The sequence below is a fragment of the Plecotus auritus genome (assembly GCF_963455305.1).
Source record: "Plecotus auritus genome assembly, chromosome: 2".
In the NCBI taxonomy this organism is placed as follows: Eukaryota; Metazoa; Chordata; class Mammalia; order Chiroptera; family Vespertilionidae; genus Plecotus; species Plecotus auritus.
In genome coordinates this window covers 16,500,004-16,623,694 of record NC_137771.1, presented here as the reverse complement: position 1 = coordinate 16,623,694, position 123,691 = coordinate 16,500,004, and the positions used below count along the sequence as shown (strand labels likewise).

The window sequence follows — 123,691 nt, the reverse complement described above, 5'->3', positions numbered from 1 at the left end:
GCTCTCCGAGATAAATCTTCATCCATCTGTCTGTTCATCCATCCATTTCAGGCAATTTATTGATACCTACTATGTGTCAGGCAAGATGAATGAGTGAGAGTCCCTTCCCTGAGGAGTTCATAGTCCAAGAGGGAGACACATGCTGAAAAAAATCACAAACCTGAATAAGAAATGCTCTAATGGCAGCAGGACTATTAGGATGTAGAGTGTAATTCTGCTTGCGGGGAGTGGGAGTATTCATGGAGGAGGGAACATTTGAGCTAGTTCTTGAAGGATTGAGGAAGATGTTCCCAAGGGGAAAAAGCAAAGGAGGATGTTCCCACTGGAAGAAGAGGCCTGAACATAGCATGATAGTTTCTGGAACATTGAGAAGGGGAAAGGGCAGAACTCATAATATAAAGGCCTGAAATGTCATGCTAAATGAGGGATTGATCCAAGGGGGGCAGTGATGTGAGTGAAGAAGAGGAGGAAGGTGGGAGAGAGAGTTGTTTATTCTGAGGAAATGCATGAACTTAGAGAACCTGTCTGTCCTTTATTTACTTTTACCTCCTGAGCTGCTAGGTCCCAATAAACTCTTTAGTCCCAAAGGGGTCATGGCTGGTAAGGATCTTTCAGGAAATTACCTAAAAGCAAAGTGGACTGTGTCTATGCTGAAGAGTAGGGATTTCTAACTCCAGGCCTGGGGTCTCCTCCAGGTGGGAAAACAGGCCTGGAAAGATCCTCATTGAGGACCTCCCTTCTCCCAGTCCAGGACCTCTCCACCATTGTCAGGCAGTGGGCATCCACTGTGGGCCGGAATCAAGAAGAGGCCAGTGGCCACCATCCCAGAGGTCAAGGGAATCCTGGGTGAACTTTGAAGCTGGACAAATTGACCTCCAAGGTCCTCCCAAAACTCAAATCTGCTGTAAACCCAGAGACCACGGAAAGATATTCAGAACTCTTTAAATTGGGGAATAGAGAAATACGTACAGGTCAGACAAATAAATTAGATGAGGTTAGACTCTTTTGTTTTCTTAACTTTGTTTTTGGGAAACACCTTTTCAAAAATAATAATGTGGCAAGGTTATGATAAATTTAGTTTACACAATTATCCCGTGAAGTAGGTTTTTTTTGGTTGTTGTTTTTAAAAGAATATATTTTATTGATTTTTTTACAGAGAGGAAGGGAGAGGGATAGAGAGTTAGAAACTTCGATGGAAGAGAAACATCGATCAGCTGCCTCCTGCACACTCCCCACTGGGGATGTGCCCGCAACCAAGGTGCATGCCCTTGACCGGAATCAAACCTGGGACCCTTGAATCCACAGGCCGACGCTCTATCCACTGAGCCAAATCGGTTAGGGCTGAAGTAGGTGTTTATTAGAATTTCTATTACAGATACAGAAACTGAGGCTCAGAAAAGGGCAGTCGCTTCAGCAGGAACAGCCAGCTAGTAAGTGACAGAGCCCAGCCTCATAGACTTAAGTTATGTTGACCCATAATATAGTCTCATATATGACCCATAATATAGCTAGCATTATTTTCCAAATTTCTACAATGAAAATGCATACTTTCATAATAAGGCTCTGACTTCCCCCAATAAATGTTGTTAAAAAAATAAAATAAAATGGCCCGCCAGGTTAAAGGACTCCCATCTCCCTCACACAAACTAGATGCTTGCTGAGTGCCTGCTTCAGGATATCACAGAGTCCTGGGTAGGAGGAAGGTATGTGGTAAAGCCTGATGCCTAGGTATATGCCAATTCATGCTTCCCAGTCTTGCTGGGGCAGGAAGCAGTGAACAGAACACAGCAGGTCTCATGAGGCCAGAGTCCTCCCCACCCCCCACCCCAATTCCCATGCTGTTGGTCCTTGCTGAAGGAACACAGCAAGGTAACTGTATAAGGTTGCTAATCCCCTGACCATGGCTCCAACCCACCCAAAAACACTTGGCCCCAGGATGACCTGAAATTTCTAGTCTCATACACCAAGCCTCAGAGAATTTTCTGGGAGCAGCTCAGCAGTAAGAGAACTCCCCCAGGTCCAACTTCCGGTCACACTTTCTACCTGAACCCCTTCTTTGGCAGTGGGCACATACCAGCTACAACTTGCCTTACCTTTGCCTGCCTGTTTTACTAAAGTGGGAACTTCCAGACTCTAGAGACAGGCAGTTCTGGGTTTTAATCTACTTCTACTGCTTTCTACCTGCATAGTCTTTTTTTTTTTTTTTTAATTTGATTTCAGAGAAGAGGGAGAGGGATGGAGAGATAGAAACATCAACGATAAGACAGAATCGTTGATTGGCTGCCTCCTGCACGCTCCACACTGGGGATCCAGCCCGCAACCCAGACATGTGCCTAGGAATCCAACTGTGACCTCCTGACACTCAACCACTGAGCCACACAGGTGGGGCCTACCTGCATAGTCTTAAGCCAGTCACTTCATTTATCTGTGCTTCAGTTTTCTCTTCTGGAAACCTCATAATGTTGGCATTGGGCACTTGGAAGGCTCTCATTAATTGGTAGCTAGCTTCCTTCAGCCTCCAATTGGTGTGTCAAGAATGCCTCAAAGCCCTAGCCGGTGTGGCTCAGTGGGTAGAGCGTTGGCCTGAGGACTGAAGGGTCCCAGGTTTGATCCCGGTCAAGGGCATGTACCTTGGTTGCAGGCACATCCCCAGAAGGAGGTGTGCAGGAGGCAACTGATCGATGTTTCTCTCTCATCGATGTTTCTGACTCTCTATCCCTCTCCCTTCCTCTCTGTAAAAAAAAAAAAAAAAAAAAAAAGAGAGAGAGAGAATGCCTCAAAGAGCCTGCCCTCCCCTGAATGCAGTAGATTAGAAAGTCAAATCCTATATAATAAAAGCCTAATATGCTAAGTGTCCAGGCATCTAGTCGGCCATTCAACCAATCAAAGCATAATATGCTAATGATATGCTAAGGCCGCTCAACTGTTCGCTGTGATGTGCACTGACCACCAGGGGGCAGACACTCCGACCACTAGGTTAGCTTGCTGTTGGGGTCTGGCCCATCAGGACTGAGTGAGGCGGGCCGGACACAGCCTGGAGCCCTCCTGTGGTCCCTCCCTAGCTGGCCACCTCCTGTGTCCCTCCCTGGCCCTGATGTGCACCAGTAGGGTCCCTCAGCCTGGCCTGCACCCTCTCACAATCCAGGACCCCTTGTGGGATGTCAGATAGCCGGTTTCGGCCCAGTGGTGGGACAACCAGTCGCTATGATGTGCACTGACCACCAGGAGGCAGACGCTCAATGCAGGAGCTGCCCCCTGGTGGTCAGTGCACTCCCACAGGGGGAGCACCACTCAACCAGAAGCCCGGCTTACAGCTGCGGAGCTCCTGCCCCTGCAGCAGCACTAAGAATGTCCCACGGCTGCTCCCAGTGGGGAGCAGGCCTAAGCCATCAGTGGGACATCCCCCAAGGGCTCCTGGACTGTGAGAAGGTGCAGGCCAGACTGAGGGACCCCCCTCCCCCCAATGCATGAATTTTGTGCACCAGGCCTTTAGTGGAAAATATTAAAAAGTACAGTCGGAGACACACAGAGAAAGGGCTTTTGTGGTTGAGCCCATGTCATGGGTGCCTGAGATCAACAGTCATAGAATCCTAGACCATCACCACTGAGGGTTGAGGGATAAAGATGATGGCAGTTAAAACTTACGCTGCATGGGTGTTGGGACAGGTACCTTGTATGAATTCTCTCATTTAATCCTCATAGAAACTCTGTAAACTGGGTATTATCCCCATTATATAGATTAAGAAACTAAGCTGAGTAACTTGCCCAAGGGCACACAAGGCAGGAGCCAGCCCAAAGTCCATGTTCCATGCTCTTAACTACCTAGTTGCTCTAATCTAACCCCTTGATTTTACAGATGAGGTTCAGGGAAGGGAAGTGTCTCACACGAACTTTTACACAAAGGAACTATGATATCAGCGTCCCTTCAGAGTTCCGTCTGGTCAAGAAGTTTTCAGAGAAATTCAGATTTAAGAAACATTTATTAAGTACCTGCATCATTTCAATTCACACTCAAAATAGCCCCCTCCAAATACTGTACGGATTGGAGGGGGAAACAGGCTCCAGGGGATAATTCACCCCCAAGTCAATTTAGCAAAAAAGGCTGCATTAGGTCCCCGCCTCCGCAGCCGGCTAGACCCCGCCCCCTCGAATTAGCCAATGGGAAGCAGACGAGCCTGGTCGCCTGGGAAACCGCGTGACAACAAGATGGCGGTGCCGCGGGACGGCTCCTTGGCCCTGCCTGGTGAGTCCCGACCAGGGTCGTTTTGCCCGCGGAGTACTCCACGCATTCTGGGGCCTCGCCCCAAGAGTACCGAGGGCCCAGAGATCCCAGCAGGCCGGCTCCCTCAGCAGGCCCCCCGCGTCCTGGGTTCGGATTCGGGTCCCACCTACCATGGCCACGCGTGGAGGAGGCGACGTGGCTCCCAGGGCGGGGTTAGGTGATGAAATTGGTCTCTCCGAGAGCACTATAAAAAATGGAAACCCAAATGTCCATCAGTGAATGAATGAATGAACAAATGTGGTATGTCCCTATGGTGGAATATTATTTGGGGATCTAGGGAGTGCTGGCGTGCAGCTTGCCTGGCGGGCAGGCACTGGGAGCACCCGGGGGAGCCAACAAACAGGTCGAGTAGTGATGAAAGATGTCAGTCAAGCACAGTCTTGACTTGGGCCCCAAGCAGGGGTTCTCAAACTCCGGCCCGCGGGCCACATGAGGCCTGCCAAGGACATTTATCCGGCCCGCCGGGTGCCGCTGCCTGTCCTGCTTAGCAGCCAACTCGACCCGGGCCAGCAGTGCGCATAGGAATTTGTTCATAGTTTTTTTCTTTTAAACTATAGTCTGGCCCTCCAATGGTCTGAGGGGCAGTGAACTGGCCCCCTGTTTAAAAAGTTTGAGGACCCTAGAGGCATAGGACACAGCTTTTCCCTCAAAGCCCAAGCCTTAAGGGGGAAACAGTGCAACCTTTAGGCGTCCCAGGCCTGACGGGGAAGTCCCCAAGTGACATGGCTCTATCCTGAGGGACCCCAGGTCTGAGGGAATAGGAGACACAGCCCCGCGGTCAGGAGTGCCCAGACTGATGGGAAGATATAGTCGTTGCTCTCGGGGGTCTCCTATAATCCTGGGAAAATTTATCTGGAGACATTGTTGGATTGGCCTGGAGTGAGAGCGGAAAAAGGGAAGTCAATTGTGGGCCGTTGTGACAGCCCCAAAGAAGGACAGTGAAAGCCGCACTAGAATGGCCAACAGTGGGCATAGGAAGGAGGAGTTATGTGTGAGAAACACTGGAGTTTTACCTGCAGGATTTGGTACCCGATAGGATGGGATTAAGAGAGAAGGAAGGAGAGAAAAATGTTGTGGTTGGATGATGAGGTCCCATTAAGAAGGGGAAATATGTTGGGTTTGGTTTGGGGACCAGGTCCCCCCCCCCTTTTTTTTAATATATTTTTATTGATTTCAGAGAGGAAGGCAGAGGGAAAGAGAGATAGAGACATCAGTGATGAGAGAGAGTCATTGATCAGCTGCCTCCTGCATGCCCCACACGGGATTGAGCCCAAAACCCGGGCATATGTTCATAGGTGAATGATCCCTTAACCGGAATCGAACCCGGGACCCTTCAGTCCACAGGCTGATGCTCTATCCACAGAGCCACACCGGCGCGGGCCCCCCTTTTTTTTCTATGATTGCTTTATTGAGATATAATTCACCCCTTTAAAATGTAAATTTCAATAGTTTTTAGTATATTCGTAGGGTTGTGCAACCATCACCCCAATGAATTTTAGAACTTTTCATCAGCCAAAAAGGACACTCTGTACCCTTTAGCAGTTACCTCCCATTTACTCCACAGCAGCCCCCAGCCCAAGGCCACCACTAATCTACTTGGTCGCTATATGAAATGCACATTTTGGACATCTCATATAAATGGAACCATAAAAATATGTAGTATTTTGTGATTGACTTCTTCCCCTCAGCATAATGTTTTAAAGGTCCATTCACTTTGTAGCATGTATTTCATTCCTTTTTTTTAAAAAAAATTGATTTCAGAGAGGAAGGCAGAGGGAGAGAGAGATAGAAACATCAACGATGAGAGAGAATCATTGATTGGCTGCCTCCTTCACGCCCCACACTGGAGATGGAGCCCGCAACCTGGGCATGTGTTCATAGGTGAATGTTCAACCACTGAGCCATGCCGGCCGGGCCTCATTCCTTTTTTTAAATTGTCAAATAATATTCCATTATAAAGTTATACCACATTTGTCTATTCATTCATTGATTGATGTGTATTTGGGTTTCCACTTTTTAGCTGCTCTAAATAATGCTGCTATGAACATGTATACAAGTTTTTGTGTGGACCTAAGCTTTCATTTCTCTTGGGTATATGCCTAAGAGTGGAATTGCTAGGCCATGTGCAGGGGTCCTCAAACTACGGCCCGCGGGCCACATGCAGCCCGCCGAGGACATTTATCTGGCCTGCCGTGTGCCGCTGCCTGTTAGCAGCCGACTCGTCCCGGGCCCGCAGTGCACATAGGAATTTGTTCATAGTTTTTTTTTTAACTATAGTCCGGCCCTCCAACAGTCTGAGGGACAGTGAACTGGCCCCCTGTTTAAAAAGTTTGAGGACCCCTGCCATAAGGTGTGTTTAATCTTTTAAAGAAATGTATACTGTTTTCCACAGCAGCTGCACCATTTTACAGCCCAAATAATTTACAATCCAATTTCCCTACATCCTCAACAAGACTTAATTTCTGTCTTATTTTATTTTACTTTTTCCTACACCATTTATTGCCTTTATGCCCTCTTCCACCTCCACCCACTCCAATTTCTGTCTTTTTGACTAGTTTCTTTTGAGGGGGTCATGGTGATGAGAATTTGGAGAAGGAAGGGATAATCAGGTCTGGTGGCAGATTATGCAGGCCTGTTTTAGGGACTAAAAGGCACAGTGCATAGGGCTCATTAGAATAATGAAAATGCTCTAAAATGGATTGTGATGAAAACTCTGTGATATGTACGTTATTTTTGAATCCCATGGGTAACCCTCCCTGATACTATTCCCATCCCCACTTTATACCAAAGGAACCAGGTGGGGGTTACACTGGTGAATGACAGAACCTGTCTAGAGCCTGGATTCTTTTTTTTAAAATTAAAAAAAAATTTATTGATTGATTTTCGACAGGGGGAGGGAGAGACACACACAAACACATTGATTTGTGTCCCACTTATGTATGCATTCATTGGTTGCTTCTTGTATGTGCCCTGACTGGAGATCGAACTTGCAACCTTGGTGCATCGGGATGACACTAACCAACTGAGCTACCTGGCCAGGGCCAGCAGCCTGGCTTCTTGACCTCCCTGCCATGTGGACTGTGTCTTGGTTGAATCCTGCCCTTGGGTTGCCCCTCTCTGGCTCTGAGATGTTGGGGTAGTACCTGGGCTCTGGTGGGAGGGGAGGGGACACCGAAACTTTGTGTTGACCAGCTCCTTGATGGATGGACAAAAGCCCCAGGCGTCTTGGGTAGTCTCATGACTGGACTCTAAATTTGGGCAAGTCCCAGGCTTCTGGCACATTTCTGCAGCCTACTCCGTCCCCAATGCCTGTTCCCAGGACAGAGGCCTCTGGGTTCCAAGCAGAGAGCGGGATATCCGGAGGAGCAGGTGGATATTAATCACAGGGATCCTGAGGCCCAGCTGCCTCCAGAATCCTCAGCAGGAGCAGTGGGAAGAAGTGAGCTGATACTCCCTGGATAGCGTTCCTTTTGGGGAACGTAACCAAGGAAGAGAAAGTTTCAGGCCACTTCCTGGTCCTGAGGGAGTGACTCCAAGGGCTGACTTCTTTTTTTTTCCCCTTTGTTAATCCTCACATAAGGATATTTTCTCCTTTGCTTTTTTAGAGAGTGGAAGGGAGGGAAGGAGGGAGAGAAAGAGAGAAACATAGATATAAGAGAGACACATCAACTGGTTGCTTCCCGACCTGGGCCGGGGGCTCGAACCTACAACCCAGGCATGTGCCCTTGACTGGGAATAGAACCCTTGACCCTTCGGTCTGACTTCTTTCTTTCTACGCAGGGAGTTCCTGACAACTAAAATCTAGAAGAACTATGAGCTCACCTTTGTCCTCCCTTGGCAAGACCCGGAAAGTGCCCCTGCTGTCGGAGACTGTGAATTCAGGGTAGGAGGCCGGCCGCCGGGTCCTTTGTGTCCATGCCCCCGCTTCTTCCTTGCTCCTCCCAAGGACAAGAAGAATGACCCCTAGTGTCTTGGGGAGAGCAATGAGGATTCACGTAGCTTTCCCTGACCACCTTATCCTTCTCTAGCTTCTGAGAGGCTCTCCGTTGTCAAGCACACACTGGGTTGTGCCCTCTAGTAAGGTTTGGGCTCCATGCGAGTAGCTTAGCATCCGTCTACTTATTCATTCGCGTTAATTGTGCAAACACTTGTGGTGTACCTGTCCTGGGCCCTGCCATGTGCTGGGCTCTCAGTAAAGGGAATTATTTACATTTGTCTAGCCTTTTCATCTTTCCGGAGAGGAAGGGAGACGGGGAGAGAGACAGAAACATCAATGATGAGAGAGAATCATTGATTGGCTGCCTCCTGCCTACCCCCTACTGGGGATAGCTCTCATAACCTAGGTATGTGCCCTGACCAGGAATCCGTCCTGGTTCATAGGTCAGTGATCAGCCACTGGCCGAACCAAATAATTTTTTTTAAACTTTGTTGCTCTTATGAACATCACTTGGATCATTCGTAGACCAAGGGGATCCAGAGAGGTTGAGTGACAGGCCTGGGGTCCCACACCATTTCAAAGCAGGGCTGGGCTGGGCTCCTTGACTGTGTCTTCCACCCAAGACTCTGCCCTCCAGCTCTTCCCTGTCCTCCACTGGGAGGAGGTGGAGCCCCTGAAGCCTGCTCGTCCCAGTGCCAGGATGGGATTGGGGGGTGGATGTCCTCAGCAGGCAGAGGCCCACCCTCCATCTCCTTCGTGCTTGGCTGGGGGCTTGGTGCCCAGGGCCTCTCCCCTGATGACATTCTAGGGGGTCCTAACGTGTCTGTCTTCCTTCTCCTTCCTGCCCGGATTCCCAGGAGGCGAGGGATAAAACTCTACGGAAACGGTAAGTGAGGGCTCTGCCCTTGTGTCTTCCTCACCTCCCATCTGCCACATCTCCTTGTGGTTGGGCAGATGGAGAGAAAGCACAGTGAAGACTTCTGTCAGCCAGAGCAGCTGGCCCAGCCTCAGTTTTACCTGCAGCTCCCACCCCTCCTGAGGACAGGGCTTCCTCTTGGCAGCTCTCCATAGGAGGCCCCACACCCCTAGCAGAGATGTCATCCCTAACATTTGAACCCCTCCACCCACCTTGGGGTTGACTGGTGAGTGGTGAGAACCCAGAGGGGGACAAACCCCAGCCCTCCTCCCCCAAATAGCCTCCTCCAGCCCATAACACCCGTTTCTCCCAGAACCCCTGTCCTCACATCACTACTCTGACTCCTGCAGGCTTAGATCTTTGCATCTCAACCCCACTCTTGCCCCCACCGAGGTCCCCCAGGATCCAGGCTGGGAGAACTCTAAGAAGAGGCCTGTTCTCGTTGGATTTGTGCTCGCCAACATCCCATTTTCTATCCTCGTTTGTTTGGGCCCGTGGTCGGCAAACTGTGGCTCGCAAGCCACATGCGGCTCTTTGGCCCCTTGAGTGTGGCTCTTCCACAAAATACCACGGCCTGGGCGAGTCTATTTTGAAGAAGTGGCATTAGAAGAAGTTTAAGTTTAAAAAATTTGGCTCTCAAAAGAAATTTCAATCGTTGTACTGTTGATATTTGGCTCTGTTGACTAATGAGTTTGCCGACCACTGGTTTGGGGGAACAGAATACAGGCTGCTGCATCTTGGCCAGGGCCCCAGCTTGCTCTGGGCCTTAGCCCTAGCAGTGACCTGGGCTCTGTGTCTGCAGAAGATGCAGTGAACGTGCTGAATGATGGACAAGGCTCAGAGGAAAACTTCTCCATCCCTTCCTGCTATGGTGGCATAGGAGCTCCTGTGGGCAGGCAAGGTGAGAGCAGAGGTCCAAAGGGGTCTGGGTTCCCAGCAGCAGGAGAGGGCCCCAGAGGAGAGAGGCCCAGAGGGGCATGCACCTACTCCCCCTCCTGCTGGGTCTGGGACAGCTGTTCCCATTTCTGGCTGACCATGGCCATGGGCCTGCCCCCACCCCCCACCCCCAGACCCATCCAGGGCCGGGTTTGGCATAAAGCTAATTGGGCCCCACTCTTAGCTCAGGAGGTGTGGCCACGCCCCAGGCCAGGCTGTGGCTAGTGCCTCTGGAGTGAACCTGGCTGGAGTCATCAAGTGTAATGTCATAGTGCCCAGGATCCAGGGTCAGAGGAGTGAGGGTGAAGCTCTGCCTTCAGCTATCTGCTTCCCGCTTTGCAGGGCTCTGGGCAAGGCCCAAAGTCCCCTAGGTAGCCCTCCTCGCCTGGCCCACACCACCCCAGAGGGCTTGGTGACACTGCGATCATGTAGGTGCCTAGAGGGGGACGGGGCTCATCAGGGAAACTTTCCAGAGGAGGTAAGATTGATCAGGCCTGGCAAAGGGGAGACCTGCAGACAGGAGGAGCTGGGTGGAGCGCTGGGCAGGGGCAGGGTCGGAGCTGGGATGCAGTTAGAATTCTCCACTAGCTGTGTATCTCAGATAAGCTACTTCCTTCTCTGCATCTCCATCCCCTCTTCTGTGACCTGGGCCTGGGGACACCCAGGTCAGCATGTTGAGGTGAGGATTCGCTGAGGGGATCCTCCACCCAACACCCAGCCACTTAAATGGTAGGGAGGGGAGTTGAGATGGAAGAGGAGGCAGAAAGAGCCTGGCCCCACAGCCACTCAGTCACAAAGCCAGTGTCCGCCCCACGCGGGACACTCAGTAGTGATCACAGCGAGCAGCTCCTCCACTTAAAGGGCCGGTCACTGCTCTCCGTTTCCTTCTCACCAGTGTCTGTGCCCTCAGGGCTCACCTCTCTGCACAGAACAGTCCACATGGTTTGCTGTTCCCTCCTCAGAGCACCCGCTCGTACCATTGGACAATTTACTGAATCTCTCTGTGCCTCAGTTTCCTCAAGCAGCACTTCCTCAGAGGCATGTTGTAAGGATTGCACGAGTTGACATGAAAGTGTTTAGAGTGGCCCCTCTTATCTAGGCGACAGCTATTACTATTATTTCCCTCCTGGGGATCCCTCTCCCCCTCCCAGGACCCCCATACCTCAGCCTCAGCTCTAGCCATGGGCTCTAGGACTCTGTCTGGTTGGCAGCCGCTGCGTCCCACAACGGGGAGCTGCTGACCACCATGGCAAGGAAGGTGCAGGATCTGGAGGAGCAGGTGAAGGCCCAGGCTGACCAGATGCTGTCCAAGGTGGGACCCCAGTGGGGACACGGCCAGGGTCCAGTCTGAAGGGGGGGGGGTCCAGGCTGGTATGACCAGTGAGGCTACTACTGCAGTAGGCCAGGGTGGGTGGGTTCTAGAACTATCTCCACACTGAACTGCCCAGTCGAGGGCCAGGTGTGGCCTGAGACTGATGGGTCCCTGTGACCTGAGTAGAGAGGCTAGGGGTGTTCGCCACAGCTGGGCGAGGCCCGTAGACCTCAGAGTTCTGGGGCACTCAGGGGACCTCCACACCTTCCCCTACCTCAGTGGCACCTCAAGGGTCATCTGAGGTGCAGGAGCAGTGGTTATGCCAAAGGGGGGCAGGGGCTTTAAGCTCCCTAGTGCCCCACAGAGGCACAAATTCCAGATCTTCCCTCTGGAAGGGGCTCCCTTGGGCTCTTGGAACCACCAGGCCTGCCTGCCCCCCGCCCCCGCCCCCTCCCCCTCCCGGCTCCCCGTCTTATTGCTGCAGGATGAGAAAATACAGGCCCTTGAGGAGTTGGTGGCGATCCTCCAGGAGCAGAAGGGTAAGAGGCTCTCTCAGTGGCTGCTGGGCCCTCCCGTGGTACCTCGCCTGGGCTGATGGCCCCTGGGCACCAGGGCTCCAAGGCCTCCGGTGCTGGGGTCTGGACAGCTGAGCCCAGAGGGGCAGTGACACTTTTGGGATGGTGCCCTCCAACGTGGGACTGAGTCCCCTGAGGGCAGGCGCAGCCTCAGGAGCCTCGCTTCAGGAGGGTGGCGACCTCCTCAGGGTCAGGAGGGTGGCGACCTCCTCAGGGTCAGGAGGGTGGCGACCTCCTCAGGGTCAGGAGGGCTTCCCTTGTCAGGGTCAGGGAGAGGGGCTCGAGGCCATTCTCAGGGGATCCCTGGAGTTCTCAAGGGGCAGCTTCTTCAGATGGCCCTCAGGGCAGAGCTCTGGTCCAGGCAGCCTGGCAGCCTCCATGCTGGGGCAGCGGAACCCCTCCCCATCTCTCCTGAAGGCAAGATGTCCCTGCAGCGGCAGGAGGAGCTGGAGATGCTGTGCGAGCAGCTGCGGCGGCAGGTCGGGGAGATGGAGGTGAGAGGCAGTGGCCAGGGCGGTCTGCCCCTCAGGAACGGGGTCAGAGCCCACCTCTCTGGCCCCCTTGCCACACCCCGCACCGGGCCCTGCTCTGGTGTCCCTCCGCAGGACTAGCCTGGAGCTGACAGAGCCAGAAAGGTGTCCAGGGTGGGGCACACTCCTTCCGGCCTGGGCTTCCGCTTCAGTTTCACCTTGAACCACACTCCCCTCCAGCCACGGGCCCTGCCTCTGGTTGTTTGACTACACTGAGCAATTTCTCACCTCAGGACCTTGGCCCATGCTGATCCCTCTGCCTGCAATATTTCCCCCACCTTCCCCTAGCGAGGTTCCACTCATCCTCAGTCTAAATCAAGGCGGGGCCCTCCCCAGGAGCCCCTCTCCGGTTGAGCAGGGCAGGCTCTGTGTCCCATGCTTCCTCATCTCTCTCCTCCCTCCCCCAGGGGACCTTGAGCTCCACGGGGGAGGAACCTCCACCCTCCTGTTCGTTGCTGTCCGCCCAGGACCTAGCATGATACCTGGCCATATGTGTTTACTGAATTGAACGTGGCATCTCATTCAGCCTGTGTCACTTTCCCTGCCCCCATTCATACAGCAAGGCTCACACAGGAGGGACCCACATTTCAGGGAGGGTCCTGGGGGCATGCTTTGTCAGTGCCTGCCACTCTCTTGCTGGCCCCACCAGAAGCTCTTCCTGGGGTCCAACCTCTCCCTCTCCATGTAGGGTTGGCTTCCAAAGCCCCAACCTAATTTAAGGCCACAGCAGCGAACCCACAAAGCCGGGCCGCCTCTGAGCACCCTTCCCCCGGGCCTGCTCATACCTGGCTGTGGGGCTCCCCCAGGCCTGCTCATACCTAGCTGTGGGGCTCCCCCGGGCCTGCCCATGCCTGGCTGTGGGGCTCCTCTGAGCAGCTGCCACAGGGCAGAGGGTATCGCAGCCCCTCTGGTCATATCATTCACGCATTTATTGCTTCATTAATTTAACGAACTCATACAAAGTATCTCCTATTTCCCAGCCACTGGGAGGTAGATGTGGTCCCGCCCCCATGAGGCTGAAAGTCTGGAAGAGACATAAGCAAGTACACGGAAAGATACACAAGTGCACAGATGTGATGACACTTTTCAGTGGGTAACACAATAGAGATTTGGTCCACCCTGCGGGTGACATTGGGCAAGAGATCTAGAGGTTGTGAGGGGACATCAGGGAAAGAGAATCCAGGCTGAAGAGATGAGCAGCTCCACCTCCCACCGTAGAAACTTGGCTTATGGTGGGTGGTTGTGGGAGCAAGAGGGAGAGCCAGCCGAGGCTGTGGGGACCACATGGCAGGGGGCTCACCCACAGAGGGGTTGGATTCTGTTCCGCAGGAATGGGGAAGCACAGGAAGGTTTCAGTTAGAGGAGAGGGTGGGGGAAGGGGCAGGTAGAAGCTCAGCCTGAATTGTCCGGAGGGAGCTGATGGAGGCTCGAACGAGGGTGGCAGCAGAGACCAGTGGAGTGGACAGATGTGAGCTGCCCGGGAGGTGGAGCCCACAGGGGCGGCAGGGAGAGGCGCTGTCATGGATGAGGCCTAGGTGGAGGGGTGCTGTTGGCTGAATGCGTAAGACCTGGAGGGGAAGAGGTTTGGGAGGTGGGGGCAGGGGGTGGTGAGCGTGTGGGTCAAGTTCATCTTGAGATGCCTGTTAGACATCTCAGTGGGGACGGTTGGCAACGTGGCACCGAAAAGGAACCGCCTGTGTCACAAGAGATGAAGACAGAAGTGCCCACGGGGCTTGGCGCCGGGCGGGCTGTTGGAGGCTGTACCTGAGCAATGGGCTGAGGAGAGGGAGATGAGGAACTAGAAACAGGAAGTGTAGACAATTCACAAGTTTTCCTGTGGCAGAGTTGTGAGAGCCAGCCCTAGGGAGGCTGTATGTGGGTGGCTACATCCTCCCGGTCCTGCAGAGCAGGTGTCCCTGCCCCTCCTCCCACTCAGGCCAGGTCCGCCTGGCTCCCACCGCCCCATGGCTGCCCTCGGAGTTCTTGTGCCAGGCACTGTGCGGGGTACTTGATAGGGATTATCTTGCCGAGTCCTCCTCACAAGCTCATTGGGCAGGTGCTGTCATCTCCGCTGTGTAAGGAGGAGCCCGAGGCCCTAGGGAGTGAAATGGCTTCCCAAGTTGACAGCCACAAAGTTGCCAAGACCCCGAGCCCACCCCCTCTGCCTGGCCAGCTCTGGAGCTGAGGCCTGAGGCTGGGGACTGGGCCGAGGCCGCCTCTTTCCTGGAGAGGGACTGAGCTGACAGTGCCCCCGGCATCTCCCCCTCCAGCGGTTCCTCGGTGACTATGGTCTGCTGTGGGTGGGCGAGCCCAGGGACCACAAGGACTCGGAGGACATGACAAACTCAGAGGATGACAAGGACTGGATGATAGCCAAGAAGTTCTGGAAGCCAGGTAGAGTAGGGGGTTCACCCCAACCCCCCCTGCAAAGGGAATTCTCCAACAGCTTCCTTTTGGCCAGAAGCATCCAGAGGCCATCTCATTCCTGCCCCTGCCTCCACGCACAGGTGCCCTGAGACACCCCACACCTTGCCGCTGACCCCGGACAGGCGGGAAAGGCCTCGGCCTCTATCACTGACCCTAACCTGCAGCCACATTCTTCCTCTGGTCTCCCCTCAGACTCTGCTTGTGCATCTTTCAAAGACCCAGAGACAGAAGATGTAATAACACCTCATTTTTCTCAGGCATCATAGTTTACAAAATGTCATCCATCCAAAAGTTGTTGCTTTTAAAAGCCATCTCTCTGCTTTGGACGCTGGCCCTCAATTCCAGGCTCAGCCCCCGCTTTGGGCTCCCTTTCCAGGTTCATTTATAGCCAGACCATTGGAATCTACCTGCTTCCATGGGACTCACCACTTTTTTATTTTTATTTATTTATTTTTTTTAAAAAATATATTTTACTGATTTTTTACAGAGAGGAAGGGCGAGGGATAGTTAGAAACATCGATGAGAGAGAAACATCGATCAGCTGCCTCCTGCACACCCCCTACTGGGGATGTGCCCGCAACCAAGGTACATGCCCTTGACCGGAATCGAACCTGGGACCCTTCAGTCTGCAGGCCGACGCTCTATCCACTGAACCACACCGGTTAGGGCCACATTTTTATTTTTTAAATGGATTTGAGAGAGAAAGGGAGAGAGAGAAACATTGATTTGTTGTTTCACTTATTTATGCATTCATTGCTTAATTCTTGGTGTATTGGGATGACACTAACCAAATGAGCTACCTGGCCAGGAAACCACTTTTTATTAGAAAAATATTTTTTTGATATATATATACACCAGTATATATTTAAATTTTAGAGAAGAAGGGAGAGGGATAGAGAGATAGAAACATCTATGAGAAACGTCGATCAGCTGCCTCCTGCTGGGGTTGAGTCGGCAACCTGGGCATGTGCCCTGACTGGGAATTGAACCGGTGACCTCATGGTTCATGGTTGATGCTCAACTACTGAATCACACTGGCCAGGGCGCCACTTTTTATTTTTAATTCGATTGCTAATATCTAGAGGGATTTGGGATCGTAGAACCAACTGGCCATTTCTGAAAGCCAGGTCTATTCTCTTCAAAGAATGGAAGGTTGTTGCCTTCCATGAACACCATGTTTTTCATTGATAGCAGCTTTTGCTCCTGGGATTCCCCTCCTGGCTTCTCTCCATCCTCCCCTCCACTGCCTTGTCCCCAGATGCCAGCCTGCTCCTCCCCCAAGGGCCCCTCGATCCACAAGGCTGGCCTCTTGCCGGCCCTGATGCCCTGGTTCCCCCTCCGTAGGTTGGACACCATGTCCTATAGGCCTGGGCAGCTGGCCAGTGAATGGTGAGCCAGGGCATCTGTCCTGGGGCTCATTCGAGTGTTCTAGAGCCTGGACTCTTGCCTTAGGGAAGAGGGCCCAGCAGGGGGAAGCCTTGGGAGAGCTTGGCCTGGGGCTGGATGATTCACCCTCCCCACCAGTGCTTGAGCCTCAAATGGATGCTTGCCGGTGCTTCAGGTATTGGTGCTTCAGGGTATTCGGAGACATGAAAGGGACAGTCCTGCTTTGGTCACAACAGGTATTGAGCCTCAGGGCTGAGAGCTCCAGTGAACTCTGACCTCACTATCCTCTTCCCTGACCCCCTCTGAGCTCCTCACCACCCCTTCCCTGACCCCCTCTGAGCTCCTCACCACCCCTTCCCTGACCCCCTCTGAGCTCCTCACCACCCCTTCCCCGACCCCCTCTGAGCTCCTCACCACCCCTTCCCTGACCCCCTCTGAGCTCCTCACCACCCCTTCCCTGACCCCCTCTGAGCTCCTCACTACCCCTTTCCTGTCCCCCTCTGAGCTCCTCACCACCCCTTCCCTGACCCCCTCTGAGCTCCTCACCACCCCTTTCCTGTCCCCCTCTGAGCTCCTCACCACCCCTTCCCTGTCCCCCTCTGAGCTCCTCACCACCCCTTTCCTGTCCCCCTCTGAGCTCCTCACCACCCCTTCCCTGACCCCCTCTGAGCTCCTCACCACCCCTTCCCTGACCCCCTCTGAGCTCACTATCCTCTTCCCTGACCCCCTCTGAGCTCCTCACCACCCCTTTCCTGTCCCCCTCTGAGCTCCTCACCACCCCTTCCCTGACCCCCTCTGAGCTCCTCACCCCCCTTTCCCCGACCCCCTCTGAGCTCCTCACCACCCCTTCCCTGACCCCCTCTGAGCTCCTCACCACCCCTTTCCCGACCCCCTCTGAGCTCCTCACCACCCCTTTCCTGACCCCCTCTGAGCTCCTCACCACCCCTTCCCTGACCCCCTCTGAGCTCCTCACCACCCCTTCCCCGACCCCCTCTGAGCTCCTCACCACCCCTTTCCTGACCCCCTCTGAGCTCCTCACCACCCCTTTCCCGACCCCCTCTGAGCTCCTCACCACCCCTTTCCTGACCCCCTCTGAGCTCCTCACCACCCCTTCCCCGACCCCCTCTGAGCTCCTCACCACCCCTTTCCTGACCCCCTCTGAGCTCCTCACCCCCCTTTCCCCGACCCCCTCTGAGCTCCTCACCACCCCTTCCCTGACCCCCTCTGAGCTCACTATCCTCTTCCCTGACCCCCTCTGAGCTCCTCACCACCCCTTTCCTGTCCCCCTCTGAGCTCCTCACCACCCCTTCCCTGACCCCCTCTGAGCTCCTCACCCCCCTTTCCCCGACCCCCTCTGAGCTCTTCACCACCCCTTTCCTGACCCCCTCTGAGCTCCTCACCACCCCTTTCCTGACCCCCCTCTGAGCTCCTCACCCCCCTTTCCCCGACCCCCTCTGAGCTCTTCACCACCCCTTTCCTGACCCCCTCTGAGCTCCTCACCACCCCTTTCCTGACCCCCCTCTGAGCTCCTCACCACCCCTTCCCCGACCCCCTCTGAGCTCCTCACCACCCCTTTCCTGACCCCCTCTGAGCTCCTCACCACTCCTTCCCTGACCCCCTCTGAGCTCCTCACCACCCCTTCCCCGACCCCCTCTGAGCTCCTCACCACCCCTTCCCGGACCCCCTCTGATCAGTGCCCCCACCCTTACCCCCCACTGAGCTCCTCATCCCCCCCTCCCCCCGCCATCCAGTCATGCCCTCCTACATCTCCCCCTCCCCCTGCCAGCCACCACCTCTCCCTACCACCCTTTCTCCCAAACCCCAGCCTCTTTATGTGGGAACCTCCCTCCCCTGCTCAGGCAGCCACAGACTCCATGGGCTGCAGCAGCGTGGCTTGTCCTTGGGCTGCCTTTGAGCCCCTGGAAATGGCCTTACCTAGACCCCAGGCAGCTACACTCCTCCCCACCCTCACTTCCCCTTCAGGCCAGTGCTGTGTCCCTTGAAGTGCCTTGTCCCCTTTCCTCCCCTCTGAGGCTCAGCTTAAACAAATGCCCACGGAGTGCCCGCTCTGTGCCAGGCACTGTGCCGCCTGCAGCGGCCCCCGGGTGCGTGGGAAGGGGCTGTGCATTCGCGTCCTCATCTGTAGAATGACTCTCATCTAGGCCACCGAGAGCATCAATGCCGTAGTGCATGCGGAGTGTTCTTCGGGCTGACACTTGGTAGATGAACAATGACCATAAGCCAGTTGTTGCTTAGCTTTGCGATGCCCCGGAGTGCTCAGCACAGTGCTTTGCCCATGGGCCTGGCATGTGCACATGCATGTGATTGGTGCATGGTACCCAGGGGCCCAGGCCCGGATGATCAGAGCACGTTGGGAGAAGCTGACGGCGATGCTCAGCAGCAGGGGCCAGAGATTTGGGGGTGGCCCTGGCACAGTAGTGAATGTGGGTAAAGTCCCCAGAGCAGGGCATGACTTGCAGGTTTGTGGAAATAGTGGGTCCATTTCCTGTTCAACAGTCTGAGGTGGAGATGGGACATGTTGGGCACTACTTTGTCTTTCATGGCAGCAGATGGTCCTCCCAGCGAAGGTGCGAAGAACCAGCTCAGTGCAGGCCCACCACTCACCTGCTGATAGCGACAGGGTCTGGCCCTCCTCTGGGCTCTCTAGCCCCGACAATGGCACTTACCAATGCCATTGTCACTGATTGGCGCCCTGTCTCCTTCACTCAAGTATGGACCCAAGGAGGGCAGGACTCTGGGTATGGGCATAGCCATGGTTCTCTGGGCCTAACATGTTCTCTGAGCTGCTTCCTGAGCAGCCTCTCTTGGCCAGGCCCAGGGCTGGGTGCTCTGGCCTGGGTTCAAGAAGTGTTTGGGCCCTGGCCGGTGTGGCTCAATTGGTTGGAGCGTCCTGCACACCAAAAGGTCACGGGTTCGAGTCCTGGTCAGGGCACATATCCTGGTTGCAGGTTTGAGCCCCTGTCAGGGCACCTGCTTAGAGGCAACTGATTGATGTTTCACTCTCACATTAGTGTTTCCTTCTCTTCCTCTCTCTCTCAAATCAGTAAAAACATGTCTTTGGGTGAAGATTAAAAAAAAAAAAAAAAAAGAAGTGTTTGGTGTGGTTGGAAAGTCAAACAAATTACAACAGCCTATCACACCTGTGACAAGGGACAGGGAGTGGCTCAGGGGCTGCAGGAACCCCAGAGGAACCAGGGCCCAGCCTCAGGGGAAGGGGCTTCCGGCAAGGCTTCTCAGAGTGGGTGGTGAAAGAGCACCCTGAGCCCAGCAGTGAGCAAGAGGATGGGGGCTAGTGACACAACAGCACCTGCCAGCACTTCCTCAAACAAGCCTGTGCAGTGGGCCTGTTACTGTCCTTATTTTATAGAAGAGGAAACTGAGGCCCAGAGAAGTTGGCCCCCTTGCCCAGGGCCACACAGCTTGGAAGCAGTAGCCCTGGCACTGTGGCTCCAGAGCATGAAGCGAGACCATATTGAGAGGAGTCTGGGGAGCCCAGGCTCTGAAGGTCCCCAGAGTTGGGCCAAGGAGTTTGGACTTGCTCTCCATGCCTACCTACTACCCTTTTTTCTTAAAAATATATTTTATTGATTTTTTACAGAGAGGGAGAGAGAGTTAGAAACATCGATGAGAGAGAAACATCAATCAGCTGCCTCCTGCACACCCCCTACTGGGGATGTGCCCGCAACCAAGGTACATGCCCTTGACCGGAATCGAACCTGGGACCTTTCAGTCCACAGGCCGACGCTCTATCCACTGAACCAAACCGGTTAGGGCTACCTACTACCCTTTTTAATAAAACCATGGGCCCTCAAAGTTGAATGAGGCCTCAGAGATGATCTTGCTGCACCTCTCCTTGGAAAGGGACCCCAGTGAGCAGTGTCCGAAGAACCAACACTGAGAGGCAGCGTGTGGTCACTGAGAACAAAGGCTTAGAGTCACCCGATCCTGCAAGCTGCATGGCCCTGGGCACGGTGCCTTACGAGGCCCAGCTTCCTCATCGGCAGGACGGGAGTGGCACACCTGCCTCTGGTGCTTGATGTGAAGTAAACACTGAGTCATTATTATCTCGGTAGACAGTTGGATTTTGTGGGTAGGATGACAAGATTCCTATTATCTGCCCATTCCTTGCAGAGGAAAGCTACAGCTCAGAGAGGAAATGCCTCACTTGACTTCTAACCCGCCTTATCCCTGGTCACCTGGCTGCACTGGGTCAGGCTTCTGCCTGCTTGTGTTGGTTATGACGGGCTCTTCCTCTCAGCCCTGCTTTGCCCAAAGCTGCGGTTCCTTCTCAGGGACTCCGTGCCTCCCCTGTGCAGTGCTTCACCCAGTACCTGCCCTGCCCACCCTGCTTTCACTTCTTCACTCACCAGCCACGGGCTGAGACCTGTTGGGCTGATTTTCTCAGCAAACTTTTTTCCCCTCTCATTTTTTAAAAAAAATACATTTTATTGATTTTTTTTTTTTACAGAGAGGAAGGGAGAGGGATAGAGAGTTAGAAACATGAGAGAGAAACATCGATCAGCTGCCTCCTGCACTTCCCCCACTAGGGATATGCCTGCAACCAAGGTACATGCCCTTGACCGGAATCGAACCTGGGACCCTTCAGTCTGCAGGCGGATGCTCTATCCACTGAGCCAAACCGGTTAGGGCATCATTATTTTTTTATAAATGTTTTTATTGATTTCAGAGAGAGGGAGAGGGAGAGAGGGATAGAAACATTAATTCTAGAGAGAATCATTGACCGGCTGCCTCCTGCACACGCCCTACTGGGGATCCAGCCCCAAACCTGGGCATGTGCCCTGTCTAGGAATCCAACCATAACCTCCTGGCTCATGGGTCGATGCTCAACCACTAAGCCACATCGGCGGGACTCCCTCTCGTATCTTCTTGGCATCCTCCCCTGGGCTTCTGCCTGCCTCTTCCCCTGGCAAACACCCCATGTCCTGTCAGCTCCCAGAAAAAGCCCTCTGGTCCCAGGAGGCAGCTGGACTATCAGGCAGCAGATCTGATGGTCTTCCTGGCCCTGCTCGGCGGGGTCTGCTTGGGCCAAGTCGGCTTGGCCTCACCTTTCTAGGCCTCGCTTTCCGCACCTGTAAGAATATAGGGATCAGGGCAGACGTTGAAGCTGAGCTTTTCTGTTGTTATTTTTAGGTTTACCAATGTGTTCTGAAAGTAGGAAAACAGCGTCCTGACATGGTTCTGACTCATACCAGGGATGCTGTGCTCTGTGAATTTATCTTGGGAGTCTCAGGGACGCCAGGATGAGCCGGGGCAGTGCAGCCCCTGTAACAGTAGGGAAGGGAAGGAGAGGGAGGGGAAGGACAGCAGGAGCCTACTGTTTCAGCAGCACAAAGGCAACAGGAAATGGCCACCCACATTTGTACTTCCCCTGGTGTAGCCACTGTACTACTGTGGGGAAAGGAATTAGGTCTCCAGAGCCCTGACCCACATCCTGTGGCAGGGTGGCTGTCCTGGTGAAAAACAGCTTCCAAGAAGGCCCAACCGTCACCGTTTGGTGAGGATTACAGCTAGCAGATGACTTACTGGGGAACCAGGTCCTTTCAAGGACTGAAAACAGGCCCCTGCCTTCTGCCCTTTCTGCTCCTGCATCTGTCACGGGTGTCCCACCACCCCTTCTGCACCCCCTGCAGCTTAGGCACAGCTGTATATGCAACAGTTTTTCAGAATAGGAGGCTAGAGCTTCTGTCAGCGTCTCAGAGGGTCTGTGACCCAGAAATAGTTGCACAACCCAAGATCTGCCCCACATCTGTTCTGCCCAGCAGCTGTTCGGACATCTTCCTTAGTAGCCATCTGTCCTTACGGTAACCTCTTTCTCCTGATAGTGCAGGTGGGCGGAAGAAACAGACTCTAGAGCAGCCGTGGGCAAGCTACGGCCCGCGGGCCAGATCCGGCTGTTCTATCCGGTTCTCTTGCTCTCCCCTCCGCTCCTTTACTTTGAATTTATATTAGTTCACACAAACACTCCATCCATGCTTTTGTTCCGGCCCTCCGGTCCAGTTTAAGAACCCATTGTGGCCCTCGAGTCAAAAAGTTTGCCCACCCCTACCTAGAGTCAGCCCCTCCTCTAACTTGCCTGGGGGCCTGGGGCAAGTCATTTTTTATCTCTGTGGGCCTGTTTCCTCATGTGTAAAGTGGAGATAAATAACCCCTGCCTCATAGCCTCTGGGTTGGCCTGAGGTCCATTTTTTACAAGGCAGAGTTGGTAACAATAGCTAACTTGGACAGAGTGCTTGTTCCCAGCTAGCCCTTACATGGTCATCTTCTTGGAATCCAGCTGCTAACCCAGCACCTGACACAGACAGATCAGATCCTGCTCTTGCCTCTTACTCTGTGCATCCCTAAGCATGCCATTAATCTTCTCTAACCCTCAGTTTCTTCATCTGAAAAATGGACTGATTATAGCCCTATAGCACAGGGTTGGAGGAAGAGAGAATGGGATAATGGATATTAAACCCCTAGCACAAAGTATGCATTCAATAGCCCAGCCGACGTGGCTCAGTGGTTGAGCGTCCACCTATGAACCAGGTCACGGTTCGATTCCTGGTCAGGGCACATGCCCAGGTTGCAGGCTTAATCCCCAGTGTAGAGTGTGTAGGAGGCAGCCAATCAATGATTCTCTCTCATCATTGATGTTTCTATCTCTCTCTCCCGCTCCCTTCCTCTCTAAAATCAATAATAATAAAAAGTATGTGTTCAATAGAAGATAGCTATTATTATCTAGTGTTAGCTGTCCTTCCTCCTCCCCAGGTGGTCACTTAAGGAGATGCTAAAGCCACTGCTCATTATGGGAGAGGGCATGGAAGCCAGGGCTGCTAGGGCCCATGGCAGCCAAGAAGAGAGGCTCATGGGTGTCTATCCTCTCTACCAGCGGATTCATTGGTGCCCCCTGAAGTGGACTTTGACAGGCTGCTGGCCAGCCTGAAGGATCTCAGTGAGCTGGTGGTGGATAGTGACACCCAGGTGACGCCAATGCCCGGTGGAGCACAGCTCCATGATCTTGAGCCCATCCCACTGAAGCTGTACCGGAATGGCATGATCATATTTGATGGGCCCTTCCGATCATTCCATGATCCCTCCACACAGGTAAGAGTTGGGGGAAGGGAAGACAGCCTCTGGTGCTCCCCACTCTGTTCATCATTAGTTGGAGATGGTGGGGCCCAGTTTACCCCCTATGGGCACTCAGTCCTATGCAAAACTTGCAGAGCTCCCATCCCACCTCTGCTAAGTCCTGGGCCAGAGAATGATCCACTGGGTAAGCCTGAGGCCCAGTCCTTACCTTTCCTCTCCCCCCTATAGAGCTGCCTCCGAGACATATTGGACGGCTTCTTCCCTGCAGAGCTCCAGCGCCTGTACCCTGATGGGGTCCCCTTTAAGGTGATGAGCTGCTCCTCAAACAAGTCAGCTACTCCCTAAGTGGGGATGTTGGAGGTGGTGGGGATAAACAGTTTCCTCAGGCATCACCCAGTCTGAGGTTTGAAGCAGATGCCCCACTTCAGGGGACCCGATCTGAGGAACTTCAGGAAGGTGAGCCTGAAGCCGGACTGGGAAGGGAGTGGGGAGGCTGCCATGGCCACAGTTGACATATCAGCAGCCAAGACAGCCTGTAGCTGAGCAGCAGGCAGCGCTCCCCTGCTGGCACTCTGAAGGCACAGCCCTCAACCACTGCCCCTCCTCCAGCATTTGGGACAACTTGACTGCTTGGAGTCCCTGAGGAGTCTGTGCAAAAGTAGCTGGGCTCCCCCTAGAGGCTTCGGGAGCCATCTGATTGGGGTGGAAGGTAGTGCCACTGTGGGGGGAGGGGCAGGGCAGAGGAATATATTGGGGCTAAAGCACATGAGATGAAGCTGGTCCCTGCTGGTGTGTAAGATGAAGAGCGCTGTGATGGGAGCACATGAGGCAACGTCCCAGAGGGTGGTGTGTTAGTTGCACAATGAGAGCATGTGAGGGAGTGTGTATCACCATGGCTGGGAAAATAGTGGGAGTCATGATTGGGGGACCATGTCAAGACAGGGGCTCAGGAGGTGTGCCTTCATGGGGACAAGCGAGGTGATATGTGCAATGATGGGGTCTGCACTGCAAACTATAGGCAGCAAGGGTTTTGCCCTCTCCTAACACCCTCATCCCGCCCCTCTCTGCAGGCTCCCAAAAGGGGCTTTCTGAGGAGGATATCAGGACTGTGGTTCCAGTGAGGGCTTGTAGGAAGGGCCCATGTATGCAATAGCATGAACTACAACTCTCTTACTCTGTCCCAGGGGTTGCATCAGACTCTCCCTTGGGCCTATTCCTAGGGCCTGGGCAAGCAGGGGTAGGGGTGGAGCCAGCACTGAAGATCTGGTCCTGCCGCCGCTATCTCCCTTCCTTCTTGTCAGGTGAGTGACCTGCGCAATCAGGTTTACCCAGAGGATGGGCTGGACCCATTCCCAGGTGAGGGCCGAGTGACAGGCATGCAGAGGATTCGAAAGCCCCCACTCATGATAGAGCACCCAGGTGAGGTTGGCACTGAGGCTGAGCCAGGTGGCAGGGGTGCTGTACAGGACAAGGTTCAGGTGGCCTCCTCCATCATCACTCAGTCCCTCCCTGTTACAAGGCTCCCACTGCCCTCCCCACAGGTTCCAGGATGACCCCTGAGAAGTTTCTGAACAGGCTCCCCAAATTTGTGATCCGCCAAGGCGAGGTGATTGACATCCGGGGCCCCATCCGGGATGCCCTGCAGGTGAGGCCAACCCTAGCTCCCCCAGTCTCTCTCTCCCTTTTTAAAGGCAAGATTTCCTTATTTATTTATTTATTTATTTTTAATTGATTTTAGAGAGAGGGAGAGAAACATCGATCAATTGCCTTCAGCATGCGCCCCATCTGAGCCACACCGGCCAGGGCACCTCCCCCAGTCTTCTTGGGGGCTTTACCATCAACCCTGGCCCAGCCTACCACAGCAGTGTTTTGTGTGGAGGCCCAGACTTGGGGGTCCCTGAGGAGGGTCTAGATCAGTGGTTCTCAACCTTTCTAATGCTGCGACCCTTTAATACAGTTCCTCATGTTGTGGTGACCCCCAACCATAAAATTATTTTCGTTGCTACTTCATAACTGTAATTTTGCTACTGTTATGAATCGTAATGTAAATATCTGTGTTTTCCGATGGTCTTAGGCGACCCTGCTAGCGGTTCTCAACCTGTGGGTCGCGAGAACCGCTGCTGTAGAGCCTAAGACCATCGGAAAACACAGATATTTACATTACGATTCATAACAGTAGCAAAATTACAGTTATGAAGTAGCAACGAAAATAATTTTATGGTTGGGGGTCACCACATGAGGAACTGTATTAAAGGGTCGCAGCGTTAGAAAGGTTGAGAACCACTGCTCTAGATGGAGAGGTGGGTATCTCAGATCTGTCCCACTGTCTTCTAGAAACGAGTTGGTGAGGGCTCAGGACTGGGACTGAGAGAGCAGCTGGGTTGGCAAGGGTGTGGCTGTAAGAGGGGGAAAAGTCAGAATATGGGCCAGAGGTGGGCCCAAGGCCTAGGCCACCCCCTCAAGTTCCAGCCCAAAATAGCCAGTTCAGTTCTGGAGAGCCCTTCTGGGCCCTCACACTACTCATCTTCCTCCTTACTCCCCAGCCTGCTCCTCCTCTTATGCCTCCACCTGTGACAGGTAGCAAACCTGTTTCCCAGGACTCTCTACCCCGTTTGCTTCACATTGCCAAGTCCTAGCTGATCTGTTGGTCCCCAGAATTTCTCCTGGGTCCATCCTTCTCTCCATTCCCACGACCCACCATCCTAGTCTAGGCTCCAGAATGTCTCTCCCCCTCAACTGCAGTGGTCTAACCTCCCACGTCCACTCCTGACCTGCCATCCTCCCCTAACCTTTTAAAAATGTAAACTGGATCTTGGCTTTTTATTGAACCCTCTGGTGGTTCTTGGCTAAGTCCTGTCTTTTTACTCTCCCCCCCTCCCCACTCCTAACCTTTTCTTTCTTCCAGTCCAACCTGATTCCCAGCTTCCGTCCCACAAACTGACACGTCCCCAAAGTATCATCTCCTCTCAGAAGTCTTCCCTGACCTGGGACCTTCCCATGCTGCCTGGAGAACCCTTGGCCCCATTCCATCTCGTAGGACTCCTCTTCCTCCAGTCATTTCCCTAGGGAAATCTTCCCTGACCCACACTGGCCTCAGCATCCAGCCTGGTCATCATGAGTGGGGTTCTGTCCCCCCTACTAGACTTAGGGACCTCAAGTCTTCTTGGGGGGAATGATGGGGCAGTGTCCCAAAGCTTCCGTTCCATTGCCTCTGCTTGCACTCTCCTTCACACAGAACACCCCACCTCTCCCTTAGGCTCACTGATTTAATAAATTCCCCGTCATGAACAAGTCCCCTCTAAGGGTGGGGGTGGGGTGTGACTGGCAGGATTCAGGGCTCTGTCCATTCCACCGATGCCTTCCAGAACTGTTGCCCATGGCCTCTTCCGGTCCAGGAGATCATGGTGGAGACGCCTGCCTTGGCTGCTGAGCGTGAGAGGTGAGGGCAGAGTGGAGAGGTGAGAACCTGGGGGTTGGGCTGTGGGGGCACTGAAGGCCTCTGGGCCCGCAGGAGCCAAGAGTCTCCTGAGTCGCCTGTGCCCCCGCTCTCGATGCTGCGCATCAAGTCTGAGAACGGCGAGCAGGCCTTTCTGCTAATGATGTGGCCTGAGGACACTGTCGGTGATGTGAGAGCCCTGCTAGCGCAGGCCAGGTGGGTGCAGGGCCAGAACGGCGGATGCAGTGGGTCTCTGGTCCCAGGTCCCAGGACCTGACCTGATCTATTCTGCCCGGTCCCCAGGGGCATGGACCCAAACGCCTTCGAGATCTTCAGTGCGTTCCCGCCCAAAGTCTACCGCGAGGATGAACTCACGCTGCAGGCCGCTGGACTGGTGCCCAATGCAGCTCTGCTACTGCGGGCGAGCCGGGCCCTGCCGCCCGCCACTGGACCCCAACCACGCTCCCAACCCAAATAAAGCGCCCGCCCCCAACACCAGCTGCTTGCTGAGGCTCCTCTGTGGGGCAGCCCCGCTGGGCGCCAGGGAAGGCTGGGGCTCAGCTGGGCCGGGGAGGGGCGGCGCCGACCTGCCCTCTCAGTAACTTGAGCCCCAGCTGGCAGGCCTGACTGCTGGGTCTTTGTCCTCTAGGTTCCTCTTTCTCCACAGAAGGGTTAAGCGGATGGATCCGGCGAAGGGAAGGTGGGCCCCAGCACAGGCTCAGCTGGGGCAGCCAGCAGATCCCTGTACACAGATATGCACAGAACCACAAGCAGGTGGGGACACTTCAACACTGCACAAAGGCACAGCCCCCAAACTGGCAGAACTACAGCTGTGTACCCATTCCCATGACACACCCACACTAAGCCAACCTGCTGGAACACAGGCAGACAGCCACATGGCCCAGCCACATTATTGACAGACATGCAAATGTGCAGTACACACCAGGGCACAGGTGTGTCATGAACCATCACATGCATATGAACTGGAAGGGGACCCACTCAGTTTCCAGAAACCATTGGTCCACACAGGTTTGTGTGTGCTGGACACATATCCAAACACATGCACTATCACACACAAGTGCCACACGGGGGTACAGCTCAACCGACCTGCCCTGCCCACAGGAGCACAGCCTCAGCTGACTTACACCCACCGGCCTTGCTCAGAGCAGGAACTCAGGATGTCTAGGCAACACCAAACAGACAAGGCACCAATGGAATGGGACATTTAATTGTCTCTAGGGTGCTCCCAGGTTGGGGATTGCGGGGCCTTTGGCAGAGCCCAGGCTAATGGAACCAACAAAGATGCCCATTAGCTAGTGCCAGGCAGGGTGGCGGTCCCAGGGCCAGGTTGAGACAGCCAGCACTTGGGCTGTTGCTTAAGACAATTTCTGAGGCTACGGGTCAGGAATGTTGCCTCTGAATGAGGAGAGGGGGCTACAGTTAAAGGGCGGAGGAGAGGCTTGGGTTGGGGGACAGGGCTCCAAGGTCAGAAGGTTAGGAATAACAGGGAGTTGGTCACAAGGTCCTTCATGGCCCACAATGGCTGGGGGCTGGGGGAATGCGGGGAGGGAATGCAGTTGGCCAGCTTGGGCTTGGCTCAGGCCAATTTCAGGAACTCCTGCAGCGTGTTTTGTTCCACAGCCTCCACAAACAGCTCATAGTCCTGAGGGAGGGATGAGAGAGGCGGTCACCTGAGTGCTGGTGCTTTGTCTCAGGTCTGACTCTGCCATCTATAACATTCCCCCCACCCCCTACCCCCAGGCTCATACCCCACAGTACTGGTCTCCATTAACAATCTGGGGTGGGGTGGCCTTGGGGTTGCCCGCCAAGGCTCGCATCTCATCCCGTAGGGCGTTGTCCTGGGAGATGTCCACTAGCTGGTACTGGATGCGCTTCCCATCCAGGATGCGGGTTACTTCGCTCTGCTGGGATTTGATCTGGGGGCAGAAGGTGGGCAGGGGTCATGAACAAGCTGGAGGACTTGGGGTGGAGGAAAGGAACCCTGGGCAGACAGGGAGTGTGGCGAGGAGCTTTTGTCCCCCTGTCCTGACCACTGGGACTTTTGAGGATGTCAGGCTTGCGGTGGTATAGGATGAGAGAGGGACCACCAACCATGGAGAGGGAAGTCAAAATGAAGGGAAGTGGGATCAGGCTCAGGGTGGGTGGAGCCAGGAGCTCAGCGGTGGGGAGGCAGTGCAGGCCTGGGTAGAGGCTGGTAAGGGACCACCCCTTCCGAGGTCCACACACGGTGAAAGAGAAGGGCAAGATAGAGACGCGGTCTGGGTCGCCCGGAAGGGGGTGCAGAGAATGGACGTCCGAATGACGGAGGATGGGCGCGGGCAGCTCATGCTGGGGCTGCTGAGGCCCCAGGATGCGCGATGAAGGCTCTCACGTTGGGGCCGTAAGGCCCATGGTGGGAGCCGACCCAGGAGGCCGTGCCCGGAGCCTCGGGGCCCCCGCCCCGCCCTCGTTCTGGGGGCGGATCCCGGCACCCACGCTCTTCCCCAGAGTGGGCCCCCGGCAAGCACTCACTTCGCGTGACCCGGTGACCGACGTACTGTAGACTCGCAGGCCGCTCATGCTGTGGGAGGACGGACTGGCGGAGGAGCGGCGGTGGCTGCAGCTGCACGGCCTGGAGACGCTGCCGCTCGGGAGCGGTTTCCTTCCTGCTCAGCCCGGGAGTCACCGCGCTCGGGACCAATGAGCGGCGCGGGCGGGGGCGGGGCCGGGGCCGGGCCTGCGCTACCCCGCCCAGCTCACCACAAGTCCCCTCCCCTCCCCCTCAGGGCTGGGTGCTCCGGGGACCCCAGTCCCACACTGGACTGCCCGCTTTGCCCTTTCATCAGGGCTGTGTGAGACTGGGGAGGGCCCCAATGGCTGGAAAGGCCGGGAGGGCAGGGGCGAGGGTTTGGCAAAGGCTGCCTCCATAGCCTCGCCTGGGTTTGCCGCACCCAACTACCCACCCCCGGTGCCACGACAGCGCAGCGCAGCTCTGGGCTTTGAACTTTGAAGGCTGTGTTCAAACCTAAAGTTCCCAAGCTAGGGAACCTGGCTCCAAAGGGCCCTTCCACAAAGTCCACCAGGAGATACCCAAATATGGCTAACCCGTCAGGATAGGAGGCACACCAAGGCAGGGACAGCCCCTGCTTTGCCCCAAAGTTCCTCTCCACTCATGCAGGTTTAGACAAGGAAGGGTGGCGGCAGGAGACAGGGCCACACCCTCAAGGAGCCATATGGAGGCCAAGAGGCTGCTAGTTCTGGAAAGAAGTTAGTGTCAGGACTCCTTGTTAAAGATCCACAGCTGCCCGAGCTCCGTTTGTCTGAGTGGATAGCGTCAGCCTGCAGACTGAAGGGTCCCAGGTTTGATTCCAGTCAAGAGCACTGGCCTGGGTTGTGGGCTTTATCATCAGTGGGGGCGTGCAGGAGGCAGACGATCCATGATTCTCTCTCATCATTGATGTTTCTCTCTCTCCCTCTCCCTTCTCCTCTCTGAAATCAATACAAATATTAAAAAAAAAAGATCCACAGCTGATCTTGAGGTAACCCAGCTCAACCCCAACTCCAGCTGCAGATGGCACTCTGAAACCACTCCTACTCTCAGGAAAAATTCAGGGGGTTCAGAGGGAGCGGACTCCAGCAACCAACCCAACTTTAGAGATTGCTATCTGCCTGGCTTGGGCATGTTGCCCCTGAGCAGTCCCCCAGGAAGGCAATCCTAGCACCCTGAAGCAAACAGCGCCCTGGCTCGCGCTGGGGAAGCCACTTCCTCATGGTGGCAGTTGACTTCCTCTCTCAGAGGATTACTGACTCCTTCCAATGGCAAATTGGTTCTATGATTCACGGCAGCTTTGCCCAATAGAAAGTTGTGTGGGAAGAGATCTAATTTTTCCCGTAGAACAATAGAGAAGTAGAGATACAGACACGAGGCTGGACCTGCCAACGGTCCCTCCTTGCTGTCTGGGAAGTTGGCTAAACTCCCAGGCTTTGACTTCAACAAGCCAAAATAAGGGGCGGAGTAAGGGACTGTGGTGATGGAAGGCAATGGAAAACTGGAGTCTGTAAATTTTTATTTTGTAATCAAAATAGGCAATACAAACCAGTTGACATAACAATAATTCATATAAATAACTGCTTATAAACTTTGAGGAAAAATACCCGTGAGCATGGTGGCTGGGCTTCCAACACAGGGTGGAGACCAACCAGGCGGTTCTGCTTTCAGGAGCGGAGGCAGGAGCCCAGAGGCTAAGGGGATGGCTGGGTGGGGCTGCTCTGAATGGAAGGGATAAGTCACTCCATAAATGAAACACAACTTGTAAAAACACTTAAGGAGTCTCATTCAGACCCAGGAGTGAGGTCTAGGATACTGCCCTGACAGCACAAAGCTTAGCAAGAATCTCATGGTTGCTGTTTGAGGCTCCTGTAACTGTTCAGTGTTCCCCATACCTACACATGGCCTCCACTTGGCTGGGCTCCAGCTCTTGAGGGGGCCTGGGGCCAGCTGGGTAATCAGATGCAAACAACCGTAAGATAGATGCTCCTTAAACGAGGAGGCAAGAGAAAACCGAAAGCAGAGAGTTCCAAGGCCCCAGAGAAACAAACAAAAAACCCAGAAAACACTGAAAACTATACCTTAAAGCTAACCTGTATTGGGTACTCCAAACTCTCAAGGAGCCCAGAGCGTTAACAGGAACACCCCAACAAAAGAGGCACAAATTAGGGCTGGGCATTGGCCCCAGCCCCAGGGTGAGGGGATGAGCAGCTTAACAGTTGCCTGTGGTATTTTGGGGGAAATCCTGCCTAAACCCAAAACCACAGGGAAGAGTTTGCACTCAAAATCCAAGAAGGTGGCCTGAAAACCAAGAAGGGAGCCAAGGCCACAGGGCAGCTGGAGAGAGGGGTCTCCTATAAAATGGCACAGATGACGGAGCCCTGGCTGTAATCCCTAGGCCTCCAGTTATGTGGGCACTGTGCTAACGAATAGATCACCCTGAGGCGTCTGTGACAAGAGCCCTGAGAAAGAAGCAGTGGAACTGGGCCTAAGTAACCCAGAAAGCCAGTCAGCTCCCAGGAAGGCTGGTACTGGGGCCTGAGAATTCTTAAATGGCCATGGTTACTGTACTCAGCCTTTCCAGGCCCCTCTAATGAACTCTGGGCAACAGCAGGACCAAGGTATGGAGTGGGAATGAATGTGGATCCACCCCAAAGGATGGAGAAGGGAAGTGAGCAGCCTGTTTGTCTTTGACATCAGCCTGGGGCTGGGAACAGTCTGTGAAGACTTATCAGGTGACCTGCGAAAGTTAATTAGTAACTCACCCTCACAGTATGATCAAGATGACAGGACAAATGCAATCCAACAAGGCAAAGCCAGTGTGTGACAGGGCAGGCACAGTTCCCTAGTCAGCCCCTGGCCCCGATCAGGCTCTTACCTCCCTTCTACACCTTCTCTCTGGGAATAGCAGCAAACAGGAGGCAAGAGATTGTCAGGGCAGGACCTGCTGGACTGGGCTCTCAGCACACCAGATCCTTCCTTGGGGAATACACCTGTCCCACGCCCAGCATTCCTCATTGCGTGACACAGTTTTCTCCCATGTCCTGGGCATATCTATCTGACATGGTGGTCCTTAAATCCTCGATGTCATGGCGCAGCTGTTGAACCTCTTCTAGTTTCCTCCTGATTACATCCGGCTTCTGTAAATCTAGTGGAGTCCCTGGGTGCTGTGCAGCTGGGGAGGAGAGCATTTTGAGAGAATGTTAGTCAAGGGAAGCTTTCAGGGGGAGGGAGTAAGGCCCATGGTCTTCGGACACAGCACTTAAAAAAAAAAGCAGCTGGGGATAGTGGGCTGAAAACTTGCTGCCTAAGGGCCACTTTTTGCTTGTCTCGGACCCAGGGACCCCCCCAAAGATGCCTATTTCCAAAATAGATGTTCTGAACATCTACTTATAAAACACAAACTCTCAGAGGGCAGTGACCAAGCCTCCATAGCCCTGTTGCCACGTTACCATAAAGATGGGAAAGGTGGATGAGGATGAGAGGAGAATCAAAGGCATTCCCCCTCTCCTAGGTCCCAGACTGGTTTGAGGACTCACAGTGAATGCCCAGGAGCAAGGAGAGATTGGGGTCGTGGCCCTGGGCCCTCTGGGTCACAATGCTACAGACAGCTTGCAGATCTTGAAGACAACTGGCCAACTCCTGGTGCAGCTCAAATGCCAGCTGGGCCGTGTCTGGTGAAGATGGGCACCCTGGCTGAGCTTGGCGCAGGTGTTCCTGGAGTGTCAGATTCTTTTCAATCAGGTCCTGGTTCTGTGCTGAAAGCTGAGCGGATAGATGGGCAAGAATATTAACCCAGGCCCAGAGAAAGGCAGTGTATCTGTACCTGAGTGTGGATATACATGTGTGTGAAGGGTGTGAGTCAGGTGATGTCCCTCCTCCACATCCCTACTTACAGACTTAGCATTCCCACTCCCTTCTCCATACCAGGCCTACTTCCTCCTGTAGGCAGGCCAGGCCCACAGGACTCCCGAATTGGAGAGGAAACCACTCCCTAGAAGACTCTGAGTCATCAGCCTCCAGGTTTCTGGTCAGGAACCAGAGAAGATACTCCCGCCCCTCGGAACTCTATCTGAAGCCAGTCCCTCAGCCAACACTGTTAGCCAGGTTATTAGAGAAGGCTTAATGTGAACTGTGAAATCTGAGGAGACACTGGTTTCAATCTCTCCCTGTCACCCTGACAAAAGTGGCCACCAGCCAGTCTGATCAGAGGGTGTCAGAGAAATAAAAGGAGCAATAAAGACGTGACAGCTAGTGGACACTGGGTGGGGAGCTGGAGAGGCTGGGACCTGGAAAACACAGTGTTGGAATTTATCCTTCCTTTTTGGACCTTCACCTCAGTGGAGTTGGATTCACTACACAGACCAGATACTCACGTATTACCTGTGTCTCTTTCCTTCTTTCACCCTGAACAGCTTAACCCACTCTGCTTCCCTCCCTATCTCTATTCTATTTTAAAAACACTGAACAATTCCCCCTCCGATCCCAGCCCTTCACCCACAGTGAGCCATGTGACAATCCTTGCAATGGCAGACTCCTTCCTAGGTACTTGGCCATTGATCTTGGTTGCCCCCCAGTTGATAGCTGTTTACTCCATGAGGACCACCAAACTCTCAGTCTTCTTGAACCCTTCCCTTCCCAACCCCACAAATCTGTGGCTGTAGGAAGACAAAGGGAGAGTGACTTTCCACATACAAAAAGCATTCCTGGGTAATTATGGCCACTCTAAGACAGGCTTAGGACCTTTAATATAAAGGATGACACAATGTCCCTTCTTATTCCTCTGCCAAAAAAAACACACCCCTCAGCAGGCACCTTTCAAACATGGGAGCTCATGTGGGAGCAGGGGCGGGAAGGGTACACAGAGAGTACCAGAAGGACTAGCTGATGCTGCTCACCTCTTTCACAGCTGTGCGAAGCTGCTGCAAGGCTGTCTCCCTCTGCTGGGCCTCCTCTTTCAGGGCTTGGCTTGTTCCTTCTTCTTGAGCCACTTGCTGCTCTAGGCTCTAAATTCCATGGCAAGGAGTGATGGGAGAACACACCAGGGGTAACAAGTCTGGTTCAGACCATATCTGGCCTGGACTATATAGTAAAGCCCTTCCCTGCCTACACACTGCTGCTAAGAGATTATTTTAGAACAGCCCTGATTGAAACCCTCCTACAGCCAGTGACCATGTACAAAATAAGAGGCTAGTTCCTCAGCAGGGCATTCCAGACCAGTCTAGCCCTTACCTACTTTTACAGCCGTATCTCTCTTTACCCTCCACACAACCTCCACTTCAGCCACACCGAGTAACTGGCTGGCCTTCATCCCCAAAGGCTCCAGCTTCAATACTGTTGCTCACTCCTCTTCCCTTTCACCCAGACTTTTCTGTTCTGCCTGTCACTCAGGAAACCTCCTCCAAGGCACCCAAGCTTTCCTCAATCTGCAAATCAGATTCAATTAATCATAACCTCACCTTGCTACTCATACCTCCCTCCCGCAGAGATCAGGAGTGCTTTCGTTGGTTGTGCACGATTCCTCCCTCCACTAGACCAGTGGTCGGCAAACTCATTAGTCAACAGAGCCAAATATCAACAGTACAACGACTGAAATTTCTTTTGAGAGCCAAATTTTTAAACTTAAACTTCTTCTAATGCCACTTCTTCAAAATAGACTCGCCCAGGCTGTGGTATTTTATGGAAGAGCCACACTCAAGGGGCCAAAGAGCTGCACGTAGCTCACGAGCCACAGTTTGCCGACCATGGCACTAGACCAGCGGTGGGCTAACTTTTTGACTCGAGAGCCACAATAGGTTCTTAAACTGGACCGGAGGGCCGGAACAAAAGCATGGATGGAGTGTTTGTGTGAACTAATATAAATTCAAAGTAAAGGAGCAGAGGGGAGAACAAGAGAACCCTCCGCTCTTTCGGCTCCGGATAGAACAGCTGAATGGGCCGGATCCGGCCCGCGGGCCGTAGTTTGCCCACGGCTGCGTGACTAGACAATTACTTTCTTTTTTAAAAAGATTTTTTATTGATTTCTAAGAGAGGAAGGGAGAGGGAGAGAGAGATAGAAATGTCAATGATGAGAGAAAATCATTGACTGGCTGCCTCCTGCACGCCCCCCCCCCACCGCACTGGGGATTGAACTTGCCACCTGGGCATGTACCTTGACTAGGAATCTAACTGTGACCTCCTGGTTCACAGGTGTGAGCCACACCTGTTGGGCAAACAATTACTTTCCTGACGGCAGGGAACATCCATTAGGTTGAATTCAATATTTGCTGATGACTATGACATGCACTGAGATACTGAAAAGAATGCCAGTCTTTAAGGAGCTCACAGCCCAAGCCCCTCACAATATTGTTTTATATGCTTTTACACAGATGAGAAGGGGTAGGAGAACACTCCCACAGGCAACAAATCTAGACAGTAATGTGTGTGTGTGGTGTGTGCGTGCAAGGGTAGCCAGAGTGAGGGAAGTATTTATATTTATTATCTTCTGCCTCTTATTCTATTCATTCCAATTTCCCCCCAATTTTGTAACTGATTCGAACAAGTACAATATTGTAAAAATCTGATTTTTTCCATTTGTACTAATAAAAACATGTAACTTCCCAGAAGAACATCTCATCCCCATGATATACCCAATGCAACTATCCTGAATCCACAAAATTCCAGCAAATTCACCTAATTTGCCTGAGAAGTCTCATCATGGCTAAATGTACCATTTAACATGTTAAGCTTTTGCAACCTTTGTGGAACATAGGGTTCCAGAAAACACAGAGCCATTAAAACTCTACTAAAAACCCAAGATTTTAACTATATTTGGTTTGACTATATTCTAATAGGACTTGAAATATGAATTAGGTGAACTAAATAAGCATCGCCTGACCCACATAATAGCAAAGGCGGGAATGCAGCTTTTGTTGCTCCTCAGAGTAAGTGCATTTTATCCATTTTAGTGTGAAACCTCTTTTAGAGTCCAAAGAGAACCTGAGTGAACCTGCTTTATCTATGATTTCTTAGAGAACCCAATTAAGGACATGCCCATTCTGGCCCAAGATAGAAACCAAGAGTTCTCTTTGATTTTTCCTTATTCTTCAATCCCCTACATTCTGACAGTTGCTGATTCCTCTCAATTTTGCCTCCTAAAATTCACAGAAATGCTGCCATATGCCAGGTTCCTTCATCATCTCTCACTAGGATTTTCACAACAGTTCACTGGTCTACCGCTTTGCCTCTCTCCCAAGTGCAATCTTTTTCATACCAAAGCCTGAATTGCTAACTTAACCACACCACACTCCAATTAAATGCTTTAGAACAGTGGTTCTCAACCTTTCTAATGCCGCGACCCTTTAATACAGTTCCTCATGTTGTGGTGACCCCCAACCATAAAATTATTTTCGTTGCTACTTCATAACTAATTTTGCTACTGTTAATGAATTGTAATGTAAATATCTGTGTTTTCCGATGGTCTCAGGCTCTACAGCAGCAGTTCTCAAACTGTGGGTCGCGACCCACAGGTTGAGAACCGCTAGCAGGGTCGCCTGCTATGAAGTAGCAACGAAAATAATTTTATGGTTGGGGTCACCACAACATGAGGAACTGTATTAAAGGGTCGCGGCAGTAGAAAGGTTGAGAACCACTGCTTTAGAAGATTCCCATCACCTACCTAAAGAATAAAAGCCGCCTGGCTGGTGTGGTTCAGTGGTTGAGCATCGACCCATGAACCAAGGTATCTCCAGTAGAGGGCGTGCAGGAGGTAGCTAATCCATGTTTTTCTCTCTCTATCCCTCTCCATTCCTCTCTCTCTAAAATCAATATATGGCCCTAGCTGGTTTGGCTCAGTGGGTAGAGCGTCAGCCTGCGAACTGAAGGGTCCCAGGTTTGATTCTGGCCAAGGGCATATGCCTGGGTTGCGGGCTCGATCCCCAGTAGGGGGCATGCAGGAGGCAGCCGATCAATGATTCTCTCTCATCATTGATGTTTCTATCTCTCCTGCTCCCTTCCTCTCTGAAATCAATAAAAAAAAATTAAAAAAAAAAGAGCTTGGCCAGTGTGGCTCAGTGGTTGAGCATTGGACCCATGAACCAGGAGTTACAGTTCAAGTCCGGCCAGGGCACATGCCTGGGTTGCAGGTTCATCACCAGTAGGGGACGTGCAGGAGGCAGCTGATCAATGATTCTCTCTCATCACTGATGTTTGTTTCTATCTCTCTTTTCCTCTCCCTTCCTCCCTCTAAAATAAAAACATATATTTTTTTAAAAAGCTAACTTAATTGGAGAGACAAATTCCTCCCATAGCCCAGTTCTCCATTCACCATCTTACTTCAACAATATCACACTGCTTGCAGCTCCATGTGCAAAACCCTGCTGTTTCATGCCTCCATGTTCCTACCTGTGTTGTTCCTTCTATCTGGAGCTCCAATACCATCCCTTCCAGCTCTACTTCTCTGCCTGCCTAATTCTTCCTCCTCCCTCAAGGGTCATGACCTCTAGAAACCCCTGATCTCCTCCTCCCCAACCAACTATTCTATGCTCCCCTAGGGTAACATGAACATTGCTCTCACAGTATTGTGCTGAAACCCTTTCCCAACAAGATTGTAGGCTGAGAAGAGCACTGATTGGATCTCATTCTTGTTATATTCCTAACACCGAACAAATTGTATGGCAGAGAACAGAACAGTGTTGGTTGAATTCTAGAGATTCCATTATTAAGTCCTGCCCACCATATCCCAAGGACTCCAGCTCACCTGTACTTGGGAGTGTAACTGACCCATTTTCTGCTGTTGCTTTTCCACAATCTGAAAGGCAAAGTTATCAAGGAAGGCTATTAGCACAGGTTGATGTTGAGGTAGGAGGCAAGAGGGCAAGAGGCTACACTAGGACCTGTAGTCTGGCTATCAGCCCTACTGGCTACAGCCAGCCAGTCAATAGTGAGATCAGGGTGAAGACAAGTTAACTCTACCTACAGAAATATAACCCAGATTCTTTATCCGATAGGCTAACCAACTTCACACTCCTGTGCTCCAATCACACACACACAAATGAGTGTGGACTTATTACTACTGAGGGTGAGAGACAACCTCACCCTGATGACGGTAGGCCAGTGGAATTAACTTTATATACAGCCAGCATACATTCTTGTTCTTTGGTCAAGGACATGACTAAAAATTCAGTTGAACAAAACCTGCCTTATCCAGGGCTACGTTTGTTACTTATAGCTTTCTCACACTGAATGTTGAAGGAGAGGACCTGAATAGGCCCAGTTTCCTGTTCTTTGAGACCTCAGGTATTCTCTGAACTATTTCTGGGTCTTATTTTTTGCTGATTTGTGATCAGTCTCACCAACAGGCCCTGGACTGCTCCTTCTCTGCTGAATTAGGGCCACATCAGTGGTTAGACCTCTGTCCAGTGCCAGAGATTCTGTAGAGGGCTGGAGCAATGAATGAAGTGCACCATTTTGGAGCATCCAGTCTGAATGTTCAGAGGCATGTCCTCCCCTCACTTTCTTACCTGTCATAAGGATGAATAACCTAAAATGCAAACTTATTATGCAGGAGTGACTTCTCGGAAAAGAGGGAAAAGCTCTGGGTAACATAGATGGCCCAGGGCCAGAAATTCATGGTTCCTTCCCAATACACACATTTCTCTTTCCTCTTAGCCTACCACCTGTTACAGCCTGGATACCCTCAGTCACCTTTCGGAGAGAATCACATTCCTTCTGCCAGGACTCCATTTCTACTTTTGGACCTTCTTCCTGTTGGGCTGGACCTTCTCCACTGGCCTCCACACACCGCTTATCTTGCAGGCTGAAAGACAGAGGCCTCTTCAAGAAGTTTGAAGTCAGAGAGATGTGGCTCTGACTCCTGATCTGCTTGTATGTTTGGGACAAAACACTTAGGCCCTTCTGAGCCACAGCTGAGGATACATTAGGTCTGTTGTAATGGAAGGTGTGCCACACTGGAACTACTTAGTCTATATGAGTTCTCTTTCTTAGAAGCCAATATCTATACAATGGCCACTTGCCCAAGGCTTTTATTCTTTGTTTTGGTATCTAAAAATAAACATTCATCACATGTATTTAGATGATAAAAGTCATACATGTATACTGTAGAACTTTGGAAAACACAAAAAATATCTTTTTTCTTGGTATACATAGTTTGGGGCAGAATCAACTTTGTTCCCTAACTTCACTTATGACTCCAAACAATGATCTCCCCCAATGGATCCCCACAGTCACTTTCATCATGGCCCATCTGCTAAGATAAACAACAGGGTCACTGTGGTATATTGGGATGAAAAATCCAATCCATCCCATTAGAAACTGGATTTGATCCAAGAAGCTGTTGAACCACAGCCATCACATTTTCAGAAACTGCTATTAATATAAAGGAGGCTACCAAGACACTCTGAGAGCACATTATGGTATTTTGTTTTGTTCTCGGAACCTGTTGTGGCAATCAAGAGCAATCCCTAGTGCGGAGGAGAAACGGATTCTGCTGGTAGTCTTTAGCTTACAAGGTTTAAAATGTGGGTAACTCCCAGTTCTCAGCACCAGGATCTACTTTTGCAAATATACAGACAACTTATTTCCCAGTTTATAAAGTGCTTTCATTCATTCAACACAAATACTCAAGGATTATTATCTAGCATTATTATGGCAGGCACTGAGTTGGACCCTTCTAAAGGATAAAATGACAAGTTCCCACTGTACCATTATGTCCCCCATACTCCATCTCAAAGACAAAGGTCGTTTTTCTATTATTCACAATCCAAACAAAACGAAGCTCAGAGAAGTAGAGATTAGAGCAGTCACACAAGTAGTATGAAGTAGCCAGGACCAGAACCTAGCTCTTCACTTCCTCAACCTCATAGGGATCTTTACCTATGTCCAGTGGAGAATTCTGCTTCTGTCTGTCTCAGATTTTCCAGTTGAACCTCCTTCTTTCTGCAGGCTGCCTGGGTCTCCTCCAGCAAATTCTCCAACTCAGTCACTCTCTCCTGCAGCTCTGTGATCTTCAACTCAGAATCCTTAAGCTGAGAGACAGGATTTCATGCTTAGGTCAACAAACTAAAAAAGACTGTCTGGGTCTTTTAAAACTTCTAGTCCAGCTGTGTCCTGACATGACTGGGGATTTTCCTTTTAGGAAACCACGGGGTAATTGCATACAGCAGAGGCGGAGAAAGTCCACCTGCCTTGGCCACTCCCTGCTTGCCCAGGTATGCCCAGACATTGCTGCTACCTGCTGGCTCTGCTTCTGATGGTCTTCCAGGGTGGGCAGGTCTGCCAGGTAGCGCTCCAAGGTTTCAATACGCTGCTGCTTCTCCCGGTTCTGCTCGGATTCCTTCTGACATTTCTTTTTCAAATTATTGATATGTTTATCACGACCCTTGACCTAGGGAAAGAAATGTCTAGAATTTGTCTCCATCGACTCCTCCAGGAACCTGAACATAAACTTTTTTTTAACTGACCACTGTCTCTGTCCTTAGAGCTGTAAATATTTTACTACTACAATGAAGGCAGGAAGTGGTTCAAATTTTGCCATTTGAGATTAGGGCATAAAGTGCAGAGTAACACACCTGAACTTTCCAATCAAAGACAAGGAAGAAGAGCTCCCTGGGCTGTTTTCAAAAACTGCCCAAGTACTTCTGCATAATAAATAATTTGTCTGGCCCTAGCTGCTGTCCCATGCATTCGGGTTTGATTCCTGGTCAGGGCACAAATCGCCAGTAGGGGGCATGCAGGAGGCAGCGATTAATGTTTCTCGCATAGATGTTTTTCCCTCTCCCTTCCTCTCTAAATAAATCAATAAAAACAAACTAACAAAAAAGTCAACGAGGAGGAGACAAAGTATATGAGAGATTTGAATATATTTTCAGAAGATGAAAGTGGATGGAGGGACAAATGACTTGGAGCAGAGGAGTTATAATCTGCAGTGGGAATTAAAATTTAGAAAACAATGTGCTCTTCACAACTCCCAATAACCTCTGTACTGAAGGCACCAGGTACTCCTGAGGCAGGTTATCAGCCATAGATCTGAAAAATAGGGGGATTTACTACAAGTCTATATACAAGTTAGCTGGATACCATCCTCACCCTAGGTTTTCCCAACAGGAGAATGGAGATTTAATCTCTGGAGAAATTAAATGAGAGATTCCAGACTCAGGAATATCAATCACAGCAGGCAGAGAGTGAAGTTGAAAATAAGTACAAGTAAAAATCAATGTACAGAACTGTGGGACTCTAAACCTAATCTTGTTCTCAGTGTCAAGAACCTAACGGCTAAAAGCATTCCTGCTTCCAGCTGTTCCATGGAACAGGCTGAAGATTCTTTTCTAGAGAGAGATAAGACATGCAGACACTTATATTTGACGGTTCCCAAAAGAGATGACAGTTTAAGTCTGAACATACTATAGACAAGTCTACCAGGCAACTACCATGAACCCAGAGCTTCCATCCACCTTTTAAATACCTCCTTTTTAAATATGAATATCCATTTATTCAAGGATCACCAAGACTCTAACATGAAAGTCACCAAACAAAATAGAAAGCCCTGAAGGAAACAAGAAACACTGTAAGTAGGTGCAGATATCCCAAAAGGTATAATCAATATAATCAAAGAAATAAGCTAACTGCATCCATGAAATAAAAAGAGCATAAGCCCTAGCTGGTTTGGATGGAGCATCAGCCTACAGACTGAAGGGTCCCAGGTTCGACTCCAGTCAAGGGCACATGCCTGGGTTGTGGGCTCGATCCCCAGTAGGGGGCGTACAGGAGGCAGCCGATCAATGATTCTCATCACTGATGTTTCTATCTCTCTCTCCCTCTCCCTTTTTTCTCTGAAATCAATAAAAAAAAATTTTTAAGTAAATAAATACAGCAAAAGAACAAAAAAAGAATACTATTCATATATGTAAAGGTATATATCAGGAGAAAGAGAAGAGTTGAAGATGAATACCTTTATGGAGTGGACTAGGCATAGAACTACTAACTTTTATTATAAACTTATTGGTATTTCATTATTTACCTTAGATATATGTATTTAGATTAAACGTTTCTTTCTTTTAAATATATTTTTATTTATTTCAGAGAGCTAAGGGAGAGAGAGAGAGAGAAACATTAATGATGAGAGAATCATTGGTCGACTGCCTCCTGCATGACCCCACTGGGGATCAAGCCCACAACCTGGGCATGTGCCCTGAGCAGGAATTGAACCGTGACCTCCTGGTTCGTAGGTCGACGCTCAACCACTGAGCCACGCCGGCCAGGCTAAGTTTCTTTTATAACAAGCCTCTCAAAGTCCTAGTTGTACCAGAGGCACCGATATCACCTGGGAGCTTGCTAAAATGTAGGCTCTCAGGCCTCTTCCCCTCCCAGAACTACTGAAGCTGGATTTGCATTTTAAACAAGATCGCCAAGTAATTTTTTTAAAATATTTTTTTATTGATTTTAGAGAGAGGGAGAGAGAGAGATAGAAACATCAATGATGAGAGAGAATCATTGACCGGCTGCCTCCTGCATGCCCCCTACTGGGGATCGAGCCCACAACCTGCATATGTGCCCTGGGACCCTTCAGTCCGCAGGCCAATGCTCTATTCACTAAGCCAGTGGTCGGCAAACCGCGGCTCGCGAACCACATGTGGCTCACGAGCTGCAGTTTGCCGCTCTGTTGACTAATGAGTTTGCCAACCACTGCACTAAGCCAAACTGGCTAGGGTCAAGTAATTCTTTTTTACTTTTCTACCCCTAACCGAAACTAAGTTTAACCTTACTCTTAACCTTAACCATATACCTAAGCCCAACTTAAACCTAACCCTAACACTAAATCATACCTAACCCTCTTAATAACCCTAATACTAAACCCTAACCCAAAAACTATCTAACTTCTTCCACTAAGTGAAACCCTAACCTTATACCTAAACTTATCCCTAACCCTAAAACTAACCTTACACCAAAACTCAACCCTATCCCTAACTCTAAACCCAACCCGACCCACTATAGCTAACCTCAACACTAACCCTAAAACTAACACAAAAGTTAACCTGATGTTTAACCTCAACACTAACCCAAACTCTACACCAGAGGTCCTCAAACTTTTTAAACGGGGCCAGTTCACTGTCCCTCAGACCGTTGGAGGGCTGGACTATAGTTAAAAAAAAAAAAACTATGAACAAATTCCTATGTGCACTGTGGGCCCGGGACGAGTTGGCTGCTAAGCAGGACAGGCAGCGGCACCCGGCGGGCCGGATAAATGTCCTCGGTGGGCCGAATGTGGCCCGCGGGCCGTAGTTTGAGGACCCCTGCTGACACTAACCCTAACTGTGATCCTAAACCTAATCTAACAGTAACTCCATACCTAAACTTCACCCTAACCATAACACTAATGCTAACAATGTACCTAATCTTAAACTTAATCCTAACCCAGCCGTGGGCAAACTACGGCCCGCGGGCCGGATCCGGCCCGTTCGGCTGTTCTATCCGGCCCGTGGAGCCGAAAGAGCGGAGGGTTCTCTTGCTCTCCCCTCCGCTCCTTCACCAGCAGCAGTGTTAACATGGCAACATTGGGAAACACAGCCGCAGCTCCTTCTTCTGAGTGGGCGGATATAAACCTCTCAATCTTCCAGAGGCTCCTTGTAATGCCCGCAGACGCGTCCCCCGACATCACCCTGGGAATGCGTAGACACGTTATCGTGGTGATGTAGGGAGACATGCCCCTGGAGAGCACAGTATCAGAGCATTAGCTAAAAAGGAGACCAACAACACTGTTCCCACTGAAGTTGATGTTTTAAAGACCAAAAACCTTTCAACCCAGTCTACATTGCCATCTACATCTACGTCCCGGGCATAATTTGGAAGTTGCATTAAAGAAAATGTTTAATTTACTGTTTACACATTTTGTTCTTTTCTATTTGTTTCAGTTTTAAATTATTTTATTATATTTAAGTTTAATTTGAAAGGCTTTTGTACCTTTCCTTTGTTAGGCAATTTTATTTTGCCTTTGCCATCTTCAATATAAGGTATGTTATTGTGCTATGATTCCTCCATTTTTTGAAGTTTCAAATTATAATAATTAGTGTTTACATTCTTCTTGTTAAAATGTTTGAAATGAATAAAACTATTGAAATAAAAAAAAAAAAGACCGTACCCTTTTATGTAATGATGTTTACTTTGAATTTATATTAGTTCACACAAACACTCCATCCATGCTTTTGTTCCGGCCCTCCGGTCCAGTTTAAGAACCCATTGTGGCCCTCGAGTCAAAAAGTTTGCCCACCCCTGTCCTAACCTAATCCCAACACTATAAAATCCTCTTCATAACTCTAACCCTAACCAAAATCCTAATCCAAACCTATACCTACCAACACTAATCCTAACACTAATTCTAGACCTATCTCAACTCTCTATCACTAACTTTAACCAGAAACATAACTCTATACTATCCTCAACCCTAACCCTGTCCCTAAACCAACTTCAACCCTAACCCTAACCCTAACCCTGTACCAAACTCAACCCTAATTCTAACTCAAAACCTAATGCTATACCTAACCTCAATCCTAACCCTATACTAACTTTCATACATAACTTTAATCCCCTAACAATATTATACTTAACCCTCTCTATAACCCTAATATAAATCCTAACCCTAAACCTGTATCTTAACTTTATCCTTAATCTAACACTAACCCTACCAATATACCTAACCTCAATCCTAAACTTAATCCTAACACTAACCTTACATCTAAACTCAAACTGAAATCCAACCTTAACACTAACCCTATCTCTGAACCAAGCTTCAACCCTACACCAAACCTTTACCCTAAATCTTACCCTATCTCTAACAGAACTTAACCCTATACCTAACCTCAGCCATAACCCTAAACCTAGCCCAAGCTAATCCTAAACCTAAACTATACTTAACTTTCACCTAAACTTAACCTTAAAACTAGCCCTATATGTGAGTCAACTATAAACCTACCCCAAGTGACTCTTAAGCACATTAAAGTTTAAAGTTTAAGCACTGCTCTAGTTGATTTTGATGTAGATGGTCCAGAACTAAACATTACTAAACTGCCCACCACTGCCAGAACATCTCCATTAGAGAAAGCTGTGAATAGAACCAAAAGATTTTAAATCAGCCCTGGATGTGGTCTCAGTGGTTAGAGAACAGGCCATGCACCAGAGATCGTGGGTTCAATTCCTGGTCAAGGGCAAGTACCTGGGTTGGTTCTCTGGCCCGTGTGGGAGGCAACCAATCAATGTGTTTCTCTACATCAATGTTTCTCTCTCACCCATTCCCTCCCACTCTCTCTCTCTTAAAAAAAAAAAAAAGATTTACAATCAGCTCCTTCTATGACAACCAAGCTCACCCAAAGACAATTCTAAGAGCAATGGCAAAAATGTAAAAACTCCCAAGCTGGCTGGCTGCACACATGGAATTCTTCTCCTTTTTAGGTAGAGTGAAGAGAAACCAGGCTGAATGGTGCAAATTTACCATAGGTATTTAAACATCATGCAATAGTACCATCTGGTATGACTGCTCAGGCCAGTTTTCCACCCAGGTCACCTGGTGGCCCATCACAACCTGGGGCAGTGAGGGCTTATACTGTGGTAGTTTTGTGTAGATGAAACAGAAAGAAGGAGTTCCATTTCTAGCAGACCAGTTCTGCATGAGAAGTCAATGCAGGGTCTGACCCAATTGGCTCCCCCTGGTTCCAAGAAAGAGTTTGGCAGAAGAAAGCTGACCGTCAAGTCCTTTGTGAATTAGAGAGCTATTAGCTCCTTAGCTCACCCTATCTTCCTGTTTCTTCCCCTCCTCTGAATGCTTCTGCAACGCCACTCTGAGAGACTCTCTGATGAGTTGGACTTCAACTTCTGAAGCAGAAAGTTTCCTTTCAAGCTCGATCTTTTCCTTGTTCAAGGCTTCTGTCTTCTGCGCAAACTGCGCACGTAAGAAAGTGTTCTCTCGCTGCAATTCCTGAAGAAAGATTCTCAATGTATCTATTCCTTACTCTTACAGTCCCATGTAATTTACTTATCCCAGCAGACTTCATGGTCAAACATTATCTTTCTCTGAAAATTTCAAATAGTGTTTCTCAAAATGTGATCCTAGGACTAACAGCATCAGTATCACCTGGAAATTTGTTAGAAAAGCAAATTCTTGAGCCCCATTCCAAGACCCACTGAATCAGAAACTCTGGGGTTGGGTCTTAATCTGTGTTTTAAAAAGCCCTCCAGGTTCCTGGCTGGAGTGGCTCAGTTGGTTGGGTGTTGTCCCGTGCACCAAAAGGTTGCCAGTTAGATTACTGGTTAGGACACACACCCGAGTGGTGGGCTCGATCCCTGGGAGTGGGTATTCAGGAGGCAGCCGGTCTATACATTGCTCTCACACAATGTTTCTCCCTCTCTCTTTCTGAAGATCAATTTAAAAAATCTTTTTAAAAAAGCACTCCAGGTGATTCTGATGCACATTCACACTTCAGAACCACTGCCATAAGGCAATACCTGAGGAGTTATAACAGAAGGAACAGGACAAGGTATCAGAAGACCTCAACTCAAGGGCTCAAGGCCTGATTGTCCTGCACTCTTTCTCTAAAGGATCTTCCTCCTTCTTGGGCCTCAATTTTTCATCAGTAAATTAGAAAACTGAACTAGATTTTATCTAACAACTAGAGGCCCGGTGCACAAATTCGTGCATGGGTGGGGTCCCTAAACCTGGCCAGCCATCAGGGCCGATCGGGGCCAGGCTGATCAGGGCCTGCCAGCTGGGGGAAGGGATGGGAGTAAGGGACCGTGGGAGGTTGGCTGCCGGCCCCCAAGGAGGAAGCCGGCCCTTGGCCCCCCTGGGAAAGGGGCTGCGTCCACCGCCATCTACCCCCAGTTCCCCGTCCCAGCCCGGGACCCAAAGGCCCCCGAAGGGTCAGGAGAGGAGGCCATGGTCGCCAGGCCAGGTGTGGGAGGAATGGACGCTGGAAGCCGACGCCACGTCAGCACCCCACCACTGCGCAGTTCCCTGCCTCCACCCCTCCTCCTTCCCTCTCATAGCAACTGGTCAACCGGTCATCCCAGTTGTTTGGCAGTAACGGTCACTTAGGCTTTTATATATATAGATGTGATTCTATAAGATGGAACAGTCTAACAGGCCCACTAGGTGGCAAAACCAGTTCTATAATCTGTCTATATCCATCACTCAAAAGCCCAAATTGCAGAGAAGCTTGGCCAACAAAGCTGGCTTCTTCTAGAGTGCCACTGACCTCAGCGAGAATATGGTTTTGAAACTTTAGTTGCTCCTACACATGGAAGATAAAAATTAAAATGGCTCTAAATACACCATTACATCTGCCCCTCCTTTCATTGGCCAGGGCTAGTAGATTAAGACTTCGCAGAACATCACCCAACTCTAGGATCTTACAATGTACCTTGCTCTGCCTTGCTTTTCTCCCAAGTATGTCCTGACACCAAAGCATCTGGACTTCCACCTGATTCTACCCCCAAGCCTTTTCTGCCCCTACATGGGCAGGACAAGAAATGCTTTTTAATTAGGATGTTTATTACTCTTTGAGGGAAAGGACACCTTATATCACTTGGTTTCTTTTTTATCTCCTGGATACCTAACAGTGCCATGCATTGCTAAGATACAAGCAGAATGCCAACCCAGTTGCCAATGCTTACCTGCAGCCTCAGCAAGCAGACATCCCCAAAGGGGGCAGGGCGGCCCAAAAGGGCACTGTGGACTTGTAGTTCACTCTCTCGCACTTTCTGCTCCAGCTGAGAGATGTGTTTCCTCTGTCTGCAAAAGCCAGAAGAATAGGGTCCAGGATTCTAACCAACTTGCAAATATAAGCCCCCACTTTCCTTAGATGGGTACAATCGATACTACATAAGCAAGAACCTTGGATTCTGGGCAGTACTGTTTTGCTGGAGGAGGAACAAATGAGAAAGCTGACTGAGGGGAAATGAAGAAAGATCAGATGCAAAGAACCCGCTGCCTACTTTAGGCACCCCCAGAGCCCCTGCAGATACACAATTAGTCTATCACATTAGTCAGCTAGAGGACTAGGCTGCTTATCAACCTGGCTCTACCATGAGGCAAGGAGTGAACATAAACAGAGAGGAATGTACTACCCTTGAGGAGAATTCATTAAGTGTCCTTAGTGGGGGCTGAGAGAACAGAAGCTGGTCTATTATAGGTACCCTTTGCTCTCTTACTTGTCAATGAGGAGTTCCTTTTCCTTTAGTAGGTGTTCATTACTGTTCAAGATGCTGACCAACTGTGCTGGTTCTAACATGGGCAGTGAAGAAGCAAATGCAGCAGGATGGTGGCAGGTGGCTCCATTCTGAAGCTGAAAGACAAGCAGGTCCAAAGGGGCTTGATCTTGACTCACAGGCACCTGAAAACACCTGAGCAGTATCCTGGGTCTGTAGTCAAGGCTCACTTTGGCTCAGACCAAGAAGGCCCAGTGTTTACAAAATAATTTTAGCTCTGGTGCATGACTGGAAAGAACCTGCCAGGGAGATTTCAGCCAACTGGACACAGCTCAGAAAGGCTCTAGTTTCTAAGAAAAGGTCAGTTATCTTTCATTATCTGGCAACAGAAGCAAACCAAGAGCTAAGATATCCTCAACAACTATGAAAAAAGAGTATGTTCAGCTTCTTTCCTTCCCACTCTTAAGTAGCACACGGACTTTTTAAAAAACACAAAATGGTGTAGTGGAAAAAGCATAGGGATTCAAAGACAATTTTTAAACCCTAGCTCTGTCACTTAACCAGCTTTGTGACCCTGGGCAAATTACTTAGTCTAAGAACCTGGTAAATTTCTACATATACCTCTCCAAGATGCTATAAGGATTAAGTAAGATTCTGTATGTAAAAGTACCTAGCCTAGTGACTTTTTTGGGTCTTCTCTTGTAACCCTCTACTTTGCAGAACCTATCTGGTGTTTAATTAGACCAGCAACAGATTCAATGGCATCCACAAGCCTTTGTTTCCTATCTATAAACATTTCCCCTCTTTCTTACAAATGTTTTTAGAGTCAAAACTTAGAAGACACAACCTACACAAGTTCAAAGGTCTGTACCGAACCCCAAAATCCAAGGAAAGAAGCACCTCTACCTACCTGCATTTGTTCCATCTGTAAACGAATCAACTCCAGATGCTGCCGACAAGTGCTGAGCTCACAAGACCGCTCTCGGGGATGCCAAGGGTCAGAATTTGGCTGCCACACCTGAGAGGATAGAGGCTTGGAGAGTCCAGGAGCAGGCTGGAGTCCCAAAGGGAGCAACCCACTGGTGCTAGGATGTAGTCCATTCCGCTCACATACCACACCACTGTCTGGTGTCTTCTTGGTCTCAGGCAACCCTTTGTATAACTCCTTGTTTGGGTCGGTTCTCAGGTTGTGGAAGTGGACTCTGTAGCGAGGATCTGAATAAAGTGTCTCCATCACTGCCGACTGATTAAGGGTAGACTCCATACTGGGAATATCAAACTTCCTCATCTCCTCTTCTCTTTCATGGCCCACTGCTGGAAACCAAGACCGCTCAATTCCATTTTCTCCAGCAGTACCACAATGATACATGAAATCTCTAGATAAGCCTGGAGAATGTTTCATTCCACCGAGGTCTCCATTTCTTGTCATTCCCACACTTTCAGCCAATCCTGACAAAGGGATTTTGGAGGAAGAGGGTCTGGCAGGTGTAGAATTTGGCTTAGCAGGAGAGGTCCCCAAAGTAGAAGGCATCACATGAGCTGTTGGAATGGTCACGTGGCTTTTGATGGGCTGGAAAGACGGACTGCTACTTGAGCTGCAAAAATCTGTGGAGAGAATAGTCTTCCATAAGTCAAAATCAAAGCAGCAAGCTTGGTTGAGTTGAGCTGCTATGTCTGATGTTCTCTGCCTATCCTGAGACCAAGGAGAGAGGCATCATCATCACAAATATCAGGCAAAAAGACACGACAGCTTAATTGGGAGATGTGTGTTCTAGGTTCTCAAATGCTATTCACAAGGTAAACCAACAAAAGGCAACACTGGCTTCACTTTCAATTTACACTCTGTCCCTTGTATTTTAATAGAAAATCTTGCCAGTCAACAAAGCTGAAAACTGAACTTAAAAAAAAAAATCAGCCCTAGCTGGTTTGGCTCAGTGGATAAAGCACTAGCCTGCGGAGTGAAGGGTCCCAGGTTCAATTCTGGGCATATGACTGGGTTTGGGGCTCAATCCCCAGTAAGGGGGCATGCAGGAGGCAGCCAATCAATGATTCTCTCTCATCATTGATGTTTCTCTCTCTCTTTCTCCCTTCCTCTCTGAAATAAATAAAAGCATATTTAAAAAAAATAAGAAAAATAAAACTTTAAAAAAAATCACTTACTTAAGGGAAATGGATTAGGTCCTACTCTTCTGGGAACTGGGTACCTCTAACCTAAAATCCAATCTAATAAAAATATCCTTTCCAAGATCTTCAAGATCCTCTGTGACCTCCAAAAGCTCCCCAGTGAAGGTGAGGAATGAGTCTAAACCATCTGAAGAATAAGGCAAACTGGATAGTGCCGCTCTATATCCAAGGCAGGGAATACAGCATCTGAATCAAGATTCTGTTCTCTCTCCCACACACCAGAAGCGACTGCCTGGATATGTGAAGCTATTCTTAGTAACTCTCAGGTTTCACTCTAGCACAGTGAGCATTCTCAAGTGGGTACACACTGAAATGCTCTAGTTTATATTTTGCCTTTCACTTACCCCTTTGTTTGTATCCAACTGTGATTTTTTCCCTCAAACTGGACTTATGTTTCTTTTAGCTCCCTCCTAGTCTTGGAGGACAACTCTTATTAGCCCTGCCGCAGAAGGTTCTTATTTCCAACTTTTAAGTGCTACTCTGAAGAAGACTATAAGGTCACAGTACCTAACATGCCAGGGTAGTGGGCTACAAGAAAACAAGAAAACATACCTGTTACCTTACTCAGGCAGAAAACTGAGTAAGGGGACAGGAATATAAATGTCTTCCCTTTTCAATTATGTCCAGTACTCGTTTCTAAACCAAACACATCTACCATGAAAAGAGTGGACTAGCAATCTGTTTCTTTTTTTCTTTCCATCAACCAACACAGAACACACTCAGCTACCAAGGACAGATACTATAACCTTTCCTAGAATTATATGAGTACAAATGAGCGACCATCTTCTCATGAGTTTGTAAGCAGCTCTTTAAAAACACAGGCAAGCCAAATTACCCCTTATAATGTATGCAGAATATCTAATTTCCTATACTCAGATGATCTTAGGGATATATAAAAGACCATACTAAAAACAAGCAAACAAAACAAAAAAAAACAAGTAATTTCTAATAATATGCGTTAGTCTCTCAGGACCAAGAGAGAGGGACATTTTCAGTCAAAGAATGTTTTTGATGTCCCACAATTTAAATATAGAACTAGTCAACAGGTAGACTGGTGATGATGAAGACTTCCAAGACCAGCTTGGCCGGTGTGGCTCAGGGTTGAACTTCGGCCCATGAACCAGGATCTCACTGGTTCGATTCCCAGTCAGGGCACATGCCCAGGTTGTGGGCTCAATCCCCAGTAGGGGAAGTGCAGAAGGCAGCCAATCAATGTTTCTCATCGTTGTTTCTCTCTCTCTCTCCCTCTCCTTTCTTCTCTCTCTAAAAAAAAAAATCAATAAAAACACATTAAAAAAAATAAAATATGTAGGTTGTGAAACATTTTAATAGTGAATAATATTGTTTAAATTATTTTTAAGCCCTAACCAGTTTGGCTCAGTGGATAGAGCGTTAGCCTGTGGACTGAAAGGTCCCAGGTTCGATTCCGGTCAAGGGCATGTACCTTAGTTGCGGTCACATCCCCAGTAGGAGGTGTGCAGGAGGCAGCTGATTGATGTTTCTAACTCTCTGTCCCGCTCCCTTCCTCTTTGTAAAAAATCAATAAAATGTATTTTAAAAAAAAATCCTTTTTAAAAAAGGACTTCCAAGATTAGGAAGCTCTCTACTTAAAATCCTCCATAACGCCCGGCCGGTGTGGCTCGGTGGTTGAGCGCTGATCTATGAACTAAGAAGTCATGGTTCGATTCCTGGTCAGGGCATATGCCTGGATTACAGGCTTGATTCCCGGTGGGAGGCGTGCAGGAGGCAGCCAATCAATGATTCTCTCTTATCATTGATGTTTCTATCTCTCTCTCCCTTCTTCTCTGAAATAAAAAAATAAATATATTTTAAAAAATCCTCCATAACAGTAGCATCCACTCTCACCAACAGTTCCTGCTCCCAAAATATAATTTTCGAACAGAAGAGAGTGACTGCTACGAAGGGCTGCTAATATGTTGAAGTTAGTTAACACCTCTTTGCATTCTCCATCCACAGCACCTCTCTCTCTCTCTCTAGACTCACCAAATTCAGTTTTGAGCCCATAACACCCGAAGTAGTAATGCCAAACCGAAAGCCAAAAGGTACTATCTGACCCAGGAGAATATAGTTTTTCTAATTTCTGGGTGAGTGTGGTCCACCTATGGATGACAGAAGTGAAGTCTTTGTCAGCATTTGTCACTTGTCTACTGGGTTTGTTTATTTATATTAAGGAAACTGCCTGATTCTTACAAAATACTAAAAAGTTAGACCTGAAGTATGTTTTTAAAATAGAAGCACTTATTTTTAAAGGACTCACTACCTTGCACAATTTTCATAGGCTTTCAAAATTTAGTATATGGGATATGTTTTTATTTAGAGAAGTCTGGCTTTTATCTGAGACTCTCCCCGAAAACTACTAGCCATTCTTTTAACCACCTTGAAAACCCTCTCCCATGAACTGACCAAATGGAAATAATAAAGCTTTTTGCAGCAAGAAACAAAACAAAATCCAAACAAACGAACAACAAAAACACAGGTGGGACAGGGCCAGATCACAAGAGAACTGAGGGCTCTGAATTTTATCCTGTAAATAATGGAAACAAGTGAGGATTGCAGAAAAGGGAAATTATGAAATCAGGCTTTTAGAAAGATTAATCTGGCAGTAGAGGAAATGATTTGAGGGAAGATTAGAAGTTGTTTGTGATAGGACAAACAGTAGAAATTGAGAGGCAGGAACCAGCTGTGGGAAGCATGGAATAAGAAGAATCAGGCAGACTTAGTGGACTGACTTACGAATATTCTGGAAATGATAATACACCTGGAACATAATCTGAAAATGACAACACATATTGGTAATCAAATTATTAATCCAAACTTACCCTCCATCATGTCTGAGCATGATGTGCCAATGGCTGTGTCCCCACTGTCAGTAACACTTGAACAGCGGCTGAAGCGGCTCCGAAAGGCCTCCGAGATAACTGGAGTCTGCCATTCACAACCCAGAGAACTGCTTTTCTTAATCACAATGGAACCTGAAACAAGTAGCATTTCTACCTTTAGAGTGAACCAGATGATGCAACCCCACAAGACTGTTTTTGAAAAATCACTTAAACTTGTGAGAAATAACATCCCACCCCCTGTGCAGAGAGAAGGGGGTGGGATGCTATTTCAGCAACTTAATTTTACATGGAAATAGCATGAGAGGTGAGACTGTTCAAAGACAGACCAAGACCTACCAGGAATCCAGGAGTACTGAGACAGAAAACAATAATATTTGATAGTAGCTACCATTTCTGAAATCTAGAAGCCACAGCACTTTATAAATATGATCTCATCTACCTATTTACTGAAAAGTATTATCATATTAACACCCCTATTTTACAGAGGATAGAACTGAGACTGGAACCTAGGTTGTTCTAATCCCAATACCCACATTCTTTCTTCTTCAAAGGTTTCTCAACAGGTGCTGTTAGCCTTCTGGTCAAGACAATTCTTCAATGTATAAAGGATGATTTAGCATTCCTGGTCCCCATCCACTAAATGCCACGAGTAGCCCACTCCATCCTACCATCACTGTGCAACCTGAAACTACCCAGTATGTTTCCAAATGCTCCCTAGGGTAATAGGAAAACCATTGCTTGACTGAACCACAGTGCCCTCATGAGCAGGGTGAATCCAGATCAAGGTGAGTCTTGAAAGTCAACCTGAAGAGCTTTTGAGAGCAATGCAAAAACAAACACCCCAAACCAAACAAACGACTAAAGTTTCTGAGTGGATAAGATATAAGGCTGATGAAATTCATTTGACTTTATTAGCAAAGACATAAATTCAAATTATTTATTTTTATTTTTTTTAATTTGATAAATCTTTATTGTTCAGATTACAATTGTTCCTCTTTTTTCCCCCCACAGCTCCCCTCCACTCGGTTCCCACCCCACCCTCTGCCCTTACCCTCCCCATGTCCTCATCCATAGGTGTACGATTTTTGTCCAGTCTCTTCCCACACCCCCCCACCCCTTTCCCCCTGAGAATTCAGTCCACTCCCTTTCTATGCCCCAGATTCTATTATATTCACCAGTTTATTCTGTTCATCAGGTTTTTTATTCACTTGATTTTTAGATTCACTTGTTGATAGATATGTATTTGTTGTTCATAATTTTTATCTTTACCTTTTTCTTCTTCTTCCTCTTCTTAAAGAATACCTTTCAGCATTTCATATAATACTGGTTTGGCGGTGATGAACTCCTTTAGCTTTTTCTTATCTGTGAAGCTCTTTATCTGACCTTCAATTCTGAAAGATAGCTTTGCTGGGTAGAGTAATCTTGGTTGTAGATTCTTGCTATTCATCACTTTGAATATTTCTTGCCACTCCCGTCTGGCCTGCACAGTTTCTGTTGAGAAATCAGCTGACAGTCGTATGGGGTGCTCCCTTGTAGGTAACTAACTGTTTTTCTCTTGCTGCTTTTAATATTCTCTCTTTGTCTTTTGCTCTTGGCATTTTAATTATGATGTGTCTTGGTGTGGTCCTCTTTGGATTCCTTTTGTTTGGGGTGCTCTGCGCTTCCTGGACTTGTAAGTCTATTTCTTTTACCAGGTGGGGGAAGTTTTCTGTCATTATTTCTTCAAATAGGTTTTCAGTATCTTGCTCTCTCTCTTCTTCTGGCACCCCCATAATTCGGATGTTGGTACACTTCAAGTTGTCCCAGAGACTCCTTACACTATCTTCATATTTTTGGATTCTTTTTTCTTTTTGCTTTTCCAGTTGGGTGTTTTTTGCTTCTTTGTTTTTCAAATCTTTGACTTGATTCTTGTGTTCCTCTAGTCTGTTGTTGGGTCTCTGTATAATATTTTTTATTTCAGTCAGTGTATGTTTAATTTCTAGTTGGTCCTTTTTCATATCTTCAAGGGTCTCATTGTATTTATTGGCCTTTTCTAGGATATTCTTGAAAAGCCTTATAACCGTGGTTTTGAATTCTATATCCAGTCGTTTGTTTTCCTCCATTTCTTTCGTTTGTGATCTGTTTCTTTGATGCCGCATTTTCACTGCTTCCCTGAGTTGGTAGGGTAGATCTGTGTGCTAGGTTTCCTATATGGCCCAGTGGGTCTGCCTCCCCAGTTAACCTGCGGTGGACGCTCTTGGTGCACCCCTTTGTGGACTGTGTGTACAGCCTTGTTGTAGTTAAGTCTTGATTGTTGTTGGTATCACTGGGAGGAATTGACCTCCAGGCCAGTTGGCTGTAAGGATCAGCTGTGTCTACGCTGGGAGAAGTTCGGTGCTGGAGACAGCCTTATAGGCTTAGACTTGCCAAATTGCAATAGCCTCTGTGCTCAGCTTGGATGGGGTGGAGTCTCAGGGCGGAGCAGACAGCAATGGCTTCCCGTCAGCCCTGCCCTAAGAGGCCCCTGTGTCTCAGTGTCCTGCAGTAATCGCTGCAAGCACCTCTGAGAGGAAGCCGCCCTTGAGTTTCGCCCGCTGCCAGACAGTCCAGTTTCTCCCCGAATGAGTCTGGGTCCCCAAAGTCTCGCCCAGAGCTGGAGTTCAGAGCTGTTGGGAGCTTTTGTCACCCTCCCGATTGAGAAAGCCCGCCGCATACTCAGTTGCCAGCCCTCTCCGCACTCGCGCCTCCGTACCTCTGCCTTCTGCAGCTCCTCTGAGTCTCAGTGTGCTTTTTCTCTTTCCTTCTAGTTGTAGAATTTCCACTCAGCCAGCCTTCCTGTGGCTCTGGATGATGTCCGTTTTGTCTTTTAGTTGTAGTTTTGAAATTGTTGTGCGAGGCAGCAGTTTAGGTGTTTACCTATGCCGCCATCTTCGTTTCTCTGGTCCAAATTACTTATTTTTAAAAATTTTTTTACTTATTGATTTGAGAAACATAGATTTGTTGTCCTACTTAGTTATGCATTCATTGGTTGATTCTTGTATGTCCCTTGACCAGAAATGGAACCGCAACCTTGGCATATTAGGACAATGCTCTAACCAACTGATCACCCGGCCAGGGCTCAAATTATTTTTTAAAAACCACTATAATTTTTCTAAATTGTAACTGATGACCTATGTCACAAAACAAACAGAAAAAAAGCAAAAACAGAAGACAAAAAACAAACCAAAAAAGGTAATGGCTGTTATTTAATTCTTTTTTTTTTTTTTACTTAACTTAGAAAATATGGTTCTACAGATTCTCTGATCTAGCAGGGAGCCAATAATATTTGAACACAAATCATCTTATTCCCTTCTTCCAAACCACCTAATTCCTTCTACTTTTCCTCCTTTTTTTGCTACCATTACTTCTGCATTCTACTGAAGGAAACCTAATTTTACCCAAAGACTCTTTTTTTTCCTTTGGGTCACAGTGAACTGTCTGATTTGAAAGAATCTATATACATGCAGTAATCTGTAATAATCTTTTTTTAAAATGAAAGTCTTTTATTTATATTTGTTTTTTTAGAGAGAAACATGGATGTGAGAGAGAAACATTAATTGGTTGCTTCCTGTACATGTCCCAACTGGAGATCGAATCCACAACTGGGACATGTGCACTGATCTAGAATCAAAACCACCACCTTTTGGTGTACTGGATAACGTTCCAACCACAATGGTCAGGGCATATAATCCTATATAATAAAAGTGTAATATGCAAATAGACCGAATGGCAGAACGACCAATCAAAGCTTAATATGCTAATGATATGCTAAGGCTGCTCAACCGCTCACGATGACGTGCACTGACCACCAGGGGGCAGATGCTCCAACCAGTAGGTTAGCTTGCTGCTGAGGTCTGGCTGATCGGGACTGAGCGAGATGGGCCAGACACGCCCTGGAGCCCTGCCACAGTCCCACCCAGCCCAATCGTGCACTGGTGGGGTCCCTCTGCCTGGCCTGCGCCCTCTTGTAATCCGGGACCCTTTGGGGGATGTCGGAAAGCCGGTTTCAGCCCAATCCCACAGGTCACGCCCCTTGGGAGGTGGCGTTGGACTGCGGATTTCCACCTGATCCCTGCAGACCACCCAGAAGGACCCCACTCATGCATGGATCCGTGCACCGGGCCTCTAGTAATCTACCTACACTAATGAAAGAGAAACATGCAAATTAACCACCACTCCACTATACTCACAAACCATGCCCACCAGCCAATCAGGGGCGAGTATGCAAATTAACCCAACCAAGATGGCGGCTGGCCACAGAGCTGGAGCAAGCAGGAGGCTTGGGTTGCCCTAGCAATGGAGAAAGCCAAGCTTCCCGCCCACCCTGGCTGGCCCTGGCCTCCACTCAAGGCTACAAAGTTTCAATTATAGAAGATAAATAAATCCTAGATACTTGCTTCCAGCCGGCCCTGCCCTCTGCTCAAGGAGGCACTGACAAAAACAGAAAAAAAGGAGGGGCTAGGACCTTGGGTCACCGGGGGGTGATCAGGCCAGGATGGGATGGCAGGGGCCACTGGGGGTAAGCAGACAAGCAGGGGGGCCAGTTAGGGGTGAGCAGGCCATCAGTGGGGGTCAGTTGGAGGTGATCAGGACAGTGGAGGGGGGCAGTTGGGGGTGAGCAGGCCAGTGGGGAGGAAAGGTGGAGGCGAGCAGGCCAGCAGGGGGGGCAGCTGGGGGTGAGCAGGCTGGCATGGGGGGCAGTTGGGGGTGATCTGGTTGGCGGGGGGGCATTTGGGGGTGAGCAGGCCAGTGGCGGGTGGCAGTTGGGGCAAGCAGGCTGGCAGGCAGAGTGGTTAGGGGCAATCAGGCAGGCAGGCAGGCAGGTGAGCGGCTGGAGCCAGCAGTCCCAGATTGTGCGAGGGATGTCCGACTGCTGGTTTAGACCCGATCCCTGTAAACCAGTGGTAGGACATCCTTCAAGGGGTCCCAGATTGGAGAGGGTACAGGCTGGGCTGAGGAATACCCCTCCCCCCGTGCATGAATTTCGTGCACCGGGCCACTAATCTTTAAAAGACATAACCAACAATCAGATCTTCTGATCAGCATAAGATTAGCCAGTGTTAACTATACTAAATTAGTGTAATTCTAGCCAGAAGCAAAGAAATTTGACCTCTTGGTGAGTCTATATAGTGTTACCTCTCTAGTCAGTGTACAGTTTACCAGGCCTTTTGAAATAGTAAAAATTGATTGAGGATCTGTATTACCATGTTCCTGGCCTCCTGCTAGAAACCAGTCCCTGTTATTACTATTACTAATCTTCCATTCTTCACCACTAGCCACTTTTCTCATTCACCCACTCCATATATCAATTCTACTAGTAAAGACATATTTGCTAAAATAAAAGTATGTTTGATGTATAGAGGCTTATGCTTATTTCAAAATTCAAGTTTGAAAGCTGAAATTTTCATATCACATGTCCTATCAGTAGCATCCTTATCAAACTTTAACCATTATTAATGAAATGAAAAAGTACTGATGACAAAGCCATAAAAAATAGTTGAGCTTTTTTAGGAATTGCTACATTCCAGAAACTTGCATTATACACATAATTGTTATAAGAAACTAGAGGCTCGATGCACGAAATTCGTGCAAGAGTAGGCCTTCCTTCCCCTGGCTGCTGGCACCAGCTTCCCTCTGGCACCCGGGACTCGGGCTTTCCTCTGCCCTGGCTTCATCCGGAAGGACGTCTGGTCTAATTAGCATATTACCCTTTTATTATTATAGATTATTATTATAGATTGTACAATCCAGCCTAAGACAGTGCATGGCACATAATGGATGTTCAAATAGTTGCTGAATGAATCTTAAATTGATTCAGCAAATGCTTTCAAAGTGCTTACTATATGCAAGGCAGCATGCCTAGGCAAATAAAACAATTATTTACCAAATGTCTGCTTTAAGGCACTGTGGGATTTTTTTTTTAAATATATTTTTATTGATTTTTTACAGAGAGGAAGGGGGAGGGATAGAGAGTTAGAAACATCGATGAGAGAAACATCAATCAGCTGCCTCCTGCAAACCCCCTACTGGGGATGTGCCCGCAACCAAGGTACATGCCCTTGACCAGAATCGAACCTGGGACCCTTCAGTCCCCAGGCCGACGCTCTATCCAGTGAGCCAAACCAGCTAGGGCAGCACAGTGGGATTTTAAAGTTAAATAAAACATACCCTTAATTGAATAAAATATATCCTTTTTTTCATAAATACCACAGAATTCAAAAAGTTATTTTTGGAATGCTAATTCCTATTTAAATGTACTGTATTTATTTAATGTGTATTGTGTGTATATATTTATCTAGGTTTAACATATATACTTAACACATCCTTTTAGTATATCTACTGAGTTTTCAAAATCTTGTCTATCCATTCTAGAGACAAATTCCTGAGTCTGTAGTGACAATACAACTGAGACTGTTGGCATTCAAGAAGAATTCCAATCTTTGTGGGCTAGCAGATGACTGACCCACTCACAGAACTACAAAGACAACATAGAACACAGTAATTTATGCTGTGTTTTTCTGATTTCAAATAGCACTATGTTCCAAAGTCATTCTGTTCCAATCCCTTATGTGTCCTCCTGTCTCAATCAATCACGTGGTCTTGTTGTAAGCCATGTAGGACCAGACATAAACAATCTTGGAGAGACCTCTTTCTCCTTTCAATATAGCCCCATGTTATTGAACTCAATAACAAAACCAACAATTAAGTATTAATACCAGCATCTCAGCAAATATTTGCTTGCTCAGTTTGTCCTTTAAAGAAAATTTATTTTATAACAGAACAAAGGTCAGAATTTACCCAGAAAACTCTGACTACTCACCTGGTGAAGTGGGATGAGAGTTTCTCTCACTTGGATATTTTTCCTGCATGGCCATCAACACAGTTATTTGAGCCAACTCTAGAATGAAGGAATAACCAGTCAGATCTCTCCCCATAACTCATTTCCATTCAACTAAAACAATCAAAATCACACAGAGGATGCAAGTATTCTTCCACATGTTTACTCTTAAGGATATTTTTTAAGGTAAACCAACTCCCAATACTCCACCCCACTTTTCTTCCTAAAGCAAGGAAAAAAAACCTAAGCTCAAAGAGACTCCCAACACTGATCCTATATGGTCTTAGAACCCCTTCAATTGTTGCAAAAATTAAAAATAATATTACTTTTAATTAAACTTTGCCATAGATCTTCTTAACCATGGGGACAGGATGGGAGGATGGGGTGAAAAAAGAACTAATTAACCAAACCAACAACAAAGTATTATGACTTCAATTATGATTAACATAAAACAAAATTCCCTTATTCTTTCAGTAATCACATGATGCACAAAGATGGACAGAATTCTTGGTCATTAGCAGAATCCCAGTCCTTAGGTGGGAACATGAGGATTTATTCTCATTTCTCCATTCCTTAAAATATTTATATTTACTCTAATGTAGGTTCTGATAATTCAGCAGAAATCTGATTACTATCTGTGTAAACAAAAGCTTTAATTAACTATAATAATAGCAAGTAGTAATATTCTATATTTGCCTAATATTTGAGAGGCAGTACAGAGAATTGTTTCACAATTTGGACTATATTTCTCTATAATACTCTTTAATACTTTATTTATTTTATTGATTTTTTAAAGGGAGAGGGATAGAGAAACATCAATGTGAAAGAAACATAGATGGGTTGTCTCCTGCACACCTCTTACTGGGGATCGAGCCTGAATATTGGGCATGTGCCCAGATTGAGAATTGAACCAGAGACCTTTCGGTGCATGGGAAGATGCCCAACCGAGTTACACCAGCTAGAGTTCACAGTATGGACTCTTGATCAGACAGCCTGGGTTTGAAGTCTGGCTTAGCAATTTATTTGTTTTATAAGGAAGGCAATTTTTTTTAATATCTCTGCATCTCAGTTCCTTTACATAAACATGAGGATAATGACAGCACCTAATTCACACTAATTGTTTTAAAATTAGGGGGAGAAACGAAGATGGTGGCATAGGTAAACACCTAAACTGCTGCCTCGCACAACAATTTCAAAACTACAACTAAAAGACAAAACGGACATCATCCAGAGCCACAGGAAGGCTGGCTGAGTGGAAATTCTACAACTAGAAGGAAAGAGAAAAGCACAATGAGACTCAGAGGAGCTGCAGAAGGCAGAGGTACGGAGGCACGCACACGGAGAGGGCTGGCAACTGAGTACGCGGCGGGCTTTCTCAATCGGGAGGGTGACAAAAGCTCCCGACAGCTCTGAACTCCAGCTCCGGGCAAGACTCTGGGGACCCAGACTCATTCGGGGAGAAACTGGACTGTCTGGCAGCGGGCGAAACTCAAGGGCGGCTTTCTCTCAGAGGTGCTTGCAGCGATTACCACGGGACACTGAGACACAGGGGCCTCTTAGGGCAGGGCTGACGGGAAGCCATTGCTGTCTGCTCCGCCCTGAGACTCCACCCCATCCAAGCTGAGCACAGAGGCTTTTGCAAGTCTTGTCTCATAAGGGTGTCTCCAGCACAGAAGTTCTCCCAGCATAGACACAGCTGATCCTCACAGCCAATTGGCCTGGAGGTCAAATCCTCCCAGTGATACCAACAACAATCAGGGCTTAACTACAACAAGACTGTGCACACAGCCCACCAAGGGGTGCACCAAGAGTGTCCACCTCAGGTAACTGGGGAGGCTGAGCCACTGGGCCCTATAGGACACCTAGCACACAAAGCCACTCTATCAACTCAAGGAAGCAGCCAAAATGTGGAGACAAAGAAACAGGTCACAAATGAAAGAAATGGAGGAAAGCAAACGACTGGATATAGAGTTCAAAACCACGGTTATAAGGTTTTTCAAGAATTTTCTAGAAAAGGCCGATAAATTTAGCGAGACCCTCGAGGATATGAAAAAGGACCAACTAGAAATTAAGCATACACTGACTGAAATAAAAAATAATATACAGAGATCCAACAGCAGACTAGAGGATCGCAAGAATCAAGTCAAAGATTTGAAAAAGAAAGAAGCAAAAAACACCCAACTGGAAAAGCAAAAAGAAAAAAGAATCCAAAAATATGAAGATAGTGTAAGGAGTCTCTGGGACAACTTGAAGCGTACCAACATCCGAATTATGGGGGTGCCAGAAGAAGAGAGAGAGCAAGATACTGAAAACCTATTTGAAGAAATAATGACAGAAAACTTCCCCCACCTGGTAAAAGAAATAGACTTACAAGTCCAGGAAGCGCAGAGCACCCCAAACAAAAGGAATCCAAAGAGGACCACACCAAGACACATCGTAATTAAAATGCCAAGAGCAAAAGACAAAGAGAGAATATTAAAAGCAGCAAGAGAAAAACAGTTAGTTACCTACAAGGGAGCACCCCATACGACTGTCAGCTGATTTCTCAACAGAAACTGTGCAGGCCAGACGGGAGTGGCAAGAAATATTCAAAGTGATGAATAGCAAGAATCTACAACCAAGATTACTCTACCCAGCAAAGCTATCTTTCAGAATTGAAGGTCAGATAAAGAGCTTCACAGATAAGAAAAAGCTAAAGGAGTTCATCACCGCCAAACCAGTATTATATGAAATGCTGAAAGGTATTCTTTAAGAAGAGGAAGAAGAAGAAAAAGGTAAAGATAAAAATTATGAACAACAAATACATATCTATCAACAAGTGAATCTAAAAATCAAGTGAATAAAAAACCTGATGAACAGAATAAACTGGTGAATATAATAGAATCAGGGGCATAGAAAGGGAGTGGACTGAATTCTCAGGGGGAAAGGGGTGGGGGGGTGCGGGAAGAGACTGGACAAAAATCGTACACCTATGGATGAGGACATGGGGGAGGTAAGGGCAGAGGGTGGGGTGGGAACCGAGTGAAGGGGAGCTATGGGGGGAAAAAAGAGGAACAATTGTAATAATCTAAATAAAGATTAAAAAAATAAAAAATGAAATTAACTTGCAATAGTGCCTGAAACATATTAAGTGCTTTGTTAATTTTTTTTAAATTACACATGTCAGTAAAAGTGGCAGTTTGGTCCCTGGAGGATAAAGTATAAATTTGGAACATTTGAATTCATAAGAGCCTACAAAGAGTTTAGGATAAACTCTTAGAAGTGAAATTCAAACTTTGGAGGGAAAAAAAAAGAAGCTATATGGTTCTATTTCTCTAATGTACTTTACTGACCTCTACAGTTTTCTTTTAGTAACAGCAACCAAACCCTCACTAATTCACTGCATTTACAACAGAAATCCCAGGTCTTCACATACTGAGTAAGAGAAGTTTTGTTCAGTAATAAAAGCTTCAATTTATGGCTAGTATCATTCAGTGTGTTAATGGTGACACAGAAGGATTAGATTACTTACCTACTAGTGATATCAAACAGTCAATATCAAAATCCTTTTCTTCATCCCTTTCTTTTTTAAAACATATTTTATTGATTTTTTTACAGAGAGGAAGGGAGAGGGATAGAGTCAGAAACATTGATGAGAGAGAAACATCGATCAGCTCTGCTGGGATGTGCCTGCAACCAAGGTACATGCCCTTGACTGGAATCGAACCTGGGACCTTTCAGTCCACAGGCCGACGCTCTATCCACTGAGCCAAACCGGTTAGGACCATCTCTTTCTTTAAAGTACTGGTAGAACAAAATGACAGGCCCACTGGATTCTAAGATCTTTCCAAATTGATATAAATTAAAAATAGAATGACAATGGAACTTTCAGTTAAACAAAGAGTTACCTTATGATTCAGCAGATCCACTTCTAGGTATATAATCTCTTCAAAAGAAATAAAAACATAGGCCCCCACAAAAACTTTTATGTAAATATTCACAGTAGCATCCTAAATAATAAAAGTATAATATGCAAATCGACTGAATGGCAGAACAACCAGTCAGTGGGGGATGGGGCCAGTGAGCAGGTGTTGCCAGGCCAGCCAAGGCACATGCCAGTGGGCAGAGGGAGGGGGTGGGGTGGGGGGCAGCAGCAACCAGTGGCGGTGGGGTGATGGGGCTGGCGCCATCCCAATCGCCCACCTGGTCACCTCCTGCAGAGGGAGGCCAGACTGTGGCTTAGGCCTGCTCCCCCACTCCCCGCTCTCCTAAGCCGTCAGAAGGACATCACCTGAGGGCTCCCAGACTGTGAGAGGGGGCAGGCTGGGCTGAGGGAATTTCATGCACCGGGCCTCTAGTTATTTATAATAGCCAAAAAGTAGAAAGAATTCAAATGTCCATCAACTGATGAATGGATAAATAAATGTGGCAATAAAAAAGAAGGAAGCAGAGAGAGATTAAAAATGGAGGCAGAGCAGGAGGATGCTGCACAGACATGTTCCTAGGAACAAGCTGGAATTACAACTGAAATACGGAAAGGCTTCCTGAATAATCAATGGAAAACTCACAGGAGAGAACCCTGATACCCAAGGACCGAAGGTGGAGACTGCATAGAGACTGGTAGGAGGGGCGGAGGTGCGAAAGGGCTAGCCAAGCACCCACAGAGGCAACTGAAGTCCCGGAGAGATATCTCAGCTGTGGAGGGGTGCCACTAAGAACTCTGGGATCTAATTCTGAAGCTGGGTTCCCCAGCAGAGAGCACCAAATCTGAGGAGGGTACCCACATAACATCTAGCTGTGAAAAGCAGTGGGGCACTGTCTGCTAGGGAGTGGCAGCTGAAAGTTTGGGCACCCTCTTGAAGGGCCAATGCACAAAAATTACCTGTGGAGCCACCCACCTTGTGCTCCGGCAGAGGGAGGGTGAAGTGGACTGGAGCTGTGAGAGCAGAACCCAGGACTGGGGACTCTGGGGATAGATCTCAGAAGGCAAACACCCCAAGTTTCCTGGGCTGAGCCATTCCCTCACACAGCGGAGGACATCTGCCTTGCCTGGACGGAAGACAGTCGACACACCCTATTGAAAAACACCTTGCCCTGAGGCCACTTAAGAGATTAAAAGTAACAGCCTCCTGGCAGAAGCAACTGCCCCACCCTATTGAAAAAACTCTCACCACACCTGATGATGATTGCCTGGGGGCAATTCAAGTCAGGATCCTATTAGTCTGTAGACAGAGGCAGTGTCTGAAGGCTTTGAGTCTTTGCCTGATCCAATTAGTCAGAAACAGCATTAGAGATTGAGAGGTGTAGAGGATCTACCTAGTACATAGTCACAAACCCAAACAGAAAACCAAAACGAGGAAACAAAGAAACAACACCCAAATGAAAGAACTAGAGAATTCTCCAGAAGAAGCGATAAATGAAGCAGAGATAAGAAACTTAACTGAAAGAGTTCAGAGTAATTATGTTAAAAATGCTCAACAGTATGAAAAAAGATATAGTAACTATGAAAAAAGATCAGTATGAGATAAAGAATGACATAACACAAATAAAAAATACATTGGAAGGAATACACAGCAGATTAGGAGAAGCTGATGATCGAATCAGTGAATTAGAAGACAGAGTTGAAAATATTACTCAATTAGAGAACCAAAAAGGAAAAATAGGAGGACAGCTTAAGGGAGCTGTGGGACAAAGTGAAACGTAACAATATTAGAATAGTAGGTATACCAGAAGAGGCAGAAAGGAATAGAGAAGGTGTTTGACGAAATAATCGTAGAAAACTTCCCTAACTTGGTAAAGGAAAAAGTCACACAAGATCAGGAGGCACAGAGAACCCCAAACAGACTAACGCCCAGACACATCATAATTAAAATGCCGAAAATGAAAGACAGAGAGAATCTTAAAGGCAGCAAGAGAAAAGAAAACTGTTACCTACAAAGGAGTTTCCATAAGGCTGACACCTGATTTCTCATCAGAAACGTTACCAGGCCAGAAGGGAATGGCATGAAGTACTCAAGGTAATGGAAAGCAAGGATCTCAGACCAAGATTACTATATCCAGCAAGGCTATCATTCAAAATAGATGGTCAAATAAAGAGCTTCCCAGACAAAAAAAAAAAAAAAAAAAAAAAAGAAAAAGGCTAAAGGAGTTCATCACCACCAAGCCAGCATTACAAGAAATACTTAAGGGATTGTTGAGAAAAAGAAACAGAGAGAGAAACCTAGCCATACAGAATTAAAATGGCTATACCTCTCAATAACCCTAAAGTAAATGATTAAATGCTCCAATCAAAAGGTGTAGGGTAACTGAATGGATACAAAAACATGACCCCACTATATGCTGTCTACAAGAGACCCACCTCAAAACAAAAGACACACACAGGATGAAAGTGAAGGGATGGCAAAAAATTTTTTCCATGCAAATGGAAAAGAAAAAGCTGGAGTAGCAATACTCATATCCGACAAAGTAGACTTTAAAATGAAGGCCATCATAAGAGACAACAAAGGTCACTACATAGTACTAAAGGGATCGATCCAAGAAGAGGATATAACCTTGGTAAGCATTTATGCACCCAATATAGGTGCACCTAAATATATAAAAAAAGGACTTTAACGGAGAGATTGACAACAATACAGTCATAGTAGGGGACTTTAACACCCCTCTGACTTCCCTGGACAGATCTTCCAGACAAAAACTTATCAAGGAAACAGAGACTCTAAAGGACACACTGTATCAGATGGATTTAATAGACATTTATAGACCATTTCACCCCAATGCAGCAGAATATACATTCTTCTCAAGAGCACATGGATCATTCACAAAAGTATTGAATTTCCTCAAAAAATTAAAAATGGAACTCCCATTTGTCCCAATAATCCCACTTCTAGAATATGTCCCAAGAAATCAGAAACACCAATCAGAAAGGATATGTGCACCCCTATCTTCATAGCAGCACAATTTACAATAGCTAAGATTTGGAAACAGCCTAAGTGCCCATCAGCAGATGAGTGGACTAGAAAACTGTGGTACATCTACACAATGGAATACTACGCTGCAGTAAAAAAGAAGGAACTCTTACCATTTGCAACAGCGTGGATGAACCTGGAGAGCAACATGCTAAGCAAAATAAGCTAGTCAGAGAAAAATAAATATCATATGATCTCAACTCATTTGTGGAATATGATGAACAACATAAACTGATGAACAAAAATAGAGCCGGAGGGGAAAACAATATACTAGAATATAATAAAAGTAATCCCGTTATTGACAGATTTTCAGTATTTCCTACAACTTTTGTGATATCATACTATGTTAGTACAGTTTTGGTAATTGTAGGGAGCGGCTATAGGGTTAAGCCTCAGACTGACCTGTTGGCAAAGCCACAAACAAGTCCCAGCTTAGAGGGCACAGCCCTCTTAGCATAATTAAGCTTGACCTTATGATGCTCCCTAGATCTTATCTGGGTAGCTAATGGGCTGTGGGAGGTGCATAAAGTGCTGCCAAAACAAGTGGAACTCACAAGAACACTGTAACTATGATGACCACTACCTTGTTTACCTCTGGCTGTAAAATAAAGGCTCAGCTTGCCATCTGGATCTCTCTCTGTGGCCTCAGCCAGGCACAGGAGAGATCCACCTAGACCCAGCTTATTCTCTTTGTCTGTCTTTTCTACATCCTTCGCTGCCCCCCCTCAGGCTCACCGAACCCTTGGCTGTGCTGGCACGGCACAGGTAATATTATTATGCTTAAAATCCTTTTATTCTTGAAATATTAATGTTTACATTAATATTTCAAGAATAAATGTAATCCTACATAATAAAAGGCCAATATGCAAATCAACCGAACAGCGGAGCAACTGGTTGCTATGACGCACACTGACCACCAGGGGCAGATGCTCAACGCAGGCACTGCCCCCTGGTGGTCAGTGCGCTCCCACAGGGGGAGCGCCACTCCGCCAGAAGCCCTGAGCTGGGCTGGCGAGTGCAGCAGTGGTGGCAGGAGCCTCTCCCACCTCCGCAGCAGTGCTAAGGATGTCCCACTGCCGGCTTAGGCCCACTCCCCACCGTCCGTCGGACATCCCCCAAGGGCTCCCAGTCTGTGATAGGGTACAGGCCGGGCTGAGGGAACCCACCCTCCCCCAAGTGCACGATTTTCATGCACCAGGCCTCTAGTATTATATGTAAGATCATTTTTCTTGAATAATTGGTGTTTATTGCATGTAACATTATATTTAAAATAGTTTTTCGAGCTATTAATGTTTATTGCATGTAACAATATTATATTTAAGATAATTTTTCTTGAAATATTAAGGTTTATTGCATGTAACATTATATTTAAAATCGTTTTTTCTTGAAATAAAAAAAACTGAAAAAGAAGAAAAAATAAAATAAAATAAAAAGAAATGAACACTACCGTCACGACAAGAGGATTACACCATAAACACGAACAGAGAGCGAGGCCATGGGATGGGAAGGAAGTTTCCCATAGAAAGCGATGACAAGGCCGAAATCTGTAGATAAGTCAAAGCAAAAAACTGGAGGACTTAAAACACACCACCCTCACTCTCCAAACTTCTTATTTCTTAGCCTGATTGCTCCCAACCTGAATGCAGAACCCAGACATCTTCCTGGGCAGAGACTGTATCTACTCCTCCAGATACCTGTTGCACCTGTAGCCCCCACCCCACCCCGCACAGTGCACCGTAATCAACACATTTTGCTGAAAAGAACTGAAAGCAACCTTGCAAGTCATGCAGATTGCCTGAAGTATTTTACTTTTAAACATACAGTACAGCCTGGACGGTGTTGCTCAGTGGTTGAGCATCAACCTATGAACCAGGAGGTCACGGTTCAATTCCCGGTCAGGGCACATGCCCGGGTTGCGGGCTTGCTCCCCAATATGGGGTGTGCAGAAGGCAGCTAATCAATGATTCTCTCTCATCACTGATGTTTCTATCTCTATTCCCCTCTCCCTTCCTCTCTGAAATCAATGAAAATATATTTAAAAAAATACAGTCCACAGGCAAAAAAAAAAAAAGAATGAAGCACTGACACATAATACAACATAGATGAACACTGAAAACATTATACCAAATGAAAGACGCCAAACACAAAAGGCCACATATTGTATTATTTCACTTACATGAAATGTCCAGAATTGGCAAATCCATAGAGACAGTAGATTATTGGTTGCCAGGGACTAAGAGGAGGGCCATGGGGGAACAGGGAGAGAATGCTAATGAATATGGGGTTTCTTTCCAATGTGATCAAAATGTTCTGAGATTAGATAGTGGTAATGGCTGCAGCAACCTTGTCAATATACTAAAACCACTAAACTATACACACACAAAATCAAATTTTATGATATGTGAATTACGTCTAAATTAAGAACTCCCACAAGGCCAAAACCGGTTTGGCTCAGTGGATAGAGCGTCAGCCTGCGGACTGAAAGGTCCCGGGTTCGATTCCGGTCAAGGGCATGTAACTTGGTTGCGGGCACATCCCCAGTAGGAGGTGTGCAGGAGGCAGCTGATCGATGTTTCTCTCTCATCGATGTTTCTGACTATCTATCCCTCTTCCTTCCTCTCTGTAAAAAATCAATGAAATATATTAAAAAAAAAAAAAAAAAAAAAACTCCCACAAGGAGTAAAATAGTACAGAATAAATAATTCTGACTTTTTCCCACTAACTTCAGAAGTAGAAGGGCTACTGGTGGAAATTATTAGGACTACTGAAGATAAGAGATTTCCTGAGATAAAATAAAGAGAAATAAAGGTATGAGAGGCAACACAAACAATCCATTATGCAGCCAAGAAAAGTAGGAGTGGCCTGACTGGTTTGGCTCAGTGGATAGAGTGTCGGCCTGCGGACTGAATGGTCCCAGGTTCGATTCCGGTCAAGGGCATGTACCTTGGTGCGGGCGCATCCCCAGTATGAAGTGTGAAGAAGGCAGCTGATCAATGTTTCTCTCTCATTGATGTTTCTAACTCTCCCTTCCTCTCTGTAAAAAATCAATAAAATGTATTAAAAAAAGAAAAGTAGGAGTGAATGGAAACAGAAAAAAAGCACCCAACATTGATGGCTTCTATCTTCAAAGTCCTTTAAACTACAGAAATATTCATTCAATAAATTTAACATGTGTTCAGTGCTTACTACTCATCAGGCACTGAGCTAAACACTCTGTAAGTATCATGTCTTATGTTTAATGCTCACATCAAACCTATGAGGTAGTTACCATTATTATGCTCATTTTCTGGATGAAGAAATGAAAATTTAGAGAGGTGAAGATCAGATGGTTAGGAAGAGGCTTCACAGCCAGGACTGTGCTCTAATGCTATAGGAGTCTAATCAGCATTCTTTCTGTGTACGACAAAGAGAAATAAAGGAAGTTCTAAGCTACTACAAGTTGAAATTTCTGCCTTAGATACAGCCAGATTTGCAAGCTCCAGAGCAGTAAGGAATGGGGATAGCTCATATAATTTCTTCACTTTGCCCCTGATAACCACCCAGGCTCTATCTCCCAAGTTGCTACCCAAGATTAAATTTTTACTGTTGTATTTCTCCTCTTGAAGAATTACAATCTTAGTGTGGAACGTCGCACTGGGCAGCTGTTGAGAGAACCACATCAAGAGAGGAAAGAATTTGAAGGGATAATACGGACAGCTGACACAGACACATTAAGAATCTCACACCATCACAGTTTTCATGGCCTTGATAGTTCATTAAATCAGCTCTAAAGAGAAGCCAAACCATTGCCAAAAAGTTGCCTTGACAAAGAACAAGTCCTGAAGCACACACAACAGCAGACCATTATAAAACAGACAAGGCCTAAGGGCAAGTAATGAGGCATGTTTATCTTACTCAGCCTAGTATCACCACTCCTCCCTACCGAGCACACTATTCAATTCATCTATCAAAATGTACAGAGTGCCTACTATGCGCCTACCTCTATACCTCGTGGTGAAAATACATTGGAGTAAAAGACAAACAGAGCCCGGCGGCCTGGCTGTGGCTGAGCATCGATCTAAGAACCAGGAGGTCAACGTTCAACGGTCAGATTCCCGGTCAGGGCACACGCCTGGGTAGTGGGCTCGTTCCCAAGCGGGGGGCGTGCAGGAGGCAGCCAATCAATGATGCTCTCTCATCATTGATGTTTCTCTCTCTCTTTCCCTTTCCCTTCCTCTCTGAAATAAATAAAAAATATTTTTTAAAAAAGACAGAGCTCTGATCCTCCGTTTATTGTGAGGAAGCAAGTACTAAGTACCCTCTATTGAACAGGTAAGTTTTAACACACTAAATGCCAACAGCTCCTCCTTGTCTAAAGCAGGGTTCCTCAACCTCACTGACATTTTAGGTCGGAAAAGTCTTTGTTGTGGAAGGCTGTGCTGTCACGGTAGGATATTTAGCAGCAATCTTGACTTCTAACCACTAGATGCCAGGAGCAAACTCTGAGTTGTGATCATCAAAAAATCTCCAGACGTGGTCAAAAATCCCAGACGTGAGGAGCAAAACGGCCCCGGCTCAGAAACTCTTAGCCTAGAGCCCTCACACCTCACAAGTGCTCTCGGTCCCCCAAATCTATTCATTCTTCAAGATCTCAGCTCAAACTTCATCAGGAAGGGTTCCCTGCCCTTTCAGACTACATCCGCAACTTCGATTCCGTGCTTCGTACTCCACCCTAAGTAATAGTCCGCTTAATAACGTCTACTTTCTCCCGGGACTGTGCGCTGCCTGAGGGCAAGGACCCTGCTTCCTGCCGTCCAACTGTCACAGGCCTGAGGCCCTTCACTTAGGTACAGCGACTGCTGTGGCGTGAATGAGGACGGAGTAGAAAGCAAGGCGAGAAACTTGAAGGGGCGTGTGTGGGGCATTATTTTAGGAAACCCAGCTAGTGAGACCAAGGGGGACGGCTTAGTTGCCGTGCGCATGCGCTTTCGCTCAGCCGCGCCATCCCCGCCCCCCCTATCCCGAGAGGTAGATAGGTCGTGCGTGTCTGAGGCTTCTCCAAGGCTCCCCAAGGTGGGGTAGGGTTTGTCAATCCGACGGAAGGCCCGAGGGGAGGAGGACTTACGTGGGCCTGAAAGCAGGCGGCGAAATACCTCACTCAGGGACACCAACTGCGGCCACCACGTCGGCCACCAGCGCCGATTCCGTCCCTCGGTTCTCCTAACGGCCGTTGCACGCCCGCCTGGCCGCGCGCCTCTGAGCGCGCGCCTCCCCGGCCCCACCCCTTTCTGCGCGCCTGTGACCAATCAGGAGTCGGGCCGCGCCGGTGTCCCGCCCTTGCACGCTGCCCTCGGTTCTGAGAGCGGACGGATCTTTCTGCGCATGACCCCGCCGCCCCAGCCAGCCTTCGGGTCTCGCCTCTGGGCGGAGTCCTGCTCCCCCAGACCTGGAGTAGTTTGCTGGGCATGTGCAGGTGGAGAAGCTGGCGGCCAGGACAAATCATTTGGGAGTCCCATTCAACCTGCCCCTCCCTTCTCCGGTTCCCCACTCCTGAATTGTACTCCCACCTGAAAATAGGGTGTGGGTCACTGCTCACATGTCAGGGTTAGGGCTGCTGGGGCTGGGGTCAGGGCTTGGGCTGAGTCAGTGGTCAGTTTCTGACGAGTACTCAGGTTGAAGGATCAATCTTGCCTTCTTACCCAAATTCAGTCCCCAGGAAAAGGAATTAAGTTCATTGCATTAATAGATATTTAAAAATCATACTTGGAAATTGTTTAAAGGAACAAAACCATCAGCCGAAGGATAGTGAAATTCCAGGATATCTGGAAACCTGACTTAGGAGGGAGAGACATTAAAAAGCTTGTGATTTTTTTTAACTTTGAAGAACCAGACTAAAGAACTTTAATTACTGCATCAAATTCACTCCAGAGGAAGGAATCTGAGATGTGCTCCAGGGTTCTATAAGCACCCTCATATTTTAAGAATATAGAAGGGCCCTGGCCAGTGTGGCTCAGTTGGTTGAGCATCCTCCCATGCACCCAAAGGTCGCTGGTTTGATTCCTGGTCAGGACACATGTTCCAGGTTTCAGGCTCGATCCCACATTGGAGTGCGTGCTGGAGGCAGCTGATCATGTTTCTCACAGATCTCTCTCTCTCTCTCTCCAGCCCCCCCCCCCACCTTCCTCAATGGAAAAAATATCCTTGGGTGAGGATTAATGAACTAACTAAATAAAATAAGGGCAAGAGTTAATGCCTTTGGCAACAGGGCTATTTAAAATCTATTCCAGACCTGTAAAGTCAATATGATTTCCCAATGAAATGTAATTAATTGTACTGATTTAATAAATGTGTGACTTGGTTGTATAGGAAAAAATGATTTTGATTGATCATTTAAGTTAATATTTTTCAGGAGCTGTTAAAGCATTAAATTACAAGTTTTTTCAACTAAAACATTAAGACTGTTAGTTAAATTTAACTTTTATTTTATTGCTTGTACCAACATATTTTCCCAAGAAATGTCCTCGGGTAAAGATTAACAACAACAAAAAGAAAGAAACTGCAAAACTGTAATTCTTCAGAGCATTTGAGATCTTGCTTCTCAGTATTTGTCATTAGTTTGGATTAAAAAAAAACTTACAAACACTCTCTATGGGTTTAGATGTTCTTACGTTGACACTATGACTACCAACAACCTCACAATAACTCATGTACTGCTAAGGAGGCTGAGACTCCAAGAGGGTAACTGACTTCTCCCAAGTCACAGTGTTTATCAGAAACAGGATCCAAGATCAGCACCTGCTAGAACCCAGTATGCACCCCTAGGCCCTGGTGCAATTCCTGTGTACCAACCTGCCGAATTCCTGTTGCAGGAGGCATTAAACTCTAAAACCACATAGAAAGTTTAAGCTTGAGGAGCCATCCTGACAGGACAAGGGCAGCACACTCCCATCATTTCATCAATATTGGGCCAAATGGCTGACCCCTTTATGAAGCTGGGACTCACAACGGTGTAATGCTAAACCTTCTGCCTCTAATAAGAATAGACTTACTAAAGACATAGGCTTTCCCTTGAGGGTGGGATCTTGAGAGGATTGTCATGGAATAGGAAGAAGGGAGAGACAGCTTCAGACCAGCAAGGAGGATTTACAAAAACAGGCTGGCACAAGGCACTAACAGATTGGGAGAATTATCCAGTGTATCAGAAAGTTGAGAATGGGAGGAGAGCCCTGCGGGCGTGGCTCAGTGGTTGAGTGTTGACCTATGAACCAAGAGGTCACAGTTCGATTCTCTGTCAGGGCACATGCCTGGTTGCAGCTAGATCCCCAGTGAGGGGTGTGCAGGAGGCTGCAGATCAATGATTCTCTCTCACTGATGTTTCTATCTCTCTCTCTCCCTCTCCTTTTCTCTCTGAAATCAATTAAAAAATATATATATAAACAAAAACAAAGTATGGGAGGAGAGAAACAAAGATGACTCAGATTGGACGTTTAATGAGAAAGAAAAGGATGGGGTGGAACCTCTCCAGAGCCCACAGGGAGGCCAGGAGGATATGTGCTTGGGGAGGAGACATGCATTTAGGAAGAAGAGGACATGAAGGTAGGAGGGGGCTCAGTGAAGGGTCAGGGGTCTCAGAGCGGGCCAGTGAGAGGCTCTGGAAGAGGAGTTAGGGAGGCCCCCAGATGATCCAATTACCACTTATTCAGTTGGGCCCCAACACCATCCAGCTGGCGCGGCTCTCCGGGTTCTTGCGTGCCCAGGCTCCATTCTTCCCAGGCGGATTCTTCTGACTACAGGTCTGCGGGAGCACAAGCTTAAGGGTAGTGAGCTCCCACCCACCACAACCAGGTGGGCCTTTGCCAGAGACCCAAGATAGGCCCAGAGAGTTCAGCAAATCCACAAGACCTTGGGATCCCAAATATCACCCTTTAAGCCAATCACCCCCACAGGCCTGCTCTCAGCCCCGCCCATGGCAGGATAGGCCAATATCCTGGACTGCCACCCTACCCCTCCCTCCTTAGTCCCACCCCCATGGTGACCGCCCAGCTGGGCATCTGGCTGCCTGGGTGGCCACCAAGGAGCTGCAAGGTAGACGCTGCAGCATTGGCCAGGACCCCCCCTTCCCCCTACCCGAGCTGTGTGTTCATCGGCTGGTGCAGGTGTCCCCGCTGCTAGTCACACAGGGTCACTCGGCTGTGCAGGTAGAATGGCCAGTGTCACCTCCAGAGAGGCCCTGTTGGCCCGCAGGCCCCAGAGCAGCCAGTTGCTGACTGGACAGCAGTGAGGAGAGACAGCGTCACCCATTGCTAGGAGCCTCGGCTTGGGGTCCTCGGTGTGGATGGACAAACATTGATTTCCCTTTATGTGCTTGTAGATGCTGGGTCTCTTGCTGGGAACTTTGCATGCGTTATTTCATATCAGTCCTAGAAGAAAGACAATACTTTTGCCCGCTTCCTTTTCTTTTTTTAAAACTAGAGGCCTGATGCATGAAGATTCGTGCAAGAATGGGCCTTCCTTCCCCTGGCTGCCAGCACCGCCTTTGCTTCCCCCTCCCCACACTGCCCAGAGGCCCAGACTAGCTGGGGTGGTGAGGAAGGCCTGCATCAACGCCATGGTGACTGCACAAGCATCCCGTGGCCTATGGGCACCTACGTATGCAAATTAGCCCACAATCTTTGTTGGGTTAATTTGCATACTCACTCCTGATAGGTTGGTGGGTGTCACAAAGGTACGGTCAATTTGCATCTTTCACTTTTATTAGTGTAGATCATTTTTTAATTGATTTCAGAGAGAAGGGAGAGGGAGAGAGAGATAGAAACATCAATGATGAGAGACAATCATTGATTGGCTGCCTCCTGTATGCCCCCTACTGGAGGTTGAGCTGCTACTGGGCATGAGTCGATGCTCAACCACCAAGCTACATTGGCCAGGCAACATGGTTCAATTTTTACCTTGTCCGATTAAGGTGTTGCTCTAATGAGCATTGGTTCATTGAATCTTCACAACTAATCTGAGTAAAGACTATTATTTCTATTAATCAAATGAAGAAACCAAGGCTTAGATAGATGAAGACATCTGTTCAAGGTCACACAGCCAGGAAGTGGTCCATCAGACCCCTGAGCCCAGTGTCTTCTCTACCATGCTGCACTATCTCACAAAAATACAGCTTCATTCTCATACCTGAGCCAGCCACTCTGGAGAGAGAAGGACCCAGCTCAGCACAGAAGCCTTCCTCTTTTCCCTGGGCAATGGGCAGAAATAGGTCCATCACCTGATACCCTATCATTGCTATCTGCTTCCTGGATACTCTTGTTCCTGGAAAATGTCATGGGAGTGATGAGACATGCAATTTCCTGTCACCTCCCAATATCTTCCCCCATACTGTCCTAGGAGCTCAGGATCCAGGGCTGCCCTCCAACCTCAGGCTCAGCAGAGCTCTTTGCTGGCGTAGGGCAAGAGAGGGCAGCAGGTGTCTGAGGTCCTCAGCCCTCAGTTCTAGGCCAGCTTGGAAGAAAACTAGCCTGCTGAAACCCCAAGCTATTGGTCCAGCCCAGATGGGAAGGACAGACAAAAAGGGAGAGATGGCTGAGATGACAAAATGGAGGAAGTAGATAGACAAAGCTAGCATCCTAGAAGATGGATGAACAAAGCCAGAAGCCCCTTGGAGGTCATCCCATCATGCTTCTGCCTCCAAATTCATTGGTGCCCAAGCCTTTTAGACAATTAAAGGGTGGAGTGGAGGATGGCTGCGCTCACATTATAGGATCTTCCTGAGGATACTACCTGATCTTCCACCACCTTCTTCTCCTCTCTGGCCAGACAGACAAGAAGATGTGAGAGTCCCCAGAGAAGCATAGATGGAAAGGGTGTATGTAGATACTCACCAGGCAGATTGAGGGCTCCATCTCCAGTAAATAGCAGCAGCAGCAGCAGCAGCAGCAGCAAAAGCCACTGGCTGCCCATAGCTCTGCTGGTTGATGATCCTGGAGGGTACTGGAAAGCAGTCCTGGCCCAAACATCAGCTCCAAGATAGTGAGGCACTGCTGTCACTGGGGCCACCTCTCACCTGCCAGCTGAGTATACCACCCTGTCCCAGGTGTCCAGACTTTTTTCCCCAGGAGATCCCAGAGGGCTTCTCTGGAGTGAAACCAATGCTGATGGGAGGGGGATGGAGGATACAGTTTCCCCATCTGCTGCAATCAGTGGGTCTCTGGGGATGCCCATTCCAGTTGATGAATATCCCCAAGGTCCCTAATTGTCAGTCTTTGCTAAATAGCTGGGCAGAACTCTGGGCCTTCCAGCCTTCCCCTCTACCCAACACCAGGGAACCTGAGTCTCAGTGATGTGGCTGATTTCATCGGCCTCCCCACTCCTGGGCTGAGAGCAGGCCATTTGATCTTAGAGCTGGAAACCAATCTCATCCTCTCCCCATTGCACGGATGGGGAAAGCAGAAAACAAGGCCCAGTGACTTGCCTAAGGACCAGAATCCTGTCCTCCAACATATCTCTTCCTGTTGCCCATGACTGCCACAGCTTTCTCAGACTCTCTGCATTGCCTAAGTCTGGAACCTGCTATGGCTGTAAATGGTGTTTGGTTTGGAAGTCCCAAGAGGCCTCGCAGGTCACAGGTTCCCCACCAGACTTCATTAACCTGGCCCACAAACTCTTCCTGCTGTCTTCCAGTAAGCTTCAGTGCTCCACTCCTCTAGCAAGCCTGCCAGGACCCACAGTGGGCCCAGTCATTCTCCATTCCCCAAGATGGAGCTTCCTGTACCTGCATGACTTGGTCAGCCATGACCCCATTAGACTAGAATTCCTCAGAATGAGGACAAGTCTCTACTGCCTTCAGACAGAGTGGGTAAGACTGTCTCCTGCATCAGGTAGGGGCTCCCAATTAACAAATTTTAGGTCTCTAAGCACATGAATTATATCTTTACCATTTAGTCACAGTTATGTAGGGTGCAGATTCTCTCTCCCATTAGACTGGAAGCTCTGGAGGGCAGTCAGTGACTTTCCCATCAGACAAACAGGCTTTTGAGGGACAAGATCTGTCTTGCCCATCAGACCTGGGGCAAGGTTGCTCCAAGGTGTTGGAGATCCATAAATAAGACACATTGATCTCAAAATAAAACTTTATTGTCAATACACAGATGCCTGGCCTTACTGGCCTCAGCTTTCTCCTCTTAGTTCTTGGACCCACGGAGGCCCCATCTAGTTCTGGCCTAGAGCAGGGGGCTAGGGATGCCCCTACTTAGGCCAAATCCTGGCTGCCTTGGCCAGCACCTTCTTGCTCTAGGGCTCCCACTCTCATCCAGCGTCCTTCTCCATCCTGGCTCCTCTGGACCTGGAGCTCACAAGCACAGGCCCTAGAGAGGCCACCACCTCCATAGCTCCAGGCATCACCCCAGGTGTAAGGGAGAGGATGGGCTCAGGGCAGGCTAAGCCAAGTCATGCTTGGGATGCAGGAAGATGCAGCAGCTGGGCGTGTGTGCACAGGCCCCTTGGCTCCCCTCCTGCCCTCTCAGCGGCTGCTCCTCTTCTTTTTAGTTAAATTTGTGGTAGATTCCTGAACCTGCAAACCAAGAGGTCTTGTCAATACCCTATCCTGCCATGGCAGATGCTCCTTACCCACCTCCTCTAGCTTCAAGGGTGCCCCATCGAGGCCTCCCAAGGAAGTCCTTCATATGTCTAGCCTGCCTAGTATCCTCTCTGAGCTTGGAAGCCCAGGCTGTGGAGCTTTACAGTCACAGTCAGATGGTGTGGGAAGCAGAAACTAATGTGGGTGTGTGCCTTTTTCTCCCCAGAGGCTTCCTCCTAAACAGGACCCAGGGGTCCTTTGCCATCAGTGGGCGTAAGTATCTGCCACTAAGCAGGAACTGAGCTGGCTCAAGCCTCTCTAAGAAAGGGTAGGTTTGAGGGCACTAGAATCAGAAGTGGCTCAATGAGAGGAATCTGACGGGTTTCCCGGGCCTCTTAAAGAAGGAAAGGTGGAACCTAATCAGATTGGCAGATCTGCCGTGACTGCTGGGGCTAGGAGTCTGGGGGGCGGGCCTTGGAACAGACAAACTTGGACTAATTCCTCAGAGGCTGGGCTGGGCTGGGCTGGGGAGGGTGACGGGGTGAGCACAGATCGGGTAGGAGAGGGAAACGGCACCTTTTCCCTGTGGACGAGCGCAGTGATCAAGTCTTGCTGGCTAGTCATCTCACGGAGGTCCATGGAGGACTTGCTCTCCATGGACTGGGTCTTTGACAAGTGTCTGTTCAATAGCTCCTCCTCCTGCTCCTGGTTGAAGCGGATGGAGCGTACTTCCTCCACTATCCTGGGGGCGGAGGGGTGAGCACGTTCAGGGTAGGTGGAAAAGGAGCAGTCCTCCCACCTGTTCCCTGGTGTCCTCCCCCTTCACCCTCCCTTTTCACGCTGATAGAGCTCCAGGCCAAGCCGGGAAGTCTGGATTCCAGCTCCTCCAAAAGGCTGGAGAACCATGGGCAAGTCACTTAATCTCTCTGGGCCTCAAGGACCACATTATAAAATGGTGAGGACATAAAGGCAGAAGAATCTGAGGCTCTGCTCAGCCCTAACTCACGGGACTCGGGGGTACCCCCAGTACCCGCCCTACGCCCTACGTGTTGAGCTCATCTCGGATCTCTTTGTACTGCATCAAGTTCTCCTGTATTGCCTCCAGCACCAAACAAAAGTTGTCGCAAGCGCTTTCCGAGAGGTTGGACAGGGGGCCCCCCACAAGAGGCTCTTGGGGAAGGCCAGACATCTCCAAACGGGCCACCTCGCAGTGCACCAGCGGCAGGTCCTTATTCCCGTACTGCTCCACATCTTCTCTCTGGGGAAGGGGAAATGGAGAGGGGACAGACAGCTCAGCCAGCATGCCCTGCCCCAGCCCCTTCCTTCTTGGCTTCAGAAAAGATGAGTCTCTTAGGACACCAGGATTCTAATGTCCCTCATTTCAGCTTCAACCAATCTTAGCCTTCTTGCTCCTGCTAAATCCTACCCAGCAAACTTCTAAAGCCCATCTACTCTCAAGTCAAAGCCCAGTGACTTCAACATTGTGGGAAGTACTACACCATTCACCTCCCCAACCCTTTGGAGGTTCTAACCCTGACTAAATAATACTGTAGCTAACATTTAGTGAGTTCTTAGTATGTGTTAAGTACTGTTCATTTACACATGCCATTCTCATAATAGTACTTTGAGGTAAGTACTATCATTATTCCCATTTTACAGAAGAAGAAATCGAGGCTTAGATTGGTTAAATGCCCTAAGGTCACCCAGTCTACTAGGTTTGAGTTGCCATAGAAATAAAACATCTAGGAAATCCACAGCCCTCAGAAGCCCCAGTTGGTGAATTGGCACTCAAGGTGGGAAATGATGCCTCTGGGTCTCAGGCTTGGCTTTCTCCAGGCACTTGAATGTGTGAGCACACACACACATACCCCTATGCTCAAGTCAGCACTCATACATACACTCCCTCTCCTCCCTCTGCCCTCCCCATCTCACTCACCTCACTGAAGTTTATTATTTTTTCCTGTTGTCCCTGCTCTCCTGCCTTCATCATTAGCTCTAGGTTGGTTGTCACCACGACGACCAACAGGTTGATGCCAATAAGGGCACCGATAGTGATGAAGGTGACAAAGTAGAAGGCACCCGCAACCTCCATTGCATAGTCCCTGGTCTTCGTCCTGGAGATGGCAGGTAGGGGTCCTGTCACCGCCCTGGCCCTTTGAGCTGTTTCCTCATCTATGAAATGGGGAAATTATCTCAAGGCCTACCAGGACTTCTGCTGCCTCACTGCTATTGTGAGATCCAATGCCTACTTCTAATTGTCGCAGCAGCTGCTCTTTATTGAACATCTGCTGTACTGCCAGACAGCAGGGTCCTCTACCCACCCCTGCAAGGTGGGGATTTGTACATTAGCATTATCAAGTTTAACCTATTGGTTATACTCTTTCTTATTATAAAAGATAATTCAAGCTCATTATAGAAAGAGCAGAAAGAAAATATACAGGAAAAATCCCACCTACTGTTAATACCTATTGTAAATATCCCATAAAATATTTCCCCTCTCTCTCCCTCTCTCTCTCTCTCTCTCTCTCCCCCCCCCCCCCGTGTGTGTGTGTGTGTGTGTGTGTGTGTGTGTGTGTACTATGCCAGGTTCTATGCTAAGAGATTTATATTGATCCTCACAGCAATCCATGACATAGCTAATATTGTATTGTAATCCTCAATTGACAGATAAGAAAACTGAGGCTTAGAAAAGTAATTTGCCCAAGGTCATATGGCTAGTGTGGTAAAGACTCAAAAGCCCAGTCCACCTTTATTGCACACTCTGTGGTTTCTCTACTACCTAAATCATAATGGATAATGACAGTAGAATCCCTTTACCAATTGAGCTTCTACTCTCACATGAAGGGGATAAAAAGATATCATCAGTGGGCTCAAATCCCTGGAGTGGACTGGAAACAAATATGGTTTAGTCTTAATGGGGCAAAGGACAGAACCCAGGCAGCCATCTGTGGCCAAACGTGACCTTGGGCAGTGAGTCTAAGAATCCTATCTAATAAAAGAGTAATATGCAAATTGACCATCACTCCAGTACACAAGATGGCTGCCCCCATGTGGACACAAGATGGCTGCCACAAGATGGCCTATAGGGGAGGGTAGTTGGGAGGGACCAGGCCTGCAAGGGAGGGAAGTTGGGGAGATCAGGCCTGCAGGGGAGGGCAGTTAGGGGTGACCAGGCCTGCCAGGGAGGGCAGTTAGGGGTGACCAGGCCTGCAGGGGAGGGCAGTTAGGGACAAACAGGCTGGCAGGGGAGCAGTTAGGCATCAATCAGGCTAGCAGGGGAGTGGTTAGGGAGTGATCAGGCTGGCAGGCAGAAGTGGTTGGGGGAATCAGGAAGGCACGCAGGCGAGCAGTTGGGAGCCAGCAGTCCTGAATTGTGAGAGGGATGTCCGACTGCCCGTTTAGGCCCAATCTAGGTAGGATCAGGCCTAAACGGGCAGTCGGACACCCCTCAAGGGGTCCCAGATTGGAGCGGGTGCAGGCTGGGCTAAGGGACACACGCCCCCATGCACGAATTTCGTGCACCGGGCCTCTAGTAAATGAAATGAAACCCTAAGTTCCCAGGAGTCCAGGCAGTTTGATAGGCTCCAATGTGGGCTGGGAGGCTGCCCTAAAGCTCTAGTGCAACCAATAGACAGCTCCCGTGCCCAAGGCCTGCCAACCCGGCTGTTTAGCATGATGGGAGAAATATCCATGAATAGGCCTGTGGTGGGACTTTGATTGTGTGAAGTTTCAAGGAGACAAGGCTTCAAGTAGTCCACAAACCCAGAGGCCCCAAACTCAGGGATCTCTTTCCCTTCTTTAAAGCCCCGACACCCCTTTCCTGCTGGGCCATCCTCATCCCCAGCCCTGGAGCTCCACACCCACCTGGAGCCCTTTCCCCTCTCCAGTCAGTATTTTGTTTCATGAGAGCCCAGCCCCTGCCTTGCCTGGATGGGCTGGGGGATCAGAAGCCTCACAGGGACTCACTGAAAGTCATTGTAGATATCCACCCAGCCATCTTGGGTGATGCAGATGAAGAGGGTGTACAGGGCAACCTGCATGTTCTGGAAATGCGTGGGCACGAATGCACCAAAGAGAGTGACCCCAAACACGGAGAACACCTGCCAGAGAGACCGAAGAGCCGTCTGACTTCACACAAGAGCCTTGGAGACAGCACATACAAATGAACGCTGCCAAGGGAATCACAGGGATTTGGGCCCATAAGCCTCTCCTCTTCTCCAGACACCCCTGTATCCCCAATGACCCATGGCCTGTTCAGGGAAGGGGAGTGGCTGGGGTGGGGGAGGACTGACCAGCATGAAGAAGAGGATGAGGGCCAAGATATTGGCCATGTCAGGCACCGACTGCAGGATGACGCGAATGATCCGGGCCAGGGGCTCCACAGCCATGCACACATGCACGAGACGAAGGACCCTGTAGCAGAGCCTCTCAGAGATGCCCCTCAGCCCTTCCCAGACCCCTCCTCCTCACTGCCACCCTACCTGTCCAGATAGGCAGAACTATCCCCAGTTGGTAAAGCCCCCCATCTCTTTCCCAGGGTCCAGGCAGGTCCCCCTCTTTTCTCCAGAGTTTCCAGCTCACCTGAGGGTGTAGGTGATAGAGATGACATTGAGTTCATTGATGAAGAACCCCAGGAGCAAGATAAAGATGATAAGGAAGTTGAGGATGTTCCAGCCGTCCTGGGGGGTGGGGTGGGCCAGCCCCAGCGGGGTCTGTCAGGCCCAGCCCATGGAGACATCCTGTGTCTGCCTTCCCCACCCCCCAAGGATGAGGGGATCGATGTTCTTCTCACAGCAGGGCCAGTCATCTGCCATTCACTGTTGTTACTCATTCTGTTGCCCACAAAACATGCCACCCAATAGGCATGCACTTGCTGTCTCATACATGTGTCAACAGCCAAGTGCAGTCTCAGAGACACACAGTGTATGGTTGCACATACATACAAGCTAGTTCCTAAGCGGAGCACCCCCCTTAGTTAGTGCACTGCTGAAAATGGCCTTGCCCTACAGTTAAGTGACAAGAGAGTGTTTGGATGCCCCAGCCTTTGTGTGACACACACTCCAATTAATAATGAAAGGAAAATAAATACTAATAAAAACATTAAAGACCACTGCTTCAGTAGACAGTTCAGAGGTGAACTAGCTCTCACTGTATAAGAGAGACAGGAAATTTTTACAAGCCCTTTGTCCAATAAGGCACAAACTCATCTAGGAGTGGGGATGGGGGAAGGAAGCTCACAGAGATGAAAATTCAAGCACAACTACTAAAGAGGGGAATTTGCTCTATCTAACAAACAATATGTGCATTGACCTTTTGACCAGCGATCCCACTTCTAGACACCTGACCCACAGAAACTCTAGTTCAAGTACAAAACGACATTTGTATAAGGTTGAAAACAACCAAAGTGTCCGGCAATTGGGCCCTGGTTGAATAAACTATTACACATTCATTCATTGGAGTAGTACCGTTTAGCCATAAAAAAAGAAAAAAAAAGAAAAGTAAAAGATCTTCATGTACTGACATAGAAAGTTTGCCAGGATCCATTAAGTGACAAAAGCAAAGTGCAGCCCTAGCTGATAGAGAGGGGTCCCTGGCTGGTTTGGCTCAGTGGATAGAGCATTGGCCTTCAGACTGAAGGGTCCCTGGCTGGATTCCAGTCAAGGGCACATGCCTGGGTTGCGGGCTCAATCCCCATTAGAGGGCATGCAGGAGGCAGCCGATCAATGATTCTCTCTCATCATTGATGTTTCTATCTCTCTCTCCCTCTCCCTTCCTCTCTGAAATCAATAAAACTATATTTAAAAAAATAAAAAAAGCAAAATGCAGAACAGTGACAATAGTATGTTACTGTTAGGAAAGGGAGGACTAAAAATATATACTTGTTTGCTTATGATTGCAAAATAAACAGAGGAAGGATAAGCAAGAGACTATAAATATACAAAGATTACCTAGAGAGAGTGGGGGTGGAGAGAAAGGGATGAAAGGGAAGAAATAAAAGCAAGAATTCTGTGTACTTTTCAATATAGTTTTGACCAATATGTATCTGCACTAAATATTTTTTAAACTGTTTTTTTTAAAAAATATATTTTATTGATATTTTACAGAGAGGAAGGGAGAGGGATAGAGATTTAGAAACATCAATGAGAGAGAAACATCGATCAGCTGCCTCCTGCACACCTCCTACTGGGGATGTGCCCGCAACCCAGGTACATGCCCTTGACCAGAATCGAACCCGGGACCCTTGAGTCTGCAGGCCGACGCTCTATCCACTGAGCCAAACCGGTTTCGGCTAAACTGTTTTTTAATGAAAAAAATGTTCTTAAATTTCTTGGGTATCTAGTGGTTAGATGCCAGGAATGTTGCTAAACATCCTACAATGCATGGGCAGTCCCCATAACAAAAAAGCATCCAGGCCTAACTGTCATTATTGTAGTGCTGAGGTTGAGAAACCCTGGTTTATGGGACAAGCAGAATGGCTTGAAGGAACACAAGATCCTCATGCTTGCTTCAAGTCTCCCGTGCTAAGAAACTCTGGAACAAATCCCTAAGTGTTTTTGAAAGAAACATCAGGAAGATGAAAGAGGAGTGTTCCCTCCTAGTCAATAGATGTCTGCCTGCATCATAGAACTAGTTCTGAAAAAGCAGTGCAGGGAAATATTCACAAAACCAAGGTATCTGAGATATGTCATTACGAACCATCCTATTCTTTTTTTAAAAATTGATTTCAGAGAGGAAAGGAGAAGGAGAGAGAGATAGAAACATCAATGATGAGAGAAATGGAGCCCACAACCCGGGCATATGCCCTGACCGGGAATTGAACCATGACCTCCTGGTTCATAGGTAGATGCTCAACCACTGAGTCACACCAGCCAGGCTCTTTTTTCTATTAATAGGCATCCTTGCAAGTGTTGTTTGCCCAAAGCAGTCTTTAAGACATTCAGACTTCACAATTTTTGTTCTAGATTCTACATTCTGTGTTCTATGAAGTGAAACCTCTAACCAATTGAAAGCTTAGCCCTGGCCGGTTTGGCTCAGTGGATGGAGTGTCGGCCTGCGAACTGAAAGGTCCCAGGTTCGATTCCAGTCAAGGGCACATGCCTGAGTTGTGGGCTCGATCCCTAGTGGAGGACTTGCAGGAGGTAGCTGATCCAGGATTCTCTCTCATCATGGATGTTTCTCTCTCTCTCTCCCTCTTCCTTCCTCTCTGAAATCAATAAAAATATATTAAAAAACAAACAATTGAAAGCTTATAATTCGAATTGGTTGTTCTAGTAACTATATTTAAATGATACTTCCTTTTTATGAGAGGGTTCTTTTTTTGGTAGTTTTTTTGTAAGCCTCTTCTCAAACATGCCCAAAGGCAAATAAATCCCTTGGCTTCTGAAGTCCTATTTAAACAAAGAGTTTGATTTAATGTAGCTTTCAAACCTATTCCCCAGATACAGCTTCTCAATATTCTCCAGAACAGGGATCAGCCAACTCTAGTCTGGGGCAAATCTGGCCAGCAGCTCTTTTTTTGTAAAACCCTCAGGCTAAGAATGGTTGTTGTTGTTTTTTTTTAATGGTAGGGGCGGGGAGGAGATCAAAAGAATAATATTTGCATGGTGACACATGCAAATTATATGAAGTTCAAATTTCAATGTCCTTGAATGAGATTATTGGAGCACAGCCATGTTCATTCACCTATGTGCTGTCTATGGCTTCTCTGTGCTCCCACAACCGAGATGAGTGTTTGCAACAGAGACGAGGGCCCACAAAGCTTAAAATCTTTATCTGGCTCTTGATAGAAAAAGTTTGTTGACTCCTACTCTTGAACCCTATAAATGAAGGTAAATGCTCTCAGTCTCATTTCCTATATAAGGACATCAAGGTTTTCCCAGGATCACAGAATGGGGGAAGGCTGGAGCAGAGACTGGAACCCAGGGAAGCTGCCCTTCTAAGAATAAGTTACTATATTGGACATCTTAGGAGTCTCTCTCTCTCTCTCTCTCTCTCTCTCTCTCTAACACACCCACACACACCCACACACACACACACACTTCTCAATCTTCAGGTCCAGGAGCACAGGGATGGGGACTGGATGGGGTACAGTTCCTAAGGAGGGGTAGGGGCAATGGCAGGGAGGGCCCAGGATCTCACCTTCCAGAAAATCCAGAAGCCATTTAACCAGCCAAGGAGAACCTCACAGATAAGGATTGTCAGCACAATGTCATCTATGGTAGAGAACAACTCATAGTGTCTCTACATGGAAGACAGAGAAAAAGAGAGGGACAGAGAGGTCAGTGGAGTGCGGGACTGGGCAGGGCCAGGGAGAGAGGACATCCTGGGGGGAGGGAAGGCCCATATTCCTGCTGCTCTTCATCCTCAGCATCTTTGTAGCTCATTTATTTTATTTTATATTTTTTAAAATATATTTTTGTTTACTTCAGAGAGGAAGGGAGAGGGAGGGAGAGAGAGATAGAAACATCAATGATGAGAGAGAATCATTGATCGGTTGCCTGCACGCCCCCTGATTGGGGATGGAGCCCGCAACCCAGGCATATGCCCTTGACAGGAATCGATCCCCAGGACCCTTCAGTCCATAGGCCAACACTTTATCCACTGAGCCAAACCGACTAGGGATGTAGCTCCTTTAGAGCACACTTTGTATGTACATGCCAGGCATCTTGCTAAGACCACACATACATAATTTTGCTTTCCTGTCACCATCATCCTAAAACGTAGGCTGTATTCTCATCTTACAGATGAGAAATGAGTGGTGCCCAAGGTCAGACAGCAGTGAAGATTGTTGTCTAGCCCTGGCAGGTGAGACTCGGTTGGATGTCATCCAGCGCACCAAAAGGTTGCCAGTTCAATTCCCAGTCGGGGCACAATTCTGGGTTGCAGGCTCAATCCCTGGTAGGGGGCATGCAGGAGGCAGCCGATCAAAAGTTCGCTCTCACATCAATGTTTCTCTCTCTCTCCCTCTCCCTTCCTCTCTCTCTAAAAATCAATTTTTTTAAAAAGAAGATTGTTGTCTGACTACAAACCTTTGCTCCCCTAGAGTAAGGATACTTGGCAAAGGGAGACTGGGGGAGGCAGAACTGGCTCCAGAATTGGGAGGAAAAGCCCTACCCCTGAGATAGAAGATACCAAGTTCTATCCTTTCCTCTCTGATTCTCCCAACCACTCTTGTTGCCCAGCTCCCAAATCCCCCAGGCCAGCCTGACCAAGCTCCTGAGTACCTACTCCAGGACATGTTCCCTGGTGAATGCAACGTGGCCAGATGACTTGATGACTGAATTCTGTTTAAACCCCAACTCATTTTCACCCAAACTAGATACTACTCCCTTAGCTCCCACTAAGCTGTGACACCACTATAGTCTGTGACCCTATGAATAGCTCCCAGCCCCCTGACTCTACCCTGGCAGTTACCAAAGTCACCTGGACTCTTCCCTTTCTTCACTTCCATGGCCAATAGACTCTGCCCCAAGGCTCGCTGCCACACATGAAAGCCTCTTGCTACCACACCTTGCGACCACCCCCATCCACCAGCTGGGCAGAGCTTCTTAAACCCAGATGAGAGGTTAAGTTTATGGGTTCCAAATTCCCAAAAAGCATCATGGGCCAGGGATGTCTGCCCATAACAAGGAAGAGCTTTCTGTCCCCTCAGTTCCACCCCACTGGCCACTGAAGGCAATAGGCTCCCCTATTTATAGAAAGAATTTCCTAAATAGTCCTCCTGCCTTCTCCAAGTCATGGGCATCTATGTCTAAATCAGAGTTGCCTTCTCTACCACTAGACCTCCATAGTTCCCCATGACCTGCGGGGTAAGGTTCAAACTAGTCTGGCATTCACAGGCCTCTAGGATTCGACCTCCATGACACATATCCTATACCAGTGCTTTTAACATTTTTGACTAGGACCCATAATAAGAAATCTATTTTACATCTTACAACTCTCTCTCTCTCTCTCTTTCTTTCTCTCTCTCTCTCTCTCTCTCTCTCTCTCTCTCTCTCTCTCACACACACACACACACACAGAGACAATTTCTATTTAATTCTTTTTCATCCTGCTATTTCATCCTATATCACAATGTTAGTATCTGCAATCTGAATTGATTTCATGATCCATCAATGTGTGTGATCTACCTCCCCATCTACTCATTCTCCAAATCTAGCAATAGGGTTTCTGTTAATACCATATCAAGGTCATGAGAGCTAAATCCAGGGGATACTTCAGAGTCCTTACTGCCTTGTCTCTTAGCCACATCTGCCATTGTACCTGCTCCCCTGAGCGTACACTGTCCTGGGTTTCCTCCTACTCCTCTGGCACGCCTTCTCCTCAGTCTCCCTTGCACCTCCTCTTCCACTTTCTGCCCTTTACTTGCAGGTTCTCCTCTAGAGCTCTGCGTTGGCCTTTTCTCACTCAATTCTCTCTCCCCAGGCAACCTCATCAATTCCTTTAGCTTCGGCAACTATCCACCCAGATGCTGGCAACTCTCATGTCACCACCTCCATCCCAGTGCTCTCTGAGGCATTTCAGAGTTGACCTCTAACCCCTCACTATCTCTGTGTGGATATTGCATGGGCACCGCAGACACTACACAACTCAAACTGAACTCAGCATCCTCCCCAAACCTGCTCATCCTGTCCCCATGTCCCAACAAAAAGCACCAGAAACATAACTTCTTGCTCTCCCTTTCTGTGTGTACGTGAGATGGGGACAGATGTTAAATGAAGCAGCACTTGTCAGTGCTCACTAAGTGCTTGCTATAAAGTAAATCAATCTAGAAGGCCCATGGATCCGACTCCTAGGGAACTTCAGATGCATGTGACCTCTTTTTACCTACTGCCATTAGCCTGCTCCAAGCCCCATCAGCTTTCACCTGAACATCTCCAACATGATCTTGCCTGCTTCACTGTTTCCCATTCTTGATACTCTCCCTTCTGTAGCCCTCACTGTGGCAGGCAGGGTAAGTTTTATAATGTGCCTGGTCATGTCACTTCCATGCTTTAAACTCTTCCCTGGCTTTCCAATGACATAGGATAAAGGCCACCCTCCTTGACATAACTTAAAGGCCCTGCCCCTGACCACCTTTCTGAACTCATCAGTCACCACATTGGACACTTAAAAATATTGATTTTTAAATAGCACAATCCATGTATATTGTATATTCCTTGTAAGAAAAAAGCATGAAACCAGTGTCACACTGGACTTCAAGTTGGACACATAGAACACACATGCTATTTCTCCTGCCCCCAAATACTCTTCCTCACGTCTCTCTGCCTGGCCAACTCATTCTACTCATTCTTTATTCTCTGCTTAAGTGTCCCTTTCTCCAGGAAGCCTTTCTCATTTCATCAGGTTTGATGCCTTCTCCATGTGCTCTGACACTCAGGCATTTATAATGACATGTTTGTGTGTAAGACAGAACTGCATCTGTTGTGTTCATACCTGGAACCCTAGCACTGAGTACAGTGCATGGCACAGAGCGATTCTCTCTCAGTGACTAGTGATTAAAATGGGATACCTTTGCCCTAGCCGTTGTGGCTAAGTTGGTTGGGCGTCCTCCCAAGCACTAGGAGATTGCTAATTCCATTCCCAGTCAAGGATACATGTCCAGGTTGCAGGCTCGATCCCCAGTGCAGGAGGCAGCCGATCAATATTGCACTCTCACATCGATGTTTCACTTGTTCTCTCCTTCTCCCTTCCTCTCTCTAAAAATCCACTAAAAAAAAAAAATCTTATAAATAAATAAATAAAAATGGGATACCCTTCCCTACAAGGCATCTGTTTGCCTGCCTCTACTCACACCATTTTTTTCCTGCCCTTCCTGTACAAATGCAATGTGTTCCTCAAAGCTGGGCCCCCTCCACCACAATGTCTTCCTTTATCTCTAGACCACTGGAAGGTCAGTGCTGGCAGGCCTTGAAGAGCAGCCAATCCAATCATCGTGGACAGAGGAGGAGCCTGAGGCCCAGAGAGGGAAGTGCCTTACCCAGGTCCCCATTAGGTCAGTGGGTGCAAAGGTCAGGCTAGAGTCCCACCTGGCCAAGGACGTAGTTGGTGCGGAGCGCGATGGTGATGGCATTGACCACCAGCAGCGTGGCCAGCAGCAGCTGAAACGCCCAGTGTCGGAGCAGCTGCTTGACATACATTCGAGTGAAGAACTCCTGCATTTCCCAGGCATCCTGGGAGAGGGCGAAGGACCTTCCTTCAGGCAGGTATCACCGTAGGAGGCCTCTGCCTGGATGTTTGCTCTCAGTGAATGGGGTTCTCTGAGGAAGGCCACTCTGGGGGAAAGGGGCTTAAGAGGGAATCATGGTATGGGGTATCAGTGTAGAGGTCACTACCTAAATGGCCCACTGCTGGGGGATCTTTGTCAGAGTCATTACAAGGGAGACTCTTTTAGGATCTCTGTTGGTAGGAGACTGTCATTATAGAGGGGTTCCTTGGGGGGGGGGGCAGTTCTAACATATCATGGGGGGTTGCCTGCAGGCATTACTGCTGGGGAGTGTCCTCTGGAAGGACGTTTAGAAGGCAAAAGGAACAGAGTGATTATGAGGCTTGTTGCCACCTGGGCACAGCTGCAGAAGGGTCCCTGTGGGTGAGGTTGGACCACCTTGTCCTTACCTTTCTGTTAATGATGTCTCCGCGGTCGATGAGCACTTGCTCCTCTGGCCAGAAGTAGGGATCACGAGGGGACCTCTGCAAGGGCGAGGAGAGGGCCCATCAGCGCAGCCCCGACCCCTCTGGGCCCAGCACAGTCCTCCTGTGTCCCACCCGATCCTGGGATGCCCAGATTAAATGGTAGAGCCAGGCAGAGGTCATCTACCATGATACTCATAGACTTGATAGTCCTTCGCTGCCATCTGTTATCCGTCATAGTTGCTCAGTCTCCTCCTACTCTTCAAAGAAACTTTATTCCATGCGGTCTTGCTCCCCCTCGTGGTGATATCATAGAGGCCTCTGTGACTCCAGCCATTTGCATTCCACCAAGGAATTCCAGTCTCGAGAGAAGTTCCTTCCACTGAATTCCCTTGATATCCCACCAAGAAAGCCAGGGACACTAAGGACTTTGGCTGGGGTCAGAGGTCAGAGGCTGACAGAGCAGATCAGGTCTCCTCTACAACCTGGATGGAGAGGAGTGTGTCCCTACTCCAAATCCAGGAGCTGGAGGTGACACTGGTCTAAGGAGAGGGAAAAAAATGTTCACCTCAGGGCCTTCCTCCTAGCTGACGACAACTGGCACCTCTCCCCTCTGGCTATGCCATCTCACTACCCTGGTCTCCAGGAGCCCACCCTGCCCTTCATGCAAGGTATGTGCCCCATCTAGGGAAAGGCCGGTCTCTGTTTCCCACTTTGTCTCCCTGAGATGGGACAGGAAAGCAAACCTTTGGTCTCTAAAGGACTGGGACAGATGAGCACGGGTAGAAGCCCTCGTGAGGTACGGATTAGCAATCCTCATCCTGGTGGACAGGAGCTTCAACGCACAGCCCTGGCCAGTGGGCTAGTGACCAAGAGTGCTCACCTCTGTCTGACAGTTTTTCATCCCAGTCCCCCTGGGCAGCCAATTCCTGACACTAATATGGAAGTCAAGCACAGATGTGGATTCATTTTAGAGAAATTGACTTTATTTGGTTGAAGTATCTCTTGTGTAAAGTGAGGAAGGTCTGTACAGACCGGTTTGGGGAGGGAGAAGTGCCAAAGGACTGAGGGAGGCAGGTGTGTGCCCCCACCGGTTAGAGGACGGACAGGAGAGAGTTTCTTTCAGCCTTGCCTCCCACTCTTTTGTTGCCAAGGTGGGAGAGGGTGGCACTGAGATCTCATTACATTACCCCACTCCAGGGGAGAAGGGAGCAGAAATGGTGGCCGCTCAGGCAGAAAGGGGTCAGCTGGGGTAAAGCCATGGACCACTTCTACTTCCAACCTTGCACAGAACACAAGGACGCTCTGTCCTAGACATGCCTGAAGCCAGAGGTGGAGGTGGTCCTCAGGGCCAGAGGTCAGGAACCAGATGCTGGTCAGGGTCAGAGGTTGCTCTCTGGGGTAAGGTGGCAAAGATGGGAGTGTTCCTCAGGGTCAGAGGACAGGGGGTGGGCAGAATGTTCTCTGGAGCCAGAGGTCGGGACTTGGGAGCTGCTCTCAGTCTGCACCACTCCCCACGCCCTCAGGCCCTCTGAGTAGAGCTCCTGGTTCTGCTCTTTCCACCGTCGGAACTTCTCTCCAGTCAGCTCAGGGTCGCCCAGCACTTCTTCCAGAGCCTGCAGCTCCTGCAGCTTTGCCTGTAAGGAGGGTCCCTTAGGGGCCATGATCGCCCAGGGCGGGCGGCAGAGCCTGAGCCCAGAGCTAATTTTGGAGTCTAGTGCCTAGAACAGCCGTGGGCAAACTACGGCCCGCGGGCCGGATCCGGCCCGTTCGGCTGTTCTATCTGGCCCGCGGAACCGAAAGACCGTACCCTTTTATGTAATGATGTTTACTTTGAATTTATATTAGTTCACACAAACACTCCATCCATGCTTTTGTTCCGGCCCTCTGGTCCAGTTTAAGAACCCATTGTGGCCCTCGAGTCAAAAAGTTTGCCCACCCCTGGCCTAGAACATAGCATGGGCCCAGTCTAGCCCTGGTTCTCAAATCAGGAACCTAGAACTTGGCCAACTCCACAACTGAGCCCAGAGCTGTGGGCCAGCAACCAGAGCCAAAAGCGTAGAGCCCAGCCCCCTGCCATGCCCAGTGTCCCCAGCTGACCTTGAGTGTGCTCTGTAGTGCCCGCACACGGTGCACTCGCTCATTGAGCTGGGGGTCTCGGTTGCGCCGCATGAAAGAGCTCCGCCATTGTTCATGAGTGAGGGGCTGTGGCTGGCCTAGGAGGGACACGCCACCCTGCCTCAGACCCCGCACCATTCCTTCCAATGTCCCCTCACTGCTGTCTGTGGGGCGGTTGGGGGGGGGGGAGAAGCAGGATGAGGATGTGCCTGTCCCAGGCCCAGCTCTCCACCTCAGCTCCCACCCCCAGCACAGCACCTGTTGGAAGGCCAAAGGAGGTCCGTGGGCTGCCCTGCATGGGGGTGGCTGCAGGTGATGTGTCTCCATGGGGGGGACTCCCAGCTTGGCCCAGGCTGGGCTGTGGGCACCGTGGAAGGAGAGAAAGGTATCAGTCTGAGCTCTGTGCCCTGCTACTCACCCCCCACCAGTCCCCTACTCACCGAGGCTGAGCGGGACCCAGCCTCATCATCAAGGTCTTCTACTTCTGTTTCACTGTAGCAGTCTGGGGTGAACAGGAGCAGTTGGGGAACCCACTAAGCTTCACACGGTTTTGGGGGGCCAGGAAGGGGGTGAGCGCATTTGAGTTCCCAGCCTCCATCCCAGGAAAGGCAGAAGCTCAGGTGAGACACAGTGAGACCCACCCCTGTGAGCACCCACCTTCCTCTCGAGGTAGGGCAGCCTGGCCTGGAGACTGGTACTTGGAAATGCAGGTAATGAGATGGCGCACCCACCTGTGGAGGGGCAAATGGGTCTGAGGGAATTTCCATGTACTGTATGCCAAGGGCCTTTCCCCTATATGATTGTCTAATCTAATCTTCAGAGCAACTCTGAGAGGTAGGAACTCTTATTAGTCCATTTTATAGATAATGAAACTGAGGCTTAGGAAAGTGAGTGCCTTGATCAACCACTATCAGAGAGCTGAGATTTGAATCCAGGCTCCCAAGCACTCACATGGAAGCCTGGGATTGGAGAGGGTGGCACTCACATGCTCAGATCCGTCAGGGTATCGGCAGCGAAGATGAAGGGTTTGTACACGTCATGGGTGAGCTGGAACACGCTGCCAGGGAGCAGAGGGCCTTCCCTCAGCCTGGGTGTGCCCACTTAGAACCCGGAGAGGCTGCACCGCAATCCCAGCTCCCTGCCGCCTCCACCCCACCCCTACCATCACCCTATATCTCCCTTTCTCTTCCCACCACCCAGCCCGTCACACCCAGGACTTAACTATTTTTTCTTCTGATCATGCCCACTTTCCAGACTGTAGTTGGAGACATTGATGAGGCCCTCAGCCTTCTCATCCTGGGGGGATCACAGTGAGGTCAGCATGATGCCCCCACACTCTCGAGGTCATCAAGTTCCTGTGGCCACATCCCATGGGGGCATCTCCTGGGCTCTCTAACCACAAACCTTTCGGTGTCAGGAGCTCAGGGCAGAAATTTAGGGGGTGATGTGGGTGTGACCAAGGAGTGCCTTTGAGCCAGGAAATGGGAGCCAAGGAGATCCAGAGAAACAGCCTCAAAAGAGGAGGCTTCGCCACGTTTGTTCCGTCAATAGGCACAGCCGAAGCCACCTCGTACCACTGAGCCCTGCAGAGGCTGCTCTCCCTCTGGCTTGCTTTCTCCTTTCCGCCTGACTGGCCCTCAGGTGCTGATTTCTCAGGGAGCCTGCGCCGCGCCTCAGGCTGGACTGGCCACCTCTGTGGGCTCCCCACCCCGCCCCCCATTCCCTGGGCTTTTCCTTTGTCACAGCGTGTGTTCTTTGCACTATCCTTGAGCATGTATTCACCCTCCCCAGCCCCCCGGCCTGGAGTAGCAAGAACTCCCCAGTGTCCAAGTCTCCCCTGTGTCCTCGGTGCCCAGCCAGAGCTGAGTAACAGCGGGTACCTGCATGTTTGCTGAGGAATAAACAATCGAATGAATGGCCTATCACTATGATGAACAGAATAACAGAAGAGGAAGGAAAGGTGCTTTTACACACATAGCAGCTCATTTCTCTTTGAAGCGTGTCCCCATTTTAGAGACAGGAACACTGGGGCTCATGAGGATTTGTGGCCCAACTGTGATCACAGTGGGAGTAGATGGTGGGGAGTAGGAACAAGAACTGTGGCCCTGAGGTGACTCATCTGCTTACGCAGGTGCGTTGGGTCTCACCTGGGGCTGGCGGTACCAGTAGAGCTTGTGTCTCTTGAGCACAAACCAGCAGCGGCGCCAGCGAGGGCCCATGAAGCCACCAGGCACCTTGCGCAGCAGGAGCCAGCCGTCGCAGTCTGGCTGGCCCAGCTCCCGGCAGGACACCCGCCGGCGGCTCAGTCGCGTCGCCACGCCTGCAGCAGCACAGCACGGGCATCAGTGAGGGGCTGGCAAGGCACCATGGACCCCCAAATCTGCTCCCTTGTCCACCAGGAGAGCACCCCCTGATATTTCTGAACCCATACTCTGTGCTTGGAATGAATCACCTGTCAGCTCTGAGGAATGACTCTCCCCAGTGCAGAGGCGAGGAAATTAAAGAATAGAGGATAGGCTGTTAGCTCAGTCACAGAGCGCACGAGAGGCCCAGGCTGGGAGCACAGGTCTGTCTGATCCAAGAGACAGAGCTCTTTCCTGAAGGGGCTGCGTGTAAAGTGTGTGTGGGGGGCGGGGGGGGGGGGGGAGTTCCTGCCCAGCACTATAAAGACTTCTTAGAGCTGCTCGTGTCAGGGGACCCCCACACATTGGGTGCATCTCATACCTTTCGATTTCTTCCGATCAAGGACAGGACTCTGAAAGGACCACAGGGGGTTAGAGAAGGGTCTGGATTTGAACCACACCCCTCCTTGCTGAGCCCCTCAGTTTACCTTGTCTTCTGGGGGTTCACGAGTTTCTGCTCCCCCTGTTGGGAGTGTGGCTGGGGGTGCAGGGGTAATGGGCAGGGGCTCGGGGTCAAGAGAGGCAGAGTCTGTCAGGGAAGGAGAAGAGAGGGGAGTCCATGAGCCCAGTCCAGGCCGGGCAGAAGGGTGGGGGCATCAGGGTCCAGGGGTCAGAGCCAGGTATCCCACATGTCTTTCCTAGGGCATCACCACATTGTGGGACTTTGAAACTACCTGTTGAGGCAGGGCTGGACGCAGGACTTGGGTTTGAAGTCAGGTTGAAGGCAAAGATGTCTTCAGATGTGGCCCTGGGGAGAGAAGAGCAAGGGGAGATGAGAGGAGTGCAAGGGGAGATGGGATGAGCCCATGGCTCCCCCACTAGACGCACCCAGGGTAGAGCCTGTTACCTGGGAGACAGTGGGCCCGGAGCCAGCGATGGGACCCTCGGCAGTGGAGAGCCCAGGGCCTGTGGAGGGGACTGGGGAACAACCAGAAGCAGGTGATTCAGCTGGCAAAAGGAATCTGAAAGCGGCTGAGGGCAGGTCAGGGGACAGGTACCTGTGGAGGTGTCTCTGGCACCGGAACCTTCTTCAGCACTAAGCTGACCTTGGCTGGTTCCCGAAACAGCTCCCTCACCACATTCTTATGGGGCCAGCCCACCTGGGGGACGGGACAGGGATGCGGGGCTGGGTCAGCTGAGCAGGAGGCTCTAAAACAACCCAACAGCCCCCTCCCTTGGAGCACTCCCTCAGCCTCCTGGTTCTCCTTCTCCCCTTCCTCCTCCTCCTCCTCCTCCTCCTCCTCCTCCTCCTCCTCCTCCTCCTCCTCCTCCTTCAGGAAGCCTCCATGAGCCTTTTCAGCTTGGCTCTGCTGAGGCCGCTCTGGCTTGTGTGAGCTGACTCACCTGATGTAAGGCAACTCCCATAACCCTGGTCTCGGCAAGAGTCCCTGCCTGACCCACAGCCCTGGGTTCTATTCGGTCACCCCTTTGCTCCCATTACGTCGCTCTTGTTCTCACTCACCACCACCTGCTCGTTGACCTGGACAATCTCATCTCCAGGCAGGATCTGCAGCTGCAAGTTGGGAGGGACCTGGTGTGGGAGGTGAGGCTAAGAAGATGCATCCTTCTGGGGCCTGAAGCTGGCTTGGCTGGCTGGTAAAAGGGTCTTAGGGGGTAGGCGGCTGAAAAGGCTGTGGGGTTCTCACCTGGGTGCCCACTTGGGACACAAAGTGCAGGCAGTTGCTGGTGGTGTGGATTTCCAGGCCCTGTGAAAGCAGAGGCTGGAGTCACCGAGGGCGTGGGGGCAGCAGGGCCAGCGGGCAGGACCCCCGCTAGGCAACAAAATCCTTGGGTGGGCAGAACTGGGGAAAGAGCTGGCCCCAGCTGGCACTGCCCAACTTGCTCTGTGACTTTGGGCTTGTCACTCCTCTGTGGGTCTCTGCCTCTTCCTTTAATAAGGATCAGAGGTAAGTTGGGGCGGCTGACTCCTCAGGTATGAAATTCTCAGCAACTCTCCTAAGGGATAAGCAGGGATGGGCAGGGCAGGGGCAGCGCTGGGGCTCTGGCTTTCCCAACGGGAGAGGTTAAAGCAGAAAAGTTCATGTCCTCTCCCCTAACCTTCCAGGTCTACCTCAGGGCTAGAATGTGTCACCTGAGGATTGGGGAAGGTGCTGAACTGTGGGACCCCAGGAAAGTCCTCTAGGCATTTTTTTTTTTCTATTTTTTGGTCTTCTGGGCCTTTAACTTCTGTACAAAAAAGGCCTCCTAGCCATAACAGTACAGGAATCTGTGGGATCCTGGAACCAGGTTTCAGGGCCCAGGCCAGGCTGCCAAGAGGTGAGAAGTGAGCCCTGGTCGGGAGCTCAGTTGGTTAGAGCGCTGTGCCGATATGCCAAGGTTGCGGGTTCAATCCCCGGTCAGGGCACGTACAGAAAGCAAACAATAAATGCGTACATAAGTAGAACAACAAATCAATGTTTCTCTCGCTCTCTTAAAAAACACACCAATAAATAAAACTGAAAAAGAAAAGGCGAGAGGTCAGAGGTCAGAGCTCACCAGAGCGTCATCCAGCTGCACGTGTTCCAGCACGGCCCTCTGCTCCAGAAGCTCCTGGGGGCTGCAGCTCAGAATGCTGTGGCAGATCCCGGTCACGTGGCTGCACTGGGATGGGGAGCACAATGCCCAGACTGAGCCCCATCCACCGCACCCTATCCCCATTACTCCGCACCCCCCCAAACATGCACACACTTACGATCCTCAGGACTTGGCTCTCCCTCTCCGCTGCTGGGCGGTCCTGGAAGCAGTGAGAGCAGGGGCCTTCCCTGAACAGGGGCACTGCCTTCTCCGGAGGGCAGGGGGGGTTCCCAGCAGTCCCTCCCTGCCTCCACTCCCTGGCCCCCTTAACTACACGGCCGCAGAGCTCCGTCCCCAAGGTCTCCCCCTGACACCAGGCCCCCAGAAGTCACCACATATGCCCTCTCCTCTCCCCGCTCCTGAGAGTCAAACTCCTGGGGGTGCCCTGGCCAGCTAGGAGACCCCCTGCCCCCATTGCCGCCTACCAGTGGCTGGGCACCTCTCTTCCTGCTCTTGCCTCTTCCTGCCCTCACACCCGATCTCGTGCTGATTCACAGGTTATAAAAAGCTCTTGCCTGACTTGTCTCTACAGCCTGGGCCAAACCGGGCCCCTGGTTCTCCTACCTCCTGCAAGGCCAGGCCCAGCTTCCGGCACAACTCCCCAATCTCCTGGCAGGCCGAGAAGTCATTCAAGTGGGTGAAGAGGTACCTGGCAGGGGGAAGGATGGAACAGTGGTTAGCAAACTGTGCTTAACAATCAAGTCACAGAACCACTCAGAGCCCACTACTCATCTGAGACGGGATAATACCTACTCTGATGGGTTTGATTTTGGGTAAAGATGATTGATAGAGCTCAACAGCTTAGCACAGCACCTAATACTGTCAGGCTCTGTTTAGGCACTGGGGAGTCAGAAGTTAAATACATAATTCCATCAATAATGATTTAACTGCAACTGCTGTGAAGTGCAGGGAGCTCTGAGAATATGTAACAGGGAAGGCTTCCCTGAGGAGGTGACACTTATGCTGGGACCTGTGGGACAAGCAGCAACCAGTGGAGGGGGAGGAGCTCTCTATGCAGAGCTGTTGATGACCACTGTCATTACAAGCTGGGCGGGGTGGGGTGGGTAGGAACCCAGGCGACCCAGTGCCCCCAAGCAGACCAACTAACCTCCTTGCCCTGCATCACCATATCTGAGCAAGAGCCAAGCTCTGTTTTTCTTTCCTGGGCCCCGAGGAGACCAAGGATGAGGAGGGTCCCCCCCATCAGTCCCCCCAACCCCGTACGTTAGGAGGAGCCTGAGGTACCTGTTAAGCCAGAAGAGGAGGGTACGGGCCTCACGCACCAGCTCCACAGCCGCACTGAGGACATCAGCAGGGGGCTCGGCACAGCCCCCCAGGCGGCCTTGGACTAAGCTCTGGAAGACATGGGTCCCCTCCAGCAGCCTCTCTGTCAGGCTCTGCAGGTTCTCTGTCTGTAGCCCAGAACTCTGTGCCAGAGAGGGAGCTGGTCACCCCCCTGGCAGTGGCCAGCCCATCAGACACCCCCAGGTGGGTAGAAGCTGAAGCCAGTGTGGCCACCATTCACTCACCAGGGCCCGGAGCTGTTCCACCCCTTCCAGGATGAGCTCCTGGTGGCCCAGAGGGCGTACGGCCAGAGCCTCAAGACTACGGGGGCAGAGCTGCAGCAGGTACTTGCCAGGCAGCTCCCAGTCCTCAAAGCAGTAATCCTGCAGGGAATCATCGAGGCCTGGAGGGACAGCAGGGGTCAGCATGGGGGAGCCAGGGGGTGGCATGGCCTTTCTGGCCACTTCTTCACTCCCATAAAGCCCCTTTCCCTCCCATCTGTTCCTAATAACAACCCTGAGACCTAGGCTGTGTTCTGCCCATTTCACAGATGAGGCTACTGAGTTGGAGAAGTAGGATAGTTTCCCCAGACCAGCAGCAGCCTCACTGGAGAGCTAGTTAGAAATGCAAATTTTTGGCTCTATCCTGCACCTGCTAAATAACTCAGGCGTAGGGCCCAGCAGTTCTGGTTTTAACAAATCCTCCAGTTGTTCTGATGCTTGCTTGTCTACTAAATGGGGAGTAAGAACATGGATGGAGCTTTGGAATCAGGAAGGCTTGAATGTCAGCCCTTGAGCAAGTAATTTAATTGCTCTGTGCATCAGTTTCCTCACCTGTAAATGGTGACAATAAAAGCATCTACCTTCTAATCATGTGTAAATGACATGATACATGTCAAACACTTGGCCCATTTCCTGGCTTGGGGTAGACCACCAGTAACAGCACTTATCGCCAGAGTTTTTACCATGGTCTACAAGCCCGGGATGATCAGCCTGCCCCGTGCCTCTCCAGTCCCATCACTTGACACAGCCCCTCAAACTCAACACTTCAGATACAGAGCACTAACTCCCTGGACTGTTCTTCTGTCCCAGGGTCCTTGCAGGTGCTACTGCTCCTGCCTGGACTGCACTTCCAGCTCCTTCCCTCCCTCTTTCATTTATCGCCCTGCAGGAAGTGCTCCACAACTCTGCAGGTTGGGGCGGGGGCCTCTTCTGCTCCCACTGCTTGCTGTGCCTCTAGAAACACCTGCAATGAGCCTCTCCCACTTTATCAAGAGCTCTTCAAGCACGGGGCCTTAAGTAACCGTTCATCTCTAATTCCAGCCCTTGCCTGGCACAAATAAGACTATTTATTGAATGCTTTACTATGAGCTGGGCAAAATTTTAAGGGCTGTAAACACATTCAGGATGTGAAGGCGATCTGGCTGCGACATCTGTCACCCCATTGATCCCCAGGGTTGGCTCAGCTGATCTGGCTGACTGGCAGGTGTCCCCTCCCTCCCTCACCACTCCATGTGTGTCCCTCCCAAAGCTGCATGCTCAATTGAAGAGGACGACCTTCCCCAATAGAAGAGAGGCCCATTCTTCGATCAAAGTTAAAATTAATTAGTTAGTTAATTAATTAATTAAAAATAAACATATTCAGAATTTGATCCTCAACGAATCTAGAATGCAGAGACTACTGTTATTCCCATTTTAAAGGTGGAAAACGGATACAAACAGAGGTTAACAGTTTGCTCACTCTTTGAAGGAATTCCTCCCATTCAAGCAAGCCAGGTTCCTTCCCTGGGGAACCTGTGTGTGATCAGCAGCTCTCCCTCGTTCCCTGTGTGACATTAAGAGCACTGGACAGGAGTTCATGAACCTGTTACTCCATAGCTATGGGCCCTTGAGCAAATTCCCATGTACAATGAATGTGCTGTGCTGCCTCCCACACTGAGCTACATACCCATCCCAGGCACTTGTCATGATAGTCTCATTCTGTGCGTTTCATGACACGTGAGTTGCCATTCTCATTTTATGGAGAGGGAAACAGAGACCTATGGTCACAGAACTGGTGAGTGGAGGGGCTGGGCCTGAAACCCAGTCTGGGAGTCTGAATTGAACCCTGAATCCTGCTGTTATAGGGTTAGTCACCCTGAGCCTGACCTTAGTGTACTCATGCTGCCCCTCTAGGAGAAACTCACCTGCCCCTCTAGGAGAAACTCACCTGCCCTGACTCACCTGCCCCTCCCACCTGCATGTCGAAGGTCTCCACTTCTCTGAGTCTGTGGGCAGTCTGGGACTTTCCCATCCATCTGGGCTCACTGAGCCTGTGGGGTATCTCCCTTAGAGACCCCTGGGCACAAGCGAGGTGGGGGGAGTGGGGGTTGTGCCAAACTCTCATGAGGTTGGGGCTCTGCTTCACACACTGGGAGCCTCAAGGCGGAGAGAAGGGTAATAGGGCAGGGTCTATTCCAAAGCCAGAGCAAATCACTTCCTGGCTCAGTGCGTCAGTTTCCGCTTCAGAAAAATGGGTTTAATAACAGCCCTCTACGCCCTGGGGCGGAGGGAAGATTCAGGAGATACAGTGGGTGTGGGCCTCGCTGGGGCCATCCCCCTCTGTTTTCATTACCCACCGCCTCTCCCTCGCCACCCTGGCAGCCTCTTGGGATGATGGGGCAATGGGAGACCCCTTCTGGTTCTTCGGGCCTCCGGGGCTCATCTCTGCCTCGCACAGTTCCAGATACAAGGCAGACTCTAATCAACACTCTTTGACAGACTAACCACCTGACAGCCTCAGCAGGCCCTTTTTCTTTATTTACCTCTCCCGGTCCCAGTGCCCCGCAAGCCCAACTCTGTCCCGGCCCCACCCACCTCTCAGCCAGGCTGCCACCTTCCCGGGGGTCCAGGTCTCTACTGGCTCCATGGTAGAGTCCAATCCGCCCGCAGGGATCAAGGGATCTGCGCCCGCTCCGTCCTGCGTCCTGCGGGCGCAGGAATTTCCGCTCCCAGAGCCCAGGGGTGGGGAGGGGCTGGGCTGGGCCCGGGGCGGAGCCACCAGCATACCTGGGCCCACGTGGTTGGCCAGGTGAGGCGCTGAGACAGCCATTGGTCCACCGCCCGTCTGCCTCCTGCCCGCCCTTCAGGCGTGCCAGGGCTGCTGCGCGGCTTGATGGAGGGGCGGTGCCACTGGTGTGTAACCATGTGACCTCAGCGTCGGCCTGGGGTCCAGCCCCAAACTGGCTTCACCAGGAGGGACTTTGACCTTTAGGCTCCTCAAAAAGGGGCTGAAGCCCAGCCGATGTGGCTCAGTGGTGCCCAATCTATGACAGCTATGTTGCAAGAGTCTCCTGAAACAGTGTGATTTAACGGTGGGTTAATAACTATCATGATTTAAAAAATATTTTTATTGACTTTTTAGAAAAAGAGGGAGAGAGAGAGAAACATTGATGTGAGAATGAAACATTGATTGCCTGCCTCCCTATCGGGGGTTTGAGCCCAAATTCCAACCATGTGCCCTGACCAGGAATCAAATTGGCAACCTTTCAGTGTGCATGGAATGACACCCAACCAACTGAGCCACACCAGCAAGGGCAACTATCATGATTTTGAAATAGTTATGAGCATAAATATTTTGAGATACTTGCAATAACTACAATTCATTATAAAAATACTAGAGGCCTGGTGCACGAAATTCGTGCGGGGGGGGGGGGGGGCGTTGTGTGTCCCTCAGCCCAGCCTGCACCCTCTCCAATCTGGGATCCCTCTCACAATCCAGGACTGCTGGCTCCCAACCACTTGCCTGCCTGCCTGCCTGCCTGATTGCCCCTAACCGCTTCTGCCTGCCAGCCTGATCACCCCCTAACCACTCCCCTGCCAGCCTGATTGACACCTAACTGCTCCCCTGCCGGCCTGGTTGACCCTAACTGCCCTCCCCTGCCGGCCTGGTCCCCCCCAACTGCCCTCTTCTGCAGGCCTGGTCGCCCCTAACTGCCCTCCCCTGCAGGCCTGGTCCCCCCCAACTGCCCTCTTCTGCAGGCCTGGTCATCCCCAACTGTCCTCCCCTGCAGGCCTGGTCACCCCTAACTGCCCTCCCCTGTTGGCCTGATCGCCCCCAACTGCCCTCCCTTGCAGGCCTGATCCTTCCCAACTACCCTCCCCTGCTGGCCTGATCACCCACAATGGCCCTCCCCTGTCAGCCATCTTGTGGTGGCCATCTTGTGTCCACATGGGGGCAGCCATCTTGTATTTTGGAGTGACGGTCAATTTGCATATTACCTCTTTATTATATAGGAGGATATGTGATTTCTATTGGTGACAAAGCCACAGATACTGCTAACACTTTAATCCATGTGGAAGGATATGCCAAATTTTGATTAGATGATGTTAGTGAAAATAAATATATTTTTTTCTCTCCAAGTTTCTGGGATCCCTGGATTCTGAAGCCCAGGTTAAGAATCCTCTTAGAACATCTGAAATGTACTAAATGTTTGCAGTTATCATTATCAGCACAGCCAGCCAGCAGACTCTCAGGACTTTGGAATCAGAACCAGTTGCACTTGCTGTGTGACTGAGCCCAAACTCTACCCATCTCTGAACTTATTTCTTCTTCTCTAAAAGGGGGACACCTAGACCTTAGTGCTGTGAGGGGTCCTTTAAGTATTTTGAAATCTATAACATGAAGTAGAGCTTTAATTTTACGAGGAGGCCTTCCTAGAGCCTACCCCTTTGATTGTGCCACCTAATTTGAAATCTCTACTAGTGCCCCACAACCCAGCCTTCAAAGCCCATTACTATTTTGCCTGTTAACAAGACCTAAAGTCTGAATCTGGTCCATGTAGTCTGTGTGTGTTCGTTGCCATCATTTAATAATTTTTTAAAAATATATTTTTATTGATTTCAGAGAGGAAGGAAGAGGGAGAGATAGAAACATCAATGATGAAAGAGAATCATTGATCGGCTGCCTCCTGCATGCCCCCTACTGGGGATTGAGCCTGCAACCCAGGCATGCACCCTTGACCGGAATCAAACCCGGGACCCTTCAGGCCAGAGGCTGACACTCTATCTACTGAGCCAAACCAGCTAGGGCCATTTAATAATTTCACATACAAATTGAGTTCTCTGGAACTTGGCCAGCTCTGCTGATCCCATCCCATCTTCACATGTGGCATCAAACACAAGTACAGACCATCAGTTGCTTCCTTCAAAGGGGACTCCCTGGCTCAGTTTCCACTTCTGAAAATGGGTTCAATAACAGCCCTCTATGCCCATCTCATGAGGTCCCCGCAGGTCTAGCTCCCTCATTTGTGAACCAATAGGCTTCAGATTTGCAACATGGCCCTCACCTCTCTGACTTTGTCCTTCAACTCACATTCTCACACCCTGTGCTATGTGTCCCCTCCAACCCTCCTCCATGCTGAGTCCTACTTTAATGTTTTGGTTTTTTCCCTCTTCCTTCCTACAATAAGTCTCCCTATGGCAGTCTGGGAAAGCCCAATAAACAGACCCATCTCCACCATCCTAATGTCATCAAACACCTCCCCTGAGATAGCAAAAGACATAGAAAGTGAGAAGCCAGCCAGCCTCTGCCCACCCTGAACTCACAATCCTGTAGGGGAGAAACAGACAAGAGCTCACCACTTGTATCCATGTATTCTCCTAGAAGGACTGGGGGCCTAATAACCACAATAGTGTCTATACTCTGTGCCCCTAGCACCTGGCATGAGTAGGCAGTTAGGGGCATAATAAAGGGCAGCTTTTTTATGTATATATATATTAATAGATTTCAGAGAGGAAGGAGAGGGAGAGATAGAAACATCAATGATGAGAATCATTGATCAGCTGCCTCGTGGGGATCAAGCCCAAAACCTGGGCATGTGCCCTTGACCACAATCGAACCTGGGACCCTTCAGTCCGCAGGCCGACGCTCTATCCACTGAGCCAAAATGGCTAGGGCAGCAACTTCTATTTTGTAGTTTGAGTTTAACAAAAGTTCTTTCTACACATTTGCTGCAAAAATTTCAAAGGTCATTACATAACAATAGTTCACTAAGTAAAAGGAGAACCTTTTCCCCAGCATATCCTTAGCCCATTACACAGTGGGGGCCACTGTTAAATTTGCTGGGTGTTCTTCCATTATCTATATATGTAGATAATCAATCTATACACTATTCTGTAAATAAGCCTTTTTCATTTTATGAGCTAATCAATGCCAAATAATATATGTAAACTTAGAATACTGCTTTCTATAACGTGCTAAAAAATAATAGCTTTTTAAATCGGTATATACAAATCTTTTATTGTTTTCAAGCTGTGGGTAGGGAAGTCCTTGCAGGAACTCCATCTTGGGGAAAGGGGTGATGTGTGCCCTCTCCCAAGGGGTGGTTGATCTAACCCAAACCAAGTGAAAGTGTCACTGTTGTGGTGGGGGGTAAGGCACCCTTTCCCACCTTTGCTGAGAGCTGATTGGTGACATCCAATCATCTGGGGTAGGGAATGGCCAGGACCAGGGCTGCAGAGGCCCTCCCAGTACCTGATTTAGGCCTAAGAAGCCTGCGCTGTCAGGCAAGGCCTCTCCCGCCTATCCAGCCTGCATACCCGGAGGGTGGGGGAGGTGCTACTCAGGCCTGATGCTGATCTCTCCTGACAGCTGCTCCTAAGGCTGGCAGGGCAGGCAGGCAGGCGGGGGAAGGGACTAGATTTAAAGGTCCAGCTGCCCCACCCCTTGACAGACCTGGGAGGGCAGACTCTGGTGAGCATCTTCTGAGGGCATGGCTATGAGAGGTCAGGAACCTCTCCGCCCTCACATTTCCACTTCTTCATACCAAGAGTACCACTGGTCCTCATTTCCGCTTACACCCCACAGGCTGCCAGGGAGACTAGTGGCACCCACCATGCGACTGCGATGCCTGACCCCTGGCTACTTCCGGGTGCTACAGGTAAGTACCTCTAACTCATGGTTTCTGGTACCGACCCCTTCCTCCCCATACTGGGACTGGGTTGTGGGCCCCAACAGCCAGGGAATGTTGTCACGTTCCCTGCCGCCTGAGCAGCCAGGACCCAGATGGGCACTGAAGCGAGAGGGAATGGGGTGGAATCTCCCTGGGGCAGCAATGGCGGCCATATCTCCTTTACCCAGCTGTGCCTTCTCAGCCCCTTCCCTTCCTGGAAGCCTCCACTGACCCTTCAGGTGGACCCTCTGTACATCCCCAGATGCAGGTAGCCGGGGAGCTGAAGGCAGAGCCCCGGAGTCCACTGGCTGGGGTTGTGGCTACACTGCTGGCTGTCCTTGGACTGGGTGGCTCCTGCTATGCTGTCTGGAAGATGGTGGGACAACGGGCACCACCACAGGCCCCGTGACGAAGTGGGCAGCCTGTCACCTGGGCCCTGGGGGTAGGTAACTCAGCAGGGACTGCAATCTTGGGGTCCCACTTCATTTCTGCCCTCATTGGAAGCAGAGCTGTAAACCCTGATTCTCCTCCCCCTCCTCCCCACTGTACCTGGGCTCTGCCTGGTGGCTCCAGGCAAAGATGCGGGTCCCACAGCTGGACCAAGTAGGGAAGAGACACCCTGGGTCCTGCACACAAGAGTGGTAGAGAAATCCTTACAGGGCAGGGGTTGGGGGAGGCCTGGAGGCTAGGGAGTCAGAAGCAAGCACTCTTTCTCCAGTTCCTTTATTTGAGGGGGAGGGCACCCAGAAGAGGCCATCCACTTGCAAATTCAGGGCCAAAAAAGGATGGCACAGTCTCTCCCAGCCTAGCCCTGCGTCACTGTCCATGGGCGGCGGCTCTGCCCTGCATCTTCAGGCCACGTCAGGTAGACGTGTCCATCTCAGGGACCTCAGTGGATACTTCTGTGGGCACTACCAGACGCTGGGGGGGCACATAGGAGCCCATACCTGCTGCCCTCTCAGCCTCTTCCTGAGTGTAGGGCTCCACGCTCAGCTGCTTTAGCCTGGGAGAGAAAACAGGAGATGGGAGCTGCCCAGATGTGAGCCCTGTAAACAGACACCCATCCTCAATCCTCTCCTTACTCCTTCATACCTTTTCTTGTGGTCTTTGGATCGGAAGTGGGTCTTCAGGTTGGCGGAATCGATGAAGTACCTCCTACAGGGATGAGGGGTAATAGGAGAGTGAGCAGGTAATTGATGTCTCCCAGGGACGTCTATCTCCCTGACCACAGCTCATTCTTTGACGCAAACTTTGAGTCTGAAGGGATAGGAGGCCCGCAGACCCCGCGCGCCCGGGGGACCGGACCCCACATCCCCGGCCCAGACCACGGACCCTACTCCTCCCGAGGCGGCCCGTCGGGACTTACGAGCAGGCCAGGCAGCGATGCAGGCCGCCCCCTGGCAGGTCCGGGTCTGGCTGGGCACCCGCGTCCGGCCGGGGCCGTGAGAGAACCTGGGGCCGCAGCTCGCGGTGGATCTCATCCAGGTCCGGCCGCCGCCGCTTCGCCTTCATCTGGCGGGCCAGGGAGTGCGCCCGGTGCGCGCCCGTCCGGCGGGAGCGACCCATGGCCGCTGGCAGCGGAGCCCGAGGGCCAGCGCCGAGGAGGAAGCTCACGTGTGCGCGCTTCCGGACTCTAAATGACGTCATGTGACGTCTGGGGGCGGACAGGCTCGACCTGGCTGCCGCTGATGACGTCACTTGCGCGGACCGCGCCTTGAGCGACCCCAGGCGGCCAAGTGAGTCAGTGACGGTGCCTGGGGCAGAGCCCAACGAAGTGTCCCAACCTGAGGGCGTCAGGAGGCCTTGCGGTGTCGCTGGAGAGGGGTGGGTGGTGCATGTCCTTGGGGGATTCCTGGGCCGACCCCGCTCTGCACCACCTCTCAGCGTTATCCTCTGGCCCCATCTCTCCTCCCTGGTTCCCACATCTTTGACTCCGCGGTGGAGGAGGGGCATGTTTTAAATATCTCCAGGAGGCACTGAAAAATATCAGTGAAGTGAATAAATTGATAAATGAACGAGAGTGAGTAAGTTTGGGATTCCGGTCCCCATAAGGCTTCTCGAGATACCTCCATTCCCTGACAAATCCTTGCCCCTTCTCACTGCTCCTCAGTTATTCCCTCTGGTGTCCACTCCTTACCCACCCCCCAGACAAATCCGTGAGGGCGATTGGAAGGGGTGTTCCTCCCCAGAGATCACAGTGCTCAGGCAGTGTCAGACTGAAGAGGGATCAGCTCCTTCCACAAGAAGAGGTGCTCACAGGAGGGCCTCCCATCTTTGCCCCCTTTCTCTGAGCCCTGGACGGCCATGCGTGGGCTGGCAACAAAGGCAGAGAGAGATACAGCCTAGGTGTTGTGTGCTTAAGAGTAGGAAGAGGGCCAGAGAAGCCTTTTCCCACTCACCTGGGCCTGGTGCCTTCCAGGCTGACCAGAGGAGCTCAGCAATAATTCAGGGGCTCCAGCTCTTTGAAACCTGTTGCCAGGAAACAGGGAGACAGGCACGTGCATCCCTGGGGAGAGGAATCAGTTTCCAGCCCAGACAAAGCAGTGAAATGTAAGCCCAGGGCACTGACTGGGGGGACTTGGGACCTTCCCACTCCAATTCAGAGGCTAAGTGGGGACATAGGGCAGGGCCCTGCTGAGCACACAGCAGGTATGGCTATAGTCACAGGGATGCCAATGTGGGTCTGGGGTACAAAGACTTTGGAAATGGACTTTATGAAAGGAAGAGGACTTTTCTGGAGCCATTCCAAAAGATCAAATTCAAGTACTCCTGGGAAGGAGGCCTCTGTGGGGAGATGTCCCTATTATTCTTGGCCAATATGGGTCACGACAAGGGGCTGAGGTGGCAGAAGCCCGCTCTGTCCCACCCCCACCCTAGACTCCTTTGGATCCATTCACTTGCCGGGCACTGTGCCAGCTGGGGAGGCTGGTGCATCTTTAATGAAGTCACCAGATCCCTGGGACAGGCTCTCGGTCTCACCAAGTTCCTAAGCCAGACCCACTGGATGCCCACTGAGCCACTGCCTTCCTGTACCTGGGTGCCAGGCCCGTTTCCCCTGCAGCTATGAACCAGGCCTTCTGGAAAACCTACAAATCCAAAGTGCTACAGACCCTGGGTGGGGAATCTGAGGAGGATCTGGCAGAGGAGGTGAGTACCATCCATGCTTGCTGGGTGGGGCAGGGGCAGAGGGGAAGCAGGAGTGAAAGGTACAAAGAAGGGCAAGGGGCAGGCTCAGAGAGAAGGCGGGGGGGGGGGTACATTTCTGCAGAAATAATCAGCCCACTCAAGGATGACAAATGGCATGGTACAGTGTCAGAAAGCCAGGACGTTCAAGAAAAAAAGACTTGGGGGACATTGGGGGAGCAGTCTATATCCAGAGATCTCCAGGACTGCCACAGGGAGAAGATCCTTCTAGGTCCAGTGGGCAGTGGCCACACAGGTACACTCAGCTTACTTACTCCTGGGCAGAGCTGAACAGAAGTGGAATGGCTTGCCTTGAGGAGAAGTGGAGCCTCCTGGTACCAGAGATTGGAACAGGGACACTTTTATTTTGAGGGTCTCTGACAGCATCAGATCAGAGCCACACTTGGACCATGTTTATCCTGACATTGAAAAAAACGTGAAAAGGCTCTGAAACAGTTTTACATCTAGAGGCTGTGATAAGTAGCAATTGCACAAATAGATGTGGCAGGGGCAGGAACACGTTCTGTGGTGTGTGTGTGTGTGTGTGTGCGTGTGTGTGTGTGTATGTATGTGAATTAGTGTATGTCTAGACAGGCCTGGGCATGTGTAGAAGTATGTGTGGGTCAGTGTTAGGATTGGTGTCTGTGTGGTATCCCCGGTGAAGGTGTATGTGCAGGTGTGAACTAGGTATAGGTATTTTCAGGTGTGTGCATTTGGGCAGAAGTCTATGCCGGCATGGCTCTGTGCAGGTTTGGCGGGTGTTCTGTTTGTTTGTTGTGTGTGTTTGTGTGTACATCTGTATCTTGGTGTCTGTGGATGGGTGGAAAGGTTTGTGTGCTGTGGGAGGGCCTCTATGCAGCTGTCTGCAGTTGTATAGGTGCCCAAATGCGAATGGTATAACTGTGTATGTGTCCTTGTATAAGTGCCTCACAGTGCACATAGCCGCGTAGAGGTGAAGACCTATAGCCATGTGGAGGCATGCTCATGCACAGGTGTGTCTACCTCAGTGTGCATGCCCATGTCCACATGTTTTTGGGTATATATGGACGCGTCTGTAGGTAGGCACATATGTGTTTCTGGAGGAATTTTTCTATACAGGTAATGTATGTGACTGGTAGCTTTGTTTAAAGGAATACTTTTATGCATCTGTGAAGGGCGTGAGAAGGGTAGGTGCATGTTTAGTTCTGTGGAATTTGGGGTGCCTGGTCTATGTGTACCAGGCTAGCAGTGGGGGAGGAAGTTCCTATGCCTTTGGGACCTCTCTCATGCTGGTGGGGGGTCTTGTGTCCCAGAGGGAGAACCCAGCTTTAGTGGAGTCTGAGACAGCAGAACCGACCTCAGAGGCCTTCAATCCCATGTCACAGCTGGCCCGCCGGGTGAGTTCTCCCTTCTTCCAACCCAGCCCCGGGGAGCCTGTAAGAGGCTGCTGTGGAGTCCTGGGAGGGGGTGCTGTGGCCCCTCAATGACTCCCAGGCCCTCCCTCCTAGGTTCAGGGGGTCGGAGTGAAAGGTTGGCTGACAATGTCATCTCTGTTTAACAAAGAAGATGAGGATAAGCTGCTGCCACCGGAGCCCTGTGCTGACCAGTATGTGTGTGTGTGAGGGGGAGGGGGGGTTTCTGGGATGGGCCTGGGGTCGCCTTCTCCATGGCCTTTCCATGTGGTCAGTTTGTCTTTCTGACCATGGAGGGTTGGGAAGGGCAACCCCCCCCCCCTTCTGTTTCTCTTAGCAGGAAAGAGGCCAAATCAGCATATCTGGGAGATTAGGTTAGCTTACAGGAGGAATTTACCAAATGTTGGGATTGAGTTGCTAGAAGGTATTATGGGCGCTCTCTCTTCATCCACGTGGGAGGGGTCATCTCCCTAGATTCAGGGAACTGAGCAGAGAACCTTTGGGTGTTTGGAACAGAGGGTGATCCAGATCAGTGATTCCCAAATACTGGTCTAAACTCATCCTCCTCGGGTACTTGTGACAAACACAAATTCCCAGACTCTTCAAAGATTCTGATTCAGCAGGTGTGGGCTGAGGCCTGGGATCTAGATTTCAGCAAGCTGAAAGGATCTGAGGCACACTAGTTTAGCAACCAGTCTTGTAGGTCTTGGATGCTGGAGGGTTAGGGGGCAGGATCCAGGGCCTCAGTCTTCCTCCTAGCTCTAGCTCTGGCACAACCTCCATCTCTGCCCCTTCCTCCAGCCCAGTCACATTCCCACCTCTCTTTGACACTCGCATATTCCTTTCTCCCCTAGGTCCCCTGACCCTCCCATCTCTTGTCCCCACACGTATCTTCTCTACTTCCCAGCTCTTGTAGGGGCTCCCCTCAGACCTGAGATCCCACCTCGAGCCGCACCACCGCTCCTTGATTGCTCTTCCCCCACATTCCCGGGCTACCTCCAAAGTCCCCCCTCCCCTGAGCCTCTGAGTTAGACCTTTCTCCTTCCGTTGGGTCTCTCCACCCGTCCTTCTCCCGTGTTCCCTCATTTTTCTGGTCCCCCTTTACTCCCATCCCAGAACCTAACCCCAGTCCCCACCCCGCCTCTTTCCCCAGGGCCCACCTTGGCTTTCCTGACCACAGCTTCCTGAAACCGTTCATTTCCCAGGATCTCGCCCTTCCCGGTCCCAAGCCACTCGCTCGAATCGTTGGCCCTGCCCCTTTTTCAGGGCACCGTCCCCATCTTCCCAGACCTGGCGCCTCTCTCTGGCTTTCCTACTCTGGCCTCGCCCCAAGTCACTTTCCTAATCCGACCCTGTTCCACCCAGCCCCCCTTCGCGGTACGTCTGAGCCCTCCCCTTGCCTCCACACCTGACCTGTCCCCTGTCTTTCGGGCCCCTCCAGTCCCCAGAAACCCCCCGGGCTCCCCTGGCTCAGTTACTGGTCCCTGACCCCGCCTCCTCGTCTTCGTCCACTGCCGGACCTCTAGCCCCGCCTCTGATCCTCTGATCCGGTCGGTCTCTTGCAGCCCGCTGGCGGCGCAATCCTCCTCGCAGGCGGCGGCGGCGGCGGAGGCGGAGCCGCGGGGGTTCGGATTCTGGGACGCGTTCGCCAGCAGGTGGCAGCAGCAGCAGCAGGCGGCGGCGTCCAAGCTGTGCGGCGCCGAGCCCACCGCGGAGCGGGACCCCGAAGCCGGGGAAGAGGCCACGGAGGAGGCCGCAGAGCAACCCGAACCGCGGGAGGCCGACGCAGCGGTCGACTTCAAGTGGGGCTTCCTTACCCACAAACTAGCCGAGATGAGGGTGAAGGTTGCGCCCAAAGGTGACTAGCCAGACGCTGAACTGGGCGCCCACTCATTTCCAACATAAAAACCCTGGTCCCACAACCCGTTTGACCGCGTGCTTTTTTGTGTGGACAGTCGGGAAAGCTGCTTTTTGGTGGGCAACTTCAGGGTGGGGGTCCAGCTGGAGGAATCCTTCCTTATCCCACAAACATACAGGGAGAAAATGACCAGGGACAGCCAGGGTATCAGGATGGATTGTGTTAGATTTAGGGTACAACTTTCCGAGAAGCTGGGGAACCCCTGAGGACAGACTCCATCGCTCTGCCCAGCCTCTTTTATTGGTTTCAGAGAGGAAGGGAGAGGGAGAGAGAGAGATAGAAACATCAATGATAAGAATCACTGATTGGCTGCCTCCCGCACGCCCCCTACTGGGGATCGAGCCTGCAACCCTGGCATGTGCCCTTGGCCGGAATGCCCAGCCTCTTTTAATTTGGCAAACGTTGTCTGTGGCCCTACTATGTGCTTTGTCCCTGTACTAGGAGGCCACAGACTAACAAGAGAACTCAGACTATCAGCAGGTCCCACACAAGGTGATAAATGGAGGCTCAAAATATAGGGCTGTACTTGGGAGCTCAGAGATGAGGCCGACTGGAGAATTCAGGAATTCCTGAGGAAGAATGAAGATATATAATCTTAGGGAAGGGTAACCCAGGCAAAGGGAGGACCGTGAACCAAGACTTAAAGATCAAACGTGTGAGGAAGACAGGTGACCTTGTGGTGTTTGAGGGAAAGGGCAGGATGTGAGGCTGCGGGTTGGCAAAATCCTTGTTTGGAGGGTCCTTGCCTTTATTATCCTCAATTCTGGTCCAGCCCTTCATACCTTGCAACCAAAAGCAGGCAGTAAAACTCCAGGAATGGGGACCTTTTAGGCACGGGTGGCCCCCAGATTTCTAGAGCAGACTCTCCCCAGAACCGCCTAAACACTCTATTCCCTCTTCCTGGCTGTAGTGTGGACCGACCTGGGGGTCGGTGGAGGAAATGATCGTAATAGTGTGAGTAGGTACTAATTCGGTAGTGGTTATAGCAGCTTTCCTTCACTGAGCACTTCCATGTGCGGGGAACATTGCCGTGAGCTTTCAACTATTTCAAACATATTATGATCACCGAGGGGTGCACCTGCAGTCCAGAGAGGTGAAGTGCTCGCCCAGGGAGTCACACAGTCAGCCTTGAACCCATACTCCAAAACCTACGCAAAACCCACTCGCAAACCCGCCCCGCCCCCTTCCTCCACATCAACCTCTCGACTCGCTTAACGTTTTGCCTTTATTCAGCAGGTTCTCTGAATTCTCAGCCCAGTCTTCACTCCCCAGGGGCCACGAGGAGGCCTCCTCTGCCTCCGCTGTCTGCACTGGGAAGGGCCTTGGGAATAATCTCGTCCCATGCCCCCACGATTAATTGGGGAAGCCAAAATCCAGAGGGGGGAGGAGGGGCTTGCCAAAAGGCCACCTGCGCGCCAGAGGCAGGGCGTCCCTGCCGGTGCCCGGGTCCAGCCCAGCGTTCACCCCTGACCTTCCCCAGATACCAGACTCCTCGGGAGCCCGCTCCCGAGCGGCCGCGGTCACACTTCAGACTCGCGCGGCGGGCTGCGGGCGCGCTGGCAGCCGTACAACCACTGGATGACCCGCGCGTTGCGCTCCACCACCGACACCGGGGGGCGCCCATCCCGCGCAGATCCCGCTGCCTCCGAGCCGCCGCCGCCTGCGTGATCTGAGCGATCCGCGCCGCCATCGCTGGATGTCCAGTCGCTGGTGTCCCCGGAGCCAGGCGGCGGCGACGTTCCAGGCGGGGGGCTGGCGTCCGCGCCCCAGCTCTGCGGAGAGAAGCGCTCGGCACCCAGCACCTCCACCAGCGCGCGTTCCAGGCCGCAGTAGTTGAAGAAGCGCTCCTTTTCCGACAGAGGCAGCGAGCACGTGGGGCACAGCGCCCGCTTGCCCGCCGCTTCCGGGGCATCTTGGGGTGCGGTCCAACCTCCTGCAGCCGCAGGTCGCTCCGTTGGGCCCGGGCTGCTCGAGGAGGCGTCTCGGGGGGTGCCCAGGAAGAGGCGTCGCACCAGCCCCTGGCCCTTGGCGTTCTCTTTGTTCACCAAAGCCTTGCAGTCCCGCTTCTGGCGATAGAAGATGAGGGAGTCCGGCCTTGGCAGCCGCCGGCCGCTACCCCGGCGGGCCGGCCTGGGCGTCCTGGGAGATGCAGAGCCCCCCAGCTCATTGCAGGGGTGCGGCATGAGCGGCCCAGGACCCCCACGCAGGGCTGGCTCCTGGCGTCGCGCTATCACCTGATGCGTCTTGACATACTTAGCTTTGTCGGCCTCCAGCCTCTCCACCGCGCTGGGGGTCCGTCCCCTGGATGGGGTGGAGGGAGAGGCTAGGAGCATCTTAGCAGAACTGGGCGGGACAGTGCCCCATAAGCCACCGGAGTTAGGCAGCTAGTTGAGTTGCTGAGAGCAATTGGCTGGGGCTTCCTGGGTCCTGCAGGGAAAGAGGAATGGTTAGGGGGAGAGTAGATATCCCTGCAGGCATTCCCAGGAATAGGATCAGCCAGTCACTCCTCCCCCATCCAAGGCCGTCCGTGCCCTGCCTAGGGGGCAGAGGCTCTAGCTGTCCCTTACCTCCATTCCTCAAAGACATTGGGCAGGGCTTCCTATGCCACATTGAGGGTTGCCCCAATCTGGCCACAGGACCATGCCAAGCAGGCATCAGCAAGCGGGACACTTGGGAAAGGAAATGGGGCTGGTCCCGGCCCAATTACCGAAAGTGGCCTGGACCGGAAAAAATACCTCTTCCCAATCCAGCAACTTGGAGTCCAAGACAAGGACGCTTCCCAGCCACAGGCTGGCTCCAGCAGGGCCCACCCTTCCCACCCGGAGCACCGAGGTCAGGGATATAACCACAGTGTAGGAGTCTCCAGTCATTGCAGCCAACTGCCCTGCCCAGGCCCAGGAGGGCCATTGAGAAGGAGAGGGCGGTGATCACCAGGTCATGTCAGCCAGCTGCCTGCTACCCACCCACTCCGTGCCCCTGCCAAGGCAACTCCAGAATGCCCGTCAGTAAACATCACCTTACCTACCTCTGCATTTCCATCCCATAGAATGTGACCCTGGCCCAGAGAGGAGGGGGCTTGCTCAGGGCTTACTGAGAATTAGGGCCTGGGACTGGATCTAGGTCTCTTGCCTTGCATTTCAGAACTGGTTCAGATTGGATCTCTCACTTGCCTGTCAGAACATCCTTTTTTTTTCTTTCTTGTATTCCCGCTGACATACAACCAAGCAATTTCCGTTAGAGATGGGCCCCTTGCCTCATTTAAAACGTTCCTGCCATTGATTCTTCCCAAAACCTGCACTCCTAGAAATCTGCCCTCAGGGTCCCTGCCTCCTTCGCATCCTGAGACCCCATGACCCTTCTCCTCCACCTCCCTCTGCAGGGGAAAGGGGCCAGGAGGGGTTGTAAATCAAGAGTTGACAGTTTCCTTGGCAGTCACAGAATGGGCCACCCACACAGCTCAGCACACCCCATCCCTCCCCTGCCCCCTTACTGCCTCCATCCTCCATTCAGCTGAGAGGGACACATCAGTTCTGGGGCTTAGAGGACCTCAAGTCTGGAGGCAACAAAGCAATAGAACTTGTCAGGGATGGGGGGAGGGGAGCCCTGGTGATGAGCCATGAGGCAGAGACCCTGCCGACCCCACTCACCCCAGTGCAACTTGTTCAGCTTTACACACACACACACACACACACACACACACACACACTCACTCATACACTCCGCTAGTGTCTAGTAAATCAGCCCATAGGTGACTGGGAACCCAGGAAGCAAGGAGAGTCTGACAGTGCCTTCCTTCCTGGCTCCTAAGGACTATACCACGCAATGGGTGAGATTCCAAGGTCTCAGGAGGGCATTGTACTTAATCTGACCTCATGGATACCCTCACATCCCCTCAGTCCCTCCTCCTCTTCCCAGCCCCAGTGCAGAGGCTATAAAAATCCCTAAACACAGGCACCAAAATAGTCTGCTGTCCACTGCCTCTTCCCTGCCCTCTGGGCTGGCCTTGCCCAACCACAGATGTCCCACCCTAGATGCCTGGCAGACATCCCTTCGCCCACTTTCTCCCAGTCCTGGGGTTAGTGGTCCGAACTTTATCCAAGGCTTCTGCTCCAGATGAGGGCTGGGGAACTGTGCTCATTAGCTTGGAGCCAGGCTCCCCGCCTTTGGGTCCCTGGGTGTCCCCCCGCCCCCCCACATCTCAGCACTGGGCTGGGGATGCACTCACCTCTGTGTGGGGAGGCTGAATGCAGGGGTCCGAGGGCAGGTCCAGACTGAGGGCAGGAGGGACAGCAGGGACTAGAAGTAACTTTGGTGGCAGCCAAACCTCACTCTCCACAGGAAAAGCTGAGAGAGCCTCCACCCCCCCCCCGCCCCCCAGATTAACCCTCGCCTTCCTGACCCAGAGCCTGGCCTCCATTAACTCCTTCCTGATCACAATCTGTGCTGGAGAGGGCTATGGAGCCGGCCCAGCTCCTTTATTTTACGGGTGCTCACACAGGCCCTGATAAGTGAAGTGATTTGCCTGGAGGCACAGTGAGCTTGGGGCACAGCCAGGACCCCAAACAAGTTCTCCTGATTCCTTCAGAGGCTTGGGGTGGGGACATGCTACTCACGAGGGGTCAGCCCCCTCTGGACCTTAGCAAATCCTCTTGGTTGGAATAGGAAGACAGAGCAGGGTGCTAATAACTGTGCCTTTCCTCCTCTGTAGCAGGCTTAGACCCGTCCTGGTCTGGGTGTGTGGGCATCAAGCCTGCTCTCCGTGGGTGAGGCCAGCAATCTGCAGCCTAAGGGTGGGGACAGTGGTGCTGCCGATGTTCAGGGTGAGCCTGTCCCAGCAAGTCTTGGCGTGAAGGTCACCTGGGAGCCATTGGAGGTGCCTCTGCCCAAAGTCCTCTGATGGCAAAGGGGATTGACTGGGACCAGGAAGATAAAGGGATGATTTTGAGGTCAAGTCTAGGTCCTTTGACCTTCTTTCTCCTCTGTCCCAACTTGGGGACTTCTAGAGCGGGCACGGTTCCTTGTCTGGCACCTCATGTCTCAAGAGGAGCCCTGTCCCCACAGTGCTGGTGCCAGGAGGGCTCCTCCCCTCTCCCCGGCAGGTAAACTGTAGTGCCCAGAATTCAAAGACCAATTTCCCTGCCAAGGGGCCTTGCCCTCCTCTACCTGGCCCTTCCCTCCTTTCTAGCACTTTTTAACTTTTGCAAAGCATGTTCACACCTGTGCTCTCCAGTCCCCTTTGTCCCTCCCAAGGACCCTAGACAGGGTGACCAGCAGGGTAAGGAAACTGGATCAGAGAGGGGAGAGACTTGCCCAACCCCAACCCCAAATCCACTCCTTCCACTGCATCCTCTGCCTGCCGAGTGAGGAATGGGTCTGAAAACGGTACGAGATTTTTATTACCTAGTGAGGGTTATTATTATTTTGTCCATGATAGTTTCATAAGGTGTTGTTACTTTACAAAATGCTCTCATGTACTTTGTCACAATTCATCCCCAGGACAATCTTAGGCGGGTAGGTTTTATTATTCTTCCCATTTGACAGCGGAAGAGACTGAGTCTCAGAGAGGGGAAATGACTGATCCAAGCTCACACAGTTAGGAATAATAGTTGACTTTTATTGAGAGATCAATAAATACTAGGCACTGTTCTGAGTATTTCAAACAAATAATTAACACATTTAATCCTCAAAACAACCTAATGGAATGGGTACTTTCATTCTCCTAATTTTATAGATGAAGTAATCCTGAGATCTGGTCATGAAGGGGTTAAGCTTGGAGGCTGGGCAGGGCCCAGCTGGGATGCTGTCAATGGCAGGAAACCTGGCCTGTGAAGGAGGGGGAGGATGGGGCTGTTGTGTCTGACTCCTGATACAACCCCCATCCTTTTGGTCTTAAAGGAGCATCCGGGTTGGGTAGAAGGGCAGGGGGCCCTTTCTCTTCTCTTTTTTAGGGACCAAAGGCAGATGCTGGACTGCAGAAAGGGGAACGCAGGTGCTGGCCTGAGGCAGCCCCGAGTCTGATGAGGTGACTAGAAGTGACCCATCTCCCTGCCTGAGTATTCTGTCAGGGGTGGGGGAGACACCGACTCAACCCTGAGGGAGAGCCGCTCAGCCCTCAGGAGCCTGAGGAGGAGGGTGGTCAAGGAGTCTTTCAGGGGTTCTCTGTCTGAGGGGCGACAGTACTCTGTCTGGGATGCCAGGGGGCACAGACCCTCTATCATGGGTCCTGGTGGAAAGGTCCCAAATTGGATTGGCTTCCTGGGTGAGAGAGGCTTGAAAGAGTGAGCGGGAGATGGGGGGATAATGAGGTGGAGCTGCAGCGGCCTGCCCCGCCTGTCTCTTGGCCACACTTGCTGTGACCGGATCATCTGTCTTTCTGGTCATGGGTCCCCAGGGAGATCCTTAAAGTGGCTCTTTCCGGCCCTAGAGCCAGGGCCTGGTCGGGGGCGGGGAGGGGGATGGTGAAGGGGGGAGGCCAAATCTGAGAGATGTTTCCTTCCTGTTTTGGAGCTCATTCCCGAATCACCCTGAGGATCGATGGGAATAGGCCTGAGTCAGAACTGGCTCCTTCTCGGAGAGGTTGGTGGGTCAGGGAGGCCCTTCAGATCCAGCCTCAGATCCCAGACCCACATTGTCACACAGGAGAAATGTGTTAACCCCCTCACCAGTCGGCCACCCTTGCCATAGCCATCCACACCTCTGCCCACCTTTGGTTCTAATCCTAGCCTACCACTCACTGGCTGTGTGGCCTTGAGCAAGAACTTAACCGCTCTGAATTTCCTTTTGTGTAGAATGGCAGAGAAGAGAAAGCACCTGGTGCTTCAGGGGCTCAAAATGTTAGATGAGCCCGCCAGAGCATGGCTCAGTGGTTAAGCGTCAACCTATGAACTTGGAAGTCACGGTTCAATTCCCCGTCAGGACGCATGCCCAGCTTGCAGGCTCAATCCCCAGTGTGGGGCATGCAGGAGGCAGCTGATCAATGAATCTCTCTTATCATTGATGTTTCTGTCTCTCTCTCCCTCTCCCTTCCTCTCTGGAATAAATAAAACTTTTTTAAAAATAAAATATAAATGCTAAAAACAGCCCTAACCGGTTTGGCTCAGTGGGTAGAGCGTTGGCCTGCGGACTGGAAGGTCCCAGGTTCGATTTTAGTCAAGGGCATGTACCTTGGTTGCGGGCACATCCCCAGTAGGGAGTGTGCAGGAGGCAGCTGATCGATGTTTCTCTCTCATCGATGTTTCTAACTCTCTATCCCTCTCCCTTCCTCTCTTTAAAAAAAAAATCAATAAAATATATATTTTTAAAAATGCTAAAAACAATGTTAGATGTATCTGACTCTTAGCTCTTGCCCTCCACCAACACCTTCCTGACAACTCTGGCCTAAATCTTTGTAAACAGTTTTTTTTTATTCCCACAGTCTCACTCTCAGCTGTTGTCAACAAATCATTTTGAACACTGCTCTGTGGCCTGGGGTCAGCAGACGGGTTTTGCTCCCAGGGAGCTCAGCCGGCTTGGGGGTGGAGGTGGGGGCGGGGCAGCGGTGTGAAGGACTGATCACAACTTAGGTGAGAGCAGTGCTGCGTGACAGAGACGAAGAAAGCAGGGGGCGTGGGGAGGGGGTATTTATTCTGTCGGGGTGAGGTTGGAAGCTTCCAAAGAGGAGAGGGTATCTAGGCCTGGAAGGGATTTCTGATGGGGGTGGGATGGGGTTGGGTTTTGGGGGGTTGGAGGGCAGAGGGTAGGGGAATTGTGGGAGGGATAGTGAGAGCAATAGGTCTAGAAGACAGCAGGAGCCAGAGACTCAGGAAGGAGCTGCTGGGTGGGGGCTCAGGAGGGCTCAGAGAGAAGACGGGGTACAGAGAAGGGAGGGGTTTTGTGAGATCAGTGAGGTGAGGTGATGGGGACCCTGAGAAAAGGTTCCGAATGAGAGAAGGGGACTCAAGGCCGGCGGTGGTTCAGAGAGAGGGAGGGGCTCAGCGCTGGGCTTCCGTGCTGCCCCAGGGCCACAGGAGGAGCCCCTCGCTGGCCGTGCGTGTGTCCCCGGAGAGGTTAGAACAGCCATCCTCTCAGCCAGGGCTTTCCGTTTCGGAAAGAATTTCAGCCGCAACAATAGCCTGGCTCCACTCTCCCTCTGAGGGGCAGCCTGGGGCAGAGCCAGGTGCCCAGCACCCACTGCCGAGTAGCCACTGCGGGGGGTGGGGTGGGGGGGAGAGACAGGGGTGGCCAGAGAGAGAGGAGGGGCAGTGGGGTGGTGAAGAGGCAGATGTCATTAACCATTTTTTCCCCTGAGCACCTAGTATGAATAAAACAGATAGGGTTGCCCAGCCGGTGTGGCTCAGTGGTTGAGCGTTGACCCATGAACCAAGAAGTCGCTGGTTCTATTCCCAGGTCAGGCCACATGCCTGGGTTGTGGGCTCAGTCCCCAGGGTGGGCATGCAGGAGGCAGCCGATAGATGATGTTTCGCTCTGATGGATGTTTCTATCTCTGTTCCTCTCCCTTCCTCTCTCTAAAAAATCATTGAAACATTTTTAAAAAATAGATAGGATTTCTAGTGTTTCAATAACAAAACCAACTACATCTATTGATTACTATGTGCTAGGCACTTTGCTAAGTGCTTTCTGCTCAGTACCTCACTCACTTCTGACAAAATTCTATGTGAGGTGGGTGAGGAAACAGGCAGAGAAGGGTGAAGTGACTCACCGAGGGTCACACAGCTTGTAGATGGGGAGCTGGGACTCCAGAGCTCGGCTCTTAGCCAATGAATCACCTGCCACCTCAACTGTACCACAGGCCTGGCTGGAGCAAGTCCCCTCTCCCTACCCACTGGCCTTCCTGCCTTGCTTGCTCTGTTGGCTCCCCGTGCTGGACGGAAGCAAGGATTGGAACAAGAGTAACCTCAATGCAGTCCTTGCTCCAGTCCTTGTCACCTACACCTCCGTCACCACATCTTCATCATCTCCATCATCTCCACTTTCTTTTTTTTTTTAAATATATATATTTTATTGATTTTTTACAGGGAGGAAGGGAGAGGTATAGAGAGTTAGAAACATTGATGAGAGAGAAACAACGATCAGTTGTCTCCTACACATCCCCCACTGGGGTTGTGCCCGCAACCAAGGTACATGCCCTTGACCGGAATCGAACCCGGGACCCCTCAGTCCGCAGGCAGACGCTCCATCCACTGAGCCAAACCAGCCAGGGCCATCATCTCCACTTTCCACCACTGTCTTCATCAACATGCCTTTCGATTGAGTACAAGGAACAAAAAACATCCAATTTAGACTTAGTAAAACACCTGGAGAAGAAACGAGGCTTTTTCATGGAATGCAGGGGCAAGGAATCTGCCTCCTGTCTTGACAGCTACACTTTCATATTGAGGTGCTGAAAAATGTTTAGATTTTTTAGATTTTTTTACACAGAGAAAGTCATCAAAATACCAAAGATGACTCAATCTACTTAGCATTAAGCACACACATGGGTGTTTTATTAAAGGACCAGCAATGTTGAATGAGTAAGAAAATAAAGATGTGAATAATTCATAAATTGTGACATCATTATTCCATCAAATCTATTTTTCTTCCTTGATTTCAGCAAAATTGCTAACTGTCAGAGGGAGAGGTGGAGCCAGGCTATTGTTGTGGCTGAAATTCTTTCCTATAATTAAGGTTTCACATAATTTGTATTCTACTGATAGACATTAAATAACCTCTCATTAAATAACCTCTCTTCAGTCTGTGTTTTCTTTTATTTTCAGTTATTTTATTTAATTTATTTTTTAAAATATATTTTGATTGATTTCAGAGAGGATGGAAGAGGGAGAGAGAGATAGAAACATCCATGATGAGAGAGAATCGTGGATTGGCTGCCTCCTGCAAGTCCCCCCTGGGGATCGAGCCTGCACCCTGGGCATGTGCCCTTGACCATAATCGAACCTGGGACCTTTCAGTTCGCAGGCTGACGCTCTATCCACTGAGCCAAACTGGCTAGGGCTTATTTTTAGTTTTTTAAAATCTCAATATGGTGAAACTTTATTCTGCTGAGGTGGTAGCAACTAGAATTGAAAATAAAATTCTTAAAGCAATATTTACATTAGAGATGAACTATGAATGTTACATAACATGTTCAAACATTTAAATGGGGTGTATATGATAAGTTGTCATTAACAACAGAAAATATTACAATATATTTTAATGGCATCATGTAAATCCCTACTTCTTACCTCACCATTTTCACCATCTCCTAAAGCAATTGGCACCATGCTTCTTGCATATTGCACC

The 123,691-nt window shown here is 50.0% G+C and overlaps 8 protein-coding genes across 15 annotated transcripts; 3 read left to right on the top strand and 5 right to left on the bottom strand.

Moving 5' to 3' along the window:
• The first annotated feature begins 4,181 nt into the window (after positions 1-4,181).
• UBXN11 (UBX domain protein 11) lies at positions 4,182-27,434 on the top strand. 4 transcript variants are annotated; one of them, XR_013959857.1, is made up of 15 exons: positions 4,182-4,243; positions 8,063-8,165; positions 9,077-9,105; positions 9,938-10,036; positions 11,283-11,383; positions 11,868-11,922; positions 12,376-12,452; positions 14,759-14,882; positions 23,212-23,426; positions 23,640-23,717; positions 24,713-24,830; positions 24,953-25,056; positions 26,777-26,850; positions 26,978-27,063; positions 27,151-27,344. XR_013959857.1 is itself a non-coding variant. In XM_080654603.1 (15 exons), the coding sequence occupies exons 2-15, from the start codon at positions 8,095-8,097 to the stop codon at positions 27,323-27,325; spliced, it is 1,461 nt and encodes a 486-aa protein (XP_080510729.1). In that variant the 5' UTR covers positions 4,182-4,243; positions 8,063-8,094; the 3' UTR covers positions 27,326-27,434. The 4 variants fall into 4 exon arrangements, 3 of the variants coding, with proteins under 3 accessions (XP_080510729.1, XP_080510731.1, XP_080510730.1); XM_080654603.1 differs by having other exon boundaries at positions 26,923-27,063; positions 27,151-27,434; XM_080654605.1 differs by lacking the exon at positions 27,151-27,344 and having other exon boundaries at positions 26,978-27,142.
• A 621-nt stretch (positions 27,435-28,055) lies between these two features.
• On the bottom strand, positions 28,056-29,785 carry SH3BGRL3 (SH3 domain binding glutamate rich protein like 3). The gene is made up of 3 exons (XM_080654606.1): positions 29,380-29,785; positions 28,617-28,784; positions 28,056-28,510 (listed from the first exon to the last, which is right to left on the bottom strand). Exons 1-3 carry the CDS (start codon positions 29,425-29,427, stop codon positions 28,445-28,447), a joined length of 282 nt encoding a protein of 93 aa, XP_080510732.1. The 5' UTR covers positions 29,428-29,785; the 3' UTR covers positions 28,056-28,444.
• Positions 29,786-30,897: 1,112 nt separating this feature from the next.
• On the bottom strand, positions 30,898-72,666 carry CEP85 (centrosomal protein 85). Of its 3 annotated transcripts, XM_080658156.1 has the most exons (14): positions 72,536-72,666; positions 60,470-60,547; positions 53,611-53,763; positions 49,497-50,191; positions 48,590-48,723; positions 48,053-48,170; positions 46,173-46,358; positions 40,626-40,778; positions 40,268-40,419; positions 39,080-39,191; positions 38,133-38,183; positions 34,294-34,401; positions 32,935-33,160; positions 30,898-32,570 (listed from the first exon to the last, which is right to left on the bottom strand). In XM_080658156.1, exons 2-14 carry the CDS (start codon positions 60,522-60,524, stop codon positions 32,410-32,412), a joined length of 2,304 nt encoding a protein of 767 aa, XP_080514282.1. In that variant the 5' UTR covers positions 60,525-60,547; positions 72,536-72,666; the 3' UTR covers positions 30,898-32,409. The 3 variants fall into 3 exon arrangements, with proteins under 3 accessions (XP_080514282.1, XP_080514283.1, XP_080514284.1); XM_080658157.1 differs by lacking the exons at positions 53,611-53,763; positions 60,470-60,547; positions 72,536-72,666 and adding an exon at positions 50,747-50,983; XM_080658158.1 differs by lacking the exons at positions 46,173-46,358; positions 53,611-53,763; positions 60,470-60,547; positions 72,536-72,666 and adding an exon at positions 50,747-50,983.
• A 2,443-nt stretch (positions 72,667-75,109) lies between these two features.
• Positions 75,110-91,853, bottom strand: CATSPER4 (cation channel sperm associated 4; the record flags this gene model as incomplete). The annotated part of the gene is made up of 11 exons (XM_080657100.1): positions 75,110-75,205; positions 79,562-79,727; positions 80,032-80,243; positions 80,922-81,099; positions 82,952-83,085; positions 83,278-83,398; positions 83,567-83,664; positions 87,125-87,226; positions 91,015-91,158; positions 91,601-91,675; positions 91,803-91,853. The coding sequence occupies 11 exons, from the start codon at positions 91,851-91,853 to the stop codon at positions 75,110-75,112; spliced, it is 1,377 nt and encodes a 458-aa protein (XP_080513226.1).
• Positions 91,854-92,581: 728 nt separating this feature from the next.
• CNKSR1 (connector enhancer of kinase suppressor of Ras 1) lies at positions 92,582-108,567 on the bottom strand. 2 transcript variants are annotated; one of them, XM_080654074.1, is made up of 23 exons: positions 108,291-108,567; positions 108,017-108,079; positions 107,872-107,927; positions 100,239-100,396; positions 99,955-100,136; positions 99,274-99,358; positions 98,828-98,869; positions 98,632-98,736; positions 97,782-97,841; positions 97,598-97,666; positions 97,134-97,235; positions 96,983-97,053; positions 96,810-96,883; positions 96,564-96,664; positions 96,458-96,488; positions 95,881-96,053; positions 94,956-95,029; positions 94,719-94,790; positions 94,391-94,464; positions 94,174-94,235; positions 93,992-94,091; positions 93,716-93,897; positions 92,582-93,252 (listed from the first exon to the last, which is right to left on the bottom strand). In XM_080654074.1, the coding sequence occupies exons 1-23, from the start codon at positions 108,488-108,490 to the stop codon at positions 92,998-93,000; spliced, it is 2,391 nt and encodes a 796-aa protein (XP_080510200.1). In that variant the 5' UTR covers positions 108,491-108,567; the 3' UTR covers positions 92,582-92,997. The 2 variants fall into 2 exon arrangements, with proteins under 2 accessions (XP_080510200.1, XP_080510201.1); XM_080654075.1 differs by lacking the exons at positions 107,872-107,927; positions 108,017-108,079; positions 108,291-108,567 and adding an exon at positions 102,849-103,212.
• ZNF593OS (ZNF593 opposite strand) lies at positions 107,039-107,452 on the top strand. The gene has a single exon (XM_080654076.1). The coding sequence runs from the start codon at positions 107,187-107,189 to the stop codon at positions 107,331-107,333; it is 147 nt and encodes a 48-aa protein (XP_080510202.1). The 5' UTR covers positions 107,039-107,186; the 3' UTR covers positions 107,334-107,452.
• Positions 108,568-109,987: 1,420 nt separating the features above from the next.
• Positions 109,988-113,364, top strand: LOC308241709 (uncharacterized protein C1orf232; the record flags this gene model as incomplete). Its single annotated transcript, XM_080655236.1, has 4 exons — positions 109,988-110,071; positions 111,400-111,483; positions 111,595-111,692; positions 113,064-113,364. The coding sequence occupies 4 exons, from the start codon at positions 109,988-109,990 to the stop codon at positions 113,362-113,364; spliced, it is 567 nt and encodes a 188-aa protein (XP_080511362.1).
• Positions 113,365-114,624: 1,260 nt separating this feature from the next.
• On the bottom strand, positions 114,625-117,732 carry FAM110D (family with sequence similarity 110 member D). Of its 2 annotated transcripts, none has more exons than XM_080655986.1 (2): positions 117,642-117,732; positions 114,625-115,843 (listed from the first exon to the last, which is right to left on the bottom strand). In XM_080655986.1, the coding sequence occupies exon 2, from the start codon at positions 115,747-115,749 to the stop codon at positions 114,937-114,939; it is 813 nt and encodes a 270-aa protein (XP_080512112.1). In that variant the 5' UTR covers positions 115,750-115,843; positions 117,642-117,732; the 3' UTR covers positions 114,625-114,936. The 2 variants fall into 2 exon arrangements, with proteins under 2 accessions (XP_080512112.1, XP_080512113.1); XM_080655987.1 differs by lacking the exon at positions 117,642-117,732 and adding an exon at positions 115,984-116,072 and having other exon boundaries at positions 114,631-115,843.
• Between the last annotated feature and the right edge of the window lie 5,959 nt (positions 117,733-123,691).

Bases quoted from the DNA above. Each gene is read 5' to 3' on its own strand.
- UBXN11 (XM_080654603.1), top strand. From the start codon at position 8,095: ATGAGCTCACCTTTGTCCTCCCTTGGCAAGACCCGGAAAGTGCCCCTG. The intron at 12,453-14,758 runs GTGAGAGGCAGT...CTCCCCCTCCAG, and splicing joins GGCAGGTCGGGGAGATGGAG to CGGTTCCTCGGTGACTATGG. The intron at 24,831-24,952 runs GTGAGGTTGGCA...CCCTCCCCACAG, and splicing joins ACTCATGATAGAGCACCCAG to GTTCCAGGATGACCCCTGAG.
- SH3BGRL3 (XM_080654606.1), bottom strand. From the start codon at position 29,427: ATGAGCGGCCTGCGAGTCTACAGTACGTCGGTCACCGGGTCACGCGAA. The intron at 28,785-29,379 runs GTGAGTGCTTGC...TTCTGCCCCCAG, and splicing joins CGGTCACCGGGTCACGCGAA to ATCAAATCCCAGCAGAGCGA. The intron at 28,511-28,616 runs GTATGAGCCTGG...TCCCTCCCTCAG, and splicing joins ATGGAGACCAGTACTGTGGG to GACTATGAGCTGTTTGTGGA.
- CEP85 (XM_080658156.1), bottom strand. From the start codon at position 60,524: ATGGCCATGCAGGAAAAATATCCAAGTGAGAGAAACTCTCATCCCACT. The intron at 48,171-48,589 runs GTAAGAGAGCAA...TGGCTTTTGCAG, and splicing joins AAGGAACTCCTCATTGACAA to ACAGAGGAAACACATCTCTC. The intron at 40,420-40,625 runs GTAGCAGCAATG...CCTGTCTCTCAG, and splicing joins ATCAGAAGCAGAGCCAGCAG to CTTAAGGATTCTGAGTTGAA.
- ZNF593OS (XM_080654076.1), top strand. From the start codon at position 107,187: ATGCAGGTAGCCGGGGAGCTGAAGGCAGAGCCCCGGAGTCCACTGGCT.
- CNKSR1 (XM_080654074.1), bottom strand. From the start codon at position 108,490: ATGGGTCGCTCCCGCCGGACGGGCGCGCACCGGGCGCACTCCCTGGCC. The intron at 95,030-95,880 runs GTGAGACCCAAC...TGATCCCCCCAG, and splicing joins ACTGGTACCGCCAGCCCCAG to GATGAGAAGGCTGAGGGCCT. The intron at 94,236-94,390 runs GTGGGTGCTCAC...TGTTCACCCCAG, and splicing joins TGCCCTACCTCGAGAGGAAG to ACTGCTACAGTGAAACAGAA.
- FAM110D (XM_080655986.1), bottom strand. From the start codon at position 115,749: ATGCTCCTAGCCTCTCCCTCCACCCCATCCAGGGGACGGACCCCCAGC.